This window comes from Mesoplodon mirus (genome assembly GCF_964341445.2).
Source record: "Mesoplodon mirus genome assembly, chromosome: 12".
Taxonomy (NCBI): domain Eukaryota; kingdom Metazoa; phylum Chordata; class Mammalia; order Artiodactyla; family Ziphiidae; genus Mesoplodon; species Mesoplodon mirus.
In genome coordinates this window covers 73948097-74052115 of record NC_138988.1, presented here as the reverse complement: position 1 = coordinate 74052115, position 104019 = coordinate 73948097, and the positions used below count along the sequence as shown (strand labels likewise).

General features: G+C 46.0%; 4 protein-coding genes across 11 annotated transcripts; 2 read left to right on the top strand and 2 right to left on the bottom strand.

Moving 5' to 3' along the window:
* Window positions 1-23273: 23273 nt before the first annotated feature.
* On the top strand, window positions 23274-61894 carry USP49 (ubiquitin specific peptidase 49). The gene is made up of 6 exons (XM_082637825.1): window positions 23274-23345; window positions 50897-52279; window positions 53601-53805; window positions 57050-57158; window positions 57713-57918; window positions 58862-61894. The coding sequence occupies exons 2-6, from the start codon at window positions 50942-50944 to the stop codon at window positions 59050-59052; spliced, it is 2049 nt and encodes a 682-aa protein (XP_082493951.1). The 5' UTR covers window positions 23274-23345; window positions 50897-50941; the 3' UTR covers window positions 59053-61894.
* A 3385-nt stretch (window positions 61895-65279) lies between these two features.
* TOMM6 (translocase of outer mitochondrial membrane 6) lies at window positions 65280-66603 on the bottom strand. Its single transcript, XM_082639495.1, has 3 exons — window positions 66472-66603; window positions 65820-65924; window positions 65280-65596 (listed from the first exon to the last, which is right to left on the bottom strand). Exons 1-2 carry the CDS (start codon window positions 66597-66599, stop codon window positions 65828-65830), a joined length of 225 nt encoding a protein of 74 aa, XP_082495621.1. The 5' UTR covers window positions 66600-66603; the 3' UTR covers window positions 65280-65596; window positions 65820-65827.
* A 581-nt stretch (window positions 66604-67184) lies between these two features.
* PRICKLE4 (prickle planar cell polarity protein 4) lies at window positions 67185-73219 on the bottom strand (the record flags this gene model as incomplete). Of its 6 annotated transcripts, none has more annotated exons than XM_082639492.1 (8): window positions 73135-73219; window positions 71576-72032; window positions 70757-70903; window positions 70140-70247; window positions 69302-69439; window positions 68812-69015; window positions 68033-68237; window positions 67185-67558 (listed from the first exon to the last, which is right to left on the bottom strand). In XM_082639492.1, exons 3-8 carry the CDS (start codon window positions 70889-70891, stop codon window positions 67185-67187), a joined length of 1164 nt encoding a protein of 387 aa, XP_082495618.1. In that variant the 5' UTR covers window positions 70892-70903; window positions 71576-72032; window positions 73135-73219. The 6 variants fall into 6 exon arrangements, with proteins under 6 accessions (XP_082495618.1, XP_082495619.1, XP_082495615.1 ...); XM_082639493.1 differs by having other exon boundaries at window positions 71721-72032; XM_082639489.1 differs by having other exon boundaries at window positions 70757-72032.
* A 665-nt stretch (window positions 73220-73884) lies between these two features.
* On the top strand, window positions 73885-83147 carry FRS3 (fibroblast growth factor receptor substrate 3). 3 transcript variants are annotated; one of them, XM_082638919.1, is made up of 7 exons: window positions 73885-74064; window positions 75680-75818; window positions 77292-77380; window positions 78291-78477; window positions 80491-80652; window positions 81487-81644; window positions 81928-83147. In XM_082638919.1, exons 3-7 carry the CDS (start codon window positions 77315-77317, stop codon window positions 82843-82845), a joined length of 1491 nt encoding a protein of 496 aa, XP_082495045.1. In that variant the 5' UTR covers window positions 73885-74064; window positions 75680-75818; window positions 77292-77314; the 3' UTR covers window positions 82846-83147. The 3 variants fall into 3 exon arrangements, with proteins under 3 accessions (XP_082495045.1, XP_082495044.1, XP_082495046.1); XM_082638918.1 differs by having other exon boundaries at window positions 75680-75823; XM_082638920.1 differs by lacking the exon at window positions 75680-75818 and having other exon boundaries at window positions 73957-74064.
* Window positions 83148-104019: the final 20872 nt, after the last annotated feature.

Sequence of the window (104019 nt, the reverse complement as noted above, 5' to 3'; positions counted from 1 at the left end):
TTAACAAAAATGGAATAAAGAAAGGGAGGTTTAGAATAGTAGAGGATTTTAGAGTGGGACTTACCTTTTAGGTTAAATAATGGGTTTATGGGTAATTTTTATCATGAAAAAACCTCTAAGATAATGCAAGCTGGAGCCTTGGACAGCTCCACTGCCTCTCCTGTTTTGTAGTTGTGAATTAAAAAGATTAATATTTTCTAGAAGAAGTTTTTGATTTTTAAGACACTTTTGGAAATTAAAAGGAAGATAAGAAATTTGGGACAAAATTTAGGTTATTCTTAACCAAGTATTTTGTTTTGATGATTTTTATCCTGAAGCTTTTACATTTAGCTAAGAATATGAATGATTATTTATTTGCATTTGATGGTGCCAAAGATAGCATATAATGTACTTAAGAAAAAAATGCAAACTATTCTCGAGACTTATGTGAGGTTTTTTCGTTAGTGTACATTCAGTTACACAAAGATGCTTTTTCTTCAAAGTTGTATAAATTTTGGATTGCCGCTGTTTTGTGGGTATTTGTACAAACGGCAAAAATCAAATGGTTGATAGCATCTGTGATAGTTAGCAAAGATTAGATTTTGATTAGTGGATATCAGAGACATTGGTTATTAATATATTTTAATAATTTAGGATCTTAAATCTTTCTGGATGCAGCTGCTATGTTCATGGATTCTAGATTCTGTTGAGAGGTGTTCAGGGTGACTAGATTGATTTAGCAGTTTAACAGGATTTTTAAAAATTACTATTTTTCCTGCTAAGTTTCAGGAGGATTAGTCTGAAATGTTAACTTTCAAGCTGAAGAGTAACTTTGGTATGAGGCACCTGTTTCTGTGAGATGTGTGCGCGTGTTCCCTTCATTTCTAGATACGTCTGGCATTGCTAGTAGGTTGTACTCTGTGTGTGGTATTGCCATATTTATTTATTTATAAATATTTAAATATTTATTTATTTATTTATTTTGGCTGCACTGGGTCTTTGTTGCAGCATGCAGACTCTTAGTTGTGGCATGCAGGCTTCTTAGTTGTGGCATGCATGTGGGATCTAGTTCCCCAACCAGGGATTGAACCTGGGCCCTCTGCACTGCGAGCGCAGAGTCTCACCCACTGGACCACCAGGGAAGTCCCGCCATTTTTATAATGTAATTGTTTCGTACCTGATATCTTTACATAAATTATTTTAGATTTATTTGATAATGATGAAAAGAAAATATAAACTATAAGCTAAACAAAGGGAAACTCCGTTTGGGTCTTATCTATTGTTTCTGTATGCTGCCATAGTGTGTTAAATCACCACTTCTTGTTGTGAGTGGTTATTTCTAAGTTGATATTTCTTTTTTTAAAAAAATTTATTTATTTATTCATGTATTTATTTATTTTGTTGGGCTGGGTCTTTAGTTGCGGCAGGTGGGCTCCTTAGTTGTGGCTCACGGGCTCCTTAGTTGCAGTGTGCATGTGGGATCTAGTTCCCTGACCAGGGATTGAACCCGGGTCCCCTGCATTGGGAGCATGGAGTCTTTTTTTTTAATATATAAATTTATTTTTTTTATTTATTTACTTTTGGCTGCGTTGGGTCTTCGTTGCTGCACGTGGGCTTTCTCTAGTTGCAGTGAGTGGGGGCTACTCTTCGTTGTGGTGTGTGCCTTCTCTTGTTGCGGAGCATGGGCTCTAGGCATGCGGGCTTCAGTAGTTGTGGCACGCGGGCTCTAGAGTGCAGGCTCAGTAGCCGCGGCGCACGGGCTCAGTTGCTCCGCGGCATGTGGGATCTTTCCGGACCAGGGCTTAAACGCGTGTCCCCTGCATTGGCAGGCGGATCCTTAACACTGCGCCACCAGGGAAGCCCCAGGAGCACGGAGTCTTAACCACTGCACCACCAGGGAAGTCCCTCAGTTGATATTTCTAAAACTGAAATTGGACAGTCTTTTAGTACAAATAATACTATTTATCAATAAGGAATCCAATGATAAATTTAAGCTTTATCTTCATTTGTTCATCCAGTAGAATTCTACTCCGTTTACTTTATTTTGGCTACAATCTTATTTGCTAAGCCGAAAACTTTTTTTTTGACTGCATTGGGTCAATGGTCCTCGTTGCTGACCGTGGGCTTTCCCAAGTTGTGGCGAGCGGGGGCTACTCTTTGTTGTGGTGTGCGGGCTTCTCATTGCAGTGGCTTCTCTTGTTGCGGAGCACGGGCTCTAGGCGCATGGGCTTCAGTAGTTGCAGCACACAGGCTCAGTAGTTGCGGTATGCGGGCCCTAGGGCTCGTAGGCTTCAGTAGTTGTGGCACACAGGCTCAGTAGTTGTGGCTCCCGGGCTCTAGAGCGCAGGCTCAGTAGTTGTGGCGCACGGGCTTAGTCGCTCCACGGCATGTGGGATCTTCTGGGACCAGGGATTGAACCTGTGTGCCCTGCATTGCCAGGCAGATTCTCAACCACTGCACCACCAGAGAAGTCCCTAAGCCAAAAACTTTTAAGTTTATATATTCAACAAGTAGGTTGTACATAATTAAATGTTTTTCTGGTTAATTGTAGATTCTTTGGATGGGAAGAGACCTTGAAAGGACCTCTAGTTTATCCTTCAACTTCAGTCACTATCCCACTTAAATCATTCCAGGTAGATAAAAATGTATCCTTTTTGTGTAAATCTTCAAAGGTAATGTGGCAACCTTTGTAGGTACTGTTTTCCAGCATTTAATTATTTTCTCTATAAGGACAGTGTCTTCTGTCTAAGCAGAACACACTACAATATTTGTTTGTTCTCTCTTGCCCCATTCTCGATTTTTGAGTAAAAATACCTGCTTACTATAGTATTAAGAAGACCCTATTTCTTTGTAAACTCGGTAATAGTAGCTACCCATGTATAGTGCTTTTGTGCCAGACACTGTTGTAAGCTCTTTGCAGATTGTAACTCACTTACTCCTTACAGCAATCCAATGAGGCCAGCACTATTACTGTTCCCACTTTACATGTGTTGAAATACAGGCTCCTTGAGATTAAATGACTTGCCCGGGGTTATATTCAGACCTTTCTACAGCTACTTGTTTGATAGTTGATAATCTTGTAGTACGGATAATGCTGTTTTTTTTGTCAAGTAGTAACTAAATGATACATTTAATCTTTCTTTTTAGTTTATAAAGTAGAATAAGGTGGGGATGGGATTTGAACCTTGGCATTTTCTGTATTACCTCTGCGTGACTATTGTGAAATGATCCCCCACCATGCTCTTCTCCACATTATTTTAACCCTAACCAGTTTTGTTTGCCAATCCTTAAATTAGCCCTATGGTTCTGTTATTAACTGTTTCTCAGTTCCTTCCTAGATGGGAAGCTGGGACAGATACCAATAAGGGTCATATTTCATGCAAAGATTACATCACGGTTCTTACATGCTCGTATTTTTTTTGTTGTTGCAAAATTGTATTTATAAAACAAAACAACCCCAAATCAATAAAATGCCTAATTGCATCGCAGATTAATGAATTACCTTTTTAGCTAGAAAAAGGCCCTGGACTTTTCCTCAGTGGGCAACAGTCTCTCATCTGCAAACCTGTATGATATATAACAAGTCCATACAGGTTTGCAGATGAGAGATTATTGCCCATTGAGGAAAAAATGGAACTCAGATTTCAGTGTGGCTATCCATAAGCAAAATCTGTCAGACTCTTGCTGATTTTTTTTATATTCTCTTTATGTGTGCCTATGCAAGCAACATACTAAATACTATTTATTCATGTTTAATTTGCTTAAATAATTGATTCACTTTTTTTTAAGACTTTAATTTTTTTAGAGCAGTTTTAGGTTCACAGTAAAATTGAAGGGAAGGTACAGAGATTTCCCTGCCCCAACACATGCATAGCCTCCCCCCGCCCCCGTTATCAACATCCCTCATCCAAGTGGTTCATTTGTTACAATTGACCTACTCTTTTTTTTTTTTAATTTATTTATTTTTGGCTGCATTGGGTCGTCGTTGCTGCGCGCAAGCTTACTCTAGTTGCGGAGAGTGGGGGCTACTCTTCGTTGCGGTGCGCGGGCTTCTCATTGCGGTGGCTTCTCTTGTTGCGGAGCACAGGCTCTAGGTGCGTGGGCTTCAGTAGTTGTGGCACGCAGGCTCAGTAGTTGTGGCGCACGGGCTTAGTTGCTCCACGACATGTGGGATCTTCCTGGACTAGGGCTTGAACCCGTGTTCCCTGCATTGGCAGGTGGGTTCTTAACCACTGTGCCACCAAGGAAACCCCGACCCACTCATTTTTCAAAATAACTAATAATTAATGTTTCTAAGTGCCCAGCATGAGCTAAGTAGGTAAATTGTTTGAAACTCAAAACAACCCTAGCAGAAAGCTTTTTTGTTACTACTCAATTTTTTTCTGACTTTGGATTTTTTTACAATGTTTCAAACCTTATAGAAAAGTTGCAAAAATGATACAAGGAACTTCTATATACCCTTCTTCAAATTCACGAATTGTTTTTTATTTTGCCCCACTTGCTTTATCATTTTCCTCTCACGTGCGTATATTTAAACAAGTAAATTTGGGAAAAAAATGGATATCAAGGCCTTACTTTTAAAAAGAAAAGGGAAGAATGTTTTGAGTATATCAGCAAGTTGGTATGTGTTTGATTTTAGTCAAGCATGTGAAGCAAAGGAATCTCGAGGTTGGATTTGGAGTGGATTTTGTCATTTTATGGTTTGTTGTCTTCACTGTATTTTGAAAAACATCCCTCATTAGCAAAAACTGTCGTGGTCTGCCCTTTTGTAGGGGACCTCCTTAGCGCCTGGCATGATGTGGTCACACACAGTGGGTCCTCAGTATATGCTAGCTCTTGATGATGTATAGGTGATTATTATGTGAAAACAGGAGCCACAGCGCTGTTCAACACCATGACTGAGACATATGTAGGTAAAATACATATTTTACCTAAAGATCCTTATGTTGCTTCAAGGAACTGGAAAAGATCTAAGTGTAAAATAGACTGCCTGAGGAATATTGCTTGCAATTAATACAAGTAGGTTTGCCTTATGGTAAGGAGAGGAATATAAATATCTTAACATTCTGTTACCTCCCCCCAAAATGAACAGAAATTTGTGGAGTCTTTTCAGTTGTCATGATATAAGGAGATTTCACTGACCCCCATTCCCATTGCCCCTCCAGCTCATCCTCGGTCTTTATTAAAATGGCCTGTCTGTTTGATAAAGGCATGACCTGCAGAATGAGGCCTGTCTGATTTCAGTGAAAGGATTATTAACTGGATTCCGACAAATGTAAAATACAGCAGTTGAAGCCACCTCCCCTCCTCCGTTAGGTGATCATCAAAGCTATGAAATATCGCTCTGTATTAAAGCTGATTGTAATAATGAAAAACACTTTTCTCTCATAAGGATGAGAAAATTACAGATTATTTGGAAAGCATTCTTTCCAGTTGTGTGTTATTGTTCCTGAGACATGGGCAGTTTTTAAAGACTATAATACTGTTCCTTTTCCATTTACATGTTAATAGAAGTCTGAAAAGTAAGACACTCTTCTGAAATTTTCAGCGTTGTTTTTATTATGTGTCAAGTTGTAAACAGCATTCTGTGACAGGTATTTTCTCTCTTTTCTTCTATTGAGCTAATTAGTAATTTACACTCTAGTAACATCTCTTTCAGCCTCGCTGTGTGAAAATGCCTGATACTCTGTGCCTTCTATGCAGCCTGGGCTGGCAAATGATCAGGGGCAGATGTTGGTTAGCATATCAGAAGGATCAGGGATAAAATTTATTTTTGTGTTGTATTTTTATAAACATACAGGCTTTTGTATCTGCCCTTCGCCTGCCACACCGTCCCCCGCTCCCTCCCCCATTCAAACAGAAATGTTATGACCTCCTGTAATCCAGAGCTACTGCCCTTGATTCAACTTTGAATTGTTTTCTATTCTGTCTCCCACCCTCACCCCCACCCCCACCCCAACAGTGTGGGATTTAGGGGGGATTAGCAGGGCAGTCTGGCATAGTTTAGAGCCCAGGAAGCTGGTCTTCACTGCTCCCTCCCATCGACAGAATACAGAGCTTTTTGTCATTGTCTTTAGAAACCAGCAGTGCTTCTCTTGCTGGGCAAGTTATGTGAGGGGTGGGAGGGCAGCACTGTTGCTGGTGAGTTAGGAAGATGCTTTTATATGACAGTTGATTCTCTCCAAAGGAAAGATAGGCCCTACTTTTCCGTCAGCTTCTTCAAAATGCAGCCTGAGTGACCAAAAGACAATTTACAGCTTGCCTTTGGCACTTTGTCACATTGGTGTTCTGCTCTTTCCTGCCCCCACTCTGTCTCTGTCTTTCAGTCTCTGACATGGAAAAGATGATGTGTAGTATCTGTCATGTGTTCACTCAGATAGGCCATGTGGACATGTTAATGTAGCACGAGCTTTTGACTTTGAAATAAAGTCTTTTAAGTATCCGTTTGTTCTCTGAAGAATATAAATTTAAATTGAGAATTAAAGGAAGGGCAGAGAGGAGTTTACTGGTTTATCAGTTCTGAGCCAAAACCTTTCTAGAATGCTAGATAATTTGTGGTACTTATTTTTTCAGTTATGGATACTAATTTATCGGGATAATAAGGTCAAAATCCCTGTTAGAGCTAATTAGAGTCTCCCTGACAAAAATTGTTACCTGGAGGTGGCCACAAAGAAAATCAGGTGAGAAAATGTGTGAATAGCTCAGTTCAGCCATCGTTGCTAATAGCATTATAATCATAGACAGCTAGCCTTTGACAGTGAATCAGCGTTCATGAACAGAGGGCATCTCATTTATGTTAGCATTCATTGAGTATGTGGGGCTCTGTTAGTGTTTTGTCTTCATAATCCAGAATGTAGAATGTTTCTATGGTTGGCCATTGCTAACATTTGCTTTTTTTACGCTCCTTTTTCTATGTTCTAATATAACCACCTGTATCAATTGTCTTAATTATATTGGATGTTCATGGTTAGATATTGATTACACTCTTGTGCTTTAACATCTAAAAGAGGTCAAAGGTCAGATTAATAAACAACATATGGAAAAGTAAAATATCAAAGTGGCCTGATCACACCGGGGTGTTATGAGAAAGTAAAAATAAGAAAGTGAATGTATGACTAGGAAGTTGAATATACTCTTTTTTTTTTTTTTTTTTTTTTTTTGCGGTACGCGGGCCTCTCACTGCTGTGGCCTCTCCCGTTGCGGAGCACAGGCTCCGGACGCGCAGGCTCAGCAGCCATGGCTCACAGGCCCAGCCGCTCCGCGGCGTGTGGGATCTTCCCGGACCGGGGCACGAACCCGAGTCCCCTGCATCGGCAGGCGGACTCTCAACCACTGCGCCACCAGGGAAGCCCTGAATATACTCTTTTAAAAGAAACATTTCTAAAATATATGGCATAATGTGAAGAACTGATAGCAATGAATTTCAAGTGAAAGGTAAGTATCGTGCTTTAGTGAAGAGATCAGACTCATTTGTGATGATGTCATTGTCCACTCCATGCTAAAATCCCAAATTGGTTAAACATTACCAGTCTCCCTAGTTATACTGTTAATGTGCTTCTTGAATTATTTTTTTTTCTCCATAGGCCGTTCAGCTTAGCCTACAGCTAATAATAAGTTCCAAACCTATTTAAGCTATAAATTCTAGTTCTACTCATTTAAATAAACATAACATAAAGCATAAGTACCACTTTTTTACCTATTAGATGAAGAGATTAAACAAGTTGATGATAGCTAGTAGTGATGAGGATGTGGGGAAATTGGAATTCTCACACGCTACTGATGGGAACGTAAGTTCCCTTGAAGGTAAATTTGCAATGTCTGTTGGAATTTTAAATGTGCGTACCCTGTGACCCAGAGATTCCACTTCTAGAAATTTGTCCTATAGATATATTTATACATGTGCATGAAAAATACGAGTACAAAGTTTTTCTTTATAGCATTGTTTGTTCCTGCAAAAAAATGATGTCTGTCAGTTAGGAACTGGTTAAGTAATGTATGGTGGGTCCATACAACAGAATACCATTAAACTATTAAGGAATGCAGTGAATCTTTATTTGCTGATGTAGAAAGATGTCCACTGTTAACTTTTTTTTTTTAAGTCACGTTATAGGACAGTAAGTATAAAATATTCCTATTTTTGTAAAATGTTAAGGAGTGCTGTTGAGGTGTTCCCTTTTTTGGGGGTAGGTACTCACTTTTTACTCTATGTACTTCTATAGTGGTCACTTTTAATAAGCACGTGAGGAAGGGGTTAAGTGAGAACATCTTCATGAAGGAAACTTCTGTTAGTAAGGGAGGAGAAAGAAGCTGGCTAGAGAAGAAAACTCCTTTCATATGAGAAAGGATATATGAGATATATCAGTCAAGTTTTTAAGTAAGAAATGAGGACTGGAATGGCAAGAAGAGGGGATATAGTGGAAGTTGAGAACATTTGGTGGAGATTTTAAAGGCAGTGATAAAGAGCTTGCATTTGATTTTGAAAAATGAACTATAAAATGGAGATGATAATAATACCTAGTCCACTGGGTTGTTGTGAGGACTAAAGTAAATAATGCATAAAAAATATTTAGAACAGTGACACATAGTAAGTGCCCAATGTTAGCTATTATTACTGAGTGAAAATACATTATCTTTTGTAAGCCAGAATAAATTAATGCGTTGTCTTTTATTGTGTGCAGTGATGATTCTGCTAACCCCACTGACAGACAGTAGTATTGGTGGTTGGCCTAACCATTCCTAGTCTTCACCTTTGATCCTCCCACCTACTAACACTTAGTATCAAAATCTGAAAACTGAAATCTGAATACAATTTTAGAGCTTTAGACATATGATGTCCTACCAGTTGCTATTGGGTTTGTTTACCAATATTATCATGTATACTAGCTAACATTTGGGGCTTGTAAAAAGAGGGAACAGGTAATTTGGGGGGAAAACGTCATTTTCTGTGCCCATGGGATATGGAATAGATACGTCACTTTGCACCGAATGTGTTAATCAGTTTTTGTTAGCTGTGCAGTGTAATGAGCATATTAAGCTCCAGCACCTTCATTGGCAGCCAGCAGTCTGCTTGTGAAATCTTTTAGAAAACAGAAATCTGGCGAGAAGTATTCCTGAGCAGTGGAAATATCTTTGGGGGGAAAATAAAGTAGAAGAAAATTTTCTACCAAAAAGAAATTGTTTCACTACTGCGAACCACGAGAAAAGTTGTTTTACCTGTGGGCTAAGATGTGACGACATAATTTGTTACGGCTTTAAAGTGAGTTCTTTTCGTATTTCGATTTTTCATTTTTAAGTTTGTTATTTAAAGAACTTCAAGGTATATTTACATTTGATGAAAAATATTGATAAAACTATTTTAAGAATGGTGAATTTCTCATTTTATAGTATATATTCTAATGTAAATTATTTTCCCCTTCCACTGTCAGTTAAAACATATCTTAAAACATATCTTTTTGTTGTTTTTAAAAAAATCTTCAGCTGAAATAACAAAAGTTTATATTTAAGCACAGCACTTGGCCCTTAAGAGGTGTTCAATAAGTTTTTATTGAATAAATTAATGTATGCATGAATGAAAAATATTCTGAATTTGGACTTTATACTCTGTGATTTGGGCACAGCCTAGCATTGCTGTATAAAGGCCTTCTGTTCAGCTCCCATTTTCATGCCCATTTTCCTCTCCCACCCCACAAGCACCCTCTCAAATGTGTTTGACATATGTCCTTGATTCTATATGCATCTTTATAAGATACTTAGTGATTTGTGTGTGTGTGTGTGTGTGTATCTTTAATTCTGAAATTGCTCATTATACCACGCTGGCGTAGAATTTGGCTATAGAACTCTCCCTGTAAAAATGCTGTAGATCTTACTCTAGTTTTTACTTTTTTGGTCAGCACTGTTTTAAGATCTGTGTGTGCATATTGGGATGTACTTTTAGCTAATTGCTCCTAACTTCAGCATGGTATTCCGTGGTGTGTATCATTCCCATAGTGATGGATGCCTAGGCTACCGCAAACAATGCTATCAATAAACAGTCTTGTCCATGTCCATTATGGACACGTTTGAGAATTTCTTTGGGATACAGACTCAGGAGTGGCATTGTGGCATAAGTATTGTCAGGCTGCTGAATGGTCGTATCACTTTACACCCCACAGGCATTGCATTCCCAACCTCCCCAATGCGTGGTATTGTTCACATTTCTAATTTTGGCCATTTAATAATGTCTCATTTTAATTTGTATTTTCTAATTACTAGTAAGTTTGAGCATTTCTTCATATTCTAGTTAGCAATTTCCCTTCTGTGAAATAAGCATGAAAGATTGAACGTAGTATTTTATTAATTTTTTTCAAGCCGGAGGAACTTTTGGTTATGCATTGTATTTTGTAAGATATTAATATATTTTCTCAAGCTTCAAAAAGGGAAGAATATCATCCTTATGCAGAATCTTAAAGTATTGTTTTTCTTCCTGATCCCAAGAGATGATGAAACAAACTTTTTTAAGTATTCAACTTAAAAGCTATAAAGTATGCTACAGTTAAAGCATCTTGCTGATCTATTCTCAGTGTCTCCATGTATGCTAAACATTGAGAGCAAGTGTTTTTGCCAGAGTAGATTTGGTGGGAAAGTGCTTCATTGTGTTAGTTAAAAAAAGAAAATCTCCCCTGGTCAAAAACCAGTAGATGATTATTTAAAAAATCAGATCCAGCTGCTTCTCCCTGTTTATAGTCTCCCTAGATGTCAGGAAACTGAGTAAATAGCAGGCAGCACCTTCTCTAACTTGCCTTTCCATGAAGAGCCCAGCACTTGATCGAGGAGAACCATCTTAGCACTCATTGAATATAAGCAGATAACATAAAAAATGATGAACAGATACCATATTATACTCCTCATTTTTCTATGAAAGGGCAATAGAAAATATGGATGTTTTGGTTTTTAAAGTGTTTGTGGATAGAGAAAGGCATATTTCCTAATTGAGATGCCACTTCTCAGGGTCTTGGAGAAAGTTGGGCAGCAGTTTCAGATTTGCTTGTGAATCTCACTCCTGTTAATTTCAGGTCTCAGGAAAGGAGGAGTGGCTGATTTAAAATGCCCTTTCCTTGTTCAAACAGGTTCGCAGTACTTGTACTTTGCTTTCCTGAGGAAGAAATGCAGTTTTTAAGTGTTTTCATTTCTGATCAAGATGTGATACAATCAAATCGTTATGTTGACTTTGGTTTAGCATCTGCCTGACTGAGTGGAAAAGGAATTTTAATTTGTGACATGATTGACATAGCCATAAACCATGAACTTTTCCCAATAATACCATAATATGTTAAAGCAAATTACTCCTTTTTCTCTTTTTGCTGGTTTTGTGGTTATGTCTTTTGAGTAAGTTTCTATCAGCAAAACATTTTTTCCTGCTCTTAATTTTTTTCAAACTAAGCCACACTGTATGCTAAGATGTAGAGTTTTCCAAGTGCTTTGATTTTGCTCTGCCTTGAAAATTACTGTTTTTCTTTCATTATTTTTTTCCTCAGAAATCTTGCTTGGAAAATTATATTTTTAGATGTGATTTTAAAACGTTCTTTTTAACCTTTCAAGAATCTTTTAAAATTTAATATTTATCAATGCTAAGTCTGAATATAGCATAAAAAGTGTACTACCTGCTTTTCTCCTCCCCAACATTCTGCCTCTTCAGAGACCTCCATTTTCTACTCCTCCAGCAGTTCTTTTTATATTTAATGCCATTTTTTCTAAACAGTAGGTTAAGCTGCTGTTTTTAAAAATCTGTATAGGGTTTTCTCTAGACCTGAACAGTGCTCATCCTGGGATCTACCTTCCTGAATAGCCTAGGCATTTTCTTCACCTCCCTATGTTGGAACTCCCTGTTTCCTGGACCCCATATCTTCCCCCTTCATTGTTTATATTTTAATTAAGCAATTCCTCCAGAAGGTTTCTAAGAAAAGGGTGCATGAGATGTAAATCTGCATGTATGAAAATGTCTTCATTTTCTCTCATACTTGATTTATAGTTTACCTGGCTCTAGAATTCTAGATTGGAGAATATTTTCTCTGAGTTTAAAAGGCATTTCTGTATTGATTTCTAGCTTCTATTATTGCTATGAGAAGGCTGGTGGTGTTCTGATTCTTGTTTTTTTTCCCCCTCCTTTGTTGGTTTTAGGATCTGATCTTTGTCCCTGATGTTCTGAAATTTTATGATAATCTGCCTCACTTGTTTTATCTGTTGTGCCGGGCACACTGAGAGCCTTTTCAGTTTGGAAACATAGATTTTTTTCAGTTCTGGGAGATTTCCTTGAATTCTTTTTTCTTTTTCTTTTTTTTTTTTTTTTTTGTCTGTGTCGGGTCTTAGTTGCAGCATGCGGGATCTTTTCCTTGTGGCATGGGCTCTTTGTTGCAGTGTGCGGGCTTCTCTCTAGCTGTGGCATGTGGGTTTTCTCTCTCTAGTTGTGACACACGGGCTCCAGGGCACATGGGCTCTGTAGTTGGCGGCACGCGGACTCTCTCTTTGAGGCGCGCCAGCTCAGTAGTTGTGGCACGCAGGCTTAGTTGCCCTGACCAGGGCTCGAACCTGTGTCCCCTGTATTGCAAGGTGAATTCTTTACCACTTGACCACCAGGCAAGTCCCTTGAATTCTTAAATTATAACCAACCTCCCCCTTCTCCCCCTTCTCCCCCATTTTCCTATTCTTTCTCTCTGGAACACTTATTTGTGTTTGGAACTTGTGGACTGATGAGTCCTTTAATTTTACCATCTTTTCTTTTTTTTTTTTTTTTTTTTTTTTGTGGTACGCGGGCCTCTCACTGCCGTGGCCTCTCCTGTTGCGGAGCACAGGCTCCGGATGCGCAGGCTCAGCGGCCATGGCTCACGGGCCCAGCCGCTCCGCAGCACGTGGGATCCTCCCAGATCGGGACACGAACCCACATCCCCTGCACCGGCAGGCGGACTCCCAACCACTGTGCCACCAGGGAAGCCCTACCATCTTTTCTATTTCTCATTTTTTTGGTCTGTTCTACTTTCTGGGATGTGTCTTGAACTTCATCTTCAGACTCTTCTAATTAGTTTTATATTTTCTCTATCACTTTTAATTTTCAAGAGGTTTTTCTCTGAATGCTGCTTTTTATTGTTTTCTATTTTTGTTTCATTGATGGAATAACTCTTCTCTGTTTATATTAGTTACAATTTTTTAAAGTTTTCTGCAGCTTCCAGTATCATCTCTGTTTTCCTTAAAGTACCTTTACTTGATTGTTTGTTTTGGTCTTTCTTTTAGGGAATTTCCTTAAATGTATGGCCTTGGCCGTCTTACTCATATTCCAGAATGAGCTACTGAAAACCTGAAAGCTGAATTTGCCTGAGTGGGGGCTTCTAAAAGTTAAATGGTGGTCTTCATTATAAGGTGATTAGCCAGGAACCCAATTTTGTGTGTGTGTGTGTTGGGGCTGGGGGGATGTCACATCCAACAGTCAGTATTTGTAGGTGTTTTTCTTTTCTCTTAACCAGGTTTTCCCCAGAGAGAATGCTCCAACCATCGGCTTACACACCTGCCTTCAACATTTGGGGAGCTGAGTGGGGAAAGAGCTGGGGATATCTACCTTTCAGGATCTCAGCCTTCCTTGAATCCCCATCTTTTTATAGACTGGTCGGCCTGCCCCTAGTTGTGCCTAAGTCCAGAGTCTCTTTAGTTTCCAGAGAGTAAATTCCCTTCCTCTGACCAGTGGCTGCTTGGAGTCAGGGTGGGAACCTTGGAGTAGAACTTTCACCCTGTGCTCCTTTATTCAGCCCTGCCTGCTGTTCCCACTTTCAGATCATTCTGAGCTTTTCTGGTGTTTCCCAGCACAATTCAGTTTGCTCTGAGCTTCCCCTTAACATGCTCTTAGTTTTTGCTTTCTTTACTCTGCTAAATCAAATAGCTAATCAATCTGCTTTTCAGCTTCCAAAAACTTTTTTGTAGTTGTTTCCTTTCCTAGTCTTTGTCCTTATGAATTTTATGTTTTTAATGCCATTTTAGTGGAGTTAGGGAGAGAGCAGAGGTAAATGGAGGTGTTCAATGCATCATTTTTCATTGAAGATCCAAATTTATTTCTTTGATGCCCTGTTTCAACACTACTTAATAGGTAGATGGTTTATAGCAGTTGAAAAATTCTGCTACAGTAACAGAATTGTACAAGATATAAATTCATTTGGTCTTTGCTACCCCTTTGGATTAATGCCTAGCCTATAGCTTGCTATAAGAGAATGACATCTAAATGACTTTGGGAAGTTTGCAGATAGTGTAATAGAAATTTAGGTCATAAAGTAACTTAAATATTCCTTTTTCAGATGTGGGAACTGAGACCCAGAGAGCAGAGGTGGCTTACCTATGGTTACTTATCTGTCTAGAACTAGAACTGAGTCTCTTCCCCAGTGTTCTTTTCCTTGGCAGTGTGGTTCTGTCTTCTTTCATTAAAGTAGCTGGAAATAGGAGTCCTTTATCATGGCTTATGTCACCCAAATGTCCTGTTAGTTTAGTGTCGGCTTTAGGTTGCAGTCATGGAAGTTTTTTTTTTTAATGTCCTTCTTTCTGTTAAAGATTGGGGTCTGGTTTTATTGGGGTGAACGTTCAAACTCAAGAAAAGTTGTGTCTTACCCTTTTAAAGATGTTTCTGTTTTGAAGAATCTATATTGAGCATTTAAAAGGTTTCTTTTTTCTTCCTACTATTCACTTTTCAGTGGCCTCCAAAAGTTCTTTGTCAGGGAGGGTAGAAACTCTTTCCTGAATGTAATTATAGCAGATAAAATTATTTAGAACAAATTAATATGCCTGTTAAAATGTTTAAATAATGTGGAAAAAGGAAACTCTTGTAAAAATGTCAAGTTCCTTTGGAGAAATCCTAGGATGCTTTCTCTATCAATTTTTCAAATCTCAATTCTCCTCTTCCAGGACCCCTTCCTGCATTTTACCCCATGACATAAATCTTTTGTCTTATTTCCCTTTCCCTCCTATATTTTGTACTTTGTACCGTTTGCCCCAGAACACTACCGAATTCGTTGTATGTTGACTAGGATTCTTTGGTGATTTTCATTTATATGTAAAATTCTTGGGGGCAGAAACCCTGCTTTATACTTTTGAATAAATTCACTTCTACACATATTTATGGAGTGCCTTCTTTGAGGCATTGGGTTCCTCTGTAGGTCCCAGCATCTTTGGGGTACACGTTAGGACACTGACAGGTGCTGATGGTTGGGAAAACTCACCTTTTCTCCAGTCACTATTAGGAGACGATTGAAAGAATGGGCTTTGCCCCTTCCGTTGTGTCACGTTGGTGCCTAGTAATAACAGCTGGGAGCAGAGTGGGAAAAGCCTGTTGTTTGGAAGCTAAGGAGTCTAATGTTTCCTTAACTGGAAAGTGAACATGTTGGAATAGAAGCCCTCTGAGCTTCCTTACACTCTCCAGATTTCATGATTATAAAGGGGTGCTCCTGGTGAATCAATGACACCCTTTAAAACAACTGACCCACAGAGAAAAATGTCTCTTAGGATTGAGTGGAATCCAGTGGAAATCTTTCCTTGACTGAGCTAAGCTGTTGCATGCATAATCTGAAGTACCTGGAACGCTTAGAATAATAAAGCATTGTTTTCTTGTTGTTGTTTTTTTTTTTCCTCTCATCCTCTTCTAAGGTTAAATAATGCTTTCTCATTATTATTCTTTGGAAATGTATTAACTTTACTTTTTCCAATTTTTTAAAATTGTGAAATATGACATACATGAAATACATTTTAAAATATATGTACATTTTAAAGACTAGTAAAACAAAAGCTGGAGTAACATCCTACAAGTGTAAAAGTTCCCTATGTGATCCTCCCTCATGTCCCACCCCAGGTCAACCACTGTCCTGACTATTATCAAGAAAGTTAGGAATTTGCTTCTCTTTATTATGTTTTAAATTTCTAAACTTGAAAAATAGCCCAGTAATGAAAGGCCTTCAGTCTTTTTACGTGTATATATATATATATATTTTTTTAATTTATTTATTTTATTTATTTTTGGCTGCATTTGGTCTTCATTGCTGCACACGGGCTTTCTCTAGTTGCAGCGAGCGGGCTTCTCATTGCAGTGGTTTCTCCTGTTGCAGAACACAGGCTCTAGGCTCGCGGGCCCAGTAGATGTGGCTCACGGGCTCTAGAGCGCAGGCTCAGTAGTTGTGGCACACAGGCTTAGTTGCTCCGCCGCATGTGGGTTCTTCCCAGACCAGGGCTCGAACCCGTGTCCCCTGCATTGGCAGGTGGATTCTTAACCACTGCGCCACCAGGGAAGCCCATATATTTTATGTTTTACACAACGTAATACTAGAAAAATAATAGGTAACATTTATTGATCACTTACCTCATGCCACTGAGTTTTCTGAACTCTGTACACATTGTAACTGAACTCTGTGCACATTGTAACTCCCTAATAATTGTATGAGATAGGTGAGGAAACTGAGTCATGGAGCTAGGAATTTGGTCCCACTGGGATTCTAATCCAGCCAATCTGAGTCCTAAACCTGCTCTCTTAACTACACCTAATTAGGGTATTGTCTTATTATTTGATGCAATCTTATATTTTTAATATCTGCATCTATTTTGTATCTTTGAATACTCTAACCAGATCACAAGCTAGAACAATACAGAGTTGGAAAGCTCTGCAGGTGTTAGATCTTGACCAAATATCTTCTCATTGCTTGACAGATATACAATCCATCAAGTTATCTAAATCTTATTATATGTTTAGTATTGTCCATTTCAGAGCACTCCTAAAATGTTTATTTTATAAATGTTATTTTTTATGGGAATTTTCAGGGAAAACCAACATCACTTATATCTGTAGTGTAGTGAATAGTGATATTTCACTTAGAGTTAAATTTTTAAAAGAAGAGCTTTGATTATAGGAAGCATTTTCTAATATAATATTTCAAAATTCTTTTTAAAAATACTTTTATGTTTGTAAGACACAAGTAATTTTTGGCGCTTGTTTAGATATGGTCACCAAGAGATAGCTTCTTTATACAACAGTTACTGACTCTATTTAGTGAATTAATGTTTCTTTTACAGCGTTTTCTCTAAAAACAGCTAGCTGTAGTGACAAGTCTTTATGTTTCAGTTTTAAAATTAGATACTGTTTCTGTAGAAGGAGTACAGATTTACAGCTCAGTAGCTCCTGAACAAGGCATATAAAGTGCCTTAGAATATTGCTATCTGCCAACTAAGTTTTACCAGGGCACAAAACTTTACTTAAATAAACCTCATGTTGTTTGCCGCTGATGTGGAGTTACTGGCAACTTAAAGCGATTATCTTGGGCCTAGGCACTGCTGTTTTCTTGCTGTATGATATTGGACTAGTCATCCAATCACCTTTTGAGTATCTATTCTTCATCTGTAAAATGCTGCTGATGTGTACCTCATTGTGAGAATTAACTGAGCAAATATATATGAAAACCCCTCACACAGCATGGTATCTACTAAAAGTATTATAAATGTTTGTAAATGTTCTCTTCCCATTATAAATTGCTGCTCTGTGCTGACAAAACTGTTGTATGGTATTTATAAAATGTGCTTGGTAATGACCAAATTAATGCTTTAAAAATGGCTTGAATGAATGCTGGCAGATTGAACTCTACCAATTAGTAATATTTATGATATGTGGAGATTATAAAAAACAGGATTATATTTAAGCACAGTGATGAAATAGCAACTCCAGCATATGCTATATGGAAGGTCATTTTTGTGGCTGACACTGCTGCTCTACAAACTAAATGGGATTCGGTCTTGCTTTTGTTTGTGTATATTTATCTTGGATAAGTGAGAATGCAAGCATATTATGCTATTGCTTTTAGGTCATTTTATTTTTTGGTGAGAAGGAATTCCCAATCTTGCTAAAGTTGTATTTTCTTTATTCCTTATTAGGTAGTTAATTAAGACCAGAATGTTATTTGAAACATAATAAAGAGAAGCAAATTTCTAACTTTCTTGATAAGAGTCAGGACAGTGGTTAACCTGGGGTGGTTCATGAGGGAGGATCACATAGTTAACTTTTACACTTGTAAAACACAGCTTCATAAGCCCATGGACCGAGACTTCCCTGGTGGCACAGTAGATAAGACTCTGCGCTCCCAATGCAGGGGGCCCGGGTTCGATCCCTGGTCAGGGAACTAGATCCCACATGCATGTCGCAACTAAGAGTTCACATGCCACAGCTAAGGAGCCGGCGAGCTGCAACTAAAGAGCCTGCCTGCTACAACTAAGGAGTCGGTGAGCCACAACTAAGGAGCCTATGTGCTGCAACTAGGGAGCTGGTTAGCTGCAACTAGGGAGCTGGCGAGCAGCAACTAAGGAGCCCACCTGCCACAACTAAGGAGCCAGTGAGCTGCAACTAAGGAGCCTACATGCTGCAACTAAGGAGCTGGTGAGCAGCAACTAAGGAGCCTGTCTGCCACAACTAAGACCCAGTGCAACCAAATAAATAAATAAATATTAAAAAAATAAAATAAAATAAACCCATGGACCACATTTCTGTCTAATGCTGAAAAAGCATTTTAATAAATAGCTTATAAGATTCATTTGGCAAGTGAACTTAGAATTTACCACCTAGATTATTCTGAGCCAAGGTCAAAGTGTATAAATGCAGTCCTAGCACACTTTGTGTTTCACAGAAAATCGTAAATCTGTCTGTTTTGCAGTTTCTGTTCAGAGGTCCTGAATTTGAACTTAAAACATTATTCGGAGCCATTAATGGGTAAAACCCATGGCAAACTAATAACTTAGAATCTCAGAACAGTAAAGTCAGCAGATCTTAAGCCCTTGTTCGTGCTGTCCATACTGCACAATGTTTTATGTTTCTTTTTGCATTATTACTTACCCTGGTGATATGTACACAATTTTAGAATTTTAAATTTGAGTGGGACTGGAGATCACATAGCTCTTCAGTGGCAGAGTGTGGACTGAGACCCAGACTTCCTGCTACCTAATCTCTCTCACTCTCTTCCCACCAGTCTATGCTGAGCTTCCTAACTTAGCGGCCAAGAGAGATTTAATTGTGTTCTTCTTAAAATTCGATATGAGGTCTCTTTATTTAGTTGTGGATGCATGTAAACTTTTTCCTTATTTAGTTGTGTGAGCTTCCTCTGCCTTTGTATCTTCCAAGCCTTTTGGCCTGTTTTTACTTTAATTAGATATGACTGATCATTTTTGATTTAAAAAATTATTTATGACATGACTTAAAAATATGTCATTTCATAGACTTTCTGCCCAATTACCGAGAAAGCATCTAACTCAGGTTCTGAGCCATTGGCTCTTTGGCAGAGACAATGAGAATATGTATTCACTCCAAAACAATCAGCATTAGCTGTAGCTTCCTGGATTATCACACCTGCTTTGTCTACTCTCAGGGTTGTCCTGAGGCATCTGAGAGATATGTGGGGAAGCACTTTGAAAACCATAAAGTGCCATAACAATATGTTGGATGCATGCATTCATGCATGAGTCTTCTGGTTAATTGTATACTTGAGACCTTTTGTCATAAGACATTTTGTTACATGAGCTCATACATTGGAATATGAGCAAAGATGTGACTGGGTCAAGGGAAACACTTAAATCCAGCAAGGACTTGCTGATAGGAAAATTAAGGAGTGAATGGGTGGTGGGAAATAAGCCTAGAATGTTAGTGCCTTAGAATGTAAATGGAAATAACAGATGGACTTGAAAACTTTTTCTTTGTTTAATATCCAGTCTTTTCATTCTTTCATCAATATTGAGCGCCTAGTGAGCACTAGGCACTTTTTTAGACATCACTGTTGTTCACAGTTAGTTAGATAAGATGCTACTGCTGTCCTCCAGGAGCTTATGGGGAAGGCAGTTACAGACGAGATACAACATAGGATAATAAATGTCTATATTTTGGAATGTGCCACATGGCTGACCTTGCTGAAAAAGGTACAATCTTGGTTAATTTCTCTTTTTTTTTGCCATGTGGCATGTGGGATCTTAGTTCCCTGACCAGGGATCGAACCTGTGCCCCCTGCAGAGAAGTGCAGAGCCTTAACCACTGGGCCACCAGGGACGTCCCTTGGTTAAGTTTTTATCTGACTTAAATTTATTAATATTCTCTTGTTCAACTTTTTAAACTTTTAAAACTATGAAATATGTAATATATTAAAATATTTTGAGATATATAATATAAATCTGTAATTTAACTATATATAAAATATATATTTTTAGATAACCTTAATTACCGAAAATATGGATCTTTTCTACTTGGTAAATCATCTGAACATTCCCTACCTGACTACATTAATATTAGAGATCTCTTAAAGGGCATTGCTGCGGTCACCTTGATGTTAGTTGCTGATGCTAGATTTTCTTTTTTGGGGGGGACGGGCTGAGTTGGGTCTTTGTTGCTGCTCGCAGGCTTTCTCTAGTTGCGGCGAGCGGGGGCTACTCTTCGTTGCAGTGCTCAGGCTTATTGCAGTGGCTTCTCTTGTTGTGGAGCACAGGCTCTAGGCATGTTGGTTCAGTAGTTGCAGCAGGTGGGCCCTAGAGCATGCAGGCTTCAGTAGTTGTGGCACGTGGGCTCAGTAGTTGCAGCGCACCGGCTTAGTTGCTCCGCGGCACGTGGGATCTTCCCGGGCCAGGGCTCGAACCCGTGTCCCCTGCATTGGCAGGCAGATTCTTAACCACTGTGCCACCAGGGAAGTCCCAATGCTAGTATTTCTTAAGAGCAGAAACCTGGGTTTGAATCCTAGCTCTGCCACTTATCAGCTGTCAAACTTACTTGTACCTCCGTTTCAGTGTCTGTGAAATGGGAGTAAAAATAATACCTACCTCACAGTTATTGAGAGAATTGAATGAGTTAATATATGTTAGAGTGCTTAGATGAGTGGCGCACATTAAAGGCTATATAAGTGTTATCAGCAGCCATCATTATCATCATTATTGTTATTTGGCAGAATAAAAGTAAGTTGAGTAAAGTTTTCAGGAATGGATTTTCTCCTCAATCCCTGAAAATTAAACTAAAGGTAGAAAGATAAAGGAAGGAAACTAAACATTTTTTAGTCATCAGCTACGTGCCAGGCAACACGCTAGCATTTTACCTGCATTTTCATTTAATCCTTACACCAGTGCTCTGAAGTAGATGAGAAAACAGGCTCAGAGAAGTTAAATTACTTGCAAAAGGTCTGGTATGGCCACCGTGATGATAACTGGTCTCTGTTACTCTACATCCTATACTCTTGCGTTGCACATGCCACAAAGCCTGAGAGTTCAGCAAGTTTCACTCATGATAGGTACACTTGGAATGTGCTTGTTAGGGACTTTATTTCTAATGATGGTTTAAAGGGATGTCATCCACATTTTTAGTTCCTACTGCAGTGATTTGTTTTATATATCTGAATTTCCATCCCCCCCATTCAAAAGTATATTACAGTAGTATAAATAATATAAGTGAGACCTAGATGGAAAATATTCGAATGTGTGTAGTCTTATTAAGTTTGCAGAATTAAGCTGACCTATTATAATTTCCCAGTTTTCAAGATCACCATCATAATTATTGAAGCCATTACTCTTCAAATTAATAGCTATTTCATAGGGCTTTTAAGCCTAACCTCTGTGTAGTTAATGTATTCTAGGTGCTCAGTATAGAACTGATTATTTTGGTCAGCTTTTGGAGAAAATCCAGAATTAATTCAAATAACTTGGATTTAAAAGTAATTAAGTTAACTTTTAATGGTTTGGTGTTCTCATATTGAAAGTAAGGCTGTTTGGATAGGAAAGAGGGAAATTTTATGGGGTATTCCCTGGTGGTCCAGTGGTTAGGACTCTGTGCTTTCACTGCCGAGGATACGGGTCAATCCCTGGTTGGGAACTAAGATCCCACAAGCCACGTGGTGCGCCCCCCTCCCCCCCCCAAAAAAAAGGTAAAGAGGGAAATTTTATGGATGTAAAACACCCATGCATACAATGTCAGCTTAGCTTCCTGGATGAGGTTGCCTCAAACCCCTAACCTAGAATGTGGAAGTTGTAAGCTCTTCTCTTCCTGAAAATATTTGTGCATTTCCTGGGTTTTATCATCTTGCAATTGCTTCTGCCTCCTAGGCACCTATTTTTCTTGCCTTGTGCCTCTGATGTGCACCATGGTGCCCTCAGATGTGATACTTGGCTCCTTCTCTGATTCTCAGAAAGGCTCTATTCATAGAGGGCATTTGTGTTTTTTGTACACCTAACTGAAGAAAGGAGGCAAAATAGAGGTGGGTGAGCCCTATATTGCATTAATGCAACTTCTATTAAGGCATCCCTGTTCTGAAAATGTTCCAGACTTCCCTTGACTGGAGAACTTCACCCCCACGTAACCCCAGCTTTGCTCCACTGTACTAACTATTCTTTTCTCCTCTTCCTTTCCCTCTCCTCATCATCCTTCTCTCTTTCAGAAATAAAATAACAAGTTCTTCCCCTTGTCTAGTGTAAAGCAATTTCCCTTTCTTGACAGTCATTCTGGGATCTTGACAGGCATTCTGCAGGGAACCGTCCACCCTAAGGGAACATGAGTGGTGGGGGACCCTATTGAGGGAACATATTTTCACAAGGAAGGCTTCTTCTAAGAGAAATTCTTGTGTTAATTATTAGGATAGCAAAATAGAGAATTTTTCATTTTGTTACATGGTGGCAGACGGTGTATTAATCTCAAGCTTATTGAGTCCTACCTCCTCAATAAAGTGTCAGAAACCTAAAAATTGATTATACATGTAATTTGTCCAAATTCTACATTCTAGATAACTTTGACTAATACAGTGTCCTTGTGTATAGAATGCATGCTGCTTACCTAAAAGTCATGAACCCACCTAACACAAAGATGTCACCTCCTGGCATTTTCATTATTACATATTTCACTTATACAAAAAGAATTTTGGCTTTTGAAACACAATTATTTTTGTTGCCATGAATTTGTTTTGGTTTTTCTGACAGTTTCAAGTTATATGCAAAGACAGTGTATAATCTTTAAAACCTAAAACAAATGCAGAAGTGCATTTCTCAGGAAGTAAACCTTTCGTACTACCATCAGCCTCTTCATAAATGACTGTCTGGTTGCTCTTAGCTGAAAAAAAGATCACAGCTATTTTTTTTTTTTTTTTTTTTTTTACTCTTTTACCTCAATTTTGAGGACTTGTGGGGATTTCACTAAATGGCATTGTAATACACTGATCCTGTTTTTGAATTTATAAATAAAATTCATGAAATTGCTTTTCTCTTACTATATATCAGCCCGACCTCACAGATTTTTTTCTCTTGTAGGTAATAGAGAAGAGGAAACCTAACCAATGACTGTGGAGTAATATGGAAGAAGATGGAAAAAACTTGTTTAATGAGTAAGAAATAAAACTATAATAAAAAGTTATTCATGAAAACTATTCACAATCATATTATGTATGACCAGTCTGTAATAGGTGGCCAAGGTTCGTATACTATTAGAGTGAGTGATCAGTGATCAGTCACTATCTTTGTTTTATTGCCATTCTGAGCTTTCACCACCTTTCTTACCCTTGTGAATTTCTGAGTGCTATGAATTACTTAAGAGGGGACACAGCTATATTTGAAGAAAAAGATGGGACCTGGAGACCAGCACCTATACTGAAACAAGTCTAGGGTAGGTCTTGAAGCTTACTGGTGGTTGGATAGAGACTTTGTCTGTCATGACCTCTCAAGAGTGTTAGCAACCCCTTCTCGCTCTCCAGATATTGCCAGCTGCTGTGATGTTAGGCTCACCCTGGGGATCCTGTTCATTTAGCCAAGTGCAGATTGTGTGTCAGGTGATAATCAAATAGAATTCCACAGAAAATCCAATAAAAGGTGTAACTAAATTTATGAGATATAAAAATTTTAAATTACATAAGTCCATACATGCTTACTGTCAATAATTCAAACATTATAGATAACCAAAACCTATCTGAAACTTAGCCCCCCCCCCCCAGATAATATAAGTGTATGATATGTCTTCTTCTTTGCCTACTGGTTAAAAACTTGGGCTTAGGAGCTAGACTGTTTTTGACTAGGCATTATTTTTTCTTTTTTTAATATATTTATTTATTTATTTTTGGCTGCGTTGGGTCTTCATTGCTGCGCGCGTGGGCTTTCCCTAGTTGCAGCGAGCGGGGGCTACTCTTCGTTGCAGTGCACGGGCTTCTCGATTGCGGTGGCTTCTCTTGTTGCAGAGCATGGGCTCTAGGCGAGCAGGCTTCAGTAATTGTGTCACGTGGGCTCAGTAGTTGTGGCTCATGGGCTCTAGAGAGCAGGCTCAGTAGTTGTGGTGCAAGGGCTTAGTTGCTCCGCAGCATGTGGAATCTTCCCGGACCAGGGATCGAACCTGTGTCCCTTGCATTGGCAGGCAGATTCTTAACCACTGTGCCACCAGGGAAGCCCCTGACTAGCCATTATTAACTTGACGTTTGGGCAGGTTAATTTCTCTGTGCCTCAATTCCTTGGGTATAAATGGGGACAATAAAATGCCTATGTCATAGTGATGTTGAAGATTAATTAGTTAATCTATATAAAAAACTTGGAATAATGCCTGGAACATAGTGAGTGTTGAGTAAATGTTAGCTGTAATTTTCTTATGTATCCCAGTTAGCATTTTTATGTACCAACCTTCCACAGATGAATCTTCTTCTGATACACCTCAAGAGTTAAACCATTTTGAATAAGGTCAACCCTGATGGCAAGGATTTTTAAATTTTTTCATGAATGTTTTCTTTTTGGCTTTGAGCTTCATTTCTCTCAGAATATGCTGCTAGACTATGTGTGACAATAGTGTTATACACCTTCAACTCTTACTACATATCTTACGGTGTAAATGATGCTTACAGGTATGTATGAATAAACAGCTGTTTTCGGGCTATGATAGTTTCATCTTACCCATAAAAGTATATCTATGTCAAAAGGATGCACAATTCTCTTGTTTCTAGATAGTGATATCACATTTTCTGTAAAGATTCCTTTAATCTGTTTTGAAGGACAAGTCTTCTTGAGTTTCTTTTTTTCTTCTTTCATAGCATCATAATAGTTTTGAAAATGTCTTTGCTATCTTTTCCATGACTTGTCAGCACTTTCTTAGGTAATACAGACAACTACGTATTTTAAGAAGGAAGGGGACTTCCCTGGTGGCTCAGTGATTAAGAATCCACCTGCCAATGCAGGGGACGTGGTTTCGAGCCCTGGTCCGGGAAGATCCCACATGCCGTGGAACAACTAAGCCTGAGAGCCACAACTACTGGGCCTGCGTGCCACAACTACTGAAGCCTGTGCACCTAGAGCCCATGCTCCACAACAAGAGAAGCCACTGCAATGAGAAGCCCACGCACCTCAACGAAGAGTAGCCCCTGCTCACCGCAACTAGAGAAAGCCCGTGCACAGTAACGACCCCACACAGACATAGATAAATAAATAAATAAATTTATTTATTTATTTATTTATTTATTTAAAAAGGAAGGACACTAAAACAGCCATCTCTTTTGAATATTTTCCTCCTGTATTGTTCTGGGGCTCTAGATTATTATGGACTATTCTGTCTGCTATGACTTTTTTTCTTTCTTTTTTAAAAAAAAATACTCATTTGGGCTTCCCTGGTGGCGCAGTGGTTGAGAATCTGCCTGCCAATGCAGGGGACACGGGTTCGAGCCCTGGTTTGGGAAGATCCCACATGCCATGGAGCAACTAGCCCCGTGAGCCACAATTACTGAGCCTGCGCGTCTGGAGCCTGTTCTCCGCAACAAGGGAGGCCGCGATAGTGAGAGACCCGTGCACCGCGATGAGGAGCGGCCCCCACTTGCCGCAACTAGAGAAAGCCCTCGCACAGAAACAAAGAGCCAACACAGCCAAAAATAAATAAATAAATAAAATTTAAAATATATATATATTCATTTATTCATTTTTGGTTGCGTCAGGTCTTAGTTGCAACACACGGGATCTTTCGTTGTGGCATACGGGCTCTTTGTTGCAGTGCACAGGCTTCTCTCTAGCTGTGGTGCGCCGGCTCCAGAGCGCGTGGGCTCTGTAGTTGCAGCACACGGGCTTAGTTGCCCCGCGGCATGTGGGATCTTAGTACTCCGACCAGGGATCAAACCCGCGTCCCCTGCATTGGAAGGTGGGTTCATAACCACTGGACCACCAGGGAAGTCCCTGCTGTGACTATTTTAGAAGACAACTATATAAAAACAGAAGTTAACATTGACTATTTATTATGTGTCAGGCAGAGCTTTAAGTGCTTTACTCATTTATTCATTATCTCATTTAATCCTGTCATCCACTTATGAGGCAGATGCTATTATTATCTTCATTTTAAAAGCTGAGAAAAGTGAGGCACAGATTAAGTAACTTGCTCAGTCACGTCGCAAGTGCAGCTTCAGGATTCAAACCTAGGTCCTCTGCTGCAGAGCATGTGCTGTTGATCAGTGGGGTGCTGGCCTAGTAATAAACTTAGAAGGTTTGCTAAGGTGGGTGTGGATTTAAATAATAAGATAATAAAGCCAAATATTGCCTGAAAAAGTCACCATAATTAATCTGTTTCTGCTTGCTTGTGGAAAGGAAAATTTGAAATCGTGTATCTTCTTAAATTTGGGAAAAATAATGATATGAGATGATGTGAGATTCATAAATAATTATTTTTTTCTTGACCATACTTAAATGAATACAACTGTTTTACATCTTTATGAATTATTTATAGTATATAGAAATCACCTGAATCTAGCTAAGGACCAGTACATCTTTAGAACTGAGTTGATTTGTAGATTACCATTTAATTGCTATTGGTATAAACATGCAGACAGAAGACTGAACTGTGCAGCAGGTTGGAACTGATTGGTAATTGGAAATTGTTCTTTTGTCCTGTTAAATAATATTTGAATGACAGTCAGCAGGAAGTTGTTGAAGAGAAGAAAAGGCAGGAGAAAGGTGACTTATGGGTCTTACAATTAGAATGTCACAAGTGATGGTCTAAAAAGTAAATGTAAATTAACAATCAACATTTATATAGCAACTGGAAGGAGTTATACTGCGTGGTTTTTGTTCTGGGGTGTGTCTTGTCAGAGAGAAATACTGGCTTTTCTTTTCTTCAAATAACAGTTCATTTCCTGTTGAAATATGGTAAAGTACAAAGAGTAAGCATCATTTAAAGTAACAGCAAGTATGCTGATAAAATGTTTTGGCTTTACTGTAAGGTGTGGCTACAGGTAGTTATGCTTTCCTCTCTCCATCTTCTTGAACTCTCTTTCCTTGTTTGAGGATCCCTTCTGAATGTTCATCAAAGTTATGGCTCTTAGTGTACATATCTTTTTTTTTATGTGAAACATTTTTAAAGTCTTTTTTGAATTTATTACAGTACTGCTTCTGTTTTATGTTTTGGTTTTTTGACCATGAGTTGGCCGTGAGGCATGTGGGATCTTAGCTCCCCGACCAGGGATGGAACCCGCGTTGGAAGGCAAAGTCTTTTACAGCAATGTCTTAAATTGTGGCCCAGAAGCTCCCTCAGGAGCCCCTGAGACCCTTTTGGGAGTAAAAGCTATTTTCATAACGATATTAAAACATACTTGTGTATGAGTATGCAGTGGAGTTTTCCAAAGGCTTCATGATGTACAATCAACTGAATTCAGACTCTCTTCCTTATTCCAGACACTAAAAAGATTTGTAAAAATGTAGAATAAGGCCACTCTTCTCATTAGATTTACAATGAGAATTACTGAGGTTTATCTCTACATTAGAACATTACAATCACCCCATCGTGGGCCAGAAAGTCACGGTGCTCTCTCTAGTGACTGGGCGGACTGTGCCTGCCACACAGCACCTCCATGTAGGTTCTAGTGACATCCTGATTGGTTGCGGCTGTGTCTCCCAGTCTAGAAAAGTGAATATTCTGTTCCTTTTTCATAATTGTGCTAGAGGGTATGTTCCAGATTATAAGGAGCTGTGGAAATATGCATTTAAAGGTGAAAGGAGGGTTTGATTTTAAGGAGGAAGACTGTCCAACCTTGCCAATCAGTGACCCCACTGATATATACCAAATTCAGAATGTTCTTTGTATCGGTTGCTCCCAACTTTGGGAGGACCAAAAGGACCTTTCAGGACAGCCTTTTATTTTTCAGTATTAATTGAGCATCTATGATGTTCCAATACTGTTCTAGGGGCTAGGGCTGGAAATAAGTCAGTGAACAAAATGAAAGCAAAAAAAACCCTCTACCCTCACAGAGCTTCCATCCCAGCCTTCGAGTCTTTTGCCATAGTCACAGCTCCCTCTTCAGGGGAGTCTCAGAGTTCATGGTAGCGTAGCTGCTGTGGAGCTTGAACACTGACTGCTGTCCCTCAATGGCTAAGTGCTGAGGATAGAGTGGGAACTGCTTGACATTTTGTGATTTTTTTTTTTTAAGGGCACCAAATTGGGATTTTTCAAATCTTACCTGGAACCCCAATATAGCAATAAAGGTGGGCCTATCCAGTTACCCTTGTTGTGGTTGTTTTAATCTTATTTTGTTTTCAAAGTTAGCGCCACTTTTGTTAAAAAGTTTAACTTTTAAAACAATTCAATACCAACTTATGTTAAATTTATTCTAATTGTTTTTTATTATTTGAAGGAAAATGTTCATATATGCGTGAGATTTTCATTGGCTGGTGAGTTGCTCCCAAGACCCTATAATTTGTTTAATAGACTTTTATACAGAAAGAGATTACTTGGCTCATTAGATTGAGTCATTTAATAATGGCTGGAAGGTTAACAAATGTGGCCATCAGACTCCTGCTCAGCGGCTGGGTGTCTCTTGTATCACTCACAACTTCAGCCATTTCCAAACGCAGACGATTGGGAATACCATTAGAATATTAATGGAAAAAGAAACTGACTTGCAAAATGTGAATGGCCAAAAATTGTCCCTAAAGATTATTTTAACATTTTTAATTTCCAAGAGTTCTACATCAAACTTGGCCTTCCAGCTTAAGGAATTCTCAGTTGTAACAGGAGTGCCATGAAATAATTGCATTTCAGCTGCTTCTGCTTCTTTTTCTTTTTGTTTTTTTTTCTTCTTTTATAGTTTTTATTTGATCTGCCATTTCACTTAATTTTTCTTGCACAGCTGTCACTAAAGTAGAGATCATCACCATACCAACGTTTTCTTCTGCCTGTAATGCTAATAATTCTTTTTAATGTCTGAAACATCATTATCTTCTAGATTTTTCTGGGAGAATATTTCCTAGAGGGGTGCCTCATCTGGGTACTTTTCACTGTATGTAAACTTGAGGATAGTCTAGACAGTTTCATCACTTTCTTCAGCCTCAGATGTCACAGTAATAGTGAAACTGGGTAGATTTTCTGATAACACTTAGCAGGAACTTGTCAAATGAAACATTACTGAAGGAGAATGTGGTCTCAGGAGAGTCCATTCATATTTTGGAAGACTTTGTTAGGGAGGTTGAATTATGTACAGTCAAGTTGTGAAAGAGTTGGGGTAGATTGCATGGCTCCTTGCCATCATCTGTCACCATGGCCCTCCCTGATGCCCATGAATTGCCCAGACATCCTGGTGGCCACAGCATTGGCCAGGTGGGCTCAGGTACAAAGTTCCAGGCTAAGTGGCCTGGGGCCCAAACCCAGGCCAGGAGCAACGCCTGCTCCCTTGGCAAACTTCTAAAAGAAGAAGGTAACTTCTGAATCCATGCCTTCTTCATTTACTGCCTAATCTGTGTGTAACACTCCCTTCTACCTTCTGTCCTTTGGGAATCCCTCAGACCCATCTTCCCTAGGAAGACTTTGTTTACAGGTCCCTGAACGACCTTCCTTGTTCTTTCCCAGGATTCTGTAGACTATAATAGCCAGAAGGACAACACTATAAGGTCAGTTAATAAAACAAATAATATAAGCAGGTTCATATGTAGTTTATATTTATTTATAATTAAAAATAATAATGCTATTATAAAAATAGAACTATATAGAAGTAGCTCTAAAAATAAAGTGGCTTCTATCCTGTAGATAAGTATTTCTCAAACTTCTGACATTTGATACCACTGCATGATTTTTACCACATTCCAATAACATCTGTAGAGTTACTTAATATTTTTCTGTGAACCAGATTACTTTTTTTTAACCTACAAGCCTACTTGAATCTCACCCTAAAAAATATCTATGGAGTTATGGATTTTCTATTCTTTTATAAAACACATTATAATCATATATGACTACTACGTTTAAAAATATTTACCTCTGGAGAGTTCCATTTCTGGATAAGACAGAGTAAGCACACTTGGCCCAGTGTCTCCCACTGAATGCAGCTAAAAACCTGGTTAGAACTCATGGAACAGCAATTTGAGGACTCTGAAAAGTCAATAGTAGCAGGTGGATTAGAGAAGACCAGGATTTGAAGTACCGCCATTAGTGTCCCCTGGCCTGGACGGAGTGCAGCCCACACCTGGAAGTGGGCACCAGTCATGGACAGAGAGAGCTCCAGGAGAAACCCTCCAGTTTTGACTTGAGTGGGAGAGGAGAACACTCTTCTAAGACTCAGAGAAAGAGGGGTAGAAACTTCCTCCTTTAAAAAATTTCCCTCCTTCTCTCAGTCCCCAGCCGCCAGGAAATCTTGTGATGTTGGTGCTGGCCATGACAACAGCAGGGAGCCACAGATGCCTAAAACTCTTAAGGGAGAGGAACATTCCTCTCCAGCTGGAGAAGCTATAGTCCTAAAAAGGATCCCTCAGTTTTTTTCTTTCTCTTTGTCTTCCTGTTGCCTAGCCCTCAAAATATGTGATAGAATGGGATAACAAAAGCCTCAGCTTTCTGGCTAGAAGACAAAAAGGGAAGCTCCAAGGAACTGAAAAGTACCTGGGAGACAGTGGAGAAGGAGGAGCTCAGGAAAGCAACCCCGTAGAATTATTTGTGAACTCCTGGGTCCACCCCTCAACAGCACATGCATGGATCTGATCCTGAACAGCATACCAAAAACTATTAGAATCGACTATGAGATAAATCTCTGTCCAGGGCCTAGACTGGCCACTGGGTAGCGCTCATGCCAGACAGATCCTAATACCTCTACAAAGGCTAGACTGTGGAACTGATACTTCAACCGTACCTCACAGAAGGATTGGTTGGGACTTGTGATTTGAAGCCAACCAGGTTGATTCCTTGCCAAAACAAATATTAACATTTTCCTTAGGATTTAAGCAAGACTCAGAATCTCGTAATATTAAAAATGTGCAGGATACGGTAAAAAGTTATTCAACCTACAAGAAACCAGGAAAACTCAACTAATGGGAAAAAGACAACCAATAGATGCCAACACTAAGATAATACCTCTCCCCTACACATGGATTATCCCTTCCCTTCGATTTGATTGGCAAGCCTAGGCCACATGCCCACTGCTGGACTTGTGACCATTGCCAGGGGGTGCCATGCACAAACTGGCTGAGACCTCACAGGACCCACCCCTGGAGCTAGTGCTTCTCCTGAAGCACATGGCCCTATCGAGGAAGAGTGGCTGCTCAGGGTAAAAGCAAACAAGCAAAAAGACCAACCCCTACTTTCAGACTTCATAAAAACTTATCTAACTTTGCTCTCAGATTTTAAGGGACTTTTCTATGGTAAGGTACAAAGATGATTGAAAAGAGATAATCTATCATAGGACTCAATACAAATTTTATTAAGCCCTTTGTGTGTTTTCCCTTTGTGTATGATTCTATTTTTATTTTTTAGGCAGATGGGTAAACTGCCTCTAGGCTAACTGTCACTTTAGCACTGAGATAAATAACCGGTTGAAGAATACAGATGTAATGAGCTACACCTTAGCCTTTGTAGCTGAAGATGACTGACCAATAATTACCATCTAGCCAGCGGGTCCCCACCAGCTGTCCACACTGGCCTGTGATTTGCAGCTGCAGCCTCCATGTGCTGAGTTTGGCACTGTGTGCACCTGCCATCCTCTCTTCAGAAAGAAATACTCCAGGTGCTCATCAATGCTCCCTAGGTTTATCTGCCGCTGTGATTTCTCTGAGTCCCCAGTGGTGCTGTATCATTTTAAGTCTTGCTTTAGTGTGTCTTCAAAGTGTTTCTTTTTCCTATTCTGCTTGAGTTATCTCTGTTTAGCTCATCACACAGCAGCTACTTGGGAATGCAAAGCTGAGCATTTCAGAAAGCATGCTTGAGAGAGAGGCTACTGAAAGTGGTAGAGCTTATTAATATTACAGGTTCTTAAAGCGTTAAGTGCGTCAAGTTTCGAGTTGTGCAAACGTTTTCCATCTGAAAAATGTCTGAAAGAAGGCAGTTTTAAATTGTAAACAAACCTGCAGCATTAAAATGGCCGGATCCGGGCTTCCCTGGTGGCGCAGTGGTTGAGAGTCCGCCTGCCGATGCAGCGGACGCGGGTTCGTGCCCCGATCCCGGAAGATCCCACGTGCCGCGGAGCGGCTGGGCCCGCGAGCCATGGCCGCGGAGCCTGTGTGTCCGGAGCCTGTGCTCCGCAGCGGGAGAGGCCACAACAGTGAGAGGCCCGCGTACAGCAAAAAAAAAAAAAAAAAAAAAAAAAAATGGCAGGATCCGATTGTGAGGGACTAAACAGTTGGATTCTCCTTGAAGAGGTGTGCCATATTGTGTTTATAAGAAATATATATTTGATCATTCAGATGACCAAAATATATTTCTCATATATATTTGGTCTTTGTCCACAGTTCCTGGCTCACAGCCTCCAAAATCCATGGACTTTCCTAAGTACTGAATGATAAAGGTGTCTTTGGTTATGTTAATGAGGTGACTTTTGGAAAGCATCTAAGGATGGGAGCTGGTTGGCAATGAAGCCAACCATGTGATTAGAGGGTTGGAACTTTTAGTTTTGCCCCCTGACCTCTGGGGTTGGGAGTAGGGCTGGAGGTTGAATCAACCCCCAGTAGTCAATGATTTAATCAACTGTGCCTATGTAATGAAGCCTCCATAAAAACCCAAAAGGATGGGGTTCAGAGAGCTTCCACGTTGGGGAACCAGAATGCTTCCATGTGCCACTGTGCTGGGCCCCCAGCTCCATGGGAACAGAGGTCCCTTTGTTCAGGACCTCACCCTATGTATCTCTTTGTCTGGTTGTTGATTCATATTCTTTGTGATAAATTGGTAATCTAGTTAGTAAACAGGTTTTCCTAAGTTCTGTGAGTCATTCTAGCAAATTAATTGAACCCAAAGGGGGAGTCATGGGAACCTCTAATTTATAGCCAGTTGGTCAGAAGCACAGGTAACAAACTGGGCTTGCAACTGATGTCTGAAGCGGAGGTGGTTTTGTAGGACTGAGCCTGTGGAATCTGATTCTATCTCTGGGTAGTGTCAGAATTGAGTTGAATTCTGAGGCACCCTGATGGCGTCCAGGAATTGCCTGTTGGTGTGGGGAAGCCTCCATATGCACACATGTTGAATTGGGCCCAGGAACCTAATGTAAGGTGACTGAGAAGAGCCCAGAGTAATAATTTGCCCCAAAATACCTGTACATTACCTTTATAATATTGGACCAATGGGAAGAAGAGTTTGTGTGGGTCAGGTTGAAGGATCTCAGCAGAGAGCATAATCCTTGTCATAGTCCTAACTTTGTTGGCAGTGTCAGTGTGTGATGTGGAGCAAGTCACAGGATCACTTTACATAATGACTATCATTTCTTGAGCTCTGACTTGTGCCAGGCATTGCTCTAAGCATTTTACATATGTTAATTCATTTAATTTTCACAACAACCCTATGAGGTAAAAACCATTATTGTCCCCATATTACAGATAAGGAAACTGAGGCCCAGAGAGATTGTTTTCCCAAGACCATATATAACTAATAAGGACAGAGCTAGAAGTCCAAACCCAGCAGCTTGGCTTGAACTTTTAATCACACTATGCTATACTGCCTCTCAGTTTATTTGTAAATGACACATTAAAAATATGTACCCTAACTATTTTACAGAGTTATAGGAAGCAGAAAATAAAATAATAAAAGTACTTTTAATAAGGAAATAATGCTATGCAAAAGAAAACTATAGCCAAGAGCCAACACCAGTGTTGGCAATTACCATGAGAAACCCTTCTCTAGAGGACTGTGACATTTATTTTTATTTTTAAAAAATATTTATCAATTTATTTGGTTGAGCCAGGTCTTAGTTGCAGCAGGCGGGCTCCTTATTTGTGGCTCGTGGGCTCCTTAGTTGCGGCACATGGGCTCCTTAGTTGCGGCATGCGAACTCTTAGTTGCAGCATGCATGTGGGATCTGGTTCCCTGATGAGGGATCAAACCCGGGTACCCTGCATTGGGAGTGCGGAGTCTTATCCACTGTGCCACCAGGGAAGTCCTGAGGACTGTGACCTTTAGAATCATAGATTCATAAGGTTAAAAGACTCTCCAAAGCTTTGGTCCAAGAGGACTTTATCTAAGACATTGGTTCCCAGATTTTTTTTTTTAATTTCATGGATCTATAAAATACACACTTGCATGCACACATGTATGCCAACCCAAACTACCATTTGTTATCATTGCCGTAAGAGAAAGGGCACTTAACACCAAGAACATGGAGAGATACAATATCTTAACAAAGAACATTATTTCCCAAGAACAAAACAGATAGGAATCTTACCCTGGCCAGTGGAATTATGGGTCTGAAGAGTAGTTGGGGAATGCCTTCATCTGGACTGGTGGATTTAGATCCTGTTTGGGTTAGGAGGAATTACCTTGGGATAGAATGAACTCCCAAGTGATTGCATCAGTCATATCAGTTGGAAGCACATTCAGGAAAATACTAGTTGAACTGTAGTTTACCTTGCTTCTTAGTAAAGCTTTTAGTGTGTTTGCTTTGGCAGCCTAATAAGAGGCCATTACCTACTCAGGTTCTCTGTGTTTATTTCTCATCTTCCATGTGAGGTTGAAAATGCTGAGATCACAGGTCTCATTTGTGCTGAACAAATGTTTTAATGCTTTTTCTTTAAAAAAAGGAAAAAACATATAAAATTAACATCTTAACCAGTTTTGGTTAAAATGTGGTAAAAAAAAATACCATTTTAACCATTTTTAAGTGTACAATTCAGTAGTGTTGTGTATATTGACATTGTTGTGAAACAGATCTCCAGAATTTTTTCATCTTGTAAATCTAAAACTCTATACCCTTTTTCTCCTCTCCCCAGTTCCTGGTAACCACCATTATACTTTCTGTTCCTAGGAATTTGACTATTTTAGATACCTCATGTAAACGGAATCATACAAGTGTTTGTCTTTTTTTTGTGACTGGCATATTTCATTTAGCATAATGTCCTTAAGGTTCATCCATGTTATAGCATGCGTCAGAATTCCTTCCTTTTTAAGGCTGAATAATATTCCAGTGTGTTTGTGTGTGTGTGTGTGTGTGTGTGTGTGTGTGTGTGTGTACCAGTTTGTTTATTCATCCATTGATGGGCATTTCTCTGATGATTAGTGATGTTGAGCATCTTTTCAATGCGTGTTGGCCATTTTATATATCATCTTTGGAGAAATGTCTGTTCAGGTCCTTTGCCCATTTTTTAATTGGGTTATTTGATTTTTTTGTTGTTGAGTTGTAGAAGTTCTTTATATATTCTGGATATTAACCCCTTATGAGATACATTTGAAAATATTTTTTCCCACTCTGTAGGTTGCCTTTCACTCTGTTGATTGTGTCCTTTGATGCACAAAAGTTTTTAAGTTTGATGTAGTCTACCTCTCTATTCTTGCTTTTGTTGCCTGTGTTTTTGGTATAATATCCAAGAAATCATTGCAAAGTCCAATGTCGTGAAGATTTTCCCCTATGTTTTCTTCTAGGAATTATATAGTTTTAGGTCTTATGGTCAGGTCTTTAATCCATTTTGGGTTAATTTTTGTATATGGTGTAAGTTAAGAGTCCAGCTTCATTCCTTTACATGTGGATATCAGTTTTCCCAACACCATTTGTTGAAGAGACAGTTCTTTCTTCACTGAGTGGTCTTGGCACCCTTGCTAAAGTTCATTTGACCATATACATAAGAGTTTGTTTCAGGACTGTCTGTTCTATTCCATTTGTCTATTTGTCTTTATGCCAGTACCATACTGTTTTGTACTATAGCTTTGTGGTAGGTTTTGAAATCAGAAAGTATGAATGTGTTCTTCCAACTGTGTTTTTTTTCAAAATTGTTTTGGCTCTTTGGAGTCCCTTGAGATTCCATATGAATTTTAGGATGTATTTTCCTATTTCTGCAAAAAATGCCATTGGAATTTTGATAGGGATTTCACTGAACCTGTAGATTATTTGGGGTAGTATGGACATCTTAACAATGTTAAGTTTTCCAATCCATGAACATGAGATGTCTTTTCATGTATTTGTGTTTTCTGTAATTTCTTTCAGCAATGTTTTGTAGTTTTCAGTATACAAGTCTTTTACCTCCTTGGTAAGGTTTATTCCCAAGTACTTATTCTTTCTTATTCCATTGTAAATGGAATTGTTTTCTTAATTTCCTTTTCAGATTTAATTGTTAGTGTATAGGAACACACTGACTTTTGTATGTTGCTTTTGTGTACTACAACTTTGCTGAATTTATTAGTTCTAACTGTGTGTGTGTGTATGTGTGTGTGTGTGTGTGTTTGTAACCTTTAGAGTTTTCTACATATAAGATCATGTCATCTATGAACAGAGATCATTTTACTTCTTCTTTTCTGGTTTAGATGCCTTTTGATTTTTTTCTTGCCTACTTGCTCTGGCTAGGACTTTTAATACTATGTTAAACGGAAGTGGTGAGAGCAGGCATCCTTGCCTTGTTCCTGATCTTAGAAGAAAAGCTTTCAGTTTTCATCACTGAGTATCATGTTAGCCATGGGCTTTTCATAAATGGGTTTGGGGGTCCCCAGAACTCTGCAGTCACTCAGACCTCAGGATTTTGGTGTTTTTAACAGATGGATTATTGCGTCCACTACATTTTCCTTCCTTTGAACTTCAGTCTCAGAAGATAAAGCCTTATCTGCAGTTTTAGAGACATTCTATGTCATTGACATGTACGAACACAAAGTGAGGAGTCCTTATTTCTTAAACCTGTTGAATGACATCAGCACCTTAATGGGTCCTGCCCCACTTTCCACTAAAGTCTAGGTCATATCTGGAACAATTCTATGAGATATTTTCTTTACTGGCAGACTCATAAGCTGGCCTCTTAGAATAAGTAGTGCATTAAGTGGTCCCTTAGAAGTCTGTTGATTGGTCTCTTGGAATATGTAATGTTTATTGTTTTGCTTCTGCCAATATTAGGTATGATTTTTTTTACTGATAGTTCCTTCAAAGCAGTTTAGTTCTTATTAATTCTGGTAAGTTCTTGTGTGAGTGATAGGTATAGTGATAATGTATATGTTTTGATAAATTGGCTGTAGTGGAGTTGGGTGATTTGATGGGGATTTTACCATTGGCTATAGGCTGTTAGTGACCAGTAACTTAAAAATAACAAACTGAAATTTACTAAGATGTCCGACTCAGAAGCTCATGTTCAGAAACGAAAGGTTTAACTTTAGAATAATTACTTTTCTAGTTATTCATATGTATTTAAAGCTACACGTAATGAATCACGTATTTACCTTGTTTCATTATACCTCACTGATATTATAACTAGATAGGTATGGACAACCTTCAGCACAGTTACCACAGGCAACGTGGGAAGGATGCAGGAAAAAAAATGATGAAGTCAGTGAGGCTTATTTTTTTGTTCTCATACCGTTTTTTAGGGACCTCCCTCCTTGCTGTCCAATACTCCTTAAGGCTCCAGTCTCCCCTCTACAGGGTCTCAGTCAGTGATTCTTACTTTCCTTTCCCTCTTTAGTTTCTTCCTCACTGCATTTAGCTCTGCAGTATCCTGCCCCTTAGCACCCAGCTTTCTGCTTCCTGCTGTGGTAAATTAATCTACGCTTAATTATTAGCAGTTGATTGGCCTTATGTGTTTCCCTTATAAGATTCTCTGTTTGCCTTTAATGAGAGTGTCAGTGCCTTAATCCAAGTGGTGAGACTCACTGGCAGGCCAGGAGGCTGATATCTTTAAAATAGGAGAAGTGGCTAGGACTTGTGGGATTTAAACTACATGAAGTTCGCTGCCTGGGTGTGCACTGGCCCTCTATTCTCTTGTGCCAGCTCACTATAGTTGAGTTCCCAGAAGTACTTCTGCTTTATTCTTAAGGAGAGATGAGGGTTCATGCACAGTTCACGTCTTTGAAATGCCTTCTATGCCTTATTTGAAAGAAGGCCCCTTTTATATTTTTGCCACGCAGCACATTCTGTTGGACCTGTAAGTATTCAATGGGCATACCCCTGTTGGAGAGTGTGAGCTGAGCCTGATTCTGCTTCTTTAATTCAACAGCATTTTATGGTGCTCTGGGTTTGTTTTTAACATCTTAATTGGACTTTTACTAGCCTTGCTCTGTGTTGCTATTAAACACAATTTTTAAAGACCTAAGAAAAATAATAAATAATAAAACCTTTAAATTTGTTTTGGAAAGATAGTGATTTTTCTCATTTTTAATATAAAAGTATCCTCTAATTTCTCATTTTAAAATATTTTAGTATGAAGACCTTATTAGATGAAACTATCTGGGTAAAGTCAAGACCAGATAGTCAGTTACTGTAAGCTGCTCAATTAGCCAGCCTGACTCTAAGCCCTGTGGAAGCAAAAATAACTTTTTGGGAACGAGTGACAAGGTGGCCAAGTCAGCCAGTACTTTGTTTAGAGTCAGTCACTTTCAGAACACAGTTATGTGGCCATCTCATTTGAGTCTCCCTCAGAACAATTCTTTGAAGTAGGTATTATTGCTCCTCGGTTTTATAGACTTGAGAAACTGAGGCTTATAGTATACTTTTATACTTGGAATGGTATGTGTGTGTGTGGCGGGTCCTCCATCATTCAGCTGATTGCCTTCACCATCCCAAAACACACCCACACTCTCACACCCACGCTCCTTCAGAGAGGTTGGTTGGGTGTTGAGAGAGAGATTTTGCTGCCCGGTACACTGGAATAATGTTAGGAGCTGTCCACGAAGGAAATGAAGATCTCTTGAGGGTTGGAAGGGTCTGCTTACAGGATTCCCTTCTACTGACAATTTTCGGTAGTGGCCTCTGGGGAAGCAGAGTAGAAATTACCTTGGTACCTTGGCTGATATGAAATTTCAAATGACTGACACGACCGACTGAGGCTGTGCTATATAAGCCCCTCTGCAATAAGCCGAAGAGGTCTGCACTTTGCTGGTCATAAGCTTGTGGAAAAAGAAGTGGGGGGTTCTTTTTGCAGTGATTAGTGCTACTAGAATATAATTCCTTGGGTTCTCCATATGCCATAAATATCATCAGACTACCTGTCCCTAAATCCTATTTTCTAATAAAAGCATAGTAAATCATATATGCCCTGCACTTATCTTCAGCCATCTTGCTGATGCCTGAATTTTTAAGATTATTGAAACAGTTTCCTCAGTGCTGTATCCTTTTTGAAAATAGATAATACATGATTTTTTTTCCCCAAAAGGTACAAATGTTGATGACTCTCTTTTCCATCTCCACCCCCCGTTTGCCACTACAGCGCATGAGGTGTTACCAGTTTCTTGTTTATCTTCTTAATTGCATATGAGAGAGAGATTCTGCATGTGTAGTTTTTTTAGTCTTGATGCATATTATATACACTACTCTACCCCTTTTCTTTTTCACATACTGCATTTTGAATTGTTGTACACATAGGCCTGCCTCTTTAGAAAACAAAACCAAAAACTACAGGTGGTTTCAGTTATATGGCCAATTTATAATTTATTTAAACTGTTCTCAACTAAAGTGCCTGAGTGTTTTCTTTGTAGCTTCAGGTTTTCTCCTTTTGTATGTATGTAACAAATACCGCTTTGTATTTGGCCCCTTCTCTTTGGACATCTGTCTTCTTTGCTCTTGAAATAAAGTGCTGAAAAGCTGTGTCTCGGGACTTCCCTGGTGGCGCAGTGGTTAAGGATCCACCTGCCAATGCAGGGGACATGGGTTCAAGCCCTGGTCCGGGAAGATCCCACATACCGCAGAGCAACTAAGCCTGTGCTGAACCTGTGCTCTAGAGCCTGCGAGCCACAACTACTGAGCCCACGTGCCACAACTACTGAAGCCTGCGCGTCTAGAGCCCAAGCTCCACAACAAGAGAAACCACTGCGATGAGAAGCCCGCGCTCCGCGATGAAGAGTAGCCCCCACTCGCCACAACTAGAGAAAGCCCAGGCGCAGCATCAAAGACCCAACACAGCCAAAAATAAATAAATACATACATACATTTTTTAAAAAGTTGTGTCTCCATTTATGCAAAATATGATGGACCTCCGTCCTGACAGATGTGCTTTGGTATATTATTGGGGAAGGCACAGGGTTAAATATACTACTATCCTTTTAAGAAACAGGACATCAGGAAGATGGGGTTTCCTTTCCTTAGAGCAGCCACTGAAATCACCAACTAATCCTGATGATCCATTTGTAAATTCTAGTCAGATTTATTTTCTATCCACAGAAATTGTTCCTTCTTTTCCTCTGCAGGCAGTTCCTAACATATATATGTGTCTTCCATACAAATGGCCATGTGTGGAAAGCCCTCTTTAGCCATGTGGGGAAAGTGGGAGGAGGGAGATTCCCAATTTCACTGCCTGGGCTGCAGCTGGGAAAGCAGTTCTTGGCATTTTAAGTTGAAACTTTGCATTAATTTTCTCAGAATAATGCATTTGACAGTTAGCTTCCGCAGTGGTAGCACTAGTATTCTGGTGCGACACCAAGGATACATGATGGGCTCAATAAGCTTTTGAACTGGACCAAGTGCTATTTGTAGCATTGCTTCTATGAGAAAATATATTCCAAAGTCCCAGCTGAAAACAACCTGTTGGTTGATGTTTGTGAATATTGTATTGGATCTTTGTGGCCAAATTTCGCTTCCCCAGACATCACATGGACTGGGAGTAACCTTTATCTGACTGGAGTCAGAGACACAGAAATTTTTTTTTTTTTTTTTTTTTTTTTGCGGTACACGGGCCTCTCACTGTTGTGACCTCTCCCGTTGCAGAGCACAGGCTCGGGACGTGCAGGCTCAGCGGCCATGGCTCAAGGGCCTAGCCGCTCCAAGGCATGTGAGATCTTCCCGGACCAGGGCACGAACCCGTGTTCCCTGCATCGGCAGGCGGACTCTCAACCACTGTGCCACCAGGGAAGCCTCAGAAATTTTTTTTAATATAATTTTTGTGCTACTGTTTTTTGCTGTGACTACAGTGAAATTCAGAAAGGCATAGGATGAGCTCCTTGCCACCTGGATAATCAGAGTTAGTGAGGAAGAAGCAGAATTGAAAAAAAAAGAAAAGATTTACCTTCTCAATAAAGGAGGAAGTTTCAGAAAGAGAGAAAACATTACACTAAGCAAGGACGTTTCAACAGATCAACTAAAGTGGCTTTGTGCCCCCAAAAGAGAAACATGCTCAGGAAATTTTTGTGGGCAAAATTCTGGTGAAGTTTCTGAAAGAAAGTTTGGGGGGCTGCAAAGAAGTTGCTACCTGAGTCTAAAGGATATACTTGAGGCCCAGACCAAAGGACTATGCAAGCAATCTCTGTGACTAACACTGCCAAGAAAAACTGCACTGCTTTTGTTGGGTGTGTCTTGAGGGGTGGGGAGGGTGCATCTCAAGGTAAGACTAGATATGATGGTAAAATGACAGAGGTGCAAGGTGTCTCATAATTTGTCTAATTTGTGAATGGTTCATATCTCAAGGTTTTCTTTTGCTATCAGAGAGTATATTGTTTGCTTTTTGTCTTTAAAAAAATTTTTTGGAACTTTTCAAGCATACACAAAAATAAAGGGAATAGTATAATGAACTCCACGTGCCCATCAATCAGCTTCAACAATTATGAGCGTTTTGACAATCTTGTTTCATCTATCTTTCTGCCACTAGAGTATTTTAAAGCAAATTCCATGCATCATATTATTTCACCTATATATACTTCAGAGGTGTCTCTAACATATGAAGACTGAAAAAATACAGCCACAGTACTATTGTCACATCAAACTAATAATTATTAATATTAGCTAATACTTAGTCTGTGTTTATTTTTATTTTTTTGGCTGCGTTGGGTCTTTGTTGCTGTGTGTGGACTTTCTCTAGTTGCAGCGCGCGGGCTTCTCATTGCAGTGGCTTCTCTTGTTGCGGAGCACGGGCTCTAGGCGTGCGGGCTTCAGTAGTTGCAGCACGTGGGCTCAGTAGTGGTGGCACACGGGCTTAGTTGCTCCATGGCATGTGGGATCTTCCCGGATCAGGGATCGAACCCGTGTCCCCTGCATTGGCAGGCGGATTCTTAACCGCTGTGCCACCAGGGAAGTCCTAGTCCGTGTTTAAATTTCTCCAGTTTTGGACTGGGGGTTTAAGGGAGGGAGGCTGGGGGAAAGGATTACAAAGGGGCATGAAACTTTTGGGGGTGATTGATGTGTTCATTATTTTGGTTGTGGTGATTTCACAAGTATATGCAAAATGTATCAAGTTGTACACTTTAAATATGTGCAGTTCACTGTATGTCAATTCTACCTCAACGAAACTGTTAAAAAATATAGTGGTATAGCTAGAGGCAAGCAGTATTTTAAAACATTTCTCCCAGTTTGGTTTGTTCAAATCAGGATCTAAATAAGAACCACACATTACATTTGCTTGATATGTTTTTAGGTTTCTTACAATCTGTAGCAAATCTATCCCCCCCTTTTTTCTTCATGTCATTTATTTCTTAAAGACCCCAGATCACTGATCCTGTGGCATTTGCCACACTCTGATTTGGTCCGTTGGCTAATTGCAGCCTTGTGGTAGCACATTCCTGTCTCCCACATTTCTTATAACTTGGTTAGATCCAAAGGCTTCATTGGACTCAGGTTCAGTTTTGTTTTGTTTTTTTAATTCACTTATTATTTATTTTTGGCTGCTTTGGGTCTTTGCTGCTGCACGCGGGCTTTCTCTAGTTGTGGTGAGCAGGGGCTACTCTTCGTTGCGGTGCACGGGCTTCTCATTGCTGTGGCTTTTCTTGTTGCATAGCACAGGCCCTAGGTGCGCAGGCTTCAGTAGTTGTGGCATGTGGGCTCTAGAGCGCAGGCTCAGTAGTTGTGGTGCACGGGCTTAGTTGCTCTGCGGCATGTGGGATTTTCCTGGACCAGGGCTTGAACCCGTGTCCCCTGCATTGGCAGGCGGATTCTTAACCACTGCGCCACCAGGGAAGCCCAGGTTCAGTTCTTTTAGCAAGAGTACTTTGTAGGTGATGCTGCTGTGAACCTCTTATTGCATCATAGCAGGGAAGCATATAATGTCTGCTTGTCCTATTTTCAATGTGAAATTGATCACTGGAGTCAGGTGCTGTCAGCCTTATCCATCCATTGTAAAGTTTCCTGTCAGCTTTCACCTAGTGGTTGAAGGAGCTACTGACTAGATCCATTATTTCATTAGGGGTATATTATTCACTTGTGTGTGTATATGTGTCTGTGCGTGCGTGCCTATGCAATTTTAAACAAATGTATTGAGATGTAATTTACGTACAATAAACTGCATGTATTTAAAGGGCACAATTCTAGAAGTTCGACATATATGTACAGTTTGACATATGTATACACATATGTACACACTTATGATGACTGCCCAGCTGCTGTAGAGAACAGTGTTTTGGAGGCATACTGCAGGGACAAACCATAATTCCTGCGGTGAGATATTTAAAGGGTAAACCCTGATTCTCTCAGCGGTAGCGATAGAATTTTTCCATGTGGCAGTGGGGTAGAAGAGGGAGCCTTTAGTTTGGACCTTGCCTTAACACTAGCTTGTCAGGGAGATCATACTAAAAGCATCACCAGGTTTGATCTGGAAGTGCCACAAATTACTAAGCTCTGAAGCAGACCTGTTTAATCCTTACACAGCCAAGCTAGTTATCTCCACTCTCGGCTGCCACTTCTCCACACAGAGTCACAGGTAACATTTCTGTGTGTGTGTGTGCGCGCGCGCGTGTGTGCACACGCACACGCGCGTGCACAGGCTCCCAGTGTATTCAGAATTTCTCCGAATTTTATATGAGCAGTCTTCCTTGGCCCCCTTGCGCCTAGTCTACTATCCTCCTGGAAAAGGGGTTAAGTTTTAGGCACAGACCTCTTTGGCAAGAGTAGGTTAATGAATCAAAAAGTCTGATCCTTTGAAGGCCAACTAGCTTAGCTTTGTTCCACAGATGGCATTTCCTTAACCCCCTGTCTGTCATCTTACATGTCTTGATCATCAGGAGACTTGGATGAAACAGTGTGTATAACTCAGGACATGATCTCAGTGTGTGTAGCTCAGTACATCACTGCTACCAAACAAACAACTGCAAAACATATTCAGAAGCTTCATCCCGCAAATAGCATTAACAGCGGTATACCATAATGCGGGTATCAGAATGGGAAGATCCAACCTGAGACCAAGCCTCTGTAAGGAAATGGACAGATTTTATATGCAAAAGTATTTATGGGACTCTGTGAGTGTACTAAAAATTATTGAGTTGGTTTAAATGAGTGAATTTTATGGTGTGTCAACTATATCTCAATAAAGTGGTTTTTAAAAAGTGTTTGTGAGAATTAAAATACATTAATTAATAGAAATGATACTTAATGTTCTAGGAACAGACGAAATCATCAAGAAGAGAGTTGAGGACAGAATCTTAAGGAGAGTGTATATTTCAAGGAAGAGAGACACACATGAAAACAGAGAAGGTGTATTTACAGACGTAGGAAGAGAACAGTAGCCTAAAATGCAGGCGTGAGTGTGTGTTCAGTGTCAGGGGCAGAATAGATGTGGATGGGCACTGAGAAAGGGCTGATGAACTCAGCTCTGAGGAAATTGCAGAGACCTTTGAGAAAACGGTTGCTATGAAATGAAGGTGCGAAGGAGTGAGTTGTGAGAAAGATGAAGCTGCACATCATTCTCGCCAGAAATAAAGTAGGCAGAAGGAGAAAGAGCCTAAAAACAGTGTCAAGGATAGTCTAGAGGCAGGGCAAAGTTGGGTCTGTGTGTTTTTTAGACAGGAGAGACTTGGGCATGTTGCAGCTGGAGAGGAAGGAGGCAAACAAAAGAGAGCAGAGACTGGAGGTACAGAGGGCTTCCACCCAATTCTGGCTCTTAATACAGTTCGATCCGTTGGTACTTGGCACAGAGCAAAGCATCTGTACTGTGCTGGTCGTTCTGTCTTTGTCATCTCCCTGCGCCGTGGCAATCGGTTGTGTGCTGGCTGGCTGGCTCTCTAGATGAACTCTACTGCTTTCTCACTGAGGAAAGCAGATCCTAATGCCAGAGAGAGAGACATTATCATGCAGACATAACCTTAAATCTGTAACTCGTGATTAAACAGGCACATTCTCGAACATCAGCGCTTGATGACTGACGAGTGATGGCCCACCTCGCAAGGCCCCGGCGCACCCAGCGCATCAGCGTACCATCGCCTGTGGCCAGGAGCCGCTCGCTGCTCAAGTGGCCGTTCCGCTCTCGGGTTTAAGAGCTCAAGAACACATTTGGTTAGAGCTTCCAACCTCGTCCCAGAGAATTCAGCCTCTGCAGGAGTCTCTGAGGGACGGACGCTCTGACCTACAGGTTATCCGTCCCCCATCCACCCACCCACCCCCACATTCAGGGAGAATGGAAACGAAGGGGAACAAGGGAAAGTGCAGCAGCTGTGAGGACCCTCCACCCCTTCAGCCATCTTCCCCCGCCCCCCGCCCCCGCCCCCCCCCCGCTGCGTGCTCCCCCCCTACACACTGCCCTTAGCCAAGGGCTAGCCTCACCCTTCTCAGTCTCTGCTCCTAGTTTTTGTTTTTGTTATTTTGTATCTATTTCTTTGTTTTGTTTTTATTTTAGCCATAATGCAAAAATTCAAAAGGTTAGTTTCATTGTACTTAAAATACAGCCTTTTAAAGCCCTATATAATACTCTAAAATGTAGCATTCTTCCCTTTTGGGTTATTAACTGTATCTTAATGTGATTTCTACCTTGTTTTAAAAAATCTTTTTCTTAATTGGATATTGATACTAAATTATATTTTCCCATATCTCTTAGAAATAAACGGTTAGCTGAAAATAAAATTCATTTTCAACACTTGTTATTTGTAAAAATGTGTTCATTGTGTCTTTAAACACCCTTTGCAGGTTTTGTGGGACATGTAATGTAGGGTATGTGTAGCAGGTTGAAGGGTTAAAATACCCTGCTCTGTCGCATATGGCGGTGAGCAGAATCGCAGATGTTGATGATACCACGTAATTAGTATTCTTTTATGTAAATGAAGGCTGTCAGCATGTTACCATAGTGTCTACTCTCTCTGAAGCTGGAATTTATGCCGCTTGGTCTCACCAAGATCAGGCAGGATTTTTCCACTATCCTTAGTCAAGAACTGAGAAGAAATCAATAAGATGAGAGAGAAGAAATGGAAATCTCCCTAAAGTAGATTCTCTTAAATTTTTCCTATTTTGTTTTTGTTGAATTTCTCCCCAGAAATTTTATTTCGGGTGATGCTGTTATCCATTTCGGATCGGCTAAGAAATCTGCTATTTGAGAATAATTGGAATAGTCCAACTAAAAGATGAATCATGTTTTCAAGCTATAGGTTTTTGAAAGATTTTGTAATGCTCAGTCATCTCTCTCATACAGAGAGACCTTTAAAAAATAATGTGATAAATCTAGAAGTTTCTCATCAGAGCAAAAGGCAAACATTGAACAGATTCCATTACCTTCTTTTACTATTTGGTGATATTAACTATAGTAGAATCCTTTCAAATATTAATTATGGTTTTTAGCTCAAGTTGATTCAGATTTTTAAATTAAAACTACATTACTTAAAGAAGCAAACGCTAATATTTTGTCAGGTTTGCTTTCCCTGTATGCAGATTGATCCTGGGTGAGCAGGACATTTATTTACAGTTACTGATCTACTTAACGATGGAGAACTATTAAGGCACATCATGTTCATTCCCAGTTACACCGCAAGTTTCTCTCTTTTGGATACTGGGTGCCTGTCACACTGGATGATACATGTTTTAAGTGGAAGTGTTAGGACTTTTATGACCTTTAGCAATTATGAAGGAAAAGGGGTCCATGTCAGAAAAATGTAAAATAGATTTCCTCTTTGTGCCTGTGAGTGTTAGGCCTTGTTCTTAAAATAAAATGGTCAGAGGATGTGTGAGGGGTGAGTGAAATACATGGTCTTTCTTGAACTGAGTATACCCAAGATTGTATTCTCTTTATTCTCTATTGTGTGCGTTGACTTTTGTGTCACTTTTGAGTGATTTCCATTTCATGATCAGCTATGTTTTTCCTCTAGAGAAGCTAGTCTGCCTAGGTTAAATCAGTGTAGTGAGGTGCAGAGTAGCCCTGTGTTTTCCTGAATGGATTTACTCTGCCATATGGCAGGTTAGTGAGTTGCCGCGACAGATCTGTAATGGGAAAAAGGCTGTGCAGGAAAGGATGTGCGTGATCAGCAGATTTATAGATCAGAAAATGAAATTGGAAGAAAGAATTTCCAGAGTGCCCTTTCCATGTGACAGCATTCCATGAAGAGGGTGTGGAATGGTTTTTTAGTGTTTTTCTATTTTGGCTTTTGGTTGTTCCAGCATGTTTTTTCTAGCACAGAAGTTGATTTCATAAGGTATCGATGTCCTGGGTGTTGTGTTGCGGTATTCCTGTTCATAGAAATATTCTCTCTTTGTAGGATTTGAAGCTGTGCTATGTTTCATGTGATAAGATCTCAGTAGCAATTAAATTTCTGAAGACACATCAAGGTTCCTTTTGGCTAAAATGGGGATTTGTCAGGTTTTGAGTTAGAAGAGGCTATTCAGACATGATTCAGTGAGTAGTGAATCTTCCAAAGGGAAGAAAACAAAAAGAAAACCCAAGTGAGCTAAAGATAGTATGTCCTGGTGTATTTAAATCTGTGCTATCTAATACTGCAGCCACCAGTCACATGTGGCTATTTAAATTAATTAAAATTAAATAAAATTAAAAGTCAGTCCCTCAGTTTCACTAGCCACATTTCAAGTTCTCAGGAGGCACATGTGGCTAGTTAGTACAGTATTGGACAACGCAGATAAAGAATATTTCATTTCTATCGTTGCAGAAAGTTCTGTTGAACAATGTCTAAGTGAAAGATCTTGAGAAATAAAATTTTTGATTCTTTGATTTCTTTGATTTCTATGAGGAGTTCTTCATCCCTATATAATTTACTGGATTAGTACAGTGGTTCTAAGGCTTTAATGTACAAATGAATCATCTGTAGAGCTTGTTTAAAATGGAGATTTTAGACCCCTCTCCCAAAATCTGATTCATCACATTTGGAGTCATGACCAGAAATCTGTACATAGGACAAGTATCCTAAGGAATTCTGATGCTGGTAGGTGGTTCAGAGACTACATTTTGAAAAATATGAAGTTAGTGACAAACTTGGGAATTGCCAATCTTTTGATTTTTTTCCCCCCTTTTCATTCTTTTATTACTGACTTTCTTTTGTGTCCCCAGTAACTGGTTGCAAGCATCATGTGTATCCAACTTAAATTCTTGATTGGTAATAGGTAGCAAAAAGACAATTCATTTGTTTACCATTTTATCTTTTAAATGTATGTCTGTTTTAATTTGGCTATGCCCTACAAAAAGTAAACAGAAATGGTTATTTCAATACTGTTCTGGTCTGTGTGGAGAGGTAATTCTGACAGAACACCTTTGACCACTCAAGAATTGAGCACCCACAAGTCTTGAAATTATAAAGAATTATAAAGAAAATTTTCTTTTTTAGAAGAAAAATAGGGAATTTTCCCTGGCGGTCCAGCGGTTAGGACACAGTGGTTTCACTGCTGTGTGCCCAGGGTTCGATCCCTGGTCAGGGAACTAAGATCCCGCAAGCCGCACAGAGCGGCAAAAAAAAAAAAAAAAAAAAGGAAAGAAAGAAATATAACACATGATCTCCTCTCTGAAGGAGATTATAGCTCGTTAGGAAATGGAGAAATACATCCACAGAAATGATTTAAAGGGCACTTAGCAACAAGTCAATAATTAGAAAAATAATATCGTAGAAACTAAATCCTGATAGTACCCAAAGGAAAAGCATGATATGACTTGATGGAAGATAATCTAGGTTACTTTCCTTTGTATGATTTAAGGATTTCTTATATAGGGACATGGCCCCTGCCCATTGGAATGGGCAATTTAAAAATGGGAAGGATCTCTGGTTTGGTCCTGTGGTATATTTGTGGGTTTTAGCAATAGGGCCAAGCCAAAAAAGGCATCTGGAAAACCAACTAAAGGAACTACTCAGAGTGCTTTGGATTTAGAACTTCTCTGGGTGACCCCATAGTCATAGAACTGTATTTGCTCACAGAAATGAAAGTGGGCAAGAAATGGGGTGAAGGAAATCCAGTTTATAAAAGGAACTACCTTTAGGGAATTTAAATGCTGGTATGGGGGGGGGAGTCAAGTTTCCAAATAAAAGGTTTTCTTTTAAAATAGCCTCTTTCCCTTGGAAAAATTGCTTACTAGGCTTCTCTGATGAACAATGTTGAAGAAGCAATGTTAGAAAGACAAAAAAAAAAAAAAGCTCAGTATGTTACCACTGTTTTTAAAAATAAAAAGCATTTTTACATATATCATCCAGAAGGTTTGCTTTTTTTTTCTTTTGTCTCGGTAGTTTGGTTAAATACTGTTAATACCATTAGCCACTACACCTCTTGTCCTACAAGTCGGATTTGCCTCGTTCTGTACTTAACTGTTCTTTCAGTAAGGAAGGTAAATGTTTTCCCTTCCATTCTACAAGATGTGAATGTTCTTTTCAAAAAGACACTTTGGCTTAGTCCCTCGGGGTTGCTGTAACAAAAATGCCATAGACTAGGTGGCTTATGAATAACAAACATTTATTTCTCACAGTTCTGGAGGCTGGCAAGTCCAAGATCATGGCACCAGATTCTGTATCTGGTAAGGAGTAACTGGTTCATAGCCATATGGCTGGCTTTTCACGGTGTCCTCACATGGAGGAAGGGGTGAGGGAGCTCTTTTATAAAGGCACTAATCCCATTCTTGAAGGCTCATCCATGAGGGTCAACCCATTCTTGACCTAAGCACCTCCCAAAAGCCCTACCTCCTAATACCATCACCTTTCAGGGTTAAGATTTTAGCATATGAATGGGGTGCAAACATTCAGACCACAGAAGACAAAATGTTAGATTGAGGCTCAGTCTACCTACTTAGCCGGATCTTTGGACTCAAGAAAACAAAAATGATACTTTGTACTGCAGAGGACTTTCTCTTTCTTACCCTTTATCTTTTTTACCCTATCTTCTTATCTCTACTTTGAAATACAGTGAAACCGACCTGAGATTGCCTTTTTATTTGAGAGTCTTCATCTCTCCTACTGGTATGTGAAACGCTGTCTATGTCTCTCCTCTCCTTTCCTCTGCCCTGTCCCTTTTTGCATGCAGCCAGGATCTTGTCAGTATGAGACAGAGAGGCTTTCACTTCCAGGACATCATCAATTCAGAGATGGTTCAGAATACAAGTTTCTTTCCCCTGGTGGCCAGTTGGGTGCAATGTGAAATAAGGGTAATGACATTTCCAAATCGGCCTTACGTAAAAAAATTAGCTGATATTCAAGAATTAAAACAGCCTTAGAAAATGTAAACTTACACATTAGGGCTAAGGTCTGTCGTTTAGTATTTTATGATTCTTTCTTTTTAAGGAACTTAACTGTCTTTCTGTTATACCCAGTCTATGCCAAAATTGCTTTTCTCTTTTTTTAAACTTCCTTCCAAAAGAACCAGTTTTGAATTGAAAACTAATGAATATTGAGTAGAAAATGCCGGTTGCAAGCCTTTTTCTAGGAAAATATTTTGCTGAAAGCTTTCTCTTTCTCTCTCTCTCTCTCTTCGAGGGCCCTTATCGTGACAGGTTGAAAGAGTGAAGACTTCCATACGACATGGATAGATGCAAACATGTAGGGAGGTTGCGGCTAGCCCAGGACCACTCCATCCTGAACCCGCAGAAGTGGTGCTGCCGGGAGTGCGCCACCACCGAGTCCGTGTGGGCTTGTCTCAAGTGCTCCCACGTGGCCTGCGGCCGCTACATCGAAGATCACGCCCTCAAACACTTCGAAAAGACTGGACACCCGCTAGCCATGGAGGTCCGGGATCTCTACGTGTTCTGCTACCTGTGCAAGGACTACGTGCTCAACGACAACCCCGAAGGGGACCTCAAGCTGCTGAGAAGCTCCCTCTTGGCGGTCAGGGGCCAGACGCAGGACCTGCCGCTGAGGCGCGGGCGGACGCTGCGGTCCATGGCCTCGGGCGAGGACGCCGTCCCGCCGCAGCGCGCTCCTCAGGGACAGCCGCAGATGCTCACGGCTCTGTGGTATCGGCGCCAGCGCCTGCTGGCCCGGACGCTGCGGCTCTGGTTCGAGAAGACCTCGCGGGGCCAGGCCAAGCTGGAGCAGCGGCGGCGGCAGGAGGCGCTGGAGCGCAAGAAGGAGGCGGCGCGGCAGCGGCGGCGCGAGGTGAAACGGCGGCTGCTGGAGGAGCTGGCCAGCTCCCCTCCGCGCAAGAGCGCGCGCCTCCTGCTGCACGCGCCCCGCGCCGCCGCGCCGCGCGCCGCCGCGCCCCGCGCGCCCGCTGGGCCCCGCCCCGCGCCGCGCCGCGCGCCCGCCATGGCGCCGGGCGTCACGGGCCTGCGCAACCTGGGCAACACCTGCTACATGAACTCCATCCTCCAGGTGCTCAGCCACCTGCGCAAGTTCCGTGAGTGCTTCCTGAACCTCGACCCGTCCAAGACGGAGCAGCTGTTTCCCAGGGCCGCCAACGGCAAGGCCCCCCTCGCGGGCAGGCCGGCCGGCAGCTCGGCCACCGAGCTGTCGCCCAGGAGCCACGGGGCCGAGGCCTGCGAGCGCGAGGGCCTCTGCTTGAACGGCGGGGCCTCCCTCAGCAGGAGCCTAGAACTCATCCAGAACAAGGAGCCCAGCTCGAAGCACATCTCCCTCTGCCACGAACTGCACACCCTCTTCCGCGTCATGTGGTCCGGGAGGTGGGCCCTGGTGTCGCCCTTCGCCATGCTTCACTCGGTGTGGAGCCTGATCCCCGCCTTCCGCGGCTACGACCAGCAGGACGCGCAGGAGTTTCTCTGCGAGTTGTTGCACAAAGTGCAGCAGGAACTCGAGTCCGAGGGCACCAAGCGCCGGATCCTCATCCCCTTCTCCCAGAGGAAGCTCACCAAACAGGTCTTAAAGGTGGTGAACACCATATTTCACGGGCAGCTACTCAGCCAGGTAGGTGTGTGCCCAGCCCATCCCCAGCTGCCCACCACACTGGAAAGGGGCTGGTGTAGTAGTTAGGCTTCCCGTGCGTAGCTCCCCCAGGCTGTTGGCCTAACTAGGGTAGCCGACATTTGCTGTAACTATGCATAGCTGAGGGCGGCCACTGTACCTTTTACTATACTGTTCGCCGGCCTTGTTGGTGAATTTGCCTCCTGTCTTAACAGGCAGATTTTTAGTTTAACTTGCCGTATCATTTCACTTTCAGTAAACGTCTTTAATCTGTAATGATGATACGGGTAATATAATATTCCCATTGTTATAATCAAGTACCCATTGTTGGCATGCCATCCTTTGATCAGTTTTAGGAAATTGAAGAGTTTGCCTATAACCTTGGTTCTATAGTTGTTTGAAAGAGCACTCTTCCTTCCAAGGCATTCTTTACACAAGGGAGGGAGGTGGCTAGGAGGATGCCAAAGGGTAAGCAAGTCTCCCTCCTGTTCCCCATTACCCTTCATTTCCTTAGCCATCTAAGGACATGAGTGAAGACTCATAGATAAGGCTTTGTGAGAATATGCGGAAAGAATTTGTAGAGGCAAAGAGGTGGGCAACTTAAAGAGATTCAGGTAAAACCTCTACACTATCCTACTGAGGTTTTGTGTCCGGGTATTTAGGGTTTTAAAAGAATGATGAGTATGAGTAGGATGGGAAGAGGAAGTTTATTTAGGCTTTTGTTTTTCAGCCTGTGAAAGGGGAGTGTTTCTCAGCACTTCCTCTACCCCTCTGAGGGTCTGTAGGAAGAAAGGTGCATCTGGGAAGGTTACAGCGGGGGAGGAGGTCTAATCACAAGGTACTTTGAGGCTCTTGGAACACAGGGATCAGTGTAGGGATGCTGCAAGAAACAAGGGCAAAAAGAGGCAAGTTGGACTGGATGGAAGGAGCAAAATCTGGAGAGAACAAGAGTATGAGGATGAGAGAAGCAGACAGGAATCTGTAAATTCTCCATCTCAGACTGATGATGCCTTGACTCCATGGTAACTTCCGTCTGTAATACTGCAGCATTGAATGGCAAGGCATGCTTTATGAGAGAAGAGAGAAAGGGGTAGGTAGTAATAACTGTGCTGTGTGGTTTTCCAGTTCCAGCTAGCGTCATGGTTAGAGATACGTAGCAGAAGTAATATGCTCTAATTCTCTTAAAGTTATGTTTATTATTTTAATATTACAGTTAAATGTTTTTGGAGAACTATGCACTTAGTTTTGGTTGTTATGTGCTAGCAAAAATGTATGTGGGAAGCATGGAAGTTATATAACCTGTAAACCAATCTTTTCATTCTAGGTCACATGTGTATCATGCAATTACAAATCCAATACCATCGAGCCCTTTTGGGATCTGTCCCTGGAATTCCCTGAACGCTATCACTGTATAGAAAAGGGGTTTATCCCTTTGAATCAGACTCAGTGCCTGCTCACTGAGATGCTGGCCAAGTTCACAGAGACAGAGGCTCTGGAAGGGAGAATCTACGCTTGTGACCAATGTAACAGTGAGTGCTGGGGGGAGGGGTGTGTGTGTGTAACTGGAATATCAGTTTAAGGTATTTCACTTGCCACTTTAGTCAAAAGTAACACTGTAATATTGAGTGGGTTTTTTTGTTTGTTTGTTTTGCGGTACGTGGGCCTCTCACTGCTGTGGCCTCTCCCGTCGCGGAGCACAGGCTCCGGACGCGCAGGCTCAGGGGCCATGGCTCATGGGCCCAGCTGCTCCGCGGCATGTGGGATGTGGGATCTTCCCGGGCCGGAGCACGAACCCACGTCCCCTGCATCGGCAGGCAGACTCTCAACCACTGCACCACCAGGGAAGCCCTATTGAGTGGCTTTAAAACATCTTTTAAGGATTTTTTTTCTCCTATTTTCCTGAAAACAAGCGTATGGACATTATATGTTAAAAAGCAAAACAAAACGTAGGAGTTGGGCCTCCTTTGACTCCTGCTGTGATTGACATTAGTTGTTATCTTGGGAGACATTTGAAAGTATTGATCCTGAAATGGGGACTCCAAGAATGTGAGTACTTAGCCTCAGAGTGTACAGGGGTCCTGCTTAAATTCATGAATATAGTCTGACATTTCTTGTTTAAAGTTCAGGTGGCATAGCCTGTTTGAGGGCTATGGTATCAGAAAAGTGTGCTTTTGTCCTGAATTTGTAGATTTAAAGTACATTGAAACCAAGAAAGGAAGTCGTATGGTACATTGCTCTATGGCACCTTCATAGTTATTGTCACATGCCTGAAAGGTTCACATCTCAGAAGGATCATAAGGAAGTATTTCTCTATCATGGCTTTAATTGTAAAGTGGAATTTTTTCTATATGACTCTGTGAGTATCTTATGCACCCCCCATCCCCACCCCCATGTCTTACCACACTAACACTTTACTGCTTTTGCTAACCCAGCATGTACAGAGGAAATGCAGAGCAAATACTTCGAAGCTGATGTTTGGGTTTCTGGCATATAGAGATTTGGAAACTAAGATGAATGGATTGTGCAGAGATCTGAAATCAATTTGCAGCCATACTGTAGTCTGGACTACAAGTTTTGGGAATGACAATTTTACGGTAGCCCTTTTAATACTTCTGCACATGGTTTTTTAAAGTAGTACATTGTGGGAAACCTGTTCTCTGTGAAGAATCAGGATAAAAATCAAGTCACACCTGCTATCATTTTGCCATTTTAAAACAAAATTTGAAGTGCTGTATTTGGTTAACCATAAACTCACCTATCCTGTTCCATACTGAGATATAAAGGCAGTGACTTAAATTATCTTATTAGAACATTGTTTTTTCTTTTTAAAATAGTGATTCATAAAGCTTTATAATTGTAAGGAACAGAAGGATGTTAACAGCCTTAACTCTATCATTCTTGGACTTGACAGATTATGCAAGAAATACTTTTTTTTTATTTTTGCAAGAAAGGATTGTTTTTCTGGTTGCCATATGTGCCCACTTTTCAGTATTTCTATGGACAGGTTCAAATAGCAGGGAAGGAAAGCTATGGTGAAGGGATGAGATGCATTGATCTGTTGCTTGTGAAAGTTTCAAAACTTTCAGTCTTCCGCCTTTCTGTGTGGCCAGCTTAATCAAATGGGAGACAGAACTGATCAATCTCAATTGAATCAGTAATATCTTTTTCTTTGTGAATTTCGTTTTAGGGAAACAAAGCCATGTTCTATTATTGTCTTCATCTTAGCTCACTTACTCCCTCTGCTGAGAGTAGCAGTCAATGCCAGGATTCCCAGGCAGAGCTGCAGTAATTTTCAAAAATCTGCTGGTGAACAGGAATGTAAAATAAGGCCAGGCCCCTCTTTGAATTCTCTTTCCGCTCATGCTCTCACATATCATGACTACCAGCCCTAGTAAAAGCTGCAGTCTATTATGAGAAGCAACAGCTCCACATCCTATTGTCACAGAAAGCTCCTTGATACATCATCTGGCTGTGACTTGCTACCTTTCACGAGTGGTACAGACAGGACTTCGAAATCAGATGCCACGCTCTTCAGACACTGAGACCATGATTTCAACAGCTCAAAGACAATTAGCAGGCACCACAGTGGACCACTATTTTATATTCCCATCCATTCACCGATTTAATTAATATAATAACAGAGCAGTCATCAGTAAATGGTTATAGAGAAGGCTTCTGATGGAAATTAAGAGAACTTCATTTCCACTGTTTACTTGCTGTAATTTAGAAATGCATTTCACCCACAATTCAGTATCTTTAGAAACAAAATTGGAGTCTCAAGCACTGGTTCTGCTTTGAACTGGGTGTATTTGGCCAGCCTGTCAGCCTTGTCCTGCATGTCTAGCAGTGTGCTGTTACCAAGAAACATGTTTCAGAAAATAGGTACGGCATAAAAATATAAAACCAGGGACTTCCCTGGTGGTCCAGTGGGTAAGGCTCCATGCTCCCAATGCAGTGGGCCCAGGTTCGATCCCTGGTCAGGGAACTAGATCCCACATGTATGCCACAACTAAGACCCAGTGCAGCCAAATAAATAAATAAATATTTTTTAAAGAAAGTTTTTTTTTTTGTGTGGTACGCGGGCCTCTCACTGGCCTCTCCCGTTGCAGAGCACAGGCTCCGAACGCGCAGGCCCAGTGGCCATGGCTCACGGGCCCGGCCGCTCCGCGGCATGTGGGATCCTCCCGGACTGGGGCATGAACCCACGTCCCCTGCATTGGCAGGCGGACCCTCAACCACTGCGCCACCAGGGAAGCCCAATAAATATTTTTAAAAAAACAATAAAAATATAAAACCAGCAAAGTTTCTTTTCTAAATATTTGTATAGGCCACAAGCAATTCACATGGGGAAAAAATCTGTTTAAACGCTGTCCTTTAGTAATCCTGTGTCCTCTTACCTTTTCCCTAAGCCTGAAATACATGCATTATCCCCCATTTCACAGGAAAGGAAACTGAGATTCCTTTCAGACAGTGGGAAGGACAAAGGATGCACCTTACAACTGAGTCAGCCTTCTTTAAGCAGCCATCCCAAGAGTGCCACACAATCACTCCTTTCATCTCAACCAGAACTTCCGTGGCCACTCCATGCAGGCATATGCGAGGCTGGGAAATGCAGTCTTAGAGAGGGTCACATTGCTGCCCCAAATATAATTGAGGTTTATTACTGAGAAATAAGAAGAATGCATATCGAGTGGCAAGTCACTGTCTCTGCCACAGCTCGGAAAGAATGAGTCTCCTCACAATCTATGTCTTATGCCTTCCCAAACCATATAGGCAAACGACGAAAATCCAATCCAAAACCCCTTGTTCTGAGTGAAGCTAGAAAGCAGTTAATGATCTACAGACTACCTCAGGTCCTCCGGCTGCACCTTAAAAGATTCAGGTGAGCTTGCTCTGGGGCATCCCAGGTGGCTGTGAGCTGTGGGAATAGCTACTTCAAAGGCTTTGGCAAAGGCAAATGTCTTCTTCGGTGTTGGGGGGGAGAAGCCTGTTCCCTAGAGGCCTCACGCTTTCCATGGAGTGTATGGTTCATGCCCAGTGAAGCAAGCTGATGTCGGGGGCCAGGACTGGGCTTCTGCTCTCATGGTCCTATTTAATCAGCTAGCCTGTACTTGGGTGTCTGTGCTTGAACATTTTCTGGCCTCGCTTGGGCTTTTATAGATTGATCTTCAGAATAAAGTATGAGATAATCTGTGAAAAGGAGGGCAGGAGGTAAAGTACAAAAAGAGTATTGCCTGAATTGCTTGTTCAGGGATTTCTAGTTTCAGAGAACATGCAATATTCACAGAAAATATATGTGAACATTGATTACCACTGTCTTGTTGTGAAAGAAAACCAAATCCAGGTTAAATTTTCTCCGTTCCCTGTTTCACCTACCTCTACCTCTGACCACACATGCCATTTCTTACTAGTAAGAAGTTTATATCCATGTTCTAGGTGGTCTGGCCGTAATCACCGAGAGAAGATTGGGGTCCATGTCGTCTTTGACCAGGTATTAACCATGGAACCTTACTGCTGCAGGGACATGCTCTCCTCTCTTGACAAAGAGACCTTTGCCTATGATCTCTCCGCAGTGGTCATGCATCACGGGAAAGGGTTTGGCTCAGGACACTACACAGCCTATTGCTACAACACAGAGGGAGGTGCGTGCGCTTTACTCTGTGGGGTGGGGGACACAAAAAAGGGTTGGTTTGTCCACATTTCATTCCTTTTATTTAATCTATAGGGGGATATTACATACATTAAAATCCAGTGGAAAGAATTATGAAAGATGGATTCAAATTTTGGATATATCACTAAGTAACAACATTTGATTGTTCTAAGAACTGACAGGAACTAACATGTAAAAGTGCTGAGCACGGTGTCTAGTATGAAATGGTCAGTCAATGTTAGAGGTTATTGTTGTTATTAATACTTCTGCTGCAGACTTCAGTTTCATTCTTGGTTTTGCAGAAACAATATGACCCATCTAACTTCATGGAATCTCACTAGCCTCAGCTCATAACAAAGCTGAGGACACTTACTGAGCATTTACTACAAAGGCCCTTCCCAAGGAGCTTTCAGTCCTTGCCCTCAGAGCAGAGCCTCCCAGCTACTGCGCTGAGGCAGGTGGGCTGCAGATGTGTTTTCAGTAGTGTACCCATCCTGAACCCCGCAGCCCTTGGGGTAGCCAGGGTGAGCCTGTAAAAAATAACTTTTTATTCCTTCTAAGTTCTCCTTTATCACTTCTCTCTATTTACACTCCCCCTCTCCTCCTCCTCCTTTTCCCATCTCTTAGCCCCCAGTCTCCTGTCTTTGTAGAAAACCCTAATGGGCAGTGAAGAAGCCTGAATGAAATGAAATGAGGACAAAAATTATAGTCGGTCGATACTGCAAGCAGTATTGTGGTGGGGCTTGCGGGGTTAAAACCAGTGGTTTCCGGGAAGTCTGTTGGTTTCATTTACTTTTCTCTTCCTCCACCACCAACAATCAAGGGTTGGATCTATTCAGAACTCCTCTGTCCCTTTTCTTGTCTCCTTGTTTGCCTGGTGACTGAAATATAAGTTGGGTAGTCATTTTCTCTCTCTCTTTCATTTGGTTTCCTAGGTTTTTGGGTCCACTGCAATGACTCAAAGCTGAATGTATGCAGTGTCGAGGAAGTGTGCAAAACTCAAGCCTACATCCTTTTTTACACTCAAAGAACAGTTCAGGGCAATGCAAGAATCTCAGAAACCCAACTCCAAACTCAGGTGCAGTCCAGCAACAACGATGAGGGCAGACCACGGACCTTCCCCTGAATGGGAGGCACGTATCGAGGACTGGCTTGCTTTTAAACTATTGGTTTCTATACATCTTTCCTCGTATAGGAAATAAGGTTTACTGCAGGAACAGATTACTAGGTTTGCATCACTGGGTCTAGAGCAGAAGGTACCAGGTGACTCATGTGCTATCATAAAATTTGTAGCAACTTTCTTTTAAATGGGTTTAGAAATTCCCTCCTTCGTTAAAACAAATCAAAAGGAGTAACTTCTATGAAGACTCTTTCATCAGTTGCTTCTGAATATAGAGGGATCTGGGTGGAGGAAAGAGGGAGTAAATTGGTCATATCCAGCCATGTTCTTTCTATTACATGATTCCCCTGCTAATCAGGACTCCTTGCAGCACCAGAAGAACCCTCCTGATGTGAGCAGCCCTCGACAGAGCACGCAAGGAGGGGCCCTGGGCTGGCAGCTTGCTGGATAGGACTGGTTCCAAGGCGGAAGGTGAAGTCTAAGGATTTTTTCCTACAAAGGAAGTAGCCCTCAAGGGTTGAAAATCTGCAGACTTCCTTTTTTAGGGGATAGCAGTTGAAGAATGGAATGAGATGCATGGAGGAAATTTCTCCATGTGAAATGGGAGGTTTTTCATGTGTCATACTCTCCCTGGCTGCTGCTGTCATTTAATCATACCACATCTTCTGAGGTGACATCCCTTCATTCTAAAGAAGGAGCAGTTTCACATGGGGAAGCAAGAAACTGGTACATGACATGTTCTTTGTGGCACACTGAGCCTAAGGGCACTCTGGGTACCTAGTTCTGTAGCAAATCCCTGGTTCAGGTCTAGGGCAAGCACATAGTTTGGTTTAAATTGGTCTTTGGGTCAGTTGTCTGAGGCCTTCTCAGAACTCAGTTAGGGGGTGGGGGTGGGGGGATAGCCAGTGGTCCAGGGCTTATCTAAATGCCTGTCATCCATTTCACCTTGGTGCAGCATGCAGCTTTTCTTAACCTGCAGCTTATTTCCTGTTCACAAGATGTGGGAGCTTTTGCTTTTCTAAGGCTTAGGAATCCTCCTCCTATATGTCTGAACAGTTTATTGTTGACAGTCCTGGCCTGTTTTCTCCAAAATCTGCTAATCCCTACTGTTTCTTTACCCACCCACACTCAATCCATCAGAGAAAAAAGCAAGAGTGCCCTGTCCTTAACTCCAGTGCTAGTAAAATATATCTTTCTTTTTTAAGCTGGGTCAGTTTCTAAGTGGCATGAGATTGCCCAGATGGAAACTCTCTGCCCTATCAGGCACCACTGAATTTCCCTTCTCAGTCCTTCGTTTAGACTCACTAGTAAAAGTGAATGCAAACCGTAACTCTCACTGTGGGAGTGCTGCAGCCCGCCTCAGCCTGTCACTCTGAATGCTCATCTTTTGACTGAGTATTGTCATATTAACATTGCAATTCAGGTAGAAGTACAGTTGCCACCTGAAGAGGATAGATGTGAAGGGAGTTTGGGGAGGGATGGGAAGTTGGGTAAAGAAAGGCTAAAGAATGAGAGTCAAAGGTTTAGCGATGTTGAGGAACCACATTTCCCAAGCAGATCTGTAGCATTTGCTGTTGACCTCTTTTGAGATGAATTCTCCCATAGGACCTGCCAGAGAGCACTGAGACTTGGAGGAAATCAGACAGAAAATGGCTCACCCTGATAAGGAAGAGGAGTGACTATATTTTAAATTAAACTTGCTTTTTCCAACACTGTGAGGTTTCTGTAATATTTAGCTTTTATTTGGAAGCGATAGCGTATGGCATTTTTTATGCTATTTGGTTTATATTGTCTACTGCAGGCTTCTTTGTACAAACTTGGCCCGGGCTTACCCTCACCTGGACACTGTTTTAAAGTGTCACAGCTGCCCATGCTGTCAGGGGCTCTGACGTGAGGCTGTATCCTCTAGATCCACATTTTTAAGTTGGCATGATTGGTGATGACTTTTTGTGGCAAGAGAAAAGCGCATTAACTCAAAAAAACCCAAGGAGAGTAAAAAGGGAAGGAAAATATAAATTGTGCCTCATCTTTCATAGAATGCTATATTTATTATTCTAGAAAAAGAGAACTTACAAATGGAGAAGTAGTAGTAGAGCATCTACTTCATCCCTCAGGCTGTCCAGGGGAAAATAAGAAAAATAAACATCTAATAGAAAATCAAAAAATCTTCAAATTTAATTCTTAAAAATAGTTTTACACCAAGTATTAAGGATTATTAAGCAAAGGACTTGTAAAATAAGTGCTTAAATTAGCTGAACACACATTGTATCAAATTAACAAAATCATTTAAAATGAGTTGGAATAGAAACCAATACCAGAGTCCTCCATGAGCTGCACACACTTGAAGGTGCCCCTGCAGTGAGACACCTCAGGTACCCAGAGGCCGCAGCACTAGACGCTGGTGAGAAGTTAGTATTTATGGAGACTTTAATTAAAGAAAAGAGTTTCCTGCTGCATACGCCAATGGCTGTTGTGAGGGAAATGTCCCTTTGCCTTTAATTGATGTACATACTGGAAGTAGATGAATTTCTTAGTTGCATCTTACTTTAAGTCGAAACATTGTAAAGAGAAGAAAATAAGAACCGGGTAGAAATTGACTAGATGCTGCCAAATCAAACCCAAGATCTCCTAACTGAACCTTATGAGCCTGCTTCTTTCCCAGACAAGTAGTTGGAGTCCCGTTCTAGGAACCCTTCGTAGTTGGCTGGTGTGTTTACTTTTTGCTGTAGCCAGCCAAGATGAATGCACCCTGGCCCCTCAAAAAGGATTTTACCTCAATCTAGCTTGACCCTCATACTTGTGGTTGCCTCTGAGAGCATCCATGCTAGTGTTTTGTTTTGTTTTGTTTTTTTAAAAAAAAAAAAAGGAATGCCCTCAATGGCCAAGAACTGAAGCTCTTATTTAAAGGTGGCCAGACCTCTTGCCTGCTTTGATCTAGTCCCTCTCAGGCTGATGGGGGCAGTGCCACACTGTAAAGAATTTCCAGATGTCTCTTACAATGTCATGAATAAAATTGGAAACTATAGAAGTGTTAATGTGTCCTATGGACTCAACAGCAGAGTTTATTTTTGTTTTTAATGGCAAGGCTTCTAGAGTCAATGATTGTATGAGTTCCCCGCTCAGGCTATGCTTACAGTTCCATCAGAGTGCAAGAACTAATGAGGTGGATTGGCTGGCAGTGGAGCATGGCCCTAGCCAGGTCCCAGCGTAAACACAAGAGAGGTCAACAGTAGTACAGAATGAAAACTTGGTTGGGTGTTGGGGGTTGGGATGTGGGTGGGCAGGGAGGGAGAAATGGAGTTTGTTTTACTTACTGATAAAGCTTTGTGAACTAATTTTATACAATTCATAAAATTTGGTGCCTTGTACCCAATTATGGTTTGCATGGGATTGAAAAGATTAAGGGAAAGGATTCCTTCTTGTCATTTCAAGTGGCAAATGGGTCTGTATAGTGTAAAGGACATTTGGTGTCAGACTTTTTAAAAGCATTTCATATCTTGTGTGTGTGAAAGCAAATTATTCTTACCAGCAAGTTCTGAAATTTTTATTGTAATATCCAAAATCTTTGTGTTTGATTATTCATCAGTGTCTCCTTTTCAAGGCAGACTATGTACCCCATTCTTTTTTACCACCCCTTTTATGTTCCAAACATTAGCTCAGGCCTTTTTAAAATCAGGCTGGGAGGGCTACCCCTTCCTAAACATATACTGTATTCCTATCTGGGATTATATCTTATAAGTGGAAGGGCTGCTTTTCCAGCTGGTTGGGAGAGCACAAATATTCAGAAGAAGGTCTTTTAGTTTTTCTAATGCTGGGCAACGTATGGTAGAAGTCAAACAAAAACGGTTCCTCCTGAAGTGGTACCTTCATTAGTTCTGAAGTTCTTTTGCACAAAATTTCAGGAAGCAGTGTAGAACACAATCCCCTATATGTGAACCTTTAGATTGTAAGGCAAGCCAGTGCACTGTGTAATATGCAAAAAAGAAGGCTCAAAGAACCTGTCCCAGCTCCCCAGCCCCACTCCCTGGCAGCTGCTGACTGGGATGGTGCTGAGTGGCTGTGAAAGGGGAAAAGACCCAGCCTGCTCACCTGCAGGGCTATAAACACAGCATGCTCCTTTTACTCCCACCTTAAGGTTTCCAGGACTTCGCCAAAGGGTGTTTAAAAAGCTTACCACTCGAAGCACATATAATAATTGGATCCCTCAGCCTAATTAGGTGAGGAGGTTGTATCTTTGGAATAAAACCTCCCATGGCCACTTAGTTTCTTTACCAGGTAAGTATGAATCTCCCTGGTGGTTCAGATTCTTTTTTGAAGTTAGCACTAAAGCTGAAAAGCGCCTTCTAAATATGACTGTGAGTTTAGTTTATATCTTCCACGTTTAAATTTACCATTTCCTTGGTCTACGGCTTTGACTTTAACCACTGTGTACTCAACCCAAACACTGTTGTAAGTACACCACAGCCACTAGAGCATTGAAGTGAATGGTCATTTTTGTGGACTTTCTCCATACTAAGTTCTGCTGGCATGTTTCTATTTCAAGTCTAACTAGGTTGTGTAAGAGATTTTCATAGTACTGTCATACTATGTTATGTGTTTACATCCTGTCATACGGTGTTAACTAGCCTGGGCTAAGCACCGCATGACAGGATGTGAAACTGACTTCCCTTGAGGAGAAATGTGTTGAAATGATGAAAGCCAGCACTTTCATTTATGGAATAATTATTCATCAGAATTTGAGGAAATTGTAGATTTGGTAGCTTTAATCTGCTAAACTCTTTATCACTTTCGGGAATTAAGGCAGTTTAAATGAAACTTTACCTTACCAGCTTTATGGCTTTATAAACCAACAGTGGCACTGTTACTTGAAGCTAAAACATTAAATTTTAAGTGAAACTTGAATTATGCTTTTGGAAGCTGCCATGTCTTTAATTTTGGCCAGATTTTGATTTTTAGCTTTGAAAATTTTTATCAAATAGAACTGTTCACAATTATGAATAGATCAGGTAGCAGACTTCAAGGATGTAAGTTTCACTCCTGTAAAGAACAGGAGGTGCTGGTATTTCTGGTCTTAGCGCAGTGGTCTGATGCAGGCTGAAGGGACTTAAAAGTTTCCTTCCTGGTCACCATTTGCGGGGGTGATGGCTTTAAACCTAAGCCTTGCTTCATGTATGTTACCTTTCCTCATCAGATATAAACTTGTCAGAGCATCTGTGGTCCCCGTGTAGACTCTTAAAGGATCCTGCCTTCATGTTAAGCCAGCCACAGACCTGAATTCATACAAGCTCAAACTCCTTCCTCCTGAGAGATGGGACCTCCTCCCTGATTAATGCTCATAAGAGAATGGTGCTTTTCTTTAACATACAAAAAATCTAATTCCCTAACAGCTTTTAACCACATTTATGCCAGCAGGATCAAGGACCATTTTATTCTGTTTACCTTTAGTGAACAGATTGCTAAAGACAACACCTGTCAACTAACAATTAGGCCACTGTGGTGCATTTATACTGACCCTCCTTTCCAGTTCATGTCCTTTAATCCCACACCCGTTCCGTAAGAGACTCGGCACGGAAAAGTAGTATGTATTTTTTTTAAATGCCTAGTAGAACAAATCAACTAGAAAAATTGCCAAGGGGAGCCTGTCACTATGTCCACACCTTTCTAAGCCTATGTGATTCTTTCCATGCCAGTTCCTTACATATTCCATTTCCAAAGAACCCCGAACTCCTGGACAGTGGTGGCAGTACCATGAATTTTAGGGTCAGAAAATAATCTATTTCCTTGTGAAGGAAGCAGCTTCCTCCAGCAGTGTCACTTCAGTGCCCACTGCCCAGGCTTACTTACCCCTTACCTCTATCTGCACCTCACTGCCCTCAAATCCCACTGTACTATGGCAACAATGCCTCCCTGGTGCCTGGAAAACCCACCCGGTGCACTAAAATGCTATGCAACACCAAATGACTTCTTCCCTTAGTACTGCTCAAAAATGGAAATTCCTCAACAATATGCTTCATCCTATGCTAACATCAATGAACGGTGGCTACAGTTTCCTTTTCTTTTTTTCTTTTGAAAATATGAAGCAAACCATCTCTGTTACAATCCATGTTTGGGGCTTGTTCCTGTCTCTCTCGAGTGTGAAATATAAATCATGTTTTTATGATTTTTGTAAATCTTGACTTTTTACACCTTGTTTTTGTAAGCCGAAGTTTCTTATTAAAAGAATAAAATGGCTGTCTTTGTGTACAGTTTTTATTTGTTAAAATATCATTAGAATATTCCTCAGGACAAGAGCAAAGATCATCCCCTGCAGAAACTTTGGAACTATGTACAGAACTTTACAGAACACAGGACAACACTTTAGCTGGACCCTACCTGCTGACCAGAGAAGGGTGTTCTGAGTGGACTCAGCAAAGAAAAGGAAATCAAGCAGGGAAGGAAAGGTGCCCATCTGAATCAAACTTCAGCCGCCATCAGGGCAAGTCTTGTGACGGCCACAGATCGGAGGCTCTGTTTTTGGAAGGTTCGAGTAGAGCACAGGGGTTCCATGTGTCTGCAATCAGACAACAGGTGGCATCAGAAATGTAGAATCACTAGAGGGAAATTGGTAAGAGACTCAAATCCCTTGGAACATCTGGAGACACATCTAACTAGGAATAGCCAAGGATTTTACATCAAGTCTCTTTATCTATTATTTTGTGAATAGCTGATATAAATTATTTCTTATCCCAGTCTCTAGGACTCCTAAAACAGGCAGAACAGTGGTTAATGCTTACCTTTACGGCTACACCCCAGGCTGAGGTGCCATTAGGTCAATGTCACTCAAATTCCTGGCCAGCCAAACTCCGGCAGCAAAAAGTCCCAAATTGAGGATCAAGTTCCTGGAAAAAATGCATCCCTTTAACCCTGTGGTCACTGAGTCACGTGTCTTTGGTCAGTGAGAGATGGGCTGGGGGGTGGGGGGGGGGAAGCTTCCCATCACCACTCTGGAAGCCGCCCCCTCCCAAGGCAAAAACACTTTAGAATCGCAAGAGCATCATCGATGGTTACATAATAGGTTGCCCAAGACCCACGTGGTTATTTAAGGTTCGTTTCTACGTCTAGTAAGAGTAGGGTCAAATGCAAAACCCAATTAAGTACTCGTCCAGGGCCGAAAAGCCTGTTTACGTGTTGGCGCCTCCTCTCCCCGGGTCTCCGCGGGCAGGGTAAGATTCTCTAGACAGACCCCGGCGACTGAAAGGAGCGCTTTGGCCGCACGGGAACTCTCCCGGTCAAGGACCTCAGCAAAGCACAGCCAGAGCCACGAAAAGGCCGAGATACTGGCGGTGTAAAAAATCCGGAGGGCCCAGCCTCGGCGAAGAAGGAAACCTGGCAGGTAATACGTGCGCGAAGGGCAGGAGAGCGACCAAGCTCCCGTGCCTCGGTTACCTGCGGAAGTCATTCCTATCGGTGGCGAAGCGGTAGACGCCCCGAAGCCAGTCTCCCACGTTGTCTGGAATTTCGGGAGCTTCATTTGCCGAGCCCGCAGCGATCACGCCTGCCCCACTGGAAGCCATAGCAACACACCAGCGATCCGCAAGGTCTCTCACCACGCCCCTTGTCGGCGCCAGCAGATCACGCAACTTCCGGTCTCTCGTTTCCGCTGGCTACTCGCCGACAGAGGGCGCAGTGGCTTGAGCTTGGTAAGACGCCGGGAGTGAGAACTCCCGGGCTGCGAGTCCGCGACCTCTGCCGGGAGAGGAGCGCCGTCCAGCTCCAACCTCCCCTGGTCGGGTTCCACCTCCGGCTCCCTCCTGGCCTTCGGCTGGCCCACCCTGTCAGTCACAGGTGGTCTCTGAGTGATCACTTCGTTGGCTCAGGAGGAGGATGCTGAGGATGGGGCTGCCTAGCCTGTGGGGGTGGGGTAGGGTCTCACTCAGCAGGGGATGCGTAGCTTTGAGGAATGGGGCTCCCCAAGAGTCTCCATGAAAAGTCAGAGAATGCGCGGGCTAAAGGGAAGCACTCCAAATTTGTTATTTCGCCGCCTCTCCCAGCCATGGGCCCTGATGGCGTTCAGTCTAGGGTTTTTATAGGGGGAGGAGAGCTTTGCTCTCTCACCTTACAGATTACCTCCCCAGACACCCTTTTTCCGGGCCGCGCCACTAGCAAATGGTGCAATGCTTCCTGGAGGTGTCGCTGTCCCCAGCTTGGAGATTGCCGGGGGTCTCCCAGGGCCGGGGAAGGCGCTGGCCTAAGAAAAAGCCTTCGGGTTCCGATTCAGACGAAGAGGAGCAGGTGGGGCAGGAAGCGTCCTCCTTGGGATCAAGGGGAGTCTCTGGGCAGCCCTGCTCTTGCCCTTTGGGTGTCTCCGCCTGGTCCCCAGCTCTACACTCCTGCTCCGGGCTGGATCCAAGCATCCCCCTCTGGGTTTCCAGACTGGAGCTGGCGGCAGTAGCGAGAAGGGCTGCCCGGGAGATGATCGCGGCATTCCGCGGGGCGCGGTGCCCGTCTTCAAATCCGCCGAGCTCCGCCTCCCCTGTTCCGGGCCGGGTCAGAAACGCCCATCTCAGTGCCGCGAGTCTCCCTCTCCCAGATCCGGGCGGGACGGCCGCCAGAAGCCAGTCCCAGTCGGGGCCCAGCCTCCCGCCCCGCCCCCGGGCCTTGCGCGCCGCCGCGGTGAGTCCTCTCCCGGCTCCCCGCCCCTCCCCGCCTCCGCCCAGCAGAGGGCGGCCGCGGCCCCAGCCCAGGAGCGAGTCCCGTGCCGCAGCCTCAACCGCGGCGCGGGGTGGGTTCTGGAGGCCCTCGGAGCGCTCCGGCCAGGGACGCGCGGTGAGAGCTGCGGGCCCCGAGGCTCGGGTCTGGGGGGGTGCGGTGGGGGGGACGGGGGCGCTGCTGGAGGGGCGGGACGGCGTGGGACCGGGACGAGGGTCCCAGCCCGGGAGAACTCCCCCTCAGCCCAGCCCAAGCCGCTGCCCCCTTCCCCTTTGATCTGCACCTTCTCCTCCCTTACCCGGGGACGCCCTGCCTTCCACTGTCGGGGCCGGACTCGAGCCGGCATCCGAATAGCGTCTCTCAAAGCAGCTGGGGCAGCAGGGGCCGCCGCCCAGCAGGGCATAACGTCCCCCGCCCAAGGGCCCGGCGCAGTCCTGGCAGCAGAAGTGGTTCTCGTGCCAGCGCCGTCCCTCGGCCTCGGTGCAGCGGCGGGAGAAGATCAGCTGGGAGAGGGAGAGGGGAACGGCTCATTCATTCATTCACTCATTCATTCATCCAGTAACCACGCCTTATACCCAGTTGACGCTAAAGCACGTCTACAGACATTCCCATTTGATCTACTCAACCACTCTCGGATGCGGGGAGGGCTGATTGGCTTAGCCAGGATCCCCCAGCTAGCAGGTGGCACAGCCTGAAGAAGTGCGACCCGGGTCTCCTGGACGCCCAACCCAGGGTTCCGTGCAGCCTCTTGTGCGGACATTGAGGGAGTTCCTCGCAGGAGCAGGCCCAGCACTGGGCACCCGACGTACTGAGATGAACGTCTGTCTAAGAGTTCCCGCCCTGGAGAAATCCTCTCAGTCCAAGAAAATTTGGGAGACTGCTTGCGGTGAGGGAGGGCACAAAGGCAACGAGTCCCAGGTGCCCAGAGCTCAAGTCAGAGCAAAGGGAATACAAAGTTCCCAGGCTGGTTCCTAGTTCTCTGTTCCCCACTCCGTGGCACTGGAAGAGGTGTCCCGTTGCATCTGCCGCGTTGGACCCTGGGCAGACCCCCTCCAGCCCCTCCCCTCGAGGCTGTACCTGGTCACAAGCCGGGCAGCGCGGCCGCAGCAGCTCTGCGTGATGACGGCCGCAGTAGAGACGCCCATCGTGGTAGAAGTAGATGAGGTTTATCAGGGCCTGGCCACAGGCCTGGCAGGCAAAGCAAGCCCGGTGCCAGCAGCGCTGCTCTCCTGCCCGAGCTGTGAACACTCCGTACTCCCCTGGCCTCAGCTGCTCCCTGCACTGCGGGGTGCGGGTGCTGCGCTGGTCAGAGGCCCTCCTACCTTCTCTCCTGGCTCTTCCATCCCAACCCCAACCTAACTGTTCTCCCCATATTTCTGGCAAGCCCACCTCCACTGCAGGCTCCACGAAGAACCCCTAAATTTGGTTTCCCTTTTTCCTAAACTTTGCCAAACTGTCAATCCCGAAACCCCTTTTCCCCCTCCAGAATCCCAGAAGCCAGCCCCTTCTGAAGAAGTGAGAGGGCAAAGAGGAGGAAGGGGAATATTGGGGGGAGGGTGCTACATACCTTTTCACAGGTGCATTCTTCAAGCTTGGGAGGTACTAGGCGGGCCACCCCCTGTCCCAGGGCCTCCCGCCTCCGCTGGGCACAGAAGAGCCGCAGCTCAGCCAGCTCCTCCTCCCCAGGGGCCAGGCAGTAGCGCTCCTGCAGAAACAGAGGTCCACTGTGACCGGGAGAGCCCCAGCAGGCGAGGTTGAAGTTTGACTGGAGAGGGGAGGTTTAGCTGCTGGGTCAAAGGAGGGTTGTGAAACCTCAGGCAGCTGCAGGAGATAACAGCACAGAAGGGCACTGAGAAGAGGGAAAGAGGGAAAAGAACTGGCATAAGTCCACCTCCGTCTCACCGCCCCCCCCACCAGCAATGGTGATCGCTCAGGTCCTGACAGCCCTACAGTACTTAGCCCATCTCCATATATTTAGATCCTGGCTCCCAATGAGCTGTAGCTTAATATCACTTCCCACTGTATTTTCCCTATTTATTCCATATTCTCCTGCCTCGCCTCCCCAGCTGAACTGTAAGCCTTTAGACTGGACACACATAGGCCCTCAATAAATACTTAACCACCATACTCTCTACATTTGTACATTCCATTGTCAGTTTCAAAAGCTGGTCATGTCCATTTTCTCATTTGCTCTTCAACTAAGCATTGTGGTGGGCAGAGCAGATGTTACTGCACCCATTATGTAGTTGTGAAAGCTCAGGCTGGGGGTGGGGGATGACTTCCCCCAATTAGTGGCAAAGCTAGGCCTTAAATGCATGTCCCCTGCCTTTTGGACCAAACTCCTTCCCACGGTAAGTAAAGAAAGGGAGGCAAGAGAGAGGAAAGCTGGGGAGAGGGAGACCCACATCGCTGTCCTGTGGAGGGAGCTGCTGCAGGAGGGTCCGGAGTCCAGGCCAGCTGGGGGCTTGGTTGGTGTCCAGGCCAGGGTTCCCCAAGCTCAGGACTTCAGGATCCTGAGGAAACGCAGCAAAAGGAGAGAAGCAGAGCTCGGCTTTTCCTTCCTTCCCCTTCTTTCCTTCCCTCTTCGTTGCCACCTCTTCGCCAATCTGGAACAACATCCAAGCACCCCCCTCCATTTGGAGGATCCTCCTTCAAGATCACAAGGACAGCTGATCCACTCCCACGTTTGTGGTCTGATTGAGGCAGGTTAGTGGGGGCACACTGCAAAACAGCTTCCTTCTTATGCTTGAAATCACCCCTTTCACTCCTTAGAGGCAAAGTCCCTAGGTTCTGCTTTGACAACACAGACTCCCTAGGAGAGTATTCATGTATTCATGTGGATAAGTTTAAAGAAGTTGAACCCCTGTGTCCTGAGAGGGCTGTAGGGACAGGGATTCCTGCAAAGAGAAAGGGCTGCAAGAAGTTGGGCACAAAGGCTAACTACCTCCCACTTGGTGGAAATGGGAAGAGGTCCAAAGGATGGAGTGGGTGTTGGTCTCAGAGGGAAGGGCAGGACCCCTACCGCCTGAGCAGAGGTTTCCTCAGGGTCCTCCTCTGGCATGTGACCTGGGTTGCTGTCTGAGTTGACTGGTGGATTTGGCTCCGGAAGGGTCAGCCTCTCCCCTTGGTGGGGCCAGCCAGAGTTCAGCAGTGACATTGGTGGCAAAGTCTGCACAGAAAACAACAAGACGCCTCCCATTTATTGGGCCACGACAGTGTGCTAGGCAGGCTAAATGTTTTCTGGGCGTTATCTCCTTCAGTCCTACCAACAGCTATGTGAATCAGGTGGGGTTTTTTTGTTTTTTGTGTTTTTTTTTTGGCGGTACGCGGGCCTCTCACTGTGTGGCCTATCCTGTTGCGGAGCACAGGCTCCGGACGCACAGTCTCAGCGGCCATGGCTCACGGGCCCAGCAGCTCCGCGGCATGTGGGATCTTCCCGGACCGGGGCACAAACCCGTGTTCCCTGCATCGGCAGGCAGACTCTCAACCACTGTGCCACCAGGGAAGCCCAGGTAGTATTCTTATCACCATTTTACAGATGGCCCAACTGAGGCTTGGAAAGCGTACATGGTCTGCCCAAGGTCACACAGCTAGTAAATGGCAGAGCCAGATCTTGAGGCCAAATCTTTCAGCTCCAGAGTTTCTGAAGCTCAAACTCAGGGGTCTCCCAAGATTGGGATGGAGGAAACAGGAGGCCCATAGTGGAAGGAGAGGGCATTTTGTCTTTCTGGTGCTGGTGAGCCTTTGGGTAGACTGGCCCCTTGTTCCCCACCTCCCCTGCCATAGCTCCCACCACCTCTCACTGTGCACTCAGCAGCACCCAGTGAGCCTACTTCCTCACCTCTCCCTGCTTTTCCCGCTGTAGGCTTGGGCTGGGTGAAAGGACCACTTCACCGGGAGGCCCTTCTCAGCCTATCCAGCCTATACCAGCTCTCCTTTCCCTGAGCTCCAGAAATAAGTACAGTGGGTGCCCCAAGATTTAGCACCTAATGTTTCTCTTTGCGCCCTGTGTCTCTCTCAGCTCCTCATCTAGTCTATCAGCTCCTCCAGGACAGACAAAATCCTGTGCTTCTATCTTCTATCTCTAGTGGCAACTTCATTGGATAATTCTAAGTGCATCTCTTCAGCCCTCCTCTGGGCAAGCCCTGGTATGGCCACAGTATCTTGGGGATAGGAGGTGACTATTGAAGTAGAAAAGGGATGGGCCTTGCCCTCAAGGAGCTCATAGTCTACTGGGTAAGGCACAGATGAAACCAGGCAGGATGGGGCCAGGGTTCTGGGCAGATATACACAGCACCCTAGGAAGAAAAAAAAAAAAAAAACAGAGTAAACTTTTCAAGAATGTTTACCCTGTGCCAGGGACTTTTCCAGCATATTACATAATATAGTCCATCTTCACAACAATCCTGTGAGGTAGCTTCTATTATCCCATTTTACGGTTGAAACAAACTGAGGTTAAACTTGGCTGAGGTCACATTAGAAGGTTAAGGGAAGCTTTAGAGGAGGAGGTTGCCTTTGAGAGCTGGGTTGGATTCTAATGGCAGCTGGGCACAGGAGGGCATCACCAAATCCCTGGCCTCTAGAAGACCCAGCTTTGGGGCTGGGAACAGGGTTTGGACTGTGACAATTATAGTGTTTCCCAGCCCAGAGCCCCGCCCTGTGCCACCCTTCCCTGCTTCCTGGCTCCACACCCATCTGCTTCCTTCCTGTTCTGTCCCTCAGATCAGGTTTCCTGTGGAAGGCAGCCAGGATGGGCTGTTCACACCCAGGGCCAGGAGTAGCCACTTCCCCTGGGGCTCCAGGAGGCAAGAGATGCTTGCGGGAGGGGGTGGGCATCGAAGCGGGTATCTGGGGCCCCAGAGGAAACTTGCACCCCTCTTCCAGATTAGTTCTAGTTTGCATGAAATCATCCCACACAGGAACAACACTCAGAAATCAGTCTTCACCCCTCACCCTCATCGCCCCCAGGGCGGCATAACTCCACGTCTACTTAGCGCTGGACCCCACTTACGTGCTGGATATCCTTCCAGAATTCCCCTCCCCGCTTACAAAAGGGAAAAGACTGAACCCCCTCCCCGCCCCCGCGCAGGTGTAACCAGTCTCAGGAGTTCTACCTTCCCAACCCACCCCTGCCCTGAAGGGCAGAGTCTAGGGATTGGGAAGTGGCGGGGGAGGGGGAGGGTGTAAGGGATGGAAGGTTTCCTGGACAGTGAGAGGAAGGAGGGGAAGAGAAGTGTCCCGTCCCGCCAAGTGCCCTCTCGACAGATCCCCAAAGTTTTTTCTTGGGCATGTGGGGCCCACCTCCGAAGTGGGACGCGGTGTGGTTCCCGAGTCAGCTGGGGTTCCCAGTCTGGCTGCTGGGAGTTTAGGGGAAGGGACGGGACTCCGCCGGGGTCTCACCCTCGCTGCGCGCTGCTGTCCGGGCAGTTCTGGACAGACCCTGCCGTCGGGCCCTTCACCCAGTTCCCACCCTCAGGCCTCGACACCCGCCTCTGCCCGCCCCGGGAGCGCGCCTTCCGCTCCCACGCCCCCCGCGGGCCCTGCCAGCCCCTCCGGGGCTGGTAGAGCCGGACGGGGGGAGGGGCCTAGAGCTGCCGACTGAAGGAAAGCATTTGAGGGATCTCGGGTGAAAAGTGTGCAGGCTCCACTGCCTCTGTGCCCATGGGATTAGCACTGGGACCGCGTCCCGGCGGGCGCGGAGCAGACCCTCGGGAGCCGTCATTATGCCGGGTCCTCAAGCACTCGCGGAACAGAACGCCTTTCGGAGCCCGCAGGTCCCCCCAGACCTTCCTTCTGGTCTCCTAGCCCCGCCCCTCTCTGTGTGTCCCCACCCCCACCTAGTTCCCTCCCCCTTGTCCCCAGCCCCTTTCTGGGGTCCCTCGTCCTGCCCTTCTCCCTTCCATCCCTTCAGGCTCCTCCCCCAATCTTTCGTGTTTCTCCCCCGCCCCGCCCGCCGCTCGGTCCTTTTTCTGATCCCTGGAGTGGAAACCTTTGGTCCTACCTCTGGTCCCCCTCAGCCCCGCCCTGAGCCCCGCCCCCGCCCCAGGCTCCGCCCCGCCCCCGCCAGGCTCTCTCAGTCGCTGGCCCTGAGCGCCCTCTGGCGTCTGCGCATGCTCCCTGCTCCCTACTGCAAAGTCCTCCAAAGGGACCTTCTAGGCTGCGCGCCGGTCGACCCCGATCGGGTCCGCCCGCCCGCAGCGTCTCGTCGGTGCTACCGGTGACCTCTGACCCCGCCGCCACGGGGTGGGGAGGCCTTAGCTCCGGGCGGGCGGCGGCTGCTGCAGCGGGACCCGGGAGCGGGGCCCGGCGCCGCCCGGGCCGCGGGGCGATGTGAGTCGGGGCGCGGCGGGGCGGGGGCGAGGCGGCTCCACCGAGGCCGCACCGCGCCGCGCCGCAGTCTCCACTCCCTCCCAAGGAAGCCCCGGGCGGGCGGGCGGTGGAAACCCGGGGCTGGGGGCGGGGATCCAGGGACAACTCGCGGCCCTGACCTCCCCTATACCTTCCCGGTATCTAGAAATTCGCCTGTTACCTAAATCTGTCTCTAATCCCCCAGAACCACCCCACCCCCACCCCCGGACACACCTTCATGTGTCCTGGAGCCCTCAGAACCCCTCACTCCTGCAAATTCCCCTGATACGCTCACAGAGCACCATTCTCTCCTGGATGCCCCCAAATGCTTCCACCACCCTGAAATTCCTCTGAGTCTTCATGCCCCCCATTCTCCTTGCACCGTGCTCAAGTCCAAAAAATTTGTCCACATTTCCCTGATCCCTCTCATACGTTTTGAGTCCCTATAACGTCAAACTCCCACCCCCAATCCACACCTGTCTCAGACCAGCGACCCCTTCTCCTCCCACCCGATGTAACCCCCCTCGTTGGGCTGTCGTGATATGTCCTGGTATCTTAAAGAGAAGTGAAGGGGACAGGAAAAGGTGCAGCGCCTCCCCCATCTTGCAGCCTGTAGTTCTTGGCTTCACCCCCAGACTCCCTGTCGGTGGCTCAAGCCCCAGTATTTACCCAGCTGTCTGCCTTTAGGCTGTGCATACCTTCCTCATCCTGCTGCCGCCTTCCAGAGAGTAAGCCAGACCAAGAGGGTAGGGGTCCTTTCACCTGGGAAGTGTCCAAGGATGCAGAGCCCCAGGGGCCCTGGGAAATGACATTGTTTTTCCAGAGCAGGAGGGTGGGATTTCAAGGATCTCCAGGGTACTGGCTTGTCGACTTGTCCACCTAGGGCTCAGATTACTGAAATTTTGATTGATTGTTAGAATTTATGTTAACTTTTAGGCCTTTCAGAGTTTGGAGAACAGAAAATCTATCAAGCTTCCACATGTGAGATTGAAGGAGCTTGTCCTAGAAGAGGAAAATGTTGATTTAGCTATGTTTGTCCTACAAACTTACCTCTAGAGGTTATTGAAGCTAGAAGTTCCACAGTTTGACAGATGTTTCCCTTCAAAACTAAGGCCTTGGGGTGGGAGTTGGGGGTGGTGATGGAGAATCTACTTGGCAGACTCTCCCAGATACTTAGTAGCAATGAAAAAGGCTACTGCTTTCCTGAATCTTAAGCCATTGCTCTTTCTAATACATCTTAGTGTCCTTTTGAGAAAGCTCTCTGTAGAGTTCAAGTTCTCAGCAAAGGTAAGGTGGTGATCTTGGTATTGGTTTTAACAGGATTCAGATGGGGTCTAGAGGTGACTTAAAATATCCTGGGCTGCCTCAGACTTCAAAGTCACTGATGTGAGGGGAGTCTGCCCCTCTCAGGGCCTATGGGGCTTAGAATTTGTGGTCCCTTTGCTCTTGATCTCACTTCCTTCATTGGTGTTTCTGTCCCATTAGGGCTGGAACAGATATCCAGGTGGGATGGACTGACAGCAAGTCAGTTTCATTAACAGTTGGGGGTGAGAATGGAAGGTTTCCACTAACCTGTGATCTCTGTCTCCTATGCTAGGTGAGCCCCAGGTGTGTCCCAGGGAGATCCAGGTGACTTCTCTGCAGACTGCTTGCCATGACACCCCACCAAGAACAGGGGGAATAAAGTGGGGGTCCTTCCCCATGCCCCTCCCATGGTCAGCTCCCCGATGGCCTGGGTGAGGTGAGAGCTGTGTATAGGAGCCACTTTTCTGGAGTTTTCCAAGTTGAGAGGAGTAGAGGGTGCAAGTCAGCATTGTTCAGAGCTTTACACTTTCAGCGGGAGTTCTAGAAGGATATCTAATCCTGCTGGTTCATTTCTTGCAGAAAGTTGCAAACCCATAACTTCTGGTTGGGATCGGTCCATGTGTTTGCTTAGGTCACTGTAGCCTGGTGGTATCACCTCCATCCTAGGCACAGGCCCAACTGTTGTGACGTCTAATTCGAGTGCCATAATCCTTGAGGAAAAAAACCAGATATTAAGGCCTCTGTTCTCCCCTTTGGACAAAGGGGAGCAAACCCAGTGTTTATTTTCTTAATGAAGAAATACCAACTGGGGCCTCCCTGGTGGCGCAGTGGTTGAGAGTCCGCCTGCCGATGCAGGGGATACGGGTTTGTGCCCCGGTCCGGGAGGATCCCATATGCCGCGGAGCGGCTGGGCCCGTGAGCCATGGCTGCTGGGCCTGCGCGTCCGGAGCCTGTGCTCCGCAACGGGAGAGGCCACGGCGGTGAGAGGCCCGCGTACCGCAAAAAAAAAAAAAAAAAAAGAAAAAAAAGAAATACCAACTGAAGGTTATAAAAGTGTACTCTGTTTTAAATGTTCAATCTTCTGAGTCTATCTCTTGACCATAACATAACATCTCATTTGAAGAGAACATCAAAAAGATAAATTTGAGGTGGATGTTGGGATGGTGGTGAGGAAAGAAAAGAGAGGATTTGGATGATGTGGAAGGAGTGAGGTGGAAAAGGAGGAACAAGGAGAAAGGTCCAGGCCAAAGCGTCTGGGACTCCCAACTACAGTTTCTTCACTGAATCTGGAGGAGGGCACTGGGCTGGCACCCAACTCCTGATGCAGATCACTTCATCTGGGTCCCTACTTTTTTTTTTTTTTTTGCAGTACGCGGGCCTCTCACTGTTGTGGCCTCTCCCGTTGCGGAGCACAGGCTCCGGACACGCAGGCTCAGCGGTCATGGCTCACGGGCCCAGCAGCTCCACGGCATGTGGGATCTTCCTGGACCGGGGCATGAACCCGTGTCCCCTGCATCGGCAGGTGGACTCTCAACCACTGCACCACCAGGGAAGCCCCTGGATCCCTACTTTTAACCATGCTTTTCCTGCTGCCCAGGCTGCCCTTCCCTATCATTACGTCAGTCAGAATCCTACATGCTTCTCAAGGTCCAGATCAAATGTTGCCCCTAAGAAGCTCTCTCCATCCCCCCATCAGCATTAATCCTTAACACGTCCTCACTTGAATTAATGTTTATCCAGTGTGTGTCTGGCCCTGGATTGAGAATGTGAATTCCTTGAGGGAGGGACTGTGAGTCTTAGACAGAGTAGGTGATCAGAACGAGGTGGTTCGGCCAGAGTTCCCCAGAGCAGGGCTTTTGGGAGCTGACCTCGATGACCTTCCTGTCCCTTGTGTTTTTCCCTAGGGCGGGCCGGCTGCTCTGACACCATGGGGAGCTGCTGCAGCTGCCTGAACAGAGACAGCGTCCCAGACAACCACCCCAGCAAGTTCAAGGTACCCATGGCCCCCTCTCCTCTCCCACATTCCCAGCATGGCCTCCTGGGCTTGGCCTGAGCTGTCGAGTTGCTTCAGCCTCCCTAGAGAAGGTGAAATGACTGGCTGAGGTTGTGGGCTTCGCAAGCCCAGGACCTCTGAGCAGTGCCAAGGAAAACAGGCTCAGGCCACTGCCTTTTTTGTGGCTCTTGGTATTACTAAGAATGAAGAAATGCCACAATAGAGTAGCAGAGATTGTGCTTTCAGAATGTTTACTCCTGTCAGTGTAGCTTTGTAACTTTACATTATAACTTTTCGGAGAAAACAACAAAAGTCTGTATTTGTGAATTCACATGTGTCAAGTATTTCAAACAGTGCTTAACACATGTTAAGCACAGTATTAGTGTTTGCTGTTTGCTTTGGGAAGCTGAGGCCCGGCCCAGTGGACCTGTGTGCACCCCTGCCTTGCTCCTTCCACCTCCCTGTAGGGGGCGCCCCCTCCTCACCCCGGCATCTTGAGGCCCAGGTTTCTCCTGCTCACCAAAAGAGGGAGCCCTCAGCAAGGTCCTGCAGTTGGGGAGGTGGTGGAGGCCTTTATATTTGTTCCGCTTGGGTTTGACTCTCCCAGGGTCTTAAGATTTTGAACTTACAATAGAACCTCTTCTCCCATTAACATCTGGTCCTTGGATACCAGCCATGGACCATTTGGGGTTATCTAACTTTGCACGTCTAACCATCTGACCTTGGGGGTCGACTAACCACCCCTCCCCTCACTGCCCAAATGACAAAACTAAGGCCTAGAGAACTGTAGTGGGTCAGCGGCACTGCTTCATCCATGTCCCAGTAATCGTGTGGCATTCCCAGTGGCTCACGGACCTGGACACACTTGTTGGACTCACCCATTAACCCTTCTGTCCCCTGCCCCTGCCAGGTGACAAATGTGGATGATGAGGGGGTGGAGCTGGGCTCCGGAGTGATGGAGCTGACTCAGAGCGAGCTGGTGCTGCACCTGCATCGGCGCGAGGCTGTCCGCTGGCCTTACCTCTGCCTGCGGCGCTATGGCTACGACTCCAACCTCTTCTCTTTTGAGAGTGGCCGCCGGTGTCAGACTGGCCAGGGTGAGTACCAGCCCCTGCCTCACGCTGGGATGGGGGCTTGTGCGCCTGGGACAGGTATTGGGGCTGGAAGTCGTAGCTTGAGGGACAGTGGGGAAGCCTGTCCACTTGGCAGGTGTTGCCCAGAGAAGGGAAGGGTCGTGGCCAAGAGCACACAGACTCCCAGTGTGGGACTCCCAGGCCAGTGCTTCTTCTCTTCGATCATTGCCATTGGGTGGCTCTGTGAGGTCGTTTGTTGCACAGCCCATGGGAAGGAGCCAGTGCTCCCAGACCTGGGAAAGCAAGCAATTCCTCCTCCCTCTCTTACTCTAGTTTCAGGGTCCCTCTTGCCCCCTAAGTAGGAACAAACTGAGCCCCAAGTCATATACCCTGGTTCCTGTGTGTAATGAAAGGCCAGGCAAGAGCTCTGGCTGCCTTGGGGCCGTGTGGCGTGGGAGTGATAGATTTGGGGAGGTCCGTGGTATACAGAGTAACCCTCACGAGGTTAATCTTTGTCTCCTGTCACCTGTGGGTGGTGGAGTGTGATATATTCTGCCTTCTTCCCCTTTCTCCCTGCAGCCAGAGGTCAGGGAGGGGTGGGTTGCTCCATGAAGTCAAGGCTGGGGCCAGCCATGGCTCTTTGAAGGGGTGGCATGGTCTGGGCCTTCTTTGAGGACACAGGCCTAAGCTCTGCTAGAAGGAATCCCACAAGGGATTGTGTTCAATGCAGTGCGGAGGTGTGACTGCAGGGATGGAATGAGCTGGCTCCTCTGATGAGGCCACCAACACAACAGTGTGTCTCTGAGGTTGTACTGGCTGGGGGAGCCCTCCCCTCCGTGCACCTTACCTTTGGAACTCATGAGGCAGAAGCAGTTAACGCTGGCTGAGCAGAGAGAGGGGAGGAAGGGGCCTCTCTGCTCCCGGTGGTGCTTAATGCACACTGGAGATCCCAGAGGAGCTCCCTAGGCCCCGACACAGGGTTCTTCTAAAACTCCAGGCTTTCCCAGCCTTTTCTGAGCTCTTGACATATCTTGGAATGAGCCATAATAAATAGAATAGAATGAGGAAAGAAGAGCCCTATTTCTTCCCCTCCTTTCTATCCTTCTCATCCCATTCCTGCAGACCTCATACCCCAACCTAGTTTGTCTTTGTTTGGAACATGCACATGTACATCCCAAGTGGCTTCCCCTGAGTCCTGGGTCCCACTGTTACACAGCAGGAGTGCAGAATCCCAGGCCGGCCCAACACCCCAAGAGCATCTTTAGATCCCCGGAGTCAAGTGTGCTCAGCCCAGTCCTGCTGTGCCAGGACCGTGAGTTGCTGCCTTAGAGTTTGAGGGGCTGTAAGGCTGGCTGCATGGAGGAGCCACATGGTTGCTTTGCCATATTTGTCCTTTAGCTAGTCAGCCCATCCTTCCTTTCTGCACCAGCCTTCAAGCTCCATAAGGCCAGGGGCCTATACACAGAAGACAGTCACTCTCTGGCCTGGCACTGGACTAAGTATGCAGTGAATAAGCAGTGAACAGGACAGACCCTCCCACCCTCAAAGAGCTTAGAGGCTGTTGGGCATAGAGCTGAGGGCTGGTGCCCTGGCGGAGCTCATTTTTCTGGGGAGTAAGGGGCGGCAGGCAGAGGGAGATGGGGGCAGCATGTGCAGTGGAGTGGTCACTCATCTGACACTGTCCCTTCCACTTTGATTTTTTACTTTGCTTCCCTTCACCCTGGTGCACACACGTCCTTATGAAAAGGATTTAACCTCGGAGGAACGTAGCTGAAGTATTAGATCTTAAGATGGTGGTAATGGATAGAGTGTGTTAGGGTGGGCCGCGGGGGCCTGGGGCCAGCTCCTCCTGTGGCTCTTAGACTTTGGAGGGTGCTGGGGAGAATGCTCAGTGTGAGGGCCTCTCCCACCCCTCTGCAGGCCTGGGACTGGAGGTCAGGGACTTGTCCTGAGCTCTGTGCATCTGTTCAGCCTCTCTGGTCCTTCCCTGTAGGACACAGGGTCAGAGGAGCCTCACTTCTGCCTCTCCTTCTTCAGGGATATTTGCATTTCAGTGTTCCCGGGCCGAGGAAATCTTCAATCTCCTCCAGGATCTGATGCACTGCAACAGCATCAATGTGATGGAAGAGCCGGTCACCATCACCCGCAACAGCCACCCAGCTGAGCTCGACCTCCCTCGGGCCCCCCAGCCTCCCAGTGGTGAGGAGACCCCCCACCGCCTCAGCACCCCAGTGCACACGCACAGGCATGCACAAGCATAGCCCCAGGAAGCACCAGTCTTGGAGGCATGAGTCAGGCAGGCAGGCGAGGGGATGGCTGGGTGAGCCAGGCTTCCAGGACCGTCATCCATCATCCGACGACTCCTAGGGATGGATAAGTCCTGGCCTGGGCCAGTCAGCTGACTCAAGCGGAGGCTGGGGAGTCCAGGGCCTTGTATTGATGGATGGTCAGGGAACAGACAGGAAGACATTGGGTTTCCATGGAAACGGCAGTCTGGAGCTGTTTTGCTTCCTTCCTTCTGTCTACTGGATCATACCCATATACCTTTCCTGACGGCTTATGCAGGCATCTCTGCCCATGGCTGTCTGGAGAGGTTCCCACAATTTCTGCTTGTTCATTCACTGAATCACACTGAGCACCTGCTCCGTGTCTGGCACTCCATCGGCTGGCCCGTGGGGGACAGAAGAAATAGGAACACAGTCCTTGATTTCGAGGAGCTTCCCTGGAGCTCAGTGGCAGAGCTGGAATGAGGTGAAGGGTTGGTCCAGTGACGACAAGGTGTGCCTTAAGTGTTTCAGATAAGGCTGTGATGGGGAAGTGGGGTTCAAGCTGAGCTGTGAGGGAAAGAAAGGGTAGGGTTTGGAGAACAGATACAAGGTGAAGATAATGGGGGACTGCCAGTTCAGCGGGGCTGACCCCCTGGGGGCCTTGGGAGTGTCTCCCCTCCACTTGGAGGAGTCCCAGGATGCCACACACACGGTTGCAGGTAGTTGCCAGGTGGTTTAAGGACCTTCTTGTCTCCTGTGTGCCCAGCTCTAGGCTACACCGTCTCCAGCTTCTCCAATGGCTTCCCTGGCTGCCCGGGAGAGGGTCTGCGATTCTCAGTGCCCCGGCGCCCCTCGACAAGCAGCCTGCGACACCCCTCGTTTGGGGAGGAGTCCACCCATGCCCTCATTGCCCCCGATGAGCAGGTGAGCAAGTGGCTGCCCGGCGTCTTCCTGTGGGTCTGGGTGGGGGTGGGGGATCGGGAAATATGGCACTTCCTCCCAGTGAGGATCATGAGAGGGAAGAAAGTGGATAGAGTCCCTTCCTGTCCCAAGAAAGGGAGGCAGCTTCCCTGGAAGGCTAAGAGGACAAGGAAGAGGAGGAGACTGCAGCTCCTTTTCCCTGTGCTTCTCTTCTCTCATCCTGTCCCCTGTTCTCTCCTTCCTCTCTGCCCTCGGACCCTCCTGCCCTTGGACTCTTCCCCTCCAGTCCCACACCTACGTCAACACGCCAGCCAGTGAGGATGAGCACCGCAGGAGCCGGCACTGCCTGCAGCCCCTGCCTGAGGGCCGGGCGCCCCTTGCCCCGCAGGCCTGGGGCCCCGAACAGCGGGACCCGCAGGTGTTCCTACAGCCGGGCCAAGTGAAGTTCGTGTTGGGCCCCACCCCGGCTCGGCGGCACGTGACCAAGTGCCAAGGCCTCTGCCCCAGCCTGCATCACCCGCTCCACCACGACAATAACAACGAGGGCCCTTCCGAGTGCCCAGCCCGGCCCAAGTGCACCTACGAGAACATCAGTGGGGGGCTGCGGCTGGGGGCAGGCTGGAGACTGAGCCCGGAGGAGCCGGGCTGGAATGGCCTCGCCCAGCGCCGCCGGGCCGCGCTGCTGCACTATGAGAACCTGCCCTCCCTGCCCCCCGTGTGGGAGAGCCAGGCCCAGCAGCTGGGGGAGGAGGCCGGGGATGACGGAGACTCGAGGGACGGGCTTACACCCTCCTCCAACGGCTTCCCTGAAGGCGAGGAGGATGAGACCCCACTGCAGAAGCCCACCAGCACCCGGGCTGCCCTCCGCAGCCACAGCAGCTTTCCTGTGCCGCTGACCCGCCACCGAGGCTCCCCGAGGGTCTTCAACTTTGATTTCCGCCGGCCGGGCCCCGAGCCCCCCAGGCAGCTTAACTACATCCAGGTGGAGCTGAAGGGCTGGGGTGGAGACCGCCCCAAGGGGCCCCAGAACCCCTCAGCCCCCCAAGCCCCCGTGCCCACCACGCACCCTGCCCGCAGCTCAGACTCCTATGCTGTGATTGACCTCAAAAAGACCGTGGCCATGTCCAACCTGCAGAGGGCTCTGCCCCGCGATGATGGCACCGCCAGGAAAACCCGGCACAACAGCACCGACCTGCCTCTGTAGGGACGTCCCTCCACCCGCCTGGCAACCTCCGCCTCCCGCTCCTGTGCTCCGAACCCGCACGCACGCCCGGGGTTGGGGTTGCTTCGCAGAAGGGCCTGCACTGGCCGGAGTCCCCAAAGGTATCAGCCACTGAGTCTCCCGGTCTCCTTTCCGAGTCGGGGACAGAAGAGGGTGACCAAGTGAGGAGGTAGCTGCGACGTAAACTGTGAAGGGCCCCGTGATTGCATTTCGCACCCTCTTGTTATGTCATCTGTCTCGTCTGTCGTCTGTGTGTTTTTTTGGTTGAAATTTGGAAACATTTTGTACCTGTTGATTTTATTTATCAGTTTATTTTTCTATTTATTGTTTTAAATGTAATTTAACATATTTATTATTAATATAATTATTTTTAAATTCTGACTTGGTGGATGATGTCGAATTCTTAGGGAGTCTTTCCTGGCATGGTGCTGGGGTGGGAGTCGGGGAGGCCTAACAGAGGTAAGGGTTTCACTCTGGGAAATTTGGGGTGATTGTGGTTTTTGTGACAAGTCATGACCATTTCTTTTCTCCTCCAAGAAGCTGTGGCCCAGACTGAAAGTTGCCAGGGGTGGCTGCTCTGTCAAAGTAAAGTGACAGGACAGCTAGAGTCCTAGATGCAGAAAGGGGATCTGTAAGGAAAGCTACCCTGATGAGATAAAACCCTGACTCTCTGAGGTTGGCAATGTGTGGGGGAAATTGGGGGGCGGGGGTCGCTTCACCAGATTCACCTCTGGAATCCCTCACTGAGTCTCCCTTCTGCCACCAGGTGGGTCCCATTGGGTACTTAACTGCTCTCCTGTACCACCTTGGTCCAAAGGTGGGCCCTGGATCCTCTTTCGGCACCGTCAACATGGCAAGGTCAAGATTAGAACCTTTAAACAGGACTTTAATAAAAGCCCAGGAAGAGCAAAAAACAAAAGGGGAAAAACAGTGTAATATGTAAGTGAATAATCTGACTTACAAAGTGGGACTTTCCCAGAGAAGTACTCCCCGGGAATGGACTCTTTGGGGCCCCTCTGACCTACTGCAGGGGTGGTCCCCTGACAGAGCCACCACATCTGAACGCCTGCCTGGGAGCCCGGGGTCTGTACAGGGCTGCACACACCACCCACCCAGGGCTGTGGTTGCGGAAGCTCCCCTTCCCTGTCCAGAGGCTGCCTCTTTTCTCTTCCTCCTCCCACCAGCCTCCTTGCCTCAAGACTCCCTGTCTCGGGCTTCCCTGGTGCAGTGGTTGAGAGTCTGCCTGCCGATGCAGGGGACACGGGTTCGTGCCCCGGTCCGGGAAGATCCCACATGCTGTGGAGCGGCTAGGCCCGTGAGCCGTGGCCACTGGGCCTGTGCGTCCAGAGCCTGTGCTCTGCAAAGGGAGAGGCAGCAACAGTGAGAGGCCCGCGTACCGCAAAAAAAAAAAAAAAAAGACTCCCTGTCTCAAACCCCTGAACGGTTAATCTCCAGGAAATCCAGTGTCTGCGATGAGGCACTCAGGGCCCTGGTGAGGAGTAGGAGCAGGGTTTGTCCAAGATTCAGGGACAAGCCTTCTTGTCTCTGGTCACCGTTTGTACCCCAGCTCCCTGCCCTGTGGAGCGAGCAGACCTGTCCTCCACACCAAGGAAACAGGCGAGGGTGGGGCCCACCCAATTCCCTTCTCCTCCTGCTGTCTTAACCACTGCCTGGGCCTCAATTCTGGAAGCACCCTTTCCCCTGGGCAGGTATTAGACCAACCGGCTTCCAGAGCCCCCCTGACCTTGGGTGTCACTCTGTCCAGGAAATGGACAAAGAGGACTGGCTACAGAGGATGTGAGAGGCCTTTCACCTGGGGCCCAGTAGGGTCCAAGGGTACAGCTGGCACCGAACCCTTCTCTCCTTTATATGCTTTTTTTTTTTTTTTTTTGCGGTACGCGGGCCTCTCACTGCTGTGGCCTCCGGACGCGCAGGCTCAGCGGCCATGGCTCACGGGTCCAGCCGCTCCGCGGCATGTGGGATCTTCCCAGACCGGGGCACGAACCCGTGTCCCCTGCATCGGCAGACGGACTCCCAACCACTGCGCCACCAGGGAAGCCCTCTGCTTTATATGCTTTTGATCTCTGGATCAGAGGAATCACCTGCAGCAGGCTGGATTCACGCACTTTTCCCCACACTGCGGTAGGGCAGTACTGTCCCCTCTCTGCAGCTCACCCAGACAGGCAGCTCAATTCTGCTTTCTCCACGTCCTCCCACGCTACCCCTGCTCCTCCTTTTGGCCTCCACGGTCAGGAGCAATGGACTCTCCAAACAGGATGACCAAGATGGGGGCAGGCATGGTCATGCCAGGACCAGGCCGAGGGCCCCTGGCTATGTTAGTGACTCATGGGTGTGCTCAGGACCCTCCTTATTCGTGGACCCTGTCATGGGGGAGTCAGGAGCTTGGCTTGAGTCAAGAGGCCGGGTTCTGCTGCTGACTTGGCTGTTATCTCTGCTCTCTTGAGCACTTGGTCACCCCAAATAGGCCTCGGCTTGTGCCCCTGGAAAACACAGAGCTAATTGTGAGAAGTAGCCAATGAGATGATGAACGTGGCACCACTTTAGAAAGCAGACCGACGTGGGCAAGCTGTCTTAACCCAGCTGCTCCCCCGGAAAAAAACCACTGGTCATCACAACTCTTCAGCCCCTGAGACCGACCTCAGGCTCATTGCTGCGCCTTCGCTGAACAACTCAAGGAAGAGCAGTTCCGCCTCACTCTCAGGGGTCGCCATGTCTTGGTCAGAGCCTGGCGGCTCCCCCAGAGCAAGCTGTAATCGCTTCAGTCTGCATATTTGTGGGGCATTGGGTGGGGGTCCAGGACATGTCCCAGGAATTGGCTTCCAGCCCAGTGTGGCCGCCAACCTTCCCCGTCCCCTCCCCAGGGCACTGCCTCTGACCCACAAGGTCTACTCTAGGAATTTTCCTCTGGTGGAGCCGGTAGGGTATGAGCGGATGGCTTTCCTGGCGGGAAGGGGCGGGTGGGAGTGATGCCCAGGAGGGCGACCGAGGCTCCTGTGTCTGAGCCTGTCCTGCCAACATCAGGGCGTGGTGTGCGGACAGAATCTGTTTCCATCACCATCATCGTCCAGTGATCCCCATCAACATGGTGAATGTTTGCTGACTGCTCAGTTCTCTTAGTGAGAATCAGGCCCTCCCCACCCCCTGGGCGGCCCTCAGGAAAGGACAGGAGCCAGCATCCTGTCCAGGAGTGACATTTCAGGTCAGACCAGGAGGGGCCCTCCCGGAGCCCACCCCTGGGTAATAATAGCACTTTACAAGGGTATAAACATGGGCGGCTTTCCACAGGGCCTTATAGACCATTTATCTCTTTCGGCTCGCTGGGCTGGATTGTTATCACCACAGTGCAGAGGAGGAAGCAGGTCAAGAGGTGAAGTGACTTGCCTCAGGCCATGAAGTTAATTAGTGGCCTGAGCTGGGGCTACCTGCCAGTCGTGTGTCTTTCCCAGGCACTTCTCCCAACCTGGCCTCAAGGGGCTTAGTTCCCTCAGGTGGGCTGCGGGGAGAGCGTGTTGGGTGCTGCCCTGGACAGAAGTGGGCCAGGTGTCGGCAAGGGCCACATTCCCCAGTGTTCACACTCAGGAATCTTTTTGAATTCCAAGCCAGGGCCTTGTCTGGTTGACAGCAAGGTGAACCTGATTTCCCCTAGGGTTGACCCAATGCCCACCCACGGACCCTGCCCCTCTACCCTTTCGATGCCTTGGAATGGCTCCCATTTTGTAGGTGGGTGTGCCGGAGGGGGCCTGACCTCGCCCGCCCCCCGCTGCCTTCTCCTCCAGGCATCTCAGCCCCACAAGAGGCCCTGAGCTTTGGCGGGTTCTCTGACAATACTTTCAAGGGGAGTCATACAGGTGGAGGAGGGTTTATAATGAGGGACCCCCCCCGAGACCCCAGAAAGGCCATGGGAGGCTGAGGCAGGGGTGAGAGGGCCTGTGTGGACCCCTCAGGGCTCTGTATCTACAGAGTCCAGGATGGAATCTTGTAGGTCAGCTAAGCTGGGACGCATTCGGGGATCCCTTCAACAGGATTCCTGGAGATGCTTATCAGGTTTCTGCTCACACACTCCCCAGACAGGGAGCTCACAACCTCACAAGTACTCCTTCCACTTGGGTCTTATGATGTCCCTAAAACTGTCCCTCAGCGGGTCCTAATTCTGCTCATGGACCCACACACCGCTTAGTCTCTGCCAAGGGAGCTGAACTTTTGAAACTTAGCATTACCACTTGCTAACAACTTGACCTCTTCATGCTTCAGTTTCTTCATCTGTGACGCAGGGGTAATAACAGTTCCTCCGTCTTGAAATTGTGAGGATCAGGGAATTCCCTGGCGGTCCAGTGGTTAGGACTCCGTGCTTTCACTGCCAAGGGCGTGGGTTCAATCCCTGGTCAGGGAGCTAAGATCCCACAAGCCACACATTGCGGCCAAAAAAAAAAAAAAAAGAAGAAATTGTGAGGATCAAATAAGAGAATGTCTTCCCAGTATGACCTGTGCTCTAGACCTTATGCTTCTGCCTGAGATAGCACTCACTTCACTGGTCCTTCTTGCTCTTGGGACCTTAGAGCTGGCATGCCACTAAGACTTACCACATAAACATCTGCAGCATTCCTCGCCCCCCAGCGGTTACCTGATGTTGGAGTTCTTGGTCTGTTAAATCAAAGTCTGAACCCTCCATTCATTCAGCTGACATTTCTTGTTCGTCTGGGTCTGTCCTGGAATCTAGAGGCACCAGCCCTCGCGGTGAACCTGGAAGTGACGGGAAGACAGAAATGGGGCTGGGAGGGAGTTCTCTGTGGTTGGTGGGTCACAAGGACTCGCTGCGACATGTAGGGTTCTCAGCCTAGCTCTTCTGGAAGCTTCACTCTGCCTGCTAGTGGTTGGTAGGGAGCCTTGCTCACCAGGTGGACCCCTCTCTTGGCCTCTCTGGGGATGGACATTCCTGCCTCAGGGACCCTGTGGATGCCTGTGGACTGGGGCTGGGGAAGTCAGGCGAGTGGGAACATCACTCGTGCTCCAGCTGTGCGCTGTCCTTATGCTCATTCTTAAGGGATTATTAATATAATGACCGAGCTAATGAGCATTGTGGGGGGCGAGGAGGAAGCACCTTAACCCCACCTGGTGCCTGCTAATTAACGGGGGTCTTTCCTCAGCTGTCTTTTCTTCTTCTGGTCAGCTCTTTTAGCTGGGGAGGCCTGGCCCCTTGGGGGTCCCGTCACCTCCCTCCACCTGCCCCTCCTTTAGCCTGGCACGGTTCCCCTCTGGGTGAGAAGATCCCAGAAAGAATGTGGCTGGGACAAGGCTTGGGGGTGAGGAGATGGGGGACTGGGGACTCTGGCTCTGGGGAAGAGGAATGTAAAAGCAATGAAACCTCTAATCTTGACTGTGTGCTGCCTGGGCTGGAGAGAGCAGGGCAGCTGTGTCTGAGAAGGGCTTGCGGGGAGATGGGAGCAGCCATGGAAGGAGGGGTAGGGGGCATCGGGCTGAGTGGGGGTGGGGAAGTTTCCAGGTGTTCTTTGAGGCACCTTGCCTCTCTGGTCCAGATGGGCTGGTGCTGGCCAAGATCTTTCCTTTTGAGCTCCTTTCCTCTTGGGATGAAAAGGCCTGGGGAATCTATCAATGTATTGCTATACCAGGGTTGGGGTGGGGTACCCCATGCACGGTCATGCAAGTATAGTGGCCTTGATTTCCCAAGCCATCGTTAGACATAGCGGGTCCAAGTTTCAAAATCTGGGTCATGGGCGCTGAGTCCTGACAAAGCCCCACCTCCCCAGATCTCACTGTCTAGTTGGAGAAGCGAGGCTCACACAAGACAGGATTACAGACCCCGTGCCTCTGCCATTTGAAATCTGTGTGACCTCAGACAGATCACTCAGCCTCTCTGAACCTGTTTCCTCATTTATTAAGGGAAATTAATAACACCTACCTCCCAATGTTGTTGTGTGGTAAATAAGAAAATGCACATAAAGCGCTCAGTGGGCGCTTGACACAGAGCCCAAGTTTTGCTCTGCTATGGTTGTCATAGCAACAGCCAGTGATGTGGGGAAGCTGGCCAAAGGGGGACCATGAAGGGTGGGGAGGATTTGGGGAAGGAATTGGAAGTGTGGGCCCCAGCAATTAAGCTGGGGGCGTGGGGCTGGGAGGAGAGGAGTGGCTGGGGTGGGAGCTAGAGGGTCAGGGAAGGAGGAGGCGGAGGTGACTGCACTTGTCAGGCTTTGGAACAGCAGGCCGTGTGTCCACATGTGATTGGAGGGGGCAGCTGTGGGGCTCCGACCAGACCAGGTGTGGGCATTCACCTGTCCACTCACTCAACAGATATCTATTGAGTGCCTGTTATATGCCAGGCACGGAGGTGGGTGGGGACACGGCAGTCATAAGGACAAATAAGGCCCTGCCCTCATGAACTTACATTCTACTAAGGGTGAGACGATTAACCAGCTAATTAATTAAATGAACAAGTTAACTTCAGGGAAGCCATAACTTTGAAGAAACTGCAGAAGGGACAATGTGAGTGAGTGGAAGGAATGGGCCACATGTCAGAGAAGACCTCGCTGGGGAGGTGACAGTGCGGCAGAGGCCTGAAGAAGGCTGAGTGAACAGCTAAGGGAAGGAAGATCCAGACAAAGGGAACAGCAAGGACGAAGGCCCTGTGGGGCTCAGGAAAAGTGACAGGATCCAAGGAAGCCTGTGCAGCTGGAGAGGGGTGACGGAGGGGGAAGGATCGGGGGGAGGATCTAGGGCACGCAGGGTTCTATGGGCCAGGGGAGATGACTGGACTAGCTTTGGAGGGCTGGGAGCAGAGACTGACTTGAGGTCTAATAGGATGGTTCTGGCTGCTGTGTGGAGGTGGGGGGAGGGGAGGCGTGTAGAAAGGGCCGAAGTGGGGAGACCTGTAAGGAGGCTACTCCTGTAATCTAGGGGAGAAATGACAGTGGCTGGGAGCCCATTGGTGGCAGTGGGAAAGGAGAGAAGAGGACAGATTTGGGATATATTTTGAGGTAGACCCAATGGGACAAGGGAAATGATAGGGGGCGAGGTGTGGGAAAGGAGGTCTCTGAGGTTTGAGACCTGCTCCTTATCCAGGTCCTACAGGGAGGAATGCCTTTTACTGAATGGAAAAGGAATGTTGCGGGGAGGAGGGACAGATTTCAGTGGGAGGCCTGGGAGAATGCCCCTTGACACAGTGACCCATCCCTGGGGCCAGAGGCTAAAAAGTCGGGTCCTCAGACACCATGACTCAGAGATGAGGGCTCCACTGTGCGCGCTCCTGGGGCCAGGCCAGGCCTTGCAGAGGCCCACCTGGCTGCTCCCGCACCTGTGATTCTGTGTCTTTTCTCTGCCGGACCTGCGACCAGGGGAGAGCTGGATGCTGAGCCCCCATCCCGCTCCCAGGACTTTGGGAGGTAAGGCTGCAACGATGCAGGTGGGAGGGGGCACTACTGTCCAGAGCAGGCCTGGGGGATCTCAGCACACAGAGGGTGGCCCATGTAGGCAGACAGAGCCCGGAGGACAAGCCACTAGAGGCTGGGGCCAGCACTGAGCAGCGGTGACACCTTATCCTACAAAGGGACAAAGGTGAGACCCTCAGAAATCCTCCTGGAGTCTCTGGATCACGGTCTCAGCTTCCTACAATCTGGGCCGGGTGTGGGGAGTATGCCTGGACTTGACAGAAAGCTGGGCCAAGGTCAGCCAGACCCCTTCCAGACATGCTCAGAATCTGGAAAAGGGGATGTTCAGCCAGGAAAGCAATAGGGGTGGCTTTGGGGAGTGTCCAGGCCTCTGGATCCTTCCTCTCCTCCATCCTTGCTGGGTGCGTGAGGAGCCCCTGAGGTTTGGGGTTTCCCTGTACAGTGGGCATGCGGAGCCAAGCCATCCAGATGCCAGGATGTGGGGGAGAGTTGGGGTGGCTGCCGGTACCTGCCCGAGGTTGCCTGTCCCCACCTCCCTGGCCTAAATCCCTGGCCCCCTCCTTGCCCCAGGTGTCCCACACAAGGAGCCCTGAGCAGAGGGAAAGGCCAGGCAGGCTCCACGCTGCCACTCACAGGCCCACCTCTCCAAAACCCAAACTAGATGGGCTGGGATCTGGGCTGGGGCCAGCTCTGGCTCCACAGTCCTGGGACCATAACCACGTCTATCTGAGGCCCACTTCGGGGCCGTGGGATGGGAGAGGTGACGGAGCTTCCTGGATCCATTATCAGTGTTTGGTTTGGGACTTTTGGAACAGACCCAGTTCCTGCTCCTTATCCAGGCCCTGCTGATTAGATTCTCTGGCCTTTGATATGCCTCAATCTGGGACGCAGGACTCCCCTTCCTGCTACCCAGTCCCCAAACCCCAGCACTCCCCACCCACGGAGACCTGGTCTGTGGCCAAGGCCAGCTCCATCCAAATAACCTCTCCCCATGGACTGCCTAGCACACTGCTGCCCTCACCTGAACCCCACAAGGTCTCAGGAGGACATGGGGCACAGGAGCACGGGTTGCTGGCCCCTTTGGACAGGTCTGGGGACTTAAAGGGGAGACTGGTCAAGAACAGCAGGGAGTCTCTGGAAGTTTCCAGCCCCTACTGTCAAGTGGGCCACTCTCTCTGGGGGAGAAATTGAGGGAGGTGGTGCAGATCCATGGGGTGACCCCATGAACAGGGTAGTCAGGTCTGGCCTGAGGTTGACCGTCTTATGCTAAAGCCAGACCCCTGGTCCTCATTTCCGTCTTAGGAGATGCAGTCTCACGGAGGGGCTTTCCTTGGTCCAGACGCTGCACTGAGAGGAGGTCCTGGGCTTACCTCTCAGCAAGGGCTTAGAGGGGACATGGCCAGTTGGGAGGGGAAGCGGGGAGGAGGGCAGGGAGAAGGAGGGAGGCAAGATGAGGAGGGAAAAAGAGGAGAAGAGAGGACCACGTGGAGGAAGAGGGGGAAGGGGGGAAAGGAAGGGGAGGACAAGGGACAGGGTGGAGGAGGATAATGGGAGAGTTTCCTTGTTGCCCAGCTTAGAGGAAGGTGTGTCTGGGCACACGCGGAGACACACACAGCTGCCTCTGGGGGAGCCGGAGCTCGTGCGCAGCCCGGGCCTGGATGTGAGCAGGGAGATGGGCAAGCGCATCCCTGCATATGTATGTGTGTTTGTAGGTGTACATCCCAGACAGTGTGAGCGTGGGACCCTTTCAGCATCTTGCATCATGAGCCAGGATACACATGCATACACACAGACACACACACACAGACAAGCACTGCATAGCCATGTTGTCTGAATGGCACTCTGATTTATTCTATTCCAGTCAGTGGCATTTAAAAAAGAGCCCTTGGGCTTCCCTGGTGGCACAGTGGTTAAGTATCCACCTGCCAATGCAGGGGACACGGGTTCGAGCCCTGTTCCGGGAAGATCCCACATGCCGCGGAACAACTAAGCCCGTGCGCCACAACTACTGAGCCTGCGCTCTAGAGCCCTTGAGCCACAACTACTGAGCCCATGTGACACAACTACTGAAGCCCTCGCACCTAGAGCCCAGGCTCCACAACAAGAGAAGCCACCACAATGAGAAGCCTGTGCACTGCAACGAAGAGTAGCCCCCGCTCACCGCAACTAGAGAAAGCCTGCATGCAGCAACGAAGACCCCACACAGCCAAAAATAAATAAATAAAAATAATAAATTTATTTAAAAAATAAAAATAAAAAAGAGCCCTCTTCAGGATTTACCAGGTTGACTTCACCATCAGCTAATGGGATGAGACCCTCGGTTTGAACTGCACTTTGCTGAGCGGGTCTGCACATGGATAGACTGGGCACAGGGAATGCTCGGTGATGACCTATGACACGTAGCGAGGCCTGGTGGCCCCTTGCCCTCCCTCAGACATCCCAAACGAGGACGCTTGGGGCCCTCAGGGCCTCCTTGTACAAGAGCATCACACAGCAAGGGGTTCCGAGCCCCACCCAGCTCACTGACTCTCAGGGCCACCTTGCAGACTTTCCCCTGAAGCCTCGCCAGCCTCCATGCCCCCCAACCCATGCCCCCCAACAACTCAATACAGACCCTGCCCCAGCCCCCATGGGGCCCCCGCCTGCCCCAGAGGGCGAGATATAACTCCTTCCCTCAGGGAGCCCCCGTCTGAGGGGAGACGTGGCCCCGCCCTCAGGGAGCCCCAGTCCGGGGGGACATACTTAAAGAGTCAAGAAAATTGGGCAGTCATGTATAAGAGTCCAAGTCAGGCCCTCAGGGAGCTGTTGGAGCCAAAAGGTGGGGTTTAGATCACTGCAGGGACCAGATGGGGTGCTGTGGAAGTGAGGAGACAGGGAAGGAGCGGGGTCCTGATCTCCATTCCTGTTCCTGACGCTCACGTACACACACTTCCAGCTCTGCGAGCCCTCCATGGACACACTCCTCGCCTAGGTCACCACTTCTGTGCCACACAGGGCTCGCATTCTCACAGAGTCCTGGAAGTACAGCCTCCTTCCTGATGAGGGAAGCTGCAGGGCCCTGGCCTCCTGAGGGCCACCCCCAGGGCATTCTCCTCCTGTGGCAGGGGAGATCCAGGGCTTGGCCATCACCAACCAGGGGTTTGGCCTAATCCAGACGGAGCCGGACACCACTTTTGAAAGCATCCACTTTGATGGGATGAAGGGCCTGGCCTCCTCTTCCATCTCTGCAGTGGGGTTACCACAGGCACGGATGGCTTTTTCAAGCGGAGCCTGATTCTAGAGCCTGTGGTCAGCTTCTATCTTGCCAGGTGAGAGGACCCCTGCCGCCTGGAAGCTTCTTCTTCTCTCTGCAAATGGTACTGGACAGGGGCTTATGGAGACCTGGCTGGAAGCCTCACCCTGAGCCAGGGGCTGTGGAGGTACAGAGGGCTGACTCAGAGAGTAGGCTCCAGAAATGGGGGTCCAGTCAGCCCACAGCTGCCTCCTCCACAGTCTGACTATGTCTCTGGTCTGCAGCTGACAAGATGACATCACCATGGGAGAAGTCACCTTTGGTGGCGAGAAGAGCCAGCTGTACACAGGTGACGTCTATTGGAGCCCTGTGGTTGCCCAAGTTACTGGCAGATCATCTTCCACGGGTGGGGAGATTCAAATCCTATCCCCCCACTAAGGGAGGAGGCCTGGGGGGCTTCCTTTGGGAAAAATGTAGGGCTTCTCCCAGCCCAGGCCAGACCCAGGGACTGCTTTAAGGGAGAGCCTGCATGGATGCTGGGGGAGGGATGACATGACCTCTGACCTCTAATGATTCCTACAGGTTATCCATAGGGTACTGGCCCACTGACTGGTGCTCCCAGGGCTGCCTGGTTGTCACGGACACAGGCAACTCCCTCATCATTGTCCCTGAGCAGGTCTGTGGTCAGCTGACACAGCTCATTGGGGTCCCAGGGAACAGCCGAGGAGAGGGAGGCACCCCAACCCACTGTCATTGGGAAGTCAAAGGACACTCACCTGAGGCGCTCCTTCCAAATTCCCTGAGGTGTGCATGTCATTTCCCTGCCAGCTGCTTCACGCCAGGTGCAGCGGGATCTCCCTGCCCTGCCCCCTCCCTGCCCCCTCTCCCTCAGAGGCTCCCCTAGCAACAGCCCTTGCTCGTATTTCTGCCCTACCGGCTTGGACTCCATCTTGGTGCCTTCACTGGGGCATTCATCTGGGGTGGGGACATATCTGCAGTTGTCGGGGAGAGGAAGGTTGGGAGGTTGAGGGACCAGGGAGGAAGGATTTGGGTGCAGGATGGACTTCCGGGCTGGGAGACCAGCCACCTCTGTCCCTGGAGCCCTGGGGGAGCAGATTCTGACCACCTGTCTCTGCATCCTTTACCATTTCTCCAGTTTGTCACCAACTACAGCAGTGGCCAGAGTCCACTCACCAGTCCCTTCACCATCAGTGGCATCCACTTTCTCTGCTGGGCCCTCAGCACCTCATCTCTACGACTCTCCCCGTCTCTCTCCGGCTTCTCCTTCATACCTGGGCGTGGAGGCGGGGAGCCCGTAGAGCTCTTGGGATGTCAGATTTGCATAAGACCTTAAGGATCATCTTACCAGCTTCTTCCACAAGTGTAATACCAGGAACCACCATTTATCCAGAACTTTCTGAGATGCCGTATGTGGAGTGGTTGAGGTCCAGTCTGTCTGCATCGGGATCCTTGTTCTGCCACTTCTGAGCCTTGTGACCTTGGGCAAGTCACTGAGCTTCTCTGAGCCTCCATTTCCTCATCTGTAAAATAGGGACAATACAGTGTTTACCTTATGAGTAAGGTCCTGGTGAGATTAAACAGACTGGTAGAACTAGAGTGATTAGAAGAGGGCCAGGTACACGCTGAGCACCCTGTAAATGCTGGTGTTTCCTCCTGGTTCAGATGCTGAGCCGAGGCTCTGTGTGCATTTGCTCTTCAAATCCTCCTGATAATCCTGGAAGTGGGTACCACTATCACCCCAGCAGGTAATGATCAGCCCCTTCTTAAACCCAAGACTTGGCCCTTACCACGTGTGGGTGGTCCCCATTCCATTTGTCCAAGAATGGTGGTCACGGGGTCCTCTTTAGATTATTCAAACCTCCAAACGTGGTGGACCAGGCCCTGCTTCTCTCCCAGCCTTCCACCCTGCTCCTAACTAACAAATATGCATGGAGCATCCTCTGGATCTCCTCTTCAGGGGACACAAAGGAGGGAGGAGACACCACCCTGCTCTCTGAACACTTGTGATGAATTGTTTATGTGACAGATGACAGCTGAGAGTGGAAGACTGTGTGTATGTGTGCATACACATGTGCTCAATGCCATAGAGATCAGTGTTTTTCAAATCGCAGCTCACAGCGCATTAGAAATCAGTTCAGTTGATTGGAACCAGCACTTTAGAAACAAATAAAATAGGAAAATTGGTGTACTATGGACTAGAATTTTTATGGGGGGGGTGAAGCTTTTGTTTTCATTATACATTGTATGTATGTGTATATAAGGTTATGATGTAAAATATATTTCTAACTGTGGGTTGTGGTTTTAAAAAAAGCCTGAAAGCCTCATCTCTGGTGGCTGGGTCTCTGCCCCCTTCAGGGGACCCCTCTCACTGCTATACCCCAGCCTCACTGGCCCCATCACTTCCTCTTTCCTACCTCAGGCCCTTTGCAGGTGCTATTTTGCCTGCCAGAAATGTTCTTTTCTCACTCTCTTCACCAGCCTAACTTGTATTCATCATGCAGAACACAGCAATGGGTCATATTATCTGCCCCCCTCAACTGATGAGAAACTGAAGCTCAGAGAGGTTAAGTGACTTGCCCAATGTCACAAAGCCAGGCAGAGGTGGGCTGGGATTTGAACCCAGGCTTCTCTGATTTCAGAGCTCAGGTTCTTTCCTTAACCCATGAGACTTGCCTACTGACAGCTTCACTTCGTTTCCTCCGAGTCAGTGCAGCAACGGCCTCATGGGGTTTTAGCCCACATTCCTGCTTTCAGAGTGCAGCCAGCCCCCATGGCTCCCTGAAAACGTCTTCCTGAGGGTCTGCTACTCCATCTCTGACATGGGCAACGACAAGGTGGGCCTGGCTGCTGCTGTATAGACCGGCTCTGCCTTATCTTCCTGGTCAGAGGCACACCTTCTAGGTCTCACGGAAGTTGGGGAGCCCCTATTTTCACTCATTCTAGCCAAACTGTGCTCCTCAGGGCTGAGAGCTGGGAGACCCCAAATAAAGCAGCTGTAGGCTCTGGCTTTGGGGAACAAGGTGGGTGGCTGGGGAATTAAATAGGGGGGTGAGATTAGTTCGACTTTCATGCCCACTCAATACAGGTCAGTGGGTCCCAAATCTAGTCATTCAAATACCACCCTCATGATCTTTGCACTATCTGAGTGTGGCCCCCAGTTAGAATCTGCTGACTTGGGGGGGTGGGTCAGAGGCCTGGTCAGGTTTCCCTGCCAGCGCTCTGGCTTGTGCAAGGTGCCATTTCTGGAGATGTGGGACAGTAGTTTGGGAGGACGTTGAGCCGGCAGTGTGGACAGAGCCACAGACATGGAGTCCCCACTTTGGCAGGATGGCTGACCCTGTGCTCACAGCTGTCCTGCCTGTCAAATGGAGAGGGCCACCTCTGGGCAGTGCCTTGGTGGGCAGACAGGCTGGGAGTTCCTGGCTGGATTTCACATTTAGGAGACTGTCCTTCCCCATGGGGCCCAGGGCTGGGGAGGTAGAGGGAGAGGAGAAATCTAACACCTAGACTCTAGGGCTGGGGGCCCTGGGGTCCTCAGGTAACTGAGGCCCTGCTCCTCCCCGCAGTGGCCAGCCTAGGAGACTAACTCCTCGGTGACAAGGATTTCAGGCTGTAATTCTGCTGCTTCCTGACATTCCTCGGTTAGGAGGATGTCACAAACTCCCCTAGTCCGTGAAATCATGGGTGTGATGTGTCCGACATGTATCTGTGTTAAAATATATGATAATAAATATGCAGCTATGTGGAAAAGACATGTTCGTTCTCGTTGCACCTGAAATCATCTCTGCTTTTCTACTCTTGTGGACAATGTTAGCCCGGGTGAAGGTGCACTGCCCACATCAGCCCAGAACTCCCTGAGCTGGGGCTGCCTCCCCACTTCATCTTTGGGGGGTGGTCTCTGAGGACAGGTGTTCTGTCTCCTTGCTCCTTTTCCTTCTCTTCCTCCTCTTTTTTTTTTTTTTTCTTTCTGGCTGTGCTGTGAGGCTTGCGGGATCTTGGTTCCCCAACCAGGGATAGAACCCGAACCCTTGGCAGTGAAAGCACAAGAGTCCTAACCACTGGACACCAGGGAATTACCTTCCTTCTTTTTTTTTTTTTTTTTTTTTTGTGGTATGCGGGCCTCTCACTGTTGTGGCCTCTCCCGTTGTGGAGCACAGGCTCCGGACGCACCGGCTCAGTGGCCATGGCTCACGGGCCTAGCCGCTCCGCGGCATGTGGGATCTTCCCAGACCGGGGCATGAACCCGTGTCCCCTGCATCAGCAGGCGGACTCTCAACCACTGCGCCACCAGGGAAGCCCTACCTTCCTTCTTTTTAAAATGTGACTTTAGGGACTTCCCTGGTGGCGCAGTGGTTAAGAATCCACCTGCCAATGCAGGGGACACAGGTTCAATCCCTGGTCCGGGAAGATCCCACATGCCGCAGAGCAACTAAGCCTTTGTGCCACAACTACTGAGCCTGCGCTCTGGAGCCTGAGAGCCACAACTACTGAGCCCACATGCCACAACTACTGAAGCCCATGCCCCTAGATCCCGTGCTCTGCAACAACAGAAGCCACCGCAATGAGAAGCCCACGCACTGCAACAAAGAGTAGCCTCCGCTCGCCGCAACTAGAGAAAGCCTGCGCGCAGCAACAAAGACCCAACACAGCCAAAAACAAAGTAAAATAAATTAAAAATAAATTTTTTTAACATAAGACTTTTAACTGATGTTTAATACACATACATACCGAAAGGTGCACGTATCATGAGTATCCAGTACTGACTTCTCACAGACCCACGTGACCAGAACACAGGTCAAGAAACAGAACATCATTGGTGCTAACCAGAGGTCCCTTTTCCTCTTCAGCCCCTTTCCCCAGCCCCCTGCCCACTTTAAAGAAAAAGATTCTGACTCAGCTGATAGTTATTGAGGGCTTGCTCTGTGCTAGCACTTTTATAACCATGGTTTTATTGTATTATTCTAGCAACCCCGAGGGGCAGATGGTTATCCCTGTTTTACAGTCAGGGAAACTCAGGGTCGAAAGGGTAAGTGAATTATTGGGGTCAAATGGTCAACAAGTGGTGGAGATTGGTCTCCTAAAGTCAATTCCATATCACACATCAGCATCACATACTTAAATATATACAAAGAGAGGTGAATGAAGAGTTGGAAGTAGGGTCCATAGGTCATCAGCAATAAATCTGCATGGACATCTCTGATTGTTTGCCCAGAAACATCCCCTTACTTATTTTGGGGACTTCTCCTGTCTAAACTCTTCAGAAGGCTTCCTGAGGGAGCAGTCAAATTCTTACAGGGCTCTGCCTGCTGGCCACAGTTGGTTGGTCCAAGAGTGGGCATTGGACACAAGATGGGCTAATCAGAGAGCTTTCTTGGGAATTTTGGTTTCATTCTTCCTCTGGAAATGTAAAACTCGGATGCTGGTGGTCAGTTATGTGGAGAAAGGCAGCCTACAGTGAGAGAGAGAGAGAGAGAGAAAAAAGTGAAGCAGGAATGAGAAGCAAAGGTCCTGATAGTGTTTGGATCCCAGATTTCAGTTGACCCCTGAGGCTCTGCCCCATCCTTCCTCTTCCTGCAGCTGGGTTGCAATATATGACTCGCCATCCATCCAATGCATGCCCCTTTCCACCTAAGGCAGACAAGCAAGCTGCTGTCTTTGAGCAAGGGTACATCAATCAATAGACCAGATAAAAGACAATCAGCCTGTCTATCCATTTATACACACAGGGATCAATTTCCAGCTGTTTGAGATACAGACAGATAAAATGGACTCCACTATTGAATGGGGATAAGATAACCTACCTAGTGGGGTTGCTGTGAGGTTGCCTGATTAAACAAATGTAAAGTACCCTGCTTGGCACAACGTCAATGACGGGATATTTTGGTAGGGGAGGAAGAGTCCATTTCAAAACTTTGAACCTAGCTCTTCCTTACAGCAGAGTTCTAATTAATTAATGTAAAAGGGATGATGGACATAGAAAAGCACCACTAGGCAAGCACCACCATAATGACTCTTGCAAGCAAGGACCACTAATAGATGTTAAAATTGGTGGGCAGAAGAATGATGAAAAGCAGGAGACTGGCGTAGTCTCAAAGTGTCTCCCCAGAAGATACTTATTAATTATCAAGGGAAAGATAATTCCTGTACAGTAGAGAAATGTGGTAGACCTCACCTTAACCAAGTAATTAAGGTTAAATCACCAGCAATGAGACCCATCCATATCAGATACCTCCTGATATCATGCACTGAGAAGGATATATCACCTCTGTGGTTTCTGCTCCAAAATGCATGCCATGAATCTCATCATGAGAAAACATCAGAATGACCTAAACTGAGGGACATTCTACAAAATAACTGCTCAGCACTTTTTAGAAGTAGCGAGGTCATAAAAGACACACACACACACAAAAACCCCCAAGGAACTGTCACAGATTGGAGAAGACTAAGACATGAAAATTAATGTGATGTGGGGACCTAGATTGGATCCTGAATCAGAAAAAGAACATTAGTGGGAAAACCGGTGAAATTCAAATAAGGTCTATAAATTGGTTAATAGTATCAGATCAGGGTTAATTTCCTGGGTTTGATCATTGTACTATGGTTATGATGTAAGATGTTAACATTTGGGAATTCTGGATGAAAGGTGTACAGGCACTCTCTGTACTATGTAACTTTTCTGTAATTCAAAAATTATATCGGGGCTTCCCTGGTGGCGCAGTGGTTGAGAGTCTGCCTGCTGATGCATGGGGTCACGGGTTCGTGCCCTGGTCTGGGAAGATCCCACATGCCGTGGAGTGGCTGGGCCCGTGAGCCATGGCCACTGAGCCTGCGCGTCCGGAGCCTGTGCTCCGCAACGGGAGAGGCCACAACAGTGAGAGGCCCGCAGACTGCAGAAAAAAAAAAAAAAAGAGCACTGTGGAGGACCCCAACTGCAGGGGCCTTACATGGCGGCTTTAAACTAGGGGGTCGGAGGATAAGCCAGAGGTGGAGGTCCAAGTCAGAAGAATCCAGCTTACACTGGGCCCTCTGCTTATAAAAAAAGAAAAAGAAAAAGAAAAAAAAGCATAAATCCTTGAACTTGAAAAAAAATCTTCCATTCCAGTTTGCCCCCAATAAGTTTGATTAAACCAATATAATGGTGTAAGTATAAAACACACAAAATTTAAGGAAAAAACTAAAAGACCAAGATAATAGCCGAAGTTGTAACTAAAATTCATGTAGACAGCTGCCGAAGACTTAAGGTTTATAAAGTACCTGTCCTGGGATCTGAGGTGAGGTCTCTTAGCTCTGCAAACTTAATTCAGGGGTTAGAATACACAGTGAAACTCAGATCCCTGGTCCAATTTCACACCCACTGCAAGAGACCCCACTTCCAGGATTCCTCAGAATGTGCTCCTTTAGCCCCTGTTTGAATGATTCTGATAACGAGGAGCTCACTAATCTCTTCCTTTGGTTGATGTTTATTTTGTGCCCAATTACTATTGACAGAAATGAGAAATTAGAATCAACCCAAATGAACAGGGCTAAGTAATGCTGCTACCAAGATGATAGAGCACTGTACAGCCACCAAGAGTGATAAGAATGTGGCTTATCTCAATTCTTGGAAGTGTGTATATAGTAATCTTTAGTAACAAGAACAGAAGTAGTATTTACACACTGATTACAGCTACGTTAAAATCTCAGTGTGTACATTAGGAGCTAGAATAGAATTTTGTACTTTAGAATGGTGCAAATAATTGTAGTTTCATGTCATTTTGATTTTTTAAAAAGTAGTATATGTACAGAATTTAAATGAAATTTAGTATCCAGAATTTTTTTTAAAATCCTCCATTAAAGGACTCAGGGATTGTCATTTCAAAATTGAGAATGGGTGTATGAACACTAGATTGGGAAGGATCCTGAGGCCATGTCTCAGCACCATGAAAGAGAGTGATCTGTTTGATTAGCGATGTCTGCCATGGGTGGAGGATTAGCAGTGGCAGTGTGCATGCTAGTAGCTGCCATCTCTTCTTGAGACACTCCCAGCAACCAGTGTCACTTTTGTAGTCACTCTGAAAGATGAATGAGCTGTTTAAGGAGCCAGGTGAGGGAAAAGACCTTTTCTTTTAGTTACAAGTGATAGGATTTGGGGCAAGTCACTGGGATATAAGACAGTATGAAATAAATACCATAAGGGGAGGAAAAGCAAAGTCCTCCACAATAGGAGCCAGTTTGAGAGTAGGTGAGCACAGTAGGGGAAGGCTTTATGGCCTTTGTACTGGGTCTTGAAGGATGAGGAGATTTTGCAGGTGGAGATGCTGGGAAGGGTATTGCAGATGGAGACCACAGCATGGATAAAGGCACAGTGTTTGGAAAACAACAGGTCTCCTGGGAGAAAGCAAGGAGATTGCTATGGCTGGAGCACAGAGCATGTGTAGGTTAGCAGTGGAAGATGAGTGTGGAAATGTAGGAAGGGGCCAGCCTGAATGTGTCCTCAAGGCCAGGGTGATGAGTTTGGATTTTATTTAATTAGCCACAGGGAGCCTTTGATGAGTTTTGAGGCAGGTGGTGCTTAGAGGTAGAGGAGACCAGAGGGTGATGAGATAATGCCTCTTTCCTGGGAAACCATCACTATGAGAGGACGCCAGGCCCTGGATTTTGACACGATCCCTTTAGAGTGTGGGGTGGAAATCAGAGCACTGGGATAATGGGGTGTGGGAGATATAACCAAGATCTATTGAAAACAATCTCATGGGCTCCATCTAGTGTTCAGGATTTCCTGAGCTCTGGGCCAAGCCCAGGGAGGTGGAAGCGACAATCTCTGCCTTCAAGGAGTTTCTAGTCTATGGAGTGAGGAAACGTACACCAGGAGACAACTGGAGACCAATCCTAGACAGTGTGTGATCCGACACTAAGGGGAGGGCACCAGCTGGGTGTGCAGTGTTTAGGGGTAGAAGATGAACTTGGTGGACAGCCAGTGGGTCAGGCTTACTGGGGCTCCTGTCCTTGGTGGGAGGTAGCCCTGGATGACTTCTAAAATGTCCTCAGACTCTGTACATCCCTGGTTGTAGGAGGAGAGGTCCTGAAGGATGGGCAGAACTTGGACATGTAGAAGGAAGAGAAATGGGCTTTCCAGGAAGGGGGGGCTGGGTGGTGGCAGGGCAGACACGGACTTAGGATGTATGGGGACACCCAGGGGACTGACTGAGCTGTCAGGTCAGGTTGGGTAGGTGGGGCAGTAAAGCCCCAGGGCCTGGCTGCCAAGCAGGGTACCCTGGCTCGATGCAGTAGGCCAGGGATACTCAGAAGGGATGTAGTGTGACTGGGGTTTGGGGACAGTTAGCCCACAGCCATCAGACTCCTTGGATCCCGCCAGATAAGGAAAGGGTCCCTGGAGGGCCATGTTGTGGAGTCTTGTTGGCCTCACAAGACTTAGGGGACCCCATGGATTCTGCTATATTCACAGGATGTGGCAAGATTCCAAGGATCCTATGACTTTCTTTTGCCTGATCTTCCAAACCTGCGGATTCCCCTACCCCAGGGAAAGCACTCCCTCCTTACCTTGCCTTCCACTCCAGTGTCCCTGGAGACTGCAGGGAGGAATGGGAGATGATTTGGCCTTGAGACACGACCAGGCAGGTACCTCCCTCTCTGTGCCAGGCCCGGGTGGACCTCTAGTGCCCTTTCTCCCCTCCTCCATCCAGGGCCAGGGGAGACTCCAGGGCTCTGGCCGGGCAGTGGGTGGAGGTGGCCAGAGTGGAAAGTCCCCACGGGCTGGATTATATCGGTGTTTGGCAGGCCTGGTCTTGGCCTTCTGCCTGGGGCTCAAGAGCCTGACAAATCTGTTTGGAGCCCTGAGTGAGGAGTGAGGTGGCAGAGAGGGTACTGGCGTGGGGACTTTTTCCACTCACCCCAGAATGGAGAATTCTCCAGTGCCAGGTTGGCGGGCACTGGGCCAGCTCCAGGTCACCTCAGGCAATGAGAAGCTTTTAGCTGGGAAGCAGGCAGGACCCAGAGATGAGGGACAGAGGACACGGCAGATCAGGCTCGAGAGCAGGAACGAGGACAGACGAGAGCTGGGGAAGAGGGTAATGGGGGACACAGGTGTTTTAGGAGAGCAAAAGACATGGGCAGGGACTTCCCTGGTGGTCCAGTGGTTAAGACTCAGTGTTCCTAATGCAGGGGGCATGGGGTTTTTTTGTTGTTGTTTTGTTTTGTTTGCTTGCGGTACGAGGGCCTCTCACTGTTGTGGCCTCTCCCGTTGTGGAGCACAGGCTCCGGATGCGCAGGCTCAGTGGCCATGGCTCACGGGCCCAGCCGCTCCGCGGCATGTGGGATCCTCCCGGACCGGGGCACGAACCCGTGTCCCCTGCATCGGCAGGCGGACTCTCAACCACTGCGCCACCAGGGAAGCCTGGGGGCGTGTGTTTGATCCCTGGTTGGGGGACTAAGATCCTTCATGCCGCACAGTGAGGCAAAAAAAAAAAAAAAAAAAAAGACATG

Coding starts and splice junctions, on each gene's coding strand:
- USP49 (XM_082637825.1), top strand. CDS start 50,942: ATGGATAGATGCAAACATGTAGGGAGGTTGCGGCTAGCCCAGGACCAC. Junction 53,806..57,049: donor CGCTTGTGACCAATGTAACA/GTGAGTGCTGGG, acceptor CAAACCATATAG/GCAAACGACGAAAATCCAAT. Junction 57,919..58,861: donor TTGCTACAACACAGAGGGAG/GTGCGTGCGCTT, acceptor TTGGTTTCCTAG/GTTTTTGGGTCCACTGCAAT.
- TOMM6 (XM_082639495.1), bottom strand. CDS start 66,599: ATGGCTTCCAGTGGGGCAGGCGTGATCGCTGCGGGCTCGGCAAATGAA. Junction 65,925..66,471: donor GATAGGAATGACTTCCGCAG/GTAACCGAGGCA, acceptor CATTTTTTCCAG/GAACTTGATCCTCAATTTGG.
- FRS3 (XM_082638919.1), top strand. CDS start 77,315: ATGGGGAGCTGCTGCAGCTGCCTGAACAGAGACAGCGTCCCAGACAAC. Junction 80,653..81,486: donor GGCCCCCCAGCCTCCCAGTG/GTGAGGAGACCC, acceptor CTGTGTGCCCAG/CTCTAGGCTACACCGTCTCC. Junction 81,645..81,927: donor TCATTGCCCCCGATGAGCAG/GTGAGCAAGTGG, acceptor CTTCCCCTCCAG/TCCCACACCTACGTCAACAC.